Source organism: Vigna angularis, chromosome 4 (genome assembly GCF_016808095.1).
Source record: "Vigna angularis cultivar LongXiaoDou No.4 chromosome 4, ASM1680809v1, whole genome shotgun sequence".
NCBI lineage: Eukaryota > Viridiplantae > Streptophyta > Magnoliopsida > Fabales > Fabaceae > Vigna > Vigna angularis.
This window is the reverse complement of record NC_068973.1, coordinates 33,334,784-33,478,962: the sequence shown is the minus strand read 5'-3', so window position 1 is coordinate 33,478,962 and position 144,179 is coordinate 33,334,784. Positions and strand designations below refer to the sequence as shown.

The 144,179-nt window shown below is 32.8% G+C and overlaps 13 protein-coding genes and 2 long non-coding RNA genes across 23 annotated transcripts; 8 read left to right on the top strand and 7 right to left on the bottom strand.

The window, feature by feature from the left end:
- Nucleotides 1-2,480: 2,480 nt before the first annotated feature.
- LOC128196276 (cytochrome P450 90A1-like) lies at nt 2,481-2,915 on the bottom strand. Its single transcript, XM_052876530.1, has one exon. It carries the CDS (start codon nt 2,913-2,915, stop codon nt 2,481-2,483), a length of 435 nt encoding a protein of 144 aa, XP_052732490.1.
- Nucleotides 2,916-9,138: 6,223 nt separating this feature from the next.
- LOC108331564 (ubiquitin carboxyl-terminal hydrolase 17) lies at nt 9,139-19,525 on the bottom strand. 2 transcript variants are annotated; one of them, XM_017566330.2, is made up of 11 exons: nt 18,874-19,525; nt 16,845-18,273; nt 16,649-16,737; nt 16,333-16,418; nt 16,056-16,218; nt 15,829-15,949; nt 13,689-13,846; nt 12,353-12,437; nt 12,056-12,268; nt 10,260-10,321; nt 9,139-10,126 (listed from the first exon to the last, which is right to left on the bottom strand). In XM_017566330.2, the coding sequence occupies exons 1-11, from the start codon at nt 19,149-19,151 to the stop codon at nt 9,382-9,384; spliced, it is 3,429 nt and encodes a 1,142-aa protein (XP_017421819.1). In that variant the 5' UTR covers nt 19,152-19,525; the 3' UTR covers nt 9,139-9,381. The 2 variants fall into 2 exon arrangements, with proteins under 2 accessions (XP_017421819.1, XP_017421818.1); XM_017566329.2 differs by having other exon boundaries at nt 16,821-18,273; nt 18,874-19,524.
- An 8,100-nt stretch (nt 19,526-27,625) lies between these two features.
- Nucleotides 27,626-29,289, top strand: LOC108329859 (aspartyl protease AED3). The gene has a single exon (XM_017564215.2). The coding sequence runs from the start codon at nt 27,635-27,637 to the stop codon at nt 29,021-29,023; it is 1,389 nt and encodes a 462-aa protein (XP_017419704.2). The 5' UTR covers nt 27,626-27,634; the 3' UTR covers nt 29,024-29,289.
- Nucleotides 29,290-45,472: 16,183 nt separating this feature from the next.
- On the bottom strand, nt 45,473-46,684 carry LOC108331352 (uncharacterized). The gene has a single exon (XM_017566004.2). It carries the CDS (start codon nt 46,332-46,334, stop codon nt 45,552-45,554), a length of 783 nt encoding a protein of 260 aa, XP_017421493.1. The 5' UTR covers nt 46,335-46,684; the 3' UTR covers nt 45,473-45,551.
- Nucleotides 46,685-47,436: 752 nt separating this feature from the next.
- On the top strand, nt 47,437-49,810 carry LOC128196093 (uncharacterized). Its single transcript, XR_008248208.1, has 3 exons — nt 47,437-47,667; nt 47,811-47,883; nt 49,678-49,810. It is a non-coding gene; the product is annotated as an uncharacterized LOC128196093 (long non-coding RNA).
- Nucleotides 49,811-50,185: 375 nt separating this feature from the next.
- Nucleotides 50,186-51,667, top strand: LOC128196275 (uncharacterized). Its single transcript, XM_052876529.1, has one exon. The coding sequence runs from the start codon at nt 50,186-50,188 to the stop codon at nt 51,665-51,667; it is 1,482 nt and encodes a 493-aa protein (XP_052732489.1).
- A 10,449-nt stretch (nt 51,668-62,116) lies between these two features.
- Nucleotides 62,117-64,547, top strand: LOC108331354 (uncharacterized). Its single transcript, XR_001832369.2, has 3 exons — nt 62,117-62,371; nt 62,515-62,587; nt 64,374-64,547. It is a non-coding gene; the product is annotated as an uncharacterized LOC108331354 (long non-coding RNA).
- Nucleotides 64,548-76,587: 12,040 nt separating this feature from the next.
- LOC108329919 (mitochondrial uncoupling protein 4) lies at nt 76,588-77,847 on the top strand. Its single transcript, XM_017564304.2, has one exon. It carries the CDS (start codon nt 76,823-76,825, stop codon nt 77,723-77,725), a length of 903 nt encoding a protein of 300 aa, XP_017419793.2. The 5' UTR covers nt 76,588-76,822; the 3' UTR covers nt 77,726-77,847.
- A 186-nt stretch (nt 77,848-78,033) lies between these two features.
- Nucleotides 78,034-87,663, bottom strand: LOC108329918 (rho GTPase-activating protein REN1). The gene is made up of 23 exons (XM_052875737.1): nt 87,598-87,663; nt 87,304-87,387; nt 86,938-86,974; nt 86,434-86,510; nt 85,707-85,777; nt 85,504-85,582; nt 85,269-85,362; nt 84,712-84,831; nt 84,443-84,520; nt 84,038-84,093; nt 83,886-83,955; nt 83,539-83,623; nt 82,815-83,058; nt 82,274-82,489; nt 81,442-81,756; nt 81,212-81,261; nt 80,647-80,707; nt 80,481-80,564; nt 80,343-80,399; nt 80,062-80,231; nt 79,771-79,834; nt 79,169-79,303; nt 78,034-78,788 (listed from the first exon to the last, which is right to left on the bottom strand). The coding sequence occupies exons 1-23, from the start codon at nt 87,625-87,627 to the stop codon at nt 78,366-78,368; spliced, it is 2,700 nt and encodes an 899-aa protein (XP_052731697.1). The 5' UTR covers nt 87,628-87,663; the 3' UTR covers nt 78,034-78,365.
- Nucleotides 87,664-89,689: 2,026 nt separating this feature from the next.
- Nucleotides 89,690-92,692, top strand: LOC108330031 (uncharacterized). 2 transcript variants are annotated; one of them, XM_017564477.2, is made up of 6 exons: nt 89,690-90,195; nt 90,809-90,899; nt 90,999-91,156; nt 91,826-91,853; nt 92,048-92,156; nt 92,396-92,692. In XM_017564477.2, the coding sequence occupies exons 1-6, from the start codon at nt 89,983-89,985 to the stop codon at nt 92,475-92,477; spliced, it is 681 nt and encodes a 226-aa protein (XP_017419966.1). In that variant the 5' UTR covers nt 89,690-89,982; the 3' UTR covers nt 92,478-92,692. The 2 variants fall into 2 exon arrangements, with proteins under 2 accessions (XP_017419966.1, XP_017419965.1); XM_017564476.2 differs by having other exon boundaries at nt 89,691-90,195; nt 90,996-91,156.
- A 1,347-nt stretch (nt 92,693-94,039) lies between these two features.
- Nucleotides 94,040-98,972, bottom strand: LOC108331544 (glucose-6-phosphate isomerase 1, chloroplastic). The gene is made up of 14 exons (XM_017566292.2): nt 98,163-98,972; nt 97,944-98,066; nt 97,600-97,698; nt 97,425-97,508; nt 96,875-97,018; nt 96,728-96,793; nt 96,385-96,453; nt 96,197-96,304; nt 95,780-95,832; nt 95,568-95,706; nt 95,321-95,477; nt 94,894-94,972; nt 94,496-94,562; nt 94,040-94,417 (listed from the first exon to the last, which is right to left on the bottom strand). The coding sequence occupies exons 1-14, from the start codon at nt 98,691-98,693 to the stop codon at nt 94,283-94,285; spliced, it is 1,854 nt and encodes a 617-aa protein (XP_017421781.2). The 5' UTR covers nt 98,694-98,972; the 3' UTR covers nt 94,040-94,282.
- A 1,136-nt stretch (nt 98,973-100,108) lies between these two features.
- LOC108331546 (pentatricopeptide repeat-containing protein At5g18475) lies at nt 100,109-103,471 on the bottom strand. 6 transcript variants are annotated; one of them, XM_052875751.1, is made up of 3 exons: nt 101,646-103,471; nt 101,023-101,557; nt 100,109-100,527 (listed from the first exon to the last, which is right to left on the bottom strand). In XM_052875751.1, exon 1 carries the CDS (start codon nt 103,390-103,392, stop codon nt 101,833-101,835), a length of 1,560 nt encoding a protein of 519 aa, XP_052731711.1. In that variant the 5' UTR covers nt 103,393-103,471; the 3' UTR covers nt 100,109-100,527; nt 101,023-101,557; nt 101,646-101,832. The 6 variants fall into 6 exon arrangements, with proteins under 6 accessions (XP_052731711.1, XP_052731710.1, XP_052731708.1 ...); XM_052875750.1 differs by having other exon boundaries at nt 100,109-100,502; XM_052875748.1 differs by having other exon boundaries at nt 100,109-100,456.
- Nucleotides 103,472-103,916: 445 nt separating this feature from the next.
- LOC108331903 (14-3-3-like protein B) lies at nt 103,917-106,173 on the top strand. Its single transcript, NM_001329822.1, is given in 4 exon segments — nt 103,917-104,412; nt 104,508-104,630; nt 105,717-105,833; nt 105,942-106,173. Coding segments are annotated over 4 exon segments (747 nt in total). The 5' UTR covers nt 103,917-103,926; the 3' UTR covers nt 105,963-106,173.
- A 2,922-nt stretch (nt 106,174-109,095) lies between these two features.
- On the bottom strand, nt 109,096-112,503 carry LOC108330002 (protein CutA, chloroplastic). 2 transcript variants are annotated; one of them, XM_017564437.2, is made up of 6 exons: nt 112,227-112,503; nt 112,038-112,141; nt 111,886-111,948; nt 110,934-110,965; nt 109,642-109,736; nt 109,096-109,400 (listed from the first exon to the last, which is right to left on the bottom strand). In XM_017564437.2, the coding sequence occupies exons 1-6, from the start codon at nt 112,412-112,414 to the stop codon at nt 109,319-109,321; spliced, it is 564 nt and encodes a 187-aa protein (XP_017419926.1). In that variant the 5' UTR covers nt 112,415-112,503; the 3' UTR covers nt 109,096-109,318. The 2 variants fall into 2 exon arrangements, with proteins under 2 accessions (XP_017419926.1, XP_017419928.1); XM_017564439.2 differs by having other exon boundaries at nt 112,248-112,499.
- A 17,991-nt stretch (nt 112,504-130,494) lies between these two features.
- On the top strand, nt 130,495-133,347 carry LOC108330656 (cyclin-D4-1). Its single transcript, XM_017565163.2, has 6 exons — nt 130,495-131,131; nt 131,521-131,607; nt 131,705-131,803; nt 131,908-132,109; nt 132,245-132,369; nt 132,577-133,347. The coding sequence occupies exons 1-6, from the start codon at nt 130,841-130,843 to the stop codon at nt 132,814-132,816; spliced, it is 1,044 nt and encodes a 347-aa protein (XP_017420652.1). The 5' UTR covers nt 130,495-130,840; the 3' UTR covers nt 132,817-133,347.
- The last annotated feature ends 10,832 nt before the right edge of the window (nt 133,348-144,179 follow it).

Sequence of the window (144,179 nt, the reverse complement as noted above, 5' to 3'; positions counted from 1 at the left end):
TAATTACATTCACAAAGTATACATTTTCTTTTTACTATCGAGTAATATAAAAATTATATAAAAAATGTATTTGTTAGGAATATAAATTTAAGTTAGGTCGAAATAAAAAATAAAATATTATATAAGAATAAAGATATATGAATTTATTATCTTAAAATTTTATATCAAGAGTAATGTTAATTCTTTTGTGATTAATTCAGATTTTTTATTAAATTTAGATTTTATTGATATTGTGTGTTAATAAATATTTTTTTAATAAATCTAATATTTTCGACGAAAATTAAATCAAAATGAAAATTTTTCAACTGTCTGAAATTTGAATATGTTTGTGTTGCTGAGTAGCTCACAAACTTTGTTACATTATCGTAATATCTTAAAATATGTTTTTCAGGGCATAAAGTTAAAAACAAAACTAAAAATTATTTGCACTCAACAAAACAATTAATTTATCCAATGCAAGCCGAAATTGAAATGTGAACTCCCTTAGCCGCAGCAAAACATAACAAAAACATGTTTGAGCCGAAAAGATAAAGTGCAAACTATGGCATAATTAAGTGTAGTTAATTTTAAGGTTTTATTATTTCAACCAGTCACCTCTGTTGCTGCTTTATTCGACAAAAAATCTAAAATAAAGAAAAATAAGTGGCAGAAGTAATAACGTACACAACATATACACTTACATACAATATTAAGAAGAAAGGAAAAAAAATCTTTTGTATGTCACACTACAAAATAGACTATCGCATTTTGTTGACATAGTAATTCATATAAATGATATATTTGAAATGTTAATATAATATATATCGTTTCTCAATTGGAAAAATATTTACTATAAAGTTTCCATTTTTATTTTCCACTTTCTGCACTCGTGCTCAAGAGATTGATGGCATGCATGTCTTTTTGGTATGTTGTTATGTAGTGTGATTTTTTTTTTTTGACAATAATAAGTAGGGGTGTTTTTTTGTCTTTTTTTATTTTTCGGCAAGAAGGAAAAGAAGTTGGAGAGCAAAAGTAATGCACGCCTAAGAAAAGAGAGACAGAAAAAAACTAGATGGAAGCATGAAATTACTGAGCATTTATTTGACTTTATATGAGCCACCATTATTGAGTTTTCTTTGTACCAAACAAATGAAGATGCAATAATGTGAATGGATGCAATTCTGAAACCTAAAACAGGAAAAGGAAATAAACAGGGACACGCTCCAATTCCTGTCTCCTTCTTGCTGCCCCTTTCAACTTTCAACAGACTTCCCTTTCAAGTTTTCTTCTCTCTTTATTGCCAAATTAGGTCGCAAGTAAAACAGGACAACATTACGCTTAAATTCAATATATTTACATCATTCTACCACACATACACATTGCTCAAATGGAACCTCTTTCATCATATCACCCATAACATTCCTCCTCATTTATGAGCTTTCTATTTTATTTTTGTCTTCAAATATAATATCAATATCAGTCCTGCAAATTGCTAATTTGTTTGATAGTGTTAAACCATATAGTGTTATGTAGTTTCTATCATATTTGTTAAATGATATCTAACCGTTTGGCTATCAAAGAATAAAAGACATCGTAAAACATTCGCTTTATGAGATTGAAGTCAATTTTTCTTCCTAATCTACTTTTCAAACTTTAAGAATAAATCAACAATTTTCCATCACTTCACGCTAACATTGTTCGGTTAAATCAAGGAGTTACTTACCAACGATACTCTCGTATTAAGATCAGTAAAAATTTGATAGTATTAACAACATAATAATGTAACCAATCTACCATAATATCTAAAACTTGTATTTATAAATAGATTTTATAATGAACTTCACATTAACATCGACTTAATTACGATCTAATTAATATAATTTTGGTTTAAACCTTCTTTTGATTCTCATATTTGTTGGTGAATCTTAAGTGAGTTCTCGTTTTTTAAACTATCAAAATTGAGTCTATGTACTTGTACAATTGAGCCAATTTTGCCCCCTCCGTTAAGTTTTGACAAACGACACTAAAAGATGCTGAGCTGTATTTTTTTTTAAAATGGCGTGGCATTGTGTATTAAATTAATGGGTTATGTGTTCTAGAATCAACAATTCCACGTGGAAAAGTAAATTCTCTATGGTCTTGGGTCTCCGACTTCTTCTCTGTATCCTGTATCCGATGTCAATTTCATCATCGACTTGCGTCCGTCGATTGCGAGTCGGACTTTGTTGCCTGCCGGGACGAGCACTGGACGCGTCGGGGTCGGCAACTGTGAAGTTCATGGATCGAATTCTGGGTGAGCCCGACATTGCAAACCCAGCACTCAAAACCCCTTCTTCTCGAACTCACTCTCAAGTCAATGCCAAATTCGAAATTCAAATTTTAAACCTTTTCAAACAGAATAAAAAAAGCTATTTGTTTTTCGATGAGTAAAATCTTGGGATTTTGAAATTTTATGTAGTTGGTTTGCAGGTTCGAAGATTGGTGATGATTTTTCATGGTGGCTATTGAGACGTGGATTGTTTGGATGAAGCGGTCGATGTCGTGGAGAAGGTGATCCTTGATGATGAGGAGTTGGCGAAGCTCATGGTGAGCGAGTGCATTCTCTTGTGCAGAGTGCCTTTCATCAAGAGAAGAGAGTGTTTTCCGAGCAGGTTCGATATGGAACCGAGGTAACTGCAATCCAACAGCTTCCCTTCGTTCTGCAGAATGAACAGGTTCAGCTCCGGGTCCGCCGAGAACACCGTCGTCTCGCCGAATACGTGTGTCATGAAGATCGACCCGTAGCGCCTCACGTGCTCGTCCATGAACAACTCCGGATTGACACTCTTGTAAGCAGATATCAGCTGTAGCGTCTTGCCGATGAACAGCAGGCCGTAGCTCCCCGGCGGCAGCCGAAACTTCCACCGGTTTTTATGATGATTTTTTTGGTAATGCATACTTCAAGGAGTTACTGGTTTTATGAATTACTCTGGATTTTATGAATTCTTCATCCTGATGAAAGTATTTATATTCTTGAACTTAATATGGAATGATCAAGTACACAATAGAAGGAGGTGCAAGAAAAAAAGTAATCTTTTTTTCTGGTTGGGTCAAAAGAAGTTGTGGCTTAACGGTGTTGATGGTTGTGTAGCACGGTGGTGGTTCTGGCGAGGATGGTGGCGACGCATGGCTAACGACGGCTAGGGTTTCTATGGAGAAGACGAAGTTAATGGGTGGGAGAATTTTTTTTTTTTGTGAATGGAAATTTCTGATGGTAAGAATTTACTTTTCCATGTGGAATTAACACATGACCCATTAATTTAATACACAATGTCACTTCATTTTAAAAAAATATAGATCAGCATCTCTTAACGCTGTTTGTCAAAACTTAATGGAGGCGACAAAATTGACTTAATTTTACAAGTATATGGACCCAATTTTGACAGTTTAAAAAACGAGGATCCACTTGAGATTCACACACAAATATGACCAAATAATCATACTATTCAATCAAGTATAATAACTATTATATTATGTAATATGAAATAATGTCTCGTATTTTTTTTGTTAGAAGCATTTTACATGTATCCGTTATAATACTATTTGTTTTATAAATAGGATCCATACTTTTAATAGAAGCTAACGTTTAAGTTGTATTTGTGATTGAGAATATGTCAATAGAGAAACAATAAGTTTTAATATCTTTCATTGAATTATGTATGTTCAAGTTTTTACACTTAAATTGAACTACATTAATTTTTTTATTTTTTTATATTGTTTTTTTTTACCTTCTACTGTCTAATGTAGCGAATTTATTTATTATCATTTCTACCTCTTTTATTATTGTTTACCTCCTACGTTCTATGATGAGTTTATTTATGCTAATTGCTAATATATAAGTATTGCAAAAATTAGTCACTTATACAAATTTGGCACAAAACTTACTTTTTTGTCATATTCATTTAAGAAAATTATTATAGACAAAGAATTGGTGACAATAAGTGATATCGATAATGCTAATGATAATAACGAAAAAATGATGAGTGGTAAAAATTGTATTTGATAGTTATTTTGATAAAAATTATTGAGATGTTAATTATGGTGGATTACTGAAAAAAAATTGTATTTTTCATTGACAAATAAAATCAATTTTGATGTACCCATTATAAACAAAAACACAATGACAATTTAATAATAAATGTGGGCACATAATACATCGATTTAGCAAATAATTAATGTAAAATATGTAAAATCGATCCTATACCTATTACATTAGTTATTTTTAGGTTTAATTGCTTCCTTTGTCCCCAGTTTGGTTGAATTGTGTCAAATTCATCCTTATTTTTAAAAAAGTTTCATTGTCGTCCTCACGTGGTGTAAAAGTTTCATTGTCGTCCTCACGTGGTGTAAAAGTGTCAATTGAATCCAAACATAGAAAAAATTTGTGTCAAAGTAGTCATTTTTCCTATATCTCTGTGTCTTCCTTTCATACAATCAAGTACAGATATTCATTTTACCTTATCCAATTTAAGGCTTTTCATAGCTCCAGAGAAGTGACATATGAAAGGAAGACACAGAGATATAGGAAAAATGACTACTTTGACACAAATTTTTTCTATGTTTGGATTCAATTGACACTTTTATACCACGTGAGGACGACAATGAAACTTTTTTAAAAGTAAGGATGAATTTGACACAATTCAACCAAATTGGGGACAAATGAAGCAATTAAACCTTATTTTTAAGAATAGATGTAACTTATGTACTAAATATATATAAATATTACATGTAATATTACGTGATTAACCAATGTAAAATGTGCATAATTACTATATTACATTGGTTCAATGTGAGAATTAATGTAATTACTTTTTTAATTAAATTTGTACATCAATTGTTTATAACAACAATTGTATATCTTTTTAAAACCTTTATACAAATTTGTGTTATTGTTTTTTCTATTTATAAAAGGAAAATGTTTTTTTTAACAATTTCTTTTACAACTATTTTATAACTATTTATGTGATAATTTATTATTAGTCTGTTTCAAATATACGAACCAACAAAACCGACACATACTCTATTATAATTTTTTTTTAGAAAAAAAATTATTAATATATCATAGTGTTTTATAAAAATTTAATTTTTTTTGTGTTTTTACTCTATAGGAACTTCCATTTTCGTCCAAAGTTTCTCTCTTGGAATAAGTTACATAGCTCCACCACTAAGTAAGTCGTTGAAAGTTCTATGTTCTTCCATTGTGTGACATGCCTACAAGTGTCACCATATTTTATGCCACAAGAAAGTTCCAGCCAGCACCACCACCACACTCATAAATGTGAGATCTTTGTTAGGTCACTTATCTTATCTATACTATCATCGTTGTCTACTGTAAAGTAATCACTGCAACATGTTAGTTATATTTAAATATTTATGTATTTTTAATTTTGTATGTATTAAAAATTAGTATTAGTTATGTTTGAAATGTTGTGTTATTTAGGGATTTTGTTTTTATCTAATTAGTTTAGTTTTCATTAGTAGTTATGCTTAATTAGATATAAATTGGTCTATGACAACTTTGATGTACTTATGTAAACGTTAATGTTTAAACATAATTTCAATATTTATTTGGCTAGATCAATATCGAATTTTAATTTTTCACAATTTAGTATAATTAGTTGTTATATATTTTCCACACACATAATCATATTTTCATTAAAAAAATAACATACTACATGAATTATTAAAAATAATCTATGTAATATTTTTCAACAAAAAATTAATTGATTTGTAGGACGTATATTGCATCTGTTTTTATTATAATTGATATAATATTTCTAATTCTACATCAGTTTAATAATTGATGTCAAAACTATTAAATGACTAATGGTCAACACACAATGTGTTTGTTTCAAGAGATTTCCTCTTTATGTGAGAGAGTGAGAGTAAGTGATTTGTTTATCTGCTTCCACTTATTTCAGCTTATTTGAGATGAGTGAAGGGATTAGAAGAGAAAAACAACTCTAACATAAATTTTTACGAAAATACGTAAATTTCTTCACCAATCAATAGTAATAATATTAATTATAAATTAAAAACTATTGAAAAAATTAATAATAATAATATTTTATTTTATATGAATTTTAACTATAAGGATAAAATTATAATATAATACTTTTACCTTTTAAAACATTTTTTTATCTATCACATGCATAAAATCTTTCACCAAGTTTTACAAATTTTAATTTCAAATCTCTTTACTATCATCTCTACCTCCCTTAAAACAAACAATCAATTTTTATTTTATCTCTTTAAATTTATTCATTCAATCTCGTTGAGGTTTATCTTAGAAAACAAAGACATCGAAATTAGAACATTTTGGTGTATATTGTTATGAATTTGGATGACTACATGGATACAAGCATAGTAATATGTGATGAAAAATGAATTCGTTAGTCATAAATGATTTCGTGGAGTTGCATAGTACGTGCTAGAACGAAGAGGAAGTACAAGTGGGTTGGTATTGCATCCATTATAGAATATAAATAGAAGTGAATTGATAAGAAATATCTAAAAATTGAAAGAATAGATTTTCCGCCATGAAAGTCGAAAATGATGATGTTCATGTTGGTGGGGCTCAGAAAATGATGTGTATTGGTCAAGTTTGATCTGCAAAGTACAAAGTGAGAAACCCATGTTGGATTTATTGCAAGACAAAATCAAATTGTCTACAAGAGAATACACATTCCTTCTCTTTTATCATCCATTAACTACTCCCTTTATTATCCTCTACCATCACAAAACCTAACACATTCTACCATTTCTTTCCCACCCTCTTCTTTTATAATTCAAATATATACTTAAATACAAAAAATTAGACTCTTTTTCAGTAAGATTAAATATGTTTTTAATTTTTAGAGTATAATTTTAATATTAAAGATGTTTGATACAATAAAAAATAATTTAGTGAAGTAAATTAGAATATTAAAACTTTAAAAATAAAAACTACCATGTTTCAACCTACAAGCTTAATATCATTTAAATGAAAAGTGTAAAGTAAAAGAATATTATGGTTAAATAGTAAAATTTCAATGAAAATTATAAATGCAAAGAAAAGGAGATTGATTCTAATAAAATACAAAACAATAAATCATAAAGCTTTTATTTCTAAATCGGTAGAAAACGCGAACATCTTAAGTTTTCATTTCTTCCTAGTTGCATGGTTTATTTATATAACTTAACGCAGAACTTCGAATATGTGCATATAAATGCTAGTTTAACCATCGTAGTAGAGAAAAATAAACATTTAACTAGTAATGAATTTAAGTTCATTTCCTTATAAAACATTTTTTATTTCATTATATATTATACATAATTGAGGATTAGCATGATATAAAGGATTAGAGGCACTAAATGCTCAAATAATAATGACATTAAAAAAATAAGAAATGATTGACACATAATGTATTCAATAATTTGTTAAGATATCACATCGGTGTCACGTCGATTTTCAAATTAGAAACCTCTCGATATCTTCATGCAAATTTCTTATTAAAATTGTCGTGTGAGAAAGAAAAATGATTAAGGAAAAGCACACACATTTCTTATCAAGTTTCTCACAATACTTTCTATTATTAGGGAAGAAACTGGAAGATAATGAAATGCTTCGAGAGATATTAAAGTAATATATAAGTATAAAAGTTTCTTATATTTCATGAAACGAAAATAAAAGAATATTCATTTAAAACGATGGTAGAAATACCCGTTTATGGTTATTAAAATTAACCATAATAATCAAACACATTATTTGTAGAAATTTTGAATATTGACTTATTTCATTGTGTGTGTTAATTTAAAAATCTCACTCAAAAAGGTAATTTATTTGGTGAGATAATTGAACTTTCAAGGATTTTAAAGATCACATGAGTATTGAAGACTGCTTACTAGGATAAAAGTTTTTATTTTTTCTGGATCTAAAATTAGGAAGCTATGTTTATCATGCTTGTTTATATTTTTTAAAGACCAAGATTTCCCTTAAATAAGGTTTTTTACAATGATTTTGGTTAAATTTCCCATTTTCGATTAATTGAAATAAAAACGATAATATTACCTTCTTAAATTATTTAATATGACAATGAATTCAATATTTTAATAAAAATATTATAGTATTATTTCAGTTTAGAAGATTTATGTGATATTATCATGTTTTTATTAACTAATTGAATTTGTCATTTCCTAATAAAAATCATGATTAACTGACACCATGGTTATTTATACTAATTTTCTATTATACATTTTTTTTTTCAATTTCATCCTTAATATCCGTTTTATGTTTTTTTTAAATAATATTGTTTTTTAAAATTTAATCATTTTTGAAGCAAAAACAACCTTTTATAATAAAAAAAAATTACCTACAAAATAAATAAAAATTATCTACAACAAAATTATAAAATTTATTTATATTTAATTTCATAACTATAATAGTAGTAATCTTATTATTCTTTGTAATTATAGAAAATATGATAAAATAATTAAACTAAAAATACATAAAATAGCGCGAAAGTCATAAGAAGGGATTTTTCTTTTTGCACCCATTATTATTGACTGCACTCCGTACTAATAAAAAGAATATAAACTACTTTTGCCTCCGTTGTTGCTTCTGCTTCCCTCACTGCACCATCTCCGCTGCATCTTCATTTTCTACTCTAGAGCAAGAAGGAAACAAGAATACTCGTTCTAGAAGAAAACTCATTCTGAAAAGTTCATTTTAATTCTGGGAAGTTAGTTCTGAAAAGCTCATTTTAAAAGATACTATATATGTTCTGAAAATCTTTTTCTAAAAGTTTTGTTCATTCTCATATATTTTAGTAAATTTGTTTTAGAAATTATGCTCTAGAAGATTTCCGAAACAAATAATCAAGAAGTCACTTTTACAAAGGTTAATAGTTATGTTAGAAATTATAGGGTATAGATATGGTGTTCAGGAAGAAAAGGTCCGTTAGAAGTGTGAAGAGTTGCAGAGGGTTGAAGGGTTTAACTTAAAAATGTCATCCCTTTTTGCCTCTAAAAACATCCAAAAAAAGAAAGTATAAAACTTGGTGAATTGTGAGTGATTTAGATTTGGTGATTTGCTGTATAAAACAGGTATAATACAATTATAAAAAAAATGCAAGTATAACAAGACAAACAATATGTTACTTTCCTTTATTTAAAGTATCCCTATTTAAAATAACAGAATAGAGTCCAGTAAAGTTTTATAACAAAGTTGGAGGTATGCATATCTACAGCTGGTTAAGTTATTGGCAAAGTGATGTGGCTAATTTTCCTTTCTGAAAACGACGCCGCCTCAAAGTTGGTACATTATACATTGAGCATCCCCTCACTCATTATTTAGTGCTCCAAACTCCAGAGCTCCTGGTTTTACTAAATTTTAATCCGTTCTATACTTTTTCTACGTAATACACCACATTCTGTATCATTACAAAGGTTAGATCCTACTTTCACAAAAGAGTCAGTCTCCCTACTACTACTAATCTTGCTACTAATCCTACCACTACCTAACCCTCTATGCTGTGAAGTTGTGTTAGAATGCAAACAAGAAACACCCACCCCTCTCTTTTCAACATTCACTGCTCCATTTCTGTATACATGATTGTCTTTCTCCACACTTGAACCTATGGAAATGCACAAACCAGATGCAGCAGGAGAAACTGAATCGTATCTGTCCATATCAGAGAGTGGGGAATGTCGACAGTTTAAGGGGGAAGATGAGGAGGACGAGGACGTGTCAGAATCAGAATTCCTCCACACACTACTCCACCCATTTCCCGAATCACCAAAAAGATAATCTGTGAAGTCATCTGTACTGGCTGAATCACAGGTGCTATCAGTACTGCAAGAACCTTCATCAGAATTGCTGCTAATGAGGGATGAATTATCACTGGACGAGTCTTCCTCTAAAATCTTTTTCAGGTGGTGAAACTTTGAATAGAAAGACTCCAATGCAGGTGAGCCATCCGGAGAGATGGAACTGTTGACATGTTCAGGAACACCAGAATTTGTAGATATATATCTTGCTTTCGTTGCAAAAGTCTTTCCGCTGACTTTACATTTTGAATCCGAGGATAGTATTCTGTTCCTGATTAATCTTGGAGCCCTAGGCGAGCACCTACAACGCGATTCAGATAGTCAGAGAAGCCAACAAGAGAAAATGTAGTTAGAAGGATCATTGAAGCCACCCATCAATGTGTTAAACACTGTCTCCCTCCCCTTGTCAGACTTGAGCAAAAAAGCTAAGTTACCTTGCATATAAAAGCATGTATGCTCCTACAGTCAAGACTCTCTCCAATTCAACAGCAGTCACCTGCAAGACATACATACAGCAGATTGTTAAACCAAGTAAAATACAAGTAAAAACCGCAACAAATGTTCTGTAAATTTCCTTCTATTTAGTAATACAACAGTGATTTGAGGACACATTCATCCACTGAACTTGACTTTACTTTCATCCCAGAACAAAACGATTTTGGAACAAAATTGGCTTACAGAGCTTTCAATTCTGAACCTCTTGCACCACCTTTGTCATTCGTCTACCTTTGCCTGATATTCTTTCTTTCAGTTTAATTGTGCCAATAAGGTGGCTCACCAGAGGTAAAACAGTATAAAAGGGCGGCACTCACCAGAGGCGGCACTTGCCAAAGACAAAAGAGACCAGACACAGTTGCCAGAGAAGACAGAGGCAACAGCAACATCAAAACATAAGAGAGGCAGAGAGAGGTTTGAGAAGAGACAAGAGAAACATGGGGATATCTCAGTTCATTGGGCTTTTCTGGAATAGCCTCTGCCTCACAGCACTACTATGGCATCCACAACAGCTGGCTACACTTTATGAATTTGGGACAGCTGTGCGAATTGGATTATTTTGATAATCGATTATTTAGATTATAATCAGAATCAGTTTTGTTTGAAGTTTGGGAATTACACCTTTAAAAGAAAACAACTGGACTCCAAAGATGCAACAAAGTATATTACCTTTCAGAAGAAAAAAACCATTTTGGACTTTAAGTTGTGTTTGAAATCCCATTTCAACTATAAATATGTGCAAATTAATAATATATAAACAAACCTAAATCTTACTTTTTAAGCCAATTTTGTAAGGTTAAATTCTAGAATAACATCAAATCCCAACAAAGATTGTTAGGTCTATCGTGTCATCCATTGTTGAACCATCCATAAATATTTATTCACATTCAAGATGTTCAGTTTTCAGCACAAGGTGTATTAAAAATTCCTTATTAACTAGAGTTATAATTAAATTATAATTTATGCGTAAGTGCAAACCTCATCTTTCAAGTTGGTTTTGAAAGGTTAAGTTTTTTAAGATGTTGATTGTCCCAAACAAGATTTTTTTTAATAAACAGCTGAAATATATAGGTAGACCACTGAAATGGGGAAATTCAATGTTTCCCAAATACACTCTTAACCTCCCTACTACAGCATCCCCTGTAGTAGCTAGGGGATGCTCTGCAGCTGTAGTGGCGCTATAGCATCCTACTTAAATCTCTGACCTTTAACTATATTTGTAATTTGTAAAGCATTCTTGATAAATTTTGGTTCTACATTGTTCACTTCCCAGTGGACTTGAATCAATTAGCAATATAAATAACAGTATGTTGTGCTTAGAATATTAGAAAAATGAACTTAGTTAGTCCAACAGTTAGACTGTCAATTAGTGAGTTAAAGAACTCAAAGGATAATAGGGTATAACTAGGACGAAAAGGGAGAGTAGAAATCATATTCAGTTTTTAACTGTAGTTGGGAGGTAGAGTCCAGATCTCTCCGGCACCTGGAGGAATCTTTATTGACATCTCACCTCTGCTCTAGTATCTCTAGTCTTCAAATTAGGTCAAGATGCAGCAGATGTTTCTATCAAATGCTTTCAATTCTTAATCCCATATTCTGACCCAGTTTTACCATATATTCAGTTTATCAAAAGGACCATGGACTACAAATTAAGAAAATCATATCTAGAAAAGTACATCTGAGAACCAAAAGTTGCTCTTAATATTGGGAACAAACGCAAGAGTAAGGGACTTACCACACTGTCATCAACCTTGAACCACCTGTTTTGTATATTCTTCACATAGCACACGTAATGACCCGAAAAGGCAGCATTCATGGTATCTAAGTGGACAACTACCCCATACAATCTGTATATGGGTGATTTATCACTAGTCCCACTCATGAAAGGCGCCAAGTTAAGTATTTCAGGAAATTGAATAGGTTTGTTGAGCTTCCCAAATTTCCCAGACTGCAATACGATGTAACAAATAAGGAAAATCTGCATATAGTGCAGGTAAAATAACATTGTCTTGGAATTGAATTCATGAAATACCTGAAATCTCTTTAATGCAACAGTAAGAACATTGGGTGCCTCTGAAACTGTCAGCTTCTTCTTGGCCTTCTCATAAGATTTACATCTTCAAATGGAAATAGTTTATTAACACAAGGAAAAGCATTTGAGTACAAGTACTCCAAACAAAATTCCAACAACTAAAATCGAAGATAAGGAAACATTTGCACAACATTAAAAGACCAAATAGGAGAGACGATAACATTTTTATGGATGCTATAAATCATAATTTTGTAAAAGGCTAGAGTCATAACTTGGCCACTATAAAATAAGTTTTACAAGGTTGATTTGACAGATTATCTTTCATGTCAATTATTATGGCACAGGCTTTGTAAACTTGTGACATTAGGACTGTGGAATGCTTTCTTCTATGTACAGCCAAGCCAAAATCAAAGAAAAATAATGCAGTAATTAGTGAATCCGTCAGAGAAAAGATTTGAACCAAAAATCACAAGCGTTAATTTTCAAATTCTAATTTAACTGAAGATCAAAAGGACTTGCCCACTGCTAATGGCCTAGGATCCATATAATATAGGCTCAATGAAGGTAGGCCATGTGCAAACCATTATAACAATTTCCATTTGGCACATGCCTAAACATTTTCCCTACTTATGCAACATCTGTTTTAATACCAAGGTGATTACTAAGAGGAAACAGACATAACTTACAAAACTTTACTCATAATGGCACATAAAAAGATGATAAAATTAAGAGGCGTTTTTATGGGTTGGGGCTGTTCTTCCCTTGACAGGAGACGTCCCAGACTTAACTTCCCTTAACCAATTTAAGGGGCCTGATAGGATAAATGCATAAGCTACTTTTAAGATAGCGTAACTTATTTCATTTTTTCACCTGAAAGTGTTTATGATAAAAATCATCAAAACAGGCAGAACTTCACAGCAACAAATCTGTTAAGTTTCTTGGTGACAAGAAACCAAAACTCTCTTTCAGATTAAGAAAAATGCACACAAATGTTACACCAACTTTGTAAAATGATGTTTATATTACCCAACCTCCCTCAGACATGTTTTCCCCCTTAAGAGATAACCGACAGTAGGCGTTATAACCGCCTCCTAACTTCTAACATAACCCCTCTTAACCCTCTGTTAACTGTCTAACCCCCTCATAATTGACTCTTAACTTCTATCTGTCCTTTTTCCTAACATAAACCTTGAGAGTTCTATCAAAATCTACATAATCCTATTATGCTAACAGTTTAATTTTAAAATTTTGTATTTAATCTACACTAAAAAATCTGTAGTAACTTAACTCTCCCTATGAAGATAATGATCAAAAGGCACCCAAAAAATCAACCAACCTGACACAGTGGTACTTGTTTTCCCCATCCAGAGTCTCAGTGCTTGTAAATCGTTGAAGAGCCTCCACCAGGGTTGTTATATCCCCTTCTATCTCAACAGTCAGATCCATCATCCTTTCTTGACGCTCAGACTTCCCTCCACATTTCATGCATTTTATCTGTCAAATGAGGAGAATGTTCATTTGTTCCTTTTACTTCCAATCAGCAAATTATAATGACAATAATAATATCATTATCTATTTCATAAACATGTTCAGACTTCGCTCCACATTTCATGCATTTTATCTGCCAAATGAGGAGAATGTTCATTTATTCTTTTTACCTACAAAAAGCATATGTTACGATGACAACAATGATAAAATTATCTATTACATAAATGTTGTAATTTGAGATAATATCTTTAGAATCTTCCTAATTAGAGGAAATAGATATATAATCTTTTATTTTATTTTGCTTTCCTAGTTTTCCTATTTCCCTTTTTAGGAGAATTAGATTATTACAAATAGAGAGTATCAGAATGTATTTTTTATGATTAAAAATAATAAATCAGTCTTATTTTCCACATGGTATCAGAACTTGTCTGATCTGCTTCCGTTGTCTTTGTTGTCAGCTGACGGCCAGCCGCCGACAGCCCCCTAAAAGTCTCTTCCTTAACATATGTTTTTAATGGGCTCCAATTGCCCTAGTCAAGTTCTGCTTAGAATTTTGGCCTTTCTCCAATATTACCAAATACATTTGTTTTTTTTATAACAGCTACACACAGTTGTGTTGTACTTCCAGTTAAAATCTGACCTAGCTATAAGCTATACTTCTAGTTAAAATTTGACCTAGCTATAAGCTATACTTCCAGATTTTAATCTGATCTAGCTATAAGCTATACTTCCAGATTTTAATCTGACCTAGCTATAAGCTATGCTTCCAGAGTTCAATCTGACCTAGCTATAAGCTATACTTCCAGAGAGTTGAATCTGACCTAGCTATAAGCTATACTTCTAGAGTTCAATCTGACCTAGCCATAAGGGGTTTCAGATTTGACCCCAAGTACGAATCGGTTCTCACTTGTTCTTTCACCTTCACGTCATTGACATGTGTTCAATCGTGAGGGGAAGAAAAGTTTCAGCCGCTGTAGGGTGGTTAAGTCCTTATAGGTTTGTTGCTGTTAGCCGCTGCAGGGCAGTTCAGTTCTTGCAGGTTTGTTGCTATTCAGGACAGTAAAGTCCTTGAAGGCTCGTTGTTGTTAGGGCAGTTAAGTCCCTAAAGGTTAGGACAGTGAAGTCCTTGAAGGTTGGTTGTTGTTAGGGCAGTTAAGTCCCTAAAGGTTAGGACAGTGAAGTCCTAGAAGGTTCGTTGTTGTTAGGGCAGTTAAGTCCCTAAAGGTTAGGACAGTGAAGTCCTAGAAGGTTCGTTGTTGTTAGGGCAGTTAAGTCCCTAAAGGTTCGTTGTTGTTAGGGCAATTAAGTCCCTAAAGATTCATTATTGTTCAGGGTGGTTAAGTCCCTACATGTTTGTGGTTGTTAGCCTTTGAAGGCCTCCCATATGTTACTCATGGAAATCATGTTCTTGAAGTTTTGTAGTTGTTTGCCACTGTTGATGGCAATCCAGTCCTTATAATTTGTTGTTGTTTGCTACTGCAAGTCATCATCCATTTTTTATGGAAATTTCCCTCGTCCATTGCTATCCAAGTTGAAGTTTCATGGTGCTAGTCGCCCTCGTCCATTGTTGTCCAAGTTGAAGTTTCATGGTGCTAGTTCGTCCTCGTCCATTGCTGTCAAATTTGGTTTATTGACGTTCTCTACAATTGAGTTTGACTATTTCAAGCTTGGTTCATACAATCTTGTATGATCCAGCTTGAGGGGAAGTGTTGTAATTTGAGATAATATCTTTAGAATCTTCCTAATTAGAGGAAATAGATATATAATCTTTTATTTTATTTTACTTTCCTAGTTTCACTATTTTCCTTTTTAGGATAATTAGATTATTACAAATAGAGAGTATCAGAATGTATTTTTTATGATTAAGAATAATAAATCAGTCTTATTTTCCACAATAAACATGCCAACACTGCATTACAGTTATGACAGGAGAAAAGGAAAAACAAAGAAAATCGTGAATTACTTTTCTAGATAGAAATAAAAATTACCTTTGATCGAAGGTAACCACCAAATGTTAGACCCATTAAAGTAGTGTCCTCTTCTAAGGAGCCTGATGCATTAACCCCAGCTTCCATAAGGCAAACAGATTGCATTGTGTCAATAACATGCCTGTCAAGTGTCAAGTGTCAAGTGTCAAGTGTGTCATGTTCATTTAAAATGAAATACAAAACAATACTCAGGTTATTTTACATGGATTCAAAGGTGTAAAAAATACCTAAGAAATTCATGTGCATCTTCTTCTCTCCCATTACTAAGCTGACTTCCAATATTCTGTAAATGAGAGATTATGCTCATAGGAGACACGGAAGATTTTGTGTCCTTTGACTTCAAAATCAATCTTTCAAATTCACAGGTGAAACACCATTTTTTATGTGCACCTAAAATTTGCATAGGAGATATTTAAGCTACAAAAATTGTTACAAATAACAACACAATATTCAATAAACAACGTTGGTGAGATTCCATAATGAAACCTCTGATAGTATACATACATGATTTAGAATGTAATCCTTGAAGCAAATAAGCAGTCAGAGGCGGTGTAAATGCCAAGCACTGAAGTATAGCATTAGCATAACAACTGCAAAGTTGAAAAGAAAAGCATGAATCTTTCACAACGCATGGTGGAGGAGTAATTGATTACAACCTAACTATTCAAATCAATCATTTAATGATAATGTAAAATATGTGATCTTTATGAGCAAAGCAAGTAGATAATAATACACACCACAAAGCGATATTGCAATCCTAAAATCCACATATAAGATGGAACCAATTATATTTTTAATGTTTTAAATCATTTGAAATTACCTGTTTCCACAATTTATAAGGCCAAATGGGCATAACTCCACCTTGTTTGAGTTATAAAGCTTGACAAACATTTCATAAGAAAAAAAAACCTGCAACAACTTTAAATGTAAGGTAACAATATTTTAAAGCACAAAAATAATGCAAAAAGAAAAAAAATATGTTATAGAAGAACCTTGTCATTGTGTCTTTCACCAACCTCACTCCCAACAGAGAATGGAAAGTGCTTTGACATATTTGATCCTCTAAACTGATCAACAACTTTCAAAACAGAAGTTTTTATACCACTTCCAGAATTTGCAGAACAGCTAGCAACATGAGAGGAAGTGACAGGCCGGGTGTCATATTCATCATCATTATTCCTGTGTTTTGTACTGGCATGAGAATTTTCTTTAGTTTCAGAAGCTAAACTAGAATCAGCATGGTTATGCTTCAGGCATCCAATCCCAGTGGACCTGACGGTGCTGTGGCGGTTTTCCACAACATGATTTGTTACCTCAGTGCCAGTTGCTTGCAAGTTATGGATGTTTAAAGCATCTGCACAAACTGAACCTTTGCCAACACAGGAGGATTGATGGGAGAAAGATGATAAAGGTGGTCTGGAGCTGTCTTTAGATTCCAAATGATCAGATTCAGAACCACTTAGAGTAACATAACTCCTAATATTGGAAGCTTTGCTGTTGGAGAATGAGAAATTCCTCTCCTTTGAAGAGTTCATGTTGTCATTCTCGGACCCAATACAATTTGGAAATGCATTATCAGATTCAGAACCCTTGGTCCTGGTATCTCGTATGTGTGCAGGAGGAATGGTACTGGTATCTCGTACGTGTGCAGGAGGAATGGTACTGAATGAAAAGTGAAAGGAAGATTCAGAAACAGTCCTTTTACCTGTCGATTCATCAGAATAAGATGTATGAGTATCATTCTTAGAATCATCTTTAGTCCCATCAAGTGTTTTATCCCAGAATCCAGAAAACACTTCAGAAGGATCAATTGTTTTCCCCTTATAGACATTTGAACCTGAATTACCATTTGATCCAAACATACTCTCTTCTTTACTAAAACCAGGTCCGATATGATTTAATTTATGCATTGTAGAAAAATCATCCACTGAATCAACCAAAGCAGCAAACTTAGGTGAAGATGACATGGTTACCCCCTCACTATTGTCAGTAGTTTTGTCACCAATGTCAAAGGTGGAATCAACAAAAATATGTCCCTCCGATCTGTCATGCTCATTAGAAATGACACTCTCACAGACAGAGGAATCATCAGATGAATCACTGGAGCCTATGGAAGCTGAGAATCCAGAAAATGAATTACTGGACAATTCCCAATTAGAATCTGTTATATTCCCCTCTGCAAGGGACTCAAATCTGAGTTTTTCATCCTTCCAAGATGAAACTTTTGGAGAAAAGCAGCTATCAGAAATTGAAGACTTTTCAAAAGATGATTTACATTCTGTTCTCTCACTTTCTGACTTCTCATCATATATTCCAGAGTAGCCTTGTTTTACCACCTTGCTGCCAAGATCACTTGTTACATCATAACTCCGGTGGCTTGTGCTGGAAGGACTGCATTCTAACTTGTGACCTTGCCGCCAATGAACAGTTTGGCACTGAAAAGAACTGAAACACCACAAACCAAGCATGCAATATTATAAATTGGAACACTGTAAAATATGCAGACCCAAAACAATTAATTGGAACCACGGTAATACATAATGTCAGTCAGCTAGATCATTCAACTAAGTGCATAAATGGGGTCGTGACAACGGCATAATATTCTTCCAACTAAAAAAGATATCTAAAAAAAAGTGTTCTTCGGAAAGGTTTCTACATAAACATGTAAAAATACAATCTAAAGCACCTAGCAATTTTATTTCTCATGATCTCACTGTCGTTAACTATGTCCAAGAATGAGCTAAACTTGTACAAGAGCTCCTCTAGGATAGTACTTAACTAAAAGCAAGATATTTTGTGTATTTATCTTGGTGGCATGTAACAACAAGTAAACACAGATTTAACATAATGTAGAGTTTGTTTTAGAAACCACAAAAGACGGAATTCCAGAAAACGAGATCAAAAATAGTATTCCCAGTTTCCAACAATAATTAATAAAAGCACTGCTAACCAACTTGTCGGATTCTGAATAAATGAACTTCACAACCCATGCCACTTAAAAATAATACTCTTAATTAAACTATTCAACACAATTTCAAAACCCACCAGTAACGAACCGATTTGCACTGAGCGCAGCGCGCGGTGGCGGGAAAATAGCACACGGCGCATTGATTGCTTGGAGGAGCAGTAACAGCCGTGCCGTATGCTTCTTTCTCGGCCCTGGCAGTTTCCTCCACTGCCAAAACCAAAAGTCTCCTGATCTCCTCTTTCTTATCCTCCGAAACCTGCCATCTACGGCTAATTACGAGGCCGATCACCGGCACCACCAGACAAACCACCAAAAGGACCAGGCTCGAAAACCCTAGATCCCCGGTGACACGCATTTATCCTGCTCCCCACACACATCCAGCACCAATAACACACCCTAAGCAGCTACCACGAGGACCACACATAGATTGGTCCAACAGCTGCGCGGAAAACCCCGAGAAAGCCTCCACCAAACCCCAACGTCTGGACAGTGAGGAATACTCCGCAACCCGTGACGGCTCAATTCACGAGGAAATTGGAGTCCATGAGTTGGAAATGTATGTGGATCGTAGTCCCAAACAAAGTGGGTATAGCACTGGAAATTGAAAACGGATCCAAACTCAGTTTGGTGGTAGTTTTGTTGTTTTGTTAGGTTGGGATGAGGAAAAAGTTTGCAGGAAGAAGGAAGGAAGAGACGAAAGAAAACGCGGTAAATGTAAATAAAGATGGTTTCCTTTAATTTAATTTAGTTTAATTAATTAATTAATTATTGATACCGGTAGTTTGTCGAGGGAAAGGAATTTGGTCGTTGGAAAGCGTGAATTCTCTGCATTGTTTCGCTGAATTCGTCGTCATCTCAAATACTATTCCTTGGTTTGGTTCTCGAATCTCGAAACGGGTCGGGTTTGGGTTGGTGTAATAGATGCATGGCACGTGAATGTGGGGGCTTGGATTGATGGTTGTGATTTGAGATTGGAGAACGAGACGGTGCGGGTGGGCCCAGATGATGGTCGTAAAAATGACTTCATTCTAATTCTTACTTTTGGTGGAAGAGATTCCACGGAATTAACCATTTCGCAAGTAATTATCAGTGTAGGTGTGGGTCGGTGCTACTGCCCAAACATGCCTTTTCATTGTAAGCAAAGGATACTTGACTTTATTCATAAGAAATTTTACAATTTATAAAACCTTAAACCATCAACTCATCACTCAAAACTGTCTCTTCTATTTTCATTAAAAATGTAGTATTTGTAATGGATTTAAATGTTCAATATTTTTCATCGCTGTTTTTTTGACTTTGAATTGTCTATTTTGCAGGTTTGAAATTGTATAAAGTATATTGTCTAACTTTGAATTTAATTCCCTCATAGATATCAAGAAAATTGATTGAATAAGATGCACCAGTTATTGTAAAGACCCACTCGATGTAGTAACCAATAATGTTTTTTATTACACATCGACATGTATCATAATGGAAAGGTAAATGGTAATGAACATTGATGATATATCAATTAAAAAATTATTCGTATTGATATTATTATTATTATATTTTTTATATGATTTGGATGCATTCTGAATGTATTTTAATCGATATTTTAATTATTAATTTCGTAAATAATGTCTTTAAAGACATTACTTAGTAGAATAAAAATTAATAATTGTATAGGTTTTCCAACATGTTAATTATGTAGCGTCATTATGCATGCCTTTCCAACTTTTAGGTTCACTGACAAAGAGAACTTAACAGGGAAATGCTAATTAATTAGTCAATTAGGCAGAAAAGTAATTCAAGTTGTTACCATATTTATTGGTTGTATTTAACAAGTAGTGTTGTATGGGTATAAATAAATAAATAAATTTTAGAGACTAAATTGTGACTTTTTTTTCTTTTGGTATAGAATTGAGATTCTTTAAATAAGATTTTAAATTCAAAATTTATAAATTAGATTATATAAATTCTATTCAAATTTTATAAATTTTTAAATTAGATTTTATAATTTCTTTTTATTTAGTTTTTCTGCCTTTTGGACTTGAAATAGACAAATCAGTACAGTAAAGTGCAATCAAACATCTTTTTGACGGTCTAGTACAGTCAAATAGTTAGAAAATGATAAAAACAGGTTTAAATATTTGACTTTTTCTTTTCTTTTTATAATGTTGATCTGATTTACACATAAACAATATTAAACACCTATAACTATCATGTTTTAAAAGTAAATATTGATTTTAATAATGTTAGTTTTAATTAAAAAACATATTTAACATTTGTGACGTGACTCTTGGTCTTTTAAATTCTTTTAATTGTATCAAAAATATTTAAAATATATATATATTAATTTTTCACGCTCATTATTTAATGAAATTCAAGTTGGTTTCATATAAGTGTTCATTGTAATAAATGTTGATTGAGAACATAAATAAAATTAATTTTTTTGATATATGGGTGACTATTGTTTAAGTGTTATGTAAATTTTCAAGATATAACAAACAAAAAAATAAGTAATGCAGGAAAACTAATAATTACCAAGTAAGGTATAATAAGAATAAATATTTCAGGATAAAAGAATATAGGAAAAAAGAAAAGAATGATTGAATATGTGATTTGAAGAGAGGAAAGATACTTATTTATAGATGGAGGATACTTGACATAGAGAGTAGAGAAAAATAAAGCCAACATCTACTATATGTGAATTGTAAAAAATGAGGGACATGTCGTGAATTAGTTACATATATTTTGTCAGTACTTTGTTTTCATAACACTCTTGCTTACACTTTTTCTAGGTTAATTGTTGAAATATTGTTAATAACAAGTTTTATTGATTTTTTTTATTTTCAAATGAATTTTTTAAGGTTTGTAGTTAACGATCATGTTGATTTAATAATATATTTGATTTTTGTTAGATATGAACTTTCAATTATATCAAAAAGACTAAAATTGTGACTAACACATTTTGACTCACTCAAGTTAAGTAAGAGGATTGCTAAGTCCTATTAGAAAAAAAAAAAGGGGGAAAAAAATTGTAGAATTTTTTCCTGTGTAGTCTCAATAAAGCTACATGATGAAAGATCTATAATTTTTTTTTTTAAATATCGTGATAATGTTGTGAAAGAACTATAATTTTCTTATCATCGTACCAATTTGAATTTCTAAAACCAACAACTTTGTCCTTGAATTAGATGTGATAATATATTAAAAAAAATGTACCTGTGTTGAGATTTTTGTACTTACACTCATGTTTTATTAATTTTTCTTAAACATTTTAACTAAGTCTGTAACATATGAAATATTTAGTTTATTGATATAGGGATGCCACATTCTACAAATTGTTTAAAGGTTGTAAGTTAACATACTCTTATTTCACATGTTTTACAAGATGAATTTCAAAATTTGTTAGTTTTAAGTGTATTGTAGTTATGTAAGTCAAATCTATTTAATATACCACATGTATAATATATATATATATATATATATATATATATATATATATATATATATATATATATATATATATATATTACCAAGAAACAATCCTTTATGTAAAATTTTCAAAACAAAAAAAGTATAAGTACTTATTTTCATCCCAATTTTTTTTTTCATTTACCTTTCAAAATTTGCATTCAATTACTTATTTTCTCTCATTGTTAACAAATTATCCATATGTACACATACCAAGAAAGTTATTATATTTATTACTTCTTTGATATATATTGCACTCATTAGTACATTTTACAAATCCATTTTTAATAGAAGAGCGAATTGGTCATTCTATATCACACTCACAATGCTTGTTTTAACTCACAAAGAATCTTTCTTAATTTGCACTCCTTCACCTTTTGACTTTTCATCATCATCTATTCTTTGTTTTCCCCATTGTTTTTTATCATTACCTTAAACTTTATAAACACATTCAACAACATTATTCATGTATTTTTCTACTATACTTATCCAATAAAACAAAATGTTTGTTTCCTGTTGTAACATTCACTACCACACACATTAAAGTTTGCCTATTCAAATGGATAATAAAAAAAAATCTGAATTGAACTTTTGAATTGAAGGATCTTATAAATATTTGAATTAAATATATATTTTGTAGTTTTTGACAAGCATTTGTATTTGGGATATCAATCTTAAAAGTTCCTCCATATACAAATTTTCGAAATTAATTGAGATTAAATGACATCAAATTTTCATGTTCTAACCTCATCGACTAATCCTTTTCTAAAAATTAATCCAAACTTAAAAAATTGTTATTCATATTTGAAACATAAAGAATATTATGAATATAAATTTTCTAAGTTATTTTCTCTAACCCTTATGCAAAAATAAAGATATCATCTATAAAAATTTCACCTTACCAATTGATACTTTAAACTAGTTTAACAATCAATCTCTTATTTTAATCACTAAGTTTGAGCATCTTGAAACAAGATATAAAAACTAACATTTGATTTATTAATTGGTGTTGCAATCATGAGTAGTAACTTTATTTGAAAACACTTTCCAGTAAACTCAACTTCTCCATCAATATTTTTGGAACCTTTATTGTATATATCAACACTCATATGCAAAATAACCATAACTGTTGCATGCAAAATATTTTTTTTCTTTGGTCAAATTTTCCTTCTCACCTCTTCCACCTTTTGTCCCTCTTCTAAAGTTGTTGTCTTCAAAATTCTGATTGGAATTATTCATTTTCTAATCATAATTTTAAATTAATTTGTATGATTTACCTTTGCCATAATCCTTCATGTTTCTCACGTTATTATTTTTACCTTTATTCAATTCATAAGCTTTAAGAACTTGAGCAATTTATTTGTCACCAACTCTTGATCTCAAGTATAGATTGGGACTTTTTTTATCAGGTTTGAAATTCTTAATATTCATTTTATACAAATTCTTTGATTTCTCAATTATCACAGTATGTCAAATTCTCGTGATAGAGATCAAAGGACTTTCTCCACAATTTTTACAACTTTCACCACTTTTAACTTCATTTAATTGATAAGCAACTATATTTTTTATGAAGTATATTCTACATATTCATTGTTCTCCATATGTGTAATAGTTCAAAAATATACTGCATCCCTTTATAGTTGTTCTTCATGATTTCACATGACATAAATCTTTTTAATGTTTGCATCATCATCGATCTCATGAATGAAAAACAAGCTTTATATAGTATTTATAAGATTTAATTTTCTATAAAATTTGAACTTTCTCCCAACTCTACTGTTTTGTTTTTTATAATTTGAATGTCTATTTATAGTTAAATATATTCATTTGAGTTTATCTTCTCAAGTTTTCTATCAATATGTATAAGAGAGATAGGGGGCACTTCCTCCAAGATTAATAATAAATCATAACTCAATACCAATTTTGTTTAGACAAAAAAATCTCTTACACAAGGTTTACCACAGAAATAAATAAATGAATAAAAACAGAAATATATATATGAAATTTTTGTTGTTGTATTTTTATCTTACATCATAGGAACATCTTAATAATGGATTTTATAATTTAAATTATTCTTCTCATACACAACCTTTAAACCTATAAAAAAAAGTAAACCTTTACATGCGAGAATAAATAATTACACTTTCCATTTAAAAACTCATAATCCTTTATTATAAAATAAAATAAAATAAACGCTCGACTTGTTTCAATACAATAGAGATATTTTGTTGAATTACTTCCTCAAGTTTGTTCGTTGGTTATTGAACAATCATGTTCTAAAAGGAATTCAGACACTTCAGAGTGCAGCATCCGAAAGCAATAAAGTGGCTTTAGTTATATATTTTAAGTAAATTTTAGTGAAAAACTACAGTCAGTTTAATTGAAAACCAGATGTAAATCTTGTGGTTAAGAATAACCATAATAAATCTTTGGTAAACTCTAAACCATAATCTAATTATTTTGTAATTATTAATTGTTTATATCATTAGTCTTTGTTGACTTGTATTGATTAAGAAACTTGATTATTTGATTAATTGTCAGTTGACAAATTTGTTAATTGAACAAATGGACTTAACAATGATTCTTATTATACTGTTGTAATTCGATTATGTTGGTCTTTCATCATATTTCATTACATCAAAGACACAGTATAACATTGTATTATCACACGTAGGATTGCATTAGAATTTGAGTTGAGGTTAAACATACACTTTGTATCCAATAAAAAATCTTAAAGGTAGTTTTCGTATAGAGGATTTTAAAATTTAAGAATTCTTAATTCTTTCTTTTAGAAGAAATGTCGTTTCAAACTTAAATTTCAAATTTCACTTTATATATATATATATATATATATATAAAATAAAACAAATTTTTAAAGTCTTACATAAATTACATATAAAGTTAATTTATAATATATAAATAAATACAAATTTTATTTTATAAATTAATTTTGTGATATTGAATTAAATTTAAAATTTATTTTTTTAATATAATATAAAGTATATTCTATAACATTTGTGATTTATTGGATTTATTGTTTCATTTCTTATATATAAAATTAATGTACAATAAGTAAATCAACGAAAACATCATTTAAATTAATTTTGTAAAATTGAATTAAGTTTATTTTTAAACAAACAAATTGTAAATTAAATTTTTTTATTTATTATGTTACTATTCATGAATAGGGGCTATCATGAACTGTACAAATCTGGGAGTAGTTTATAGATTTATAAAATAATAAATATAAAATTAGGTTAATCAGATTAAATTCAGAAAGACAGTGTCCTTAACTTTATATTCAACGTCGTTGTGTGTTTGTTGGCCTATATATTTAAATTTTTCTCCCACATGTGATTTCTGTAATATATTACACTGTGTTTCTGCACTTTTGTTTTTAGTTGCAGCCATCAATGGACTAATCACCTAATCTCAACTAGCATCCTGCTTCTATTCTCTGTCCTTTTATGATTCGCTTTATCATTATTTCTTTCATTTGTCACGTGTGCATTAAACTTACCATCCGTAACATGTTTTTTACATTGGTATATGGCCTTGTTACTTATCAACATTTGTCATTTATTTGAAAGACAATCATATATGATATATGGTATATGGTATGTAATCTAATCCGATTAGTAAGCTAGGTAATAAATCCAACACTAATAATAAACTTGATTTGTTAAATGAACGTATAGATTCAAGAACGTTGATGTGTTTTTTAAATTAATGATTAAGTCGGTGAAATGAGCTTGTGAGTATTAAGTTATCGTGAATATTAATGTTGTTGAATCAATATTAATTTAAGGTTTACAAAATATATGTTTAAGTCAGCGTCAATTTAAAGTTCATTAAGTACCTATAAATATAAGGATAAACTATAAAGATAAGATTGACTTAATTGAGTTCATATATTTAATTGTGTTCATATACTTTATTGTGAATTAAGTTCATATATAAAAATCCAACTTGAGAATATGAGTGTCTTTAGTCTTTTGTTTACTTGAATGTAATTTGAGGGAGACTGATTGAGTGAATTTGAGAGGATTTGAAAATAATTTTTTTTATTGTTTATTTGAGTGAATTTGAAGATAAGTAAGAGTGAATTTGGAAACAACGTTTGTGAAAATTAGTGTAGGATTTGATTGATACGACAGATTAAAAAAATTTACTTCTAAATCCACTTAAATAAATAAAAAAATTATTTTTAAATCCTTTCAAATTCATTGAATCACTCTCCTTCAAACCCATTCAAGTGAACAAAGACTAAAGAATAAGAGATACTCGGTACTAAATTTGGATTTGAAGAACTGAAAGTAAGTGATTTAGAAGAGAAAAAAAAATACAACAAGATGTGTTTTTCGGTCTTACTATATATTGAAACACTCTACGTCACGATCTTAATCAGCATGTTTTTTATTTGTTATTATCTTAATTATTTTGGCAAGGTGAGTGAGGGAAAGAGCCAGAAGAGGAATTAGAGCTTAAAGTGTTGAGTTGAGCAACTTGTTTATATTTTATAAGCTAAAGGCATTAATGTTTAATGATATCTTATTTTGAAGTAGATTTGTGTGAAGGCAGAAGTGAAATGAAGGTCCATGAATGAATGAGATTTGAGCAAAAAAGTCTTCCAGTGCCCGTGACCGACCGCATCTCCTGCATTATCCATGTACGGACAAAATATCAACTGTCAATTTCTAATCCCGACACTTATTCAGATCACCACCACTTTCTTTCTAGCTTTATAATTCTTATCCTTTCACTCCTGCTTCCAGAAAAGGTTAGCTTAATCACTCATTAATCATTGAATTACAACGGTAATGAAAGCACATTAAAAGGTTCAATAATTTCAGTACTGTTTGCTGCTACATAAAAATAATTATTTGACACATTTAATATTATCTTTAATTATTTTTTACTTTCTTCTTTCTTAACAAAATATATAAAATTTTACGCTTTTATGACAATACTAAAAACGCTCCAGACCTGGCGAACCAACAGTGTTCTGCAACACTTTAGAGTATCAATGCACTGAATTCTAAATATGCCTTAACCACAGTTTCTCCCTTTTCTTCACATCAGTGATACAAAGCCTTTTTGTTTAGTGTACTTCTTCTGCATTTAATATCAGCTTTTCACATATATTACACACCCTCTTTTATACTCAAAACTAAACCTGTACACACTGTTTCATTTCTTAACGTTTTCATACTACAGCTTTTTAGAAATTCATATATAAAATCAAAGTTAAGAATAGTGTACCAAAAAAAAAAGAGCAAAATAACAGGCCCCAATTATTAAATATCTATCGGGAAGGATGTTTACGTAAATTTACAAGAACCACTTGCTCCCGCGTCTATATAAATGGTCTCACTCCCCGCCATGCATGGACATCAACCACTTATAGCTACTACTAGTAGCAGTAGCTACCTTCGTCCACATCCAGAAAAGTCATCAACAATGGATGCTAAGTTGGGCATTGGGCTATTTTTGTGTGTAGTTTGGGTGATGAGTGGCAATGCCACTGATCCTTGTGGTTCTCAACCGGATGAGTCGGACCTCAACGTGATTCCCGTCTACAGCAAATGCTCACCGTTCAAGCCACCCAAGGCAGACTCGTGGGACACCAGGATCGTGGATATGGCCTCAAAAGACCCTCTCCGGGTCAGGTACCTGTCCACCTTATTGGGCCAGAAGACCGTCTCCGCTGCCCCAATAGCTTCCGGTCAGACCTTCAACATCGGTAACTACATCGTCAGGGCAAAACTCGGAACCCCCGGTCAACTTTTGTTCATGGTTTTGGACACCAGCACCGACGAGGCCTTCGTCCCATGCTCCGGCTGCACGGGCTGCTCCGACACCACGTTCTCCCCCAAAGCTTCCACCAGCTACGGCCCATTGGACTGCTCCGTACCCCAGTGTGGTCAGGTCCGCGGGCTTTCCTGCCCCGCCACAGGAACCGGCGCCTGCTCCTTTAACCAAACCTACGCCGGCTCCTCTTTCTCCGCCACGCTCGTCCAAGACTCTCTCAGATTAGCCGCTGATGTTATCCCTAACTACTCCTTCGGCTGCGTCAACACCATCTCCGGGGCCTCAGTTCCGGCCCAAGGACTTTTGGGTCTGGGCCGCGGGCCACTGTCGCTTCTCTCCCAGTCCGGGACAAACTACTCCGGTGTATTCTCTTACTGCCTTCCTAGCTTCAAATCGTACTACTTCTCCGGGTCGCTCAAACTCGGGCCCGTGGGCCAGCCCAAGAGCATCCGGACCACCCCGCTTCTGCGCAACCCCCACCGGCCTTCTCTTTACTACGTGAACTTCACCGGAATCAGCGTGGGGCGCGTCCTGGTGTCTTTCCCCAGCGAGTATCTTGAGTTTAACCCGTATACCGGATCCGGAACCATAATTGATTCGGGAACGGTGATCACCCGGTTCGTGGAGCCCGTGTACAACGCGGTGAGGGAGGAGTTCAGGAAGCAGGTGGGAGGCACGTTCTCAAGCATTGGAGCTTTCGACACGTGTTTTGTGAAGACGTACGAAAATCTGGCACCGCCAATTACCCTTCACTTCGAAGGATTGGACCTGAAGCTGCCATTGGAGAACAGCTTGATTCACAGCAGTGCCGGGTCGCTGGCTTGCCTTGCGATGGCGGCGGCCCCGGATAACGTGAACTCGGTGTTGAACGTGATTGCGAACTTTCAGCAACAGAATCTTAGAATTTTGTTTGATACCGTGAATAATAAGGTTGGCATAGCCCGTGAGGTTTGTAACTAATTAGCTGGATGTATTTTTTGTTTGTTTTATTGTGGCAGTGGTTTTCTTGTTTGGGTAGCTTGTTTTGGATCTTTCCTTGTGTTTAGAAAAAGGTGAATAAGCTTGCCTTGTGTGGCTTTGGAAGTTATTCAATGTGAAATAGGGGTACTATATATTGTCTTACATTGATCCTTGTCCTAACAAGGGACCAATTGATGATTGTAATATTGATGTTTGATGAAGTTAATAATGCGAGAGTAATTAAGGATGTTTGTTTAGTTGGCTAATATGGGACCGTTTACTTCCAACCCGTGATAAATGGGAACCCGTGATAATATGGCACGGAAATTGTGACTATCCGTGAATTTGGTTCACCTTGTTTTTTTTATCTCTATTCTGGACTCACGCAAGAGGCCAAATAAATACACTATTATATTTACCAAAAAAATCATTGAATAACCAGTTGTTTTGTTTGGTGTAATGAATATCGATTCACGATTATTGAGAAATAAAAATTTACACCTTTTTATTTTGAAAAAATAAAGTAAAAACAGATTGCCAGTGTCATGATAAAAAGAGAGGCGGAAAATACCCTTATGAAAAGTGCAAATAGTTTTTTTTTGTTCACTAAAATTCTTATATCTTTGCAATCTATGCTCTAATTTTTACGTAGATTATGATCATTACTGATTCACACTGATTTAATTAAAAATATATATTTCACACTTCTTCAATTAAAAAAAAAATTCTTTATGGGTTACTAATTTACTATGCAATTTAAAATTACGAAGTCTTTTGCATGTGTTTAGGAGGAAAATAGATAGACAGAAAGTGTCTATGGTGATAAGGTGAGAAAATAAAGAAGCCACCAAAAGATTGAAAAAGAAAACAAAAGCAATCATTGTACCCTGTGTGTAAGTCGTGCAAACAAACTAACTTGCAAAAAAAAAATAGAAGAATTAATTTGGGTTTTATTTCTGGTTGTTATTATTATTATTATTTTTTTGTCTTTTTAACATTTTAACAACTAGTATTTTTGGTTTATGCTCTCAATATGGGAGAGAGTGATGAGGTTAAATTAGATTATACCAATTATTTAATGTTTACGTAAAATATTTATTATTTTACAAAGACTTTCTATTAATATACAAAGTGTTAACCAACATATTAATTTAAGGAAGACTAGAAAAAGATAAATAGAAAGATTATTGGCAGATGATGGATAAATCAATCCATTATTATCATGTATTAAGTAAATCATGTATTAATCAGACTTTTGCTTATAACTAATTGTGAAAGAGATTAAGCAGGTTGTTTAAGTTTAAATTTTTTTTAAACAATACATTTTTTATTAGAAAGCTAGTAAACTTGAAAAATAAGGATGATTTTTCAATGACTCAACACTTACACTGTGTTCACTTGAAGGTATTTCACTGTTTAAAAAGAAAAGAGAGCGATGATTTGCGGGATAAATGTTGTTCATTTGCGTTGATTTGCGATCATTGAAATGCTGTGATTTGCGAGATGGGAGTGTTTTAACCATCTCGCTATCACGAGGAGATTTGCGTTGATTTACTCAAAAATGACATATGTGTCCTCTACTATTTGTCAAATACCACGAAGGATACACTATGCAAATGTTTGAGCTTTGAGCAGGTGCATGAGTGTTTAGAGTTGTGTGTGTGCTGAGAGGTAATTTATTTTTGTGATTTGTATGTGGTTGTTGCAGGTTGGAGGGATGTGCTTGAGAAGATGAAGAATGAGGTTGATTGATGACGAAGAAGAAGCTTCCAGTTGAGGACAGGTTGATGGATTGAAGAAGAGTTTGATGTTGTTCAGGGTCGTGTATTTGGTTCCATAAATGGGGTATCCGGTTCTAGTGGTGAGAAGAAAATTCACATGTTCCTGTATTCGGTTCCATCTCGCGTATCCGGTTCCACTAGTTTGAAGAAATTGCACACAGGAAGTATTCAGTTCCATGCTACATATAAAGCACTTCTTAATGAATCAAGTAATAATACTTCAAAAGATCGCCTAAAGATATGATTGTTACTGATATATGTTTAGCCGAACTGTAGTTTGGACCTGGCTTACAGATAAAACATCTGTTAAAATTATGCTCTTGTAACTATCTTAATTTATTTCAATTTATTAGATAGGATTCAGTCAATAAGTGGTTGCTACACTTTAGGAGCAAGTCAGTTTTGTATCCACGTTTTACTAAAATCTTGGTTACGTGGGTGCTTTCTATTTTATTTGAATTATTATAAATGTACTGCACATATATGCACATATATTGAAAAAGTTAAGTTCTTTTCCTTCATTCTGAAAAGTATCCACTGTGTTTCATTTTTTTCTCCTCTGCTACTTTACTTTTCTTCTATACGCCCAACAAATTGGTATAAGAGAAATCATCTTACGGACCTGTGAAAATGAGTTCTGAAACAAATTTCTCCCAAGCAGCACCTCCTATTTTTGATGGGGAAAACTATGATCCCTGGGCTGTAAAAATGGAAGCTTATCTGGAAGCTTAGGATCTTTGGGAAGCTGTTGAAGAGGATTTCGAATTACTTTCGCTGCCAGACAATCCCACCTTGGCCCAGATCAAAACTCATAAGGAGAAAAAAACCCAGAAAGCAAAGGCAAAATCATGTCTCTTTGCTGGTGTTTCGACAACCATTTTCACTAGAATCATGACTTTAAATACAACAAAAAATATATGGGATTATCTAAAGGGAGAATATGTCGGAGATGACAGAATTCGAGGCATGCAAGTGTTGAACTTGATGAGGGAATTTGAGCTTCAAAGGGTGAAAGAGTATGAGACAATTAAAGAATACTCAAACACGTTACTTGGCATTGCTAACAAGGTAAGATTACTTGGCACTAATTTTTCTGATTGTAGAATTATAAAAAAAAAATCCTTGTAACAGTGCCAGAAAGATATGAGGCATCCATAACCACCCTAGAGAACACAAAGGATCTATCCAAGATCACTTTGGCGGAAGTGTTACATGCCTTGCAGGCCTAAGAGCAATGGAGGCTTATGAGGCAGGAACATGTGGTTGAAGGTGCTTTATCAGCAAAGCATCACGTTGCTGGAACTAGTAAGAAGAAAAACTTCAAGAAGAATCAGCCAACAAGCAGCGAAAACATCACAAACAAAGGCAAGGATAAAAAGAAAAATTATCCACCTTGTCAGCATTGCGGAAAAATAGGACATCCACCATTTAGATGTTGGAAGAGACCAGACACAAAGTGCAGTAAATATAATCAGCTTGGACATGAAGCTGTAATTTGTAGAAGCAAACTTCAACCGCATGAAGACAATGCCCAAGTTGTTGAGCAAGATGAAGAAGATCATATTTTTTCTATAGCGTGTTTTTCAACAAAGAGTAACTCGGAATGTTGGTTGATTGACAGTGGATGTACCAACCATATGACATGTGACAAAACTCTATTCAAGGACTTGAAGCCCACTAAAGTCTCGAAGGTCAGAATAGGAAATGGTAGCTATATTTCTGCAAAAGGAAAAGGAACCATAGTAATTTCAACGAGCTCAGGTACAAAAACAATCTCCAATGTTCTTTATGTACTTGACATTGATCAAAATTTGCTAAGTGTAGGTCAGTTGATGGAAAAGGGATTTAAAGTATCCTTTGAACATCAACACTGCCTTATCTATGATATTGATGGCCGGGGAGTTCTACGGATTAAAATGAGAGGTAAAAGTTTCTCATTTAATCCAATAGAGGAGGAGCAGGCAGCCTATTACACTCAATTCAGTCCCACAGAACTCTGGCATAAGAGACTTGGTCACTGTCACCTTGAAAGAATGCTAAAAATAAAGAAGAATGACATGCCAATAGGTGTACCAATACTTTCTGATAATTTGCCAAACTATAATGCTTGTCAATTTGGTAAACAAATCAGAAAGACTTTTCCAAATCAGCTTGGAGAGCCTCTCAAAAGTTGCAGCTAATTCACACTGTTGTAGCAGGACCTCAAAGAACACCATCACTACAAGGTAGTCTCTATTTTGTTCTATTCATAGATAATTTTACAAGAATGTGCTGGATTTTTTTCTTAAAATTCAAGCATGAAGTGGCTGGAGTATTTATGAAGTTCAAGAAAATGGTAGAAACTCAAAGTGGCTACAAGATTCAATTTCTAAGATCAGACAATGGAAAGGAATATACATCAACAAAATTCAATCAATTTTGTGAAGAAACAGGGATTGAGCATCAATTAACAACTCCTTACACTCCTCAACAAAATGGAGTTAGTGAAAGGAGAAATAGATCGGTAATGGAGATGGTTAGATGCATGTTGCATGAGAAGGAGCTACCTAAAACATTTTGGGCAAAGGCGACTAATACAACAGTTTTCTTGCAAAATCGGCTTCCAACTAAAGCCTTGAAAGACAAAACTCCATTTGAGGCTTGGTATGAGTATAAGCCTTCTCTAACCTTTCTTAAAGTATTTGGTTGTGTTTGTTTTGCACATGTTCCTCAGGTTAAGCGTGATAAACTGGACAAGAAGGCAATTTCGGGTATCTTTGTGGGATATAGTACAGTTTCAAAAGCCTACAAAGTGTATCATCCTCAAATCGGAAAGATGACTATCACTAGAGATGTGCATTTCAATGAAGGTCAGCAATGGGAATGGAAGAACTCACAAAGCACAACTGAATCCTTTCACAATATACAAGATAATCATCCTGAAGAGCAAACCACAAAGCTGTTGCAGAATGAATTGGAAGATGAACCTCCACTTAGGGGCATAAGACTACTGTCTGATATATATCAAAGATGTAATGTAGCGATTTGTGAACCTGCTAGCTGTCAGGAAGCACTAAAATTCCCACAATGGAAAAATGCAATGGAGGAGGAGATGTCTATGATAAAAAAAAACGTAGGAACTGGTTGACAGGCCTAAAAATATAAAAGTCATTGGAATCAAATGGGTTTTCAGAACAAAGCTTAATGCAGATTGCACAATCAAAAAATATAAGGCTAGACTCGTCGTTAAAGCGTGATAAACTGGACAAGAAGGCAATTTCGGGCATCTTTGTGGGATATAGTACAGTTTCAAAAGCCTACAAAGTGTATCATCCTCAAATCGGAAAGATGACTATCACTAGAGATGTACATTTCAATGAAGGTCAGCAATGGGAATGGAAGAACTCACAAAGCACAACTGAATCCTTTCACAATATACAAGATAATCATCCTGAAGAGCAAACCACAAAGTTGTTGCAGAATGAATTGGAAGATGAACCTCCACTTAGGGGCATAAGACTATTGTCTGATATATATCAAAGATGTAATGTAGCGATTTGTGAACCTGCTAGCTGTCAGGAAGCACTAAAACTCCCACAATGGAAAAATGCAATGGAGGAGGAGATGTCTATGATAAAAAAAACGTAGGAACTGGTTGGCAGGCCTAAAAATATAAAAGTCATTGGAATCAAATGGGTTTTCATAACAAAGCTTAATGCAGATTGCACAATCAAAAAATATAAGGCTAGACTCGTCGTTAAAGGGTATGCACAAATTTTTGGTGTTGATTATTCTGACACGTTTGCTCCTGTGTCTAGATTAGATACAATCAGATTGGTGATAACTGTAGCTGCGCAAAAGGGCTGGAAAATATTCCAATTAGATGTCAAATCAGTCTTCTTAAATGGAGTTCTACAAGAAGAAATATATGTGGAGTAGCCAGAGGGATTTGTGAAGCATGGTGAAGAAGATAAAGTTTATCTACTTAAGAAGGCCCTATACGACCTAAAACAAGCGCCAAGGGCCTGGTACAGTAGGATAAATGATTACCTACTGAACCTAGGCTTTAAAAAAAGCTTATCTGAGTCCACTCTTTATGTGAAACATAAGGGAAATAACCTTCTCATAGTTTCCCTCTATGTTGATGATCTTTTGGTGACAGGAGATGACATAAAGCTAGTTGAGGAATTCAAGCAAGAAATGATGCAAGCCTTTGAAATGACAGATCTTGGTCTCATGTCCTATTTTCTTGGACTTGAAATCAAACAAATTGAGGATGAAGTGTTCATTTGCCAAAGAAAATATGCAAAGGAAATATTGAAGAAATTTAAAATGGAGGAGTGCAAAGCAATTAACACACCAATGAATCAAAGGGAGAAGTTCACCAAGGAAGATGATGCTGATAAAGTTGATGAATGATACTTTAGGAGCTTGATTGGATGTCTAATATATCTCACTGCAACAAGGCTAGACATTCTATTTGCTCTAAGTCTCTTATCTCGATTTATGCATTGTGCTAGTGAAATGCATTTAAGAGTAGCAAAAAGAATACTGAGGTATGTAAAAGGCACTTTTGATTATGGTGTTAAATTTAAAAAGTGTAAAGAATTCATGTTGTATGGATTTTCTGATAGTGATTGGGCTGGATCCAATGATGACATGAAAAGAACTTCAAGATATTGTTTTAGCCTAGGTTCATGATTTTTCTCATGGTGCACAAAGAAGCAAGAGATTGTAGCACAATCCACTGCAGAGGCTGAATTCATAGCAGCAACAACAACTGTAAATCAAGTTTTATGGCTGAAAAAGATTTTAAGTAATTTACATATTCAGAAGAAGAATAAAACTGAGATTTTTGTTGACAACCAAGCAGCAATTGCAATTGCAATTGCAAACAATCTAGTGTGTCATGGAAAAACTAAACATTTCAACATCAAGCTCTATTTCTTGAGGGAAATGCAGCAAAATGGAGAAATAAACTTAGTTTACTCTGAAGATCAATTAGCTGACATGTTTACAAAGACACTTCCAATCGACAAATTTGAATTTTTAAGACAAAAGATTGAAATTTGCAGTTCAAAAGTGTCGCAACCGGAATCGCGACGGGACGACGATCCAAAAAAAGAAACGGAAAACGGGTTTTAGAAAGAGATTTTGGAGTCGCCACCATAGTTTATTCTGGAAAACTACGGAAAAACCATAAAACGATAAGACACGGTCCACGAAAACCAGATTCTGGGTTCGGGAGTCGGTTACGTGTAGGGAAGGTATTAGCACCCTACAACGCCTGCCCTAAGGCAGTACCTTTAACTAAATGCGCGAATATGATGTGGTTTTCAAAATGTTTAACTATCCCCTAAAATAAAATTCTAAATAAACAAAATATATTTTTTAGTTTTTTGGGCCCGACAAGGATTGACCTTGCTCCTACGTATTCTCATTCAAAATGAGAAATCAGGGTTACGTAGTTCTTTTGGAAACTGCTTGAAAATTTTGTTTGATGAATTGTTTGAGAAATTGATTATGGATAAATTTGGATTTTTGGGGAAGTGAACCTGACAAGGACCAACCTTGCTCCTACGTATCTCCACTCTTGATGGAGAATCAAGGATCACGTAGTTCTGGGTGAAAGATTGTTTGTTTGTTTGAAAGTGTTGATGTTTTTAGTTTTTGAAGATTTTATATATTTGTTTTTGACATTTTCGAGAAAAAGAAGGTAATGAGTACTAGGCCGACGCGAACGGTCACACGAGTACTCATACCTTTAGAATGGTATTTAAATATTTTTAATTGTTTTTTAAAAGAGAAATAACGATATTAAGCACTAGGACGATGCGAACGATCACACGAGCACTCATACCGTTATCCACTTATTTAGGAAGACTTAAGAGTATTGAGTGCTAGGCTAATGCGGACGATCGCACGAGCACTCATACCATTATTTAATTTTTTAGATTGAAGATATTAAGTACTAGGCTGATGCGGACGATCGCACGAATACTTATATCATTATTTAATTATTTGAATAAGAGAGAAAGGTATTGAACACAAGGACGATGCGGATGATCTCACGAGTGTTTGACCTTTAAACGTATTTTTTGTAATTTTATTTAAGAAATAAGAAGAGGTTTTTAGCACAAGGACGACGCGAGCGGTCACACGTGTGCTTAACCTTTAAACGTATTTTTTGTAATTTTATTTAAGAAATAAGAAAAGGTTTTTAGCACAAGGACGACGCGAGCGGTCTCACATGTGTTTTAACCTTTAAACTATATATTTTTTTGTAAATTTTATTTTTTATGTATTATTAAATATATATTTTAAAATAAGTAGATATTTAGAATAAATAAATAAAATAAAATAAAACAATAATAAAAACAAATGAAATAAGAAAAATAAGGGAACAAAATAAATGAAATAAATACAAAGCAAATAAATAAATAAATAATAAACATAATGTAAATAATAGGGGGTGTCTAAATGAAAAAAAGGGGTGTCTAAACTATTTTTCCTTTTGTAAATGAACTGGGCCAAAACCCAAAAGGGGGTGCGGAAGTGAGAAACAGGGGCTGCGCGAAGGAGAAAGGAGTTTTTGTTTACTTGGGCTAGGCCCAGCACTGGCCCGAGGATGTACGGGGGTGCGCGGGTGAGAAGCGGGGCTGCGCGAAGGAAAAAGCTTTTCTATTATATTTTTATTTTGTTTTTTATTTATTATTATATTTTTTTGAAAGTTGGGTCAGAAACAGGCCCAAGGCCTTTTCGTTCTTCAGCAGCCCAGGAACCCTTAGGGGTTCTCCCATTCTCTGCGCCACTTCACTCGAATGAGGGTCTCTTTCTCTCTGAGCGAGGAAAACCAGAGGCGCTCACCTCCGCCCAGACGGCCACCGCGCCACTGCTTCTCAGAACCAGCCACCGCGCCACCACCCTCTACCGGTCTCGGCGTTGACGGCGACCTCAGGCGCCACCGGAACCACTGTCGACCGCAGCGCCACTGCCTTCTCTCTCCCGCTTCCCTTCGAAAATGGTAACCCAGGGAGGGGTTCGTCTCCGCCAGCTTACGCACACGGGCCGTCGCCTCAGTCGAAACCGCCCACTGCGAGTCGCGGCTGAAACGTCGCAAGCACTCCCGCTCACCCCTGGGGAGGTATCCAATGATTCAGTTGCATTTCAATGGCATTTTACTACCAGATGCCAAGTTACTTCTTAAAGAAACATTTTGCTGATGGAACAAGCGACATGTATGGATGCTACTTATATGGAAGAATATGCCCCTTAAACAGAGCATGTGGAAGAATATGCCCCTTAAACAAATCATGTGAAAGAATATGCACTCAGATTTGAGAGTATATAAGGAAAAAAACCTCTTATGTTTGATTTTTTTATTCTTTTGTTTTTCCTTTTTGTCATTGGACTAGTTGCATACACGGTGGGAAGTGAAGGTAAGTCTTTGAAGAGAAGGAAAAAAGGATAGTTGTGGAAGGAAAAGTGTAGTGGAACAGTATATAAGATAAAAAATGATTACACTGTTTTCATTATATAATTACTAATTTATTAATACGTAATACCATATGGTTAAATTATATACTAAATGTAACATCCCAAAATATAGTAATTACTATTAATCAGAATTAATTACAATTAACAGTGAATTGAACAGTCTTTATATTCCTAAAAGAAATTTAAGAGCCGAACAGCTCCAGTACAAAAATAACGAGCGCATCATAGTTACAGGAATTAAATCAGACGAACGGTTTTTACAAAAGAAAAGAAAACCGAACGTCCTCATAAGTTACTATTTACAATCTAAACATCTACGAGCGCTCTAAACAAAAATGAAAGACGAACGTCCTACTGCTCCGCTCTCACTTCCACTTCAACTAAGTTTCTTCTCCCTCGATCACGTCCTCTGGAGTGGCTTCTCCTTCTGCTCACATCCACACGGATGATCATTGCAAGACAGGACGAACGTACAGATACAATGGACAACACAAGGAAAAACGAAAAGGGTAAGCTTATAATATTTAATTCATACATTCAACATATACGTTCAACATTCCAACTTACACATACAACATACAAGTTAACACAATGTAACATAGGAATATATATATATATATATAAGACCGACCATCCGAACTGTATGAACTATGTAGCTACAGGCGTCCTTGCACCCGAGTGGTGTAGTAACTGGGATACACCAAACAGCTGCCACTCGAGGTCAGTCCGTTCTTACGTCGCCCATGTTAACTTATGGACTAAGGACCTCTTCCATTCCCACACATGAATTACTCTCCTCTACATGAAGATGAGTATCACGGAATATCAGGATGGACCAAGCCAGCATTAGCATGCCCACAGTCATACTTTACCAATTCAATATTCAACATATATGAGACGTTCCTCCCTGGAACGCTCGTCCAAAATCCAATATCATAATATCACTCCATATAGTGTTCACACCTTAAGTTACCATAATTCATAATCATTTACATCTTTAGATTTAAGAGCATAAAATGACGAACGTTCAGTCCTCTGGAAGAATTAGGACGAACGTCTAGATGAAGGTATGGAATAATCAGGGAAGTATACAACGAACGTTACTATCGAATTCGACCAGTTAAATGAACTGACTCGTTTGGACGTACCGTGGTACTTGAAGAAAATTTCGTTATGAAGACCTTAGACCAGATCCAATGTAAAAAGAAAAGTCAAGAATATTTAGAATTATCCTTGTAGTAATTCGTATACAGAAGACCGATGCCAATAATTGAACGAAAGTGAGAGAAGATGAATATTATAGTCCTTTGAACGAACGCTATTTGTCAATGTGAGTATCTAATAATACGAACGAGCACCACTTATGACGAACGTTGGTTAGACGACCGAGCATCAATTATGACGAACGCATTGGTATAAGACCGAACGCTATTTAGGACGAACGCTTGGTATAAAACCGAACGCTATTTAGGACGAACGCTTGGTATAAGACCGAACGCTATTTAGGACGAACGCTTGGTATAAAACCGAATGCTATTTAGGACGAACGCTTGGTATAAAATCGAACGCTATTTAGGACGAACGTTCGGTATAAGACCGAACGTTACGTATTTTAAAGTTAAGGTATTTATATACAGCTGAGCTGAACCGAACGCTCAGACATTTAAAATGGGGACGCTCGTTCTCGAACAGAATTCTTTCCAAATGAAAGAATTTCATTCTAAGTTATTTCCAGGAAAACCAAACGGTATAAGACCGTACGGTGACGAGCGTAATTTATCACAGGGGATGATTTACGTTTCAGATTTTCCAACCATACAGATTTCCAGATTTCAACATCTCAATTTATACTTTATGATTCATATGATTTTAAATTTATAAACTTCATAACTTCATAACCAATATACCTTTAAGACTTTATAAAATTCATCACATTAACAACTCATACAGTACAAGAAATCACCCATTTTTCATACGTATCAAACCAGCATGCAGTTCAACCAAATCAGAAATCATACACAATATCAGAGATCATTCATAACAACTCAAACAGCATACTGATCATACATGAAAATCAGATCACACACATGCAAGTATAAATTAGACATATAAGCTTCCCTTACCCGGATCCGTACTGCAACTTCTCCTAATCTTAAGATTTGTGGCTTCGTCCAACTAACGTTTTTCTACCCTCAATGGTTCCTTATCTCTTCCAAATCAAATCAGCTTCAGCTTCTGAAACCGAACGGTTCTTCTTGCAGCCCTTGTCACCAGGAGTCCTTCTATGGTGTCGGAATCGTGATCGGAGGAGATGAGACGGTGGTGATCTTAGAGAGAATGTGGGGAAGTCGTAGAGAGAAAGAGGAGAGAAAGAATTTTCCAGAATTATGAAAGGAGTGTGCGTGTAGAGCGAGAGATGAGTTTTTCTGAGAATGCATGCCTTGTTTCCAGTGCCGAACGAACGTCCGCTCCTCGTCAGCCACGTGCATTCCACTAACGCTTTCCAGACTCCTCTCGCCGTGACACCTGGCGTTCGCTAGTGAACTGTCGCGCTCTCCGAGTGACACGCAAACTGCACTGCGTTTCCCCACTCCAGACTCCATGCAGCGTGACACCTGGCGTCCGCTGTTGGAATGCTCCTTCCTGCTGCTGCCACGTACGCTGTTGAGGTGCCTCGTTCTCCAGCTGCCACGCGTACTCCAACGTACGTTATTTTCCAGGGTCTTACACTAAACAAAAAATTTCTAAACAAAAAATTTCATTATCCTAAAGAAAATATGTTTTGATTAATTATTTATTGTTATTTTTTAATTCTACAATTTTAAATAATTTTTAGAAAAAATTATATTATTCTTAAATATCAATTTATATTATAATTAGTCTTAAAACCAATTTGATAATTTTTATTTTTTTATTTATTAAAATATATTTTTTTATTATCAAATCAGTCAAATTTCTTACAAATTTTATTTGTAAATTGATTTTTCAATCACTTCCAAGTCTTTTAAAATAAAACAACACTCACTTTATCTTAAAAATTAATTTTAATAATTACTTTTAATTTTTTACTCTTTATAAACATTTTTACAATTAAATATTAATTAACAATTATTATTTTACGAAAGAAAATTTCGTTCACCATTTCTTATTTAAGCGTATCTACGAATATTTCTATTGGTAATTTAAAAAACAATATTTGTTAATAAGTCAGTCGATAATAATAATTTTTTTACAAAATCGTTAGATTTTCATTAGCAACAACTAATTTTCTTGTATTGTGTATTCATACGAGTTCAATTACTATTTAATGTAATGGATCACAACCATTGAGTATTCCAGGATAGTTTGTGCAAAATACATAATGAAAATGCACAATAATATTTAACACATGTGATTCAGGGTAATAAATGTGCATTTACTTGTGATTCATTTAAAACTTTACAATATTAGTCTATCCTACAAATTTTGGATATCATTTATAATATGTGCTGGTTTTGTTTGATTTTATATTGTTGTATTAGACTAATTATGATTCTGTCCAAATTTGATATGTAAGCAGAAACAAAATATAAAAAAGTTATTTAAAAGAAAACCTAAAATAGGCTTCAATTATCACCAACTGACCATGAAAGAGGTACTAGGTTTTTTATTCTGATAAAAACCGAGGTTAAATATTTTTTTTATTTAATATTATTTAATTTGAAAAGTATTAGATTTCAATTCTGATAAAACATGAAGATTAATCCCTTTCTTATTTAAATTAAATATTTTATTTTGAGAGTATTATGCTTCGGCTATTTAGAGAATTAAAGCCTAATATGTAGATAAATTTAAGGTTTTGGTTATTAAAATAATTTAAGCATAATCCTTATTTTTATTTTTTATTATTTATTATTGGTCTTATGTTTTGTTTCTTTTAAACTGAGGTCTAATATTCAAGTTTATGTTTTGGTTCATACACTAATAGAAAAAGAGGATTCTATAACGGACTATTATGATAGGTGAAATTTACTCATCATAATACATTGACCGATGACATTTTATAATAAAACTAAGATATATTATGATATTATGATGTATTTTAAGAAACCTATCATAATAGGTGTAGCGATGTTATTTTCGTAATAAAAGTTACATTGAGATACAATATGTTTTACTTTTTATGATAGGTTATTACTTTTTATTTTGTTCGAATATATTTCCATTGTTAAATTGAGATACAATATTTCAAATAATATGTGAAAATCTTTTATATATTGGTATAATTTATTAGACTTACATTGACCTAATAAAAAAATATTTTATTTATACACTATTATGCAGTTTTTAAATTATGAAACGCGTTTTTAGAAAAGAAACATATAGACATAAATTGTGAGTACTATAAATAAAAAAGAAGAAACCTATACAGAGAAACTAGCTTGTAAAAACAAAATAAATTATTGAACTGAATTTTGATTCCAATTGTTTTATCTTCCCAACACTAATTTATTCACTAAACATGAGACTATTAAAAACTCTAATTAATGCGCAATTTTTAAATTGATTTTACAAAGAGTCACTTCTTAATCAGCCAATAAAATATATTATAAAAGGATTATGATATTTTAACAATTTTTTCACAAAGAGTATGTGTCACTATTTTATTGATTTGTATATTTGAAACGGACCAATCACAACCACATAGGTCATTGTAAAAAAATTGTCAAAAAAAGTTGTTAAAAAAATATTTTTAATTATAAAATTGTTAGAAGAAGTAGCATAAGTCTAAATACAGAAAAAGTGCCTAAACGATTGATTCAACCATGAATGGTTAGAATAAATGATTATGACATGTTAACAATTTTTTGACAATAAATTATGTGTTACTATTTTATTAGTTTGTATATTTGAAATGAACCAATCACAAACTATCACATAGATTGTTATAGGAAAGTTGTCAAAAAAAATTGTTAAAATAACATTTTTCTAGAATAAAATCATATAAAGGGCCGAAAACTAGCAATCCATAATTATATTCTTGATAACAAGTAGTTATATATTCGGATCATGATATATTAACAAATTTTTTTAACAATTTTTTGACAATAAACTACGTGTCACTATTTTATTGTTGTATATTTAAAACAGACCAATCACGAACTACAATATGAACCATTGTAAAAAAGTTGTCAAAAAAAATGTTAAAAAACTTTTCTTCTGTATATTTCTGTTCCACAACTGATATCTAACAACGATAAGTACCCCTCTCATCAACCATCCGTATGGTTCAACCACAAGGCCAAATGCCACAAACAAATCACCTGTAATAGTTTTTCCTTTAATTTTTTTCACAGCAAAAAGTAAAAAACCAGAAACAATTCCATAATAAAATTAATATAAATAATAAAGAATGTTATATTAATTCATAATAGGACTTTTAAAACCTACATATGAATTGATCTTTAACAGTGACAAAACTAAATCATGGAAGAAGGGATGTGGCCCAGTAAACCTTTTTCTGTGTAATTTACTCGTATGTATGCGATCCTTCATTACTTAATTACTTAAGTGTAAATTCGTTCACTGTAGAATCTGTGAATATGTGACTCCTTACTTTCTAACCCGTGAATGGCCTTTATTACATGGTTTGACACTCGTTCATCTGAGTTTAGATGAGAAAAATTTACATGACTAGAAAACTCTTTATAAAAAAATTTACAGAATCAAAATATATCTAAAAAATTCATGTGAATTAAAATCAAAATATTTACAAAAATTATGTGAATCAAATTAACTCATGAAATATTTTATTAGAAAAAAATATTCATTTTAAATATAAGAATTTATAACATATTAAACTATTAAATTATTACATAAATTAAATTACAAAATAATAAATTATCAAATCATATAATAAAATTATAACATATTAAAATATATATTTATCACAGTATAGTTTATAAACAGATTTAAAATTTTATTTATTTTTATTTTTATTAGTTAGATATAGTATTATTGTTAAAACAGGTAGTTAAATATAGTTTATTACTTCAAAGTTCATGTGAGCATAATACAATAGTTAGGAATAGGTTACATATGTATATCAGATTTAATTTACAGATTTTTTTTACTGCATTTGTTCAGGTGGGTTTCTAATTTAATTAATAGAGTGAGATAAATTAAAAAAAATGGAGTTTATATAAGGTACGTATGTAGCATTCACTTAGCTTAATTATTCAATGAAAATATTTTATTTAATTTTATTTTAAGCATTCAATATGATTTTTTTTAACAAATTGATATAGAAGAGTTGGTGGTGGTATTTTCAGCTATCATGATGGCACCAGTTTTGAATAATGTTCAATGATTACTTTATAAATTATATATTAATTATATATTAAACACTCCCCAGTTAGAAACTACCCCGAACTTCAAATTCTAGTGTCTTTTTATTTTCTTTATTTTTCTTTCAGCAGTGTTGGACAACTGTTTGATAGATTAAAACAAAATTACTGGACATTATTAATTGTTGTATAAATGAATTTTATTTGCTTATGAAAAATATTTTTTACAATATTTATATAGGTTTCTAAAAACATTTAATAGTGTATAATTTTTATTAAAGAATTTAGTTTAGTATCATATTAAATATTTTAATAAGATTAATATTGAATTTTTTATAAAAATTGTTATTTTAATTGAAAAAAAGTTAAATTTTTACTTCTTTAATAAAAATTATTTCTGATAAATATGGTCAAACATTTTTTCTTGTAAAAGATTATATCTACATAGTATCTAAACAATACCAAAATCATTGAATATTTTTAGAAAAACATATAAATCATATATAAATAGAAAAAGATATTTAAATATCCTTGTAAGGGAATACAAAGTTTTATAACGGAGTTGAGACTAAAACTACTTAACCTTGATCCTGACTCACTTGAGAACAAACTATAGGGGTTGAGATATTTTTTTAACCCATTTTAAGAACTTTCTAAAATTGTGTTTTATAAAATGTGAATTAGGATTGATCTATGGACCATGAATTAAGTTAACAACTCGTATTAATATATATTTATATTTATTTGACACATATAAAAAATAATATATAATAAATATTAATGTCAAATAAATATAAAAAAATTGTGGATAAAAATATTATTATTTTATAAAACCTTTTCAAATTGAGATACTTTCTCAAACAAGGCTTAAATAAAATAATAATAGGCTTAAATAAAATAATAATGAGAAATTTGTTTGCCCTAATACGCAGTTTTGTGTTTGCCCTAACCCCACCATTGGTGCACTGCGACACCCTCATCCTTCAATTGTCCATACAAAGCCAAACACTCCCAATAGGCTCTTCTAGAAGAGTCTCCTCCTTTGCTTCTCCCAAGGTTGGGTTTGCATTCCAAGAAAAGCTCATCCACTAACCCAATGGAATTGCTCTTCACCATATCCTCCACAACTTCAGCCTCAGCTTTCATCACCACAAACTCTTCCTCCTTCACATTCTTCCTCAGCCAATCCGACATCCCTATCTCCTCATTCTGCTGCAGTTCCTCGGCCACCGTCTTCACATCGTACATCTCGAACGGCATGTTCCTCGTCGGGTAGTTTTCCATAAACCACTTTGTTCCACTTCCTCCCTCTTTCCCCGACAACTCAACGTCGATGAAAACGCGCCGAGGGTAGCTCACCAACGAGTCACCCATCAAATCCGGCAAGAACCTCGTCCGCTTCGAGTACTTCCGCGACTTCATAGAAGCCGCTCTTGGCGGCTCAAGAAGCACGTCCTCCAGTTTCTGCAGCGCCGCTTTCTTCATGTCGCTCGTGTAACCACACATCTTTCTCGGCGCAGCCGGAACGAGGGGCTCAGCTTCGTTAACCGCTTTCTGCTGTGGTTCATTCACGAACGCTTGATGGGTTAATTGGTGGAGTATAAGTGACAGAACCTCGTCGGTGTTGGCACGGGAGATTTTTTCAAGCAAGGGTGATCTCATTGTGAATACAAAGGAAGCCAGTATGAAGAATGCAAGAAGTGGCAAGGCATAACGTCTGGAATTCATGGTGGTAGGCAAGAGAAAAAAGACGGTGAATAAGAAGGTATAGAAAGTAATGTCGTGTACAGGGAAATGAAGAAAAAAGACGGGGGAGAGAAAGAGAGAGGGAGAGGCAAAAAGGTGTATTAGCGAGTGCAGAATCTGGCAGCAGTGTGGTTTCCACCGACAAGGGCAATTCTGCTGGTTTTAAAGGAGGACCAAAGTGCCAATAATTCCCTCATGCGCTGAACTTCCATTTCTTGAATTTGAACCCAGATCGATGTTTTGGTACAATTGGGTTATCGATGTAGCGGAAACATAACTGTACCAACTCTCATCGATCCAATGAAGAAGGAAGACAGGGAGAGGGAATAGGAATGAACGTTATTTTGGTGGATGAAGGTGGGTTTTTGATTGCAAATGTTACGAGGGATTATATGGGAGGGGATATCATGGAACAAAACGGTTGGCACTACGACAATCCAGTTACACCGTTCGTTATTTAGGTTTATCTCTTCACAAAATTCTGCGTTTCATGCGTTATTTACGTGCATCATGACGATGGCTTTGGTCCTGCCACGTTGTTTTAGGTTTATAAGTTCGTTTGATGTTCAATTAGTTCAAGATATATTCTTTATTTTGTTTAAATTTAATTATCTCTCCTTTCATGCTTTCTTTTATTTTAATAAAAAAAATTAATGTACAAGTCAAGTCTTGTAACTACAAAATCAGTACTCAAAGGAACATATTCCTAAATTATTGATGTGAAAAATTAATTATAATTCATTTTTTTCACCGGAAAAATATTCTTTAGCTCTAATAATTATCATTCGATATTATAAGAGTAAAATAATCTTAATAAAAGTGAATTTTTATATTTATAAAGAAAAATAAAATAATAAAAAGAAGTAAAAACTTTTTCTTCTTAAAATTTGATTCGATTAGGAATAATGATATGATGTTGTTTGATATATTCGGGTGTACAAGGTGAATCTACCTGTATGTATTTTGTCGGTATCTAACAAAATTTATAATTTTGCCATCACAAATAACAACATCTTAAAGGTAAACCGAACTTGTAAGGACTTGGATATGAGTCAGCAAAAAGGGATGACAAATGGCAACATATGAGAGGTTGAGTACTTTAAAATAAAATTGCATTGGTTTTGAAACGTTGATTTTTAACTCATTCCTCTTGTCTGAGAAACCATTTCTTTCCCTGCAAGCTCTCTCCTCCTCCTATATCTTCTCCCTTTCCATTCTTCACACTGAACCATTAAATTCTCGATTAGGTGCTGCCCCAACGATCACAAAGTAGCGGGTCTTGCTTTTAGTCGATCAATTTCTCCAATCAGAACCGGTAAGAAAACCCCCTTTCTCGTGTGCCCTAGGGTTGTAAGCATGTGATTGAACTGTTGCATGCAACCCATTTCGTTTTCTTCCATAATCTAGCTTTTATTTGGTTCTAAGATTCGTTTTCCATCATCAACTGATGATTTATAGGTGATTCTAACATTTTGGGAGTGCAAGCAAGTGGTCTAGGGTTCCTACTTGAGCTTGGTTGTCTACACTAGAGGTAAGGGGAGCTAGTTCTACTCTTGATTTTACTGTGTGGAGTGAATGCATGATAAAATTTGTAGTGGTATGTTGTGGAAGCATGAACTTGGTTCTAGTTAAACTTGAAATGCATGTATGGAAGTGTGTGTTATGTGAATTTGGTGATTGATGGCTATAAACTGTTTGGAATGACTTAGAATGATGGAATTGTGTATGTTGGAACTGTTTTGGCATGAAAATTTTGTGGTAGTGCTGTTAGAAAGGAAATCAAGTGTCTTTAGGGTCAATTTTAGGCCATTTTAGAGGAAGTGAGGTAGTGATTTTGAGAAAATGAGGTCTGCAGCGTTATTGGACTGTTGGGACAGTTTTATCCACTGTATTGTGACTTGTTTGAGTCACTAAATTGGTCAAAATTAGTGAAAAGAGGTAAGATCGGGTTTTGAGTCTCTAAGTTGGGAAAAATTGGTGTTTTAGAGTTAGAAAGGAAGTGTGGTGGTCAAATTTAGAGTTAGGCATTCTTGATGATCCTAGTCAGTTTAGGTAACTTAGGTAGGTCATGTGTGACTTAGTAGGCATGTTTAAATGGTTAAAAACCAACTCCAAGTTGTAGAATTGAATTTAGACCTCTAGGTTGATAAAATTGAAGTTGTAGAACCTAAATCAATGCATAAACACTTTATAATAATGTTAGAAAGGATTAGAATTGTTTAGGTAAGTTTAATTTAGCATGAAAGTTGATTTATGAGTGGTAGAAGTTCACCAAAATGATTAGAATTGGTAAAAGGGAGTTAGAGTTGCTCAATTATGCAGAAAAATCTGCAGAATTTAGCTTCCTCTGCAGACAAAATTCGCATAGCGCACAGGGGGGGTGCGCTGAGCGAATTATGTGTGGCAGATTGAGTGTTTTCGGTGTTTTTGATGTTTTGGGAATTCCGGACGTCCGTTTTGGACGTTCTTTAGTTCGTTCTGGGGGTTTTTGACCCTTCCGGAGCCATTGGTGAGGGTCTCCAAGCTGTTTGAGTTACTTAAGTATTGATAATTAAAAGTCCTAAAGAAATTTGTGTTAATAAGTGATGGTTTTGTGAAAGTATGTAATGAATGAGTTGTTTTATGACATGGTTGATGTTGTATGATGGTGTATGGGTTTGGTATGAGACAATATAGTAAGAATGCACTTGAATGACAATGAAATTTTATGTTTGATAAATCAAAGTGGTGTATGAGGTACATTATTGATCCAAGAGGAATATCATGTGATTTAAAGTGGTCGGATTGAATATGAAATTAAGATCTCTCGGTGGGATCAGTTAATGTATTGAATGAATGTGAGAGGCTTCCATATGGGGGGTTATCCCTAACACTCCAACGGTCTTTCATTCTCACTTAGAGAGGATTGACGCGTGTGGTGGGAGTAGTGGGAGGTCCTAGGGTAGGCGCTATCACTGAAGGTCTATTCCGCAGTAACGGACTAGCCTTGTGTATGGTCGGGTGGAACCCCTCGGCAATGGCTTTGCAAAGCAGTAGGGGCCATCACAAGTGCACAACCCGCCCCAGCTCTACATACATTCTATGTCCGGACGTGTCTAGGAGTCTTAACATGATAGGATGCTTGCTTTAATGAGTTTTGTGAAATAAATATTTATGTTTATGATGACTTACATGTTTATGTGTGTATGAACGTTCTTGGAAATGCTAGATTGAATTGAAATTATTTGTATGTTTGTTTGAGACCTAACTCACCCTTGCATTGTATGTGTTGCATGTGTTTGTCTTCTCCCTTGCGATGATCATCCAATCCTTTGGATGTGAGCAGTAGGTGATGATGTACCATTGGAGCAAGCTTTGGAGGTTGAAGAAGACCCAGCCCCTAGTACTTAGACCTTCTACTAGCTCTTAGTTGATTAGCTTGTTATTTTGAAAAACTCCTAGCTTTTATTTTATATAGTTCGACAATTTTGGAAAACTTTTTAGGTCTCTTTAAAATTTCAATAGCCTTGTATTTTGGAGAACTTTGGAAACGTGTACTCAAGTTTGATTTCGTTTTAATTCCCTCTATCTTTTGGATGACTGTATACATATTTAAATACTATTATCTCTATCTCTCAACTGCTTTTACATATTATAATAGCTGAATCCTATTATATTATATGTGTATATGATATTTTGGGATGTCACATTTATGGTATCAGAGCAGTTTTTTTCCTTAGAGAACCTGTAGGGTATGTACATCCCTTGTTTGTGCTTGTGTGCCTTAAATGTACGGAAGCATTCTAAATTCTTGAGTAAGACTAATTGTTTTGCTTCTTGATCCTAAACAGAATATGGCGCCTAGACCTCCTCCTCCACCTCCACAACCCGATCAGACGGAAATGATGCGGATGATGGAATCACTAATGAACTCCATGCAACAACAAAATAATGCACTAGTCCAACAAAATACCATGGCACTACAAAACTTAGAAGCCGCTAGAATGGCCTCGGAAAGTGCTAGGGTGGCAGCTGAGGCCACCCAAAGACAGTTCTTGGAGGTGATGACTAGTGGCAGGATTCCCACCGGTCCTTCTTCTTCTTCGACTGCTCCAACTCAAGAATGGAGTTTGGAGAATTTCTTGCAGCATCATCCCGCCAAGTTTGATGGCAAATGCTCACCAGATGAAGTCGATCAGTGGCTTCGTGATATGGAGAGAGTCTACAACGCCAAGAGGTGCCCTGATGAGAACAGGTTGTCTTATACTGAGTACATGTTGACTGGAGAGGCAAGCCACTGGTGGAGCAGTGCACGTATGATCTTAGAGGGAGCTAGAACCCCTATCACATGGGACTTATTTAAGAGGAAGTTCTACAGGGAATACTTCCCTGACACTCTTAGGTATGCGAAAGAAGTGGAGTTCTTGGAGCTAGTACAGGGAAACATGTCAGTATCTGAGTATACTAACCATTTCAAACATCTCCTCCGATTTAATACCATGACGGTGGATGAAGAATGGCAGTGCCGCAAGTTTGAAAACGGGCTGCGTGGTGACATCAAGCTCTTGGTGAAGGGACACTGTTTGAGGGAGTTTCCGACTTTAGTAGAGATGACTAGAGATATGGAGAAAACCAAGAGAGAAGCCGAGGGATACCCTAGCCGTCAGGCCCAGCCACTAAGGGTTGGGGGACCAGCCATGTCTAGAGGCGGGTCCAGTTCCAGGAAGGCACCATACTCCAGATCTTCTTCTTCTCGTAGTTTTGGAGGATCTTCTCAGCCTTCCGTTCAATCGAGCCAATCCTCCTCTCTGAGTGGCGTGAGATGTTGTGGATGTGGAGGTCCTCACTACTTATCTTCATGTCCCCAGAGGACTAATTTTCGGAGGTGCAACCGATGCCACGAGGAGGGCCACTATGAGCGTGATTGCCCTATGGGTAGGAGAGCTACTTCCCAGCCGCAGCATGCAGGGAGATCTCAGCACAGAGGTGGCATCGGACCTCAGGCCACCGGATGTGTTTATGCATTGACGGGGGCAGAAGCAGCTAGCTCAGGTGATTTGATCTTCGGTATATGTTTATTGGGTGGTAGATCTTGCATGGTCTTATTTGACTCGGGAGCGACACACTCATTTGTGTCAGATACTTGTACTAGAGAGTTAGGGTTAACAGTGAGAGAGCTACAGTATGACTTGACTGTATCTACTCCTACTTCTGGGATAGTGAAGACCTCTACATTCTGTGTTAGATGTTCAGTAGTGGTTGAGGGACATCAGTACAAGGTAAACTTGATATGTTTACCTTTGCAGGGTTTAGATGTCATCCTAGGGATGGATTGACTGTCTGCCAATCGTATTCTCATTGATTGTGGAGAGAAGAAGCTAGTATTTCCCAATGAGGAGGATTACACGCCTCTGACTCTTGGTGTGTTGAGACAAGACCTAATAGAAGGTGCATGTTGTTTCCTGATACTATCACATATGGAAGTAAAGCAAGGAGATTCTGACGTAGACCTCTCGGTAGTCAGTGAGTTTCTAGATGTGTTTCCTGAGGAGATTCCTGGCTTCCCTCCTCCAAGAGAGGTAGAGTTTTCCATAGACCTTGTATCTGAAGCAGGGCCTATCTCTATAGCCCCATATCGCATGGCACCAGCTGAATTGGCCGAATTGAAAAAGCAGATTGAAGAATTGTTGGAGAAGCAGTTCATCCGGCCCAGTGTTTCTCCTTGGGGTGCGCCTGTATTACTTGTAAAGAAGAAGGATGGCAGTTCAAGATTGTGTGTGGATTACAGGCAACTTAACAAATTAACCATCAAGAATAAGTACCCTTTGCCTAGAATTGATGATTTGATGGACCAGCTACATGGGGCAGTTGTGTTTTCCAAGATTGATCTACGGTCCGGCTATCACCAAATATTAGTTAAGGCTGATGATGTTCAGAAGACAACCTTTAGATCCAGATATGGCCATTACGAGTATGTGGTCATGCCCTTTGGTGTGACTAACGCCCCTGCCATATTTATGGATTACATGAATAGGATTTTTCGACCTTTCTTAGATAAATTCGTTGTAGTCTTCATAGATGACATTCTAATTTATTCTAAGAGTGAAGAAGAACACGTCGATCATCTTAGAACGGTGTTGAGGATATGGAGAGAAAGAAAGTTGTATGCCAAGCTCTCAAAATGTGAGTTCTGGATGAGAGAAGTGCAGTTCCTTGGTCATATTATATCGGCTGATGGGATTTCTGTAGATCCGACCAAGGTTCAAGCCGTGTTGCAATGGGAAAGACCAAAGTCAGTCACTGAGGTCAGAAGCTTTGTTGAGTTAGCAGGCTACTATCGTCGCTTCATTGAAGATTTCTCTAAGATTGTAGCCCCTTTGACACAGCTGACTAGGAAAGACACTCCATTTGCATGGACAGACCGTTGTGAGGCTAGCTTTCAGGAGTTGAAGCAAAGATTGACTAGCGCTCCAATATTGGCCATTCCTGACACAGGTAAACCTTTTGAGGTTTTCTGTGATGCTTCCTATCAGGGACTAGGATGCGTCTTGATGTAAGAGCGAAGAGTTGTTGCATATGCCTCAAGACAACTCAAGATTCATGAGAGGAACTATCCTACTCACGATCTGGAGTTAGCTGCAGTGGTGTTTGCTCTCAAGATTTGGAGACATTATTTGTATGGAGCTCAATTTCAGGTGTTCAGTGATCACAAGAGCCTGAAGTATCTCTTTGATCAGAAGGAGCTTAATATGAGACTGAGAAGGTGGATGGAATTCTTGAAGGATTATGATTTTGACCTTCTTTACAATCCAGGGAAGGCAAATGTAGTTGTTGATGCCTTAAGCAGAAAGTCAGTACATATTTCTGCATTGATGGTTAAAGAGTTGGAGCTAGTTGAGAGCTTTAGTGATTTAAAGCTGAATGTAGAATTTGAACCTGATGGCATTAAATGTTGCAAATTGGTTATATCAAGTGGTCTCTTTGAAAGAATTAAAGAAGGACAACTAGTAGACCCCGAGCTTCAGAAGTCAAGGGCTTTAATTGGTAAAGAACAAGGAAGAGATTTTAACACTAGGACAGACGGTCTTCTACGATTCGGAGGAAGAACCTGTGTACCAAATAATAGAGAGCTAAAGAGATTGATATTGGAAGAAGGTCACCGGAGTCGCTTTAGTATGCATCCAGGCATGACTAAAATGTACCAAGATCTTAAGAAATCATTTTGGTGGTCGGGTATGAAAGGTGATGTAGCTCGATTTGTTTCCTCTTGCCTTACTTGTCAGAAGGCTAAGATAGAACACCAGAGGCCAGGTGGTATGTTACAACAACCTGATGTTCCTGAGTGGAAATGGGACAGCATTGCAATGGATTTCGTAACCCATTTGCCATACACTGTCAGAAAACATGATGCCATCTGGGTAATAGTTGATAGATTGACCAAGAGTGCCCACTTCTTGGCAATTAATTTGAAGATGCCTATGCAGAAGTTAGCTCAGTTGTACATCAAGGAAATAGTTAGGTTGCATGGTGTGCCCTCCAGCATCATATCGGACAGAGACCCCCGCTTCACTTCTCGCTTCTGGCAGACTTTACAGAATGAGATGGGCAGTAGACTCTAGATGAGTTCTGCTTACCATCCTCATACTGATGATCAGTCAAAACGGACTATACAGTCATTGGAGGATCTGCTTAGGACGTGTGTACTTGATCATATGGGAGTCTGGGATGAAGTGCTGCCATTGGTGGAGTTCACATATAATAACAGCTTTCAGACTAGTATTGGAATGGCACCGTTCGAAGCTCTTTATGGGAGGCGCTGCAGGACACCTTTATGCTGGTTCCAGGATGGGGAGTTTGTGTTGACTGGGCCAGAAATAGTGCAACAAACGACTGAGAAAGTAAGAGTGATTCAAGAGAGGATGAGAGCCTCACAGAGTAGGCAGAAATCATATGCTGACTGATGGACAAATTTGTAAGCACCAAAATATGATGTCACAAACTTGTTTCACAATCGGCAAGTATGACCGAATCGTTCAAGTAATAAACTTGGTAAGACCAAGTATCGTTCTTCCCAAAGGACTCACGGCCTAGTTTAGTTATGTGATTTGTTGATTAGCTAAGACTTACAAACGAAATATTTGGAGTTTATATGCAAGACGAAAAACTAAACATGTATGCATGAAGTTTGATCAATGGCAAAGACAAAAGATAAACACTTTCAAAGGAATATATGAATGAATATGTTGTTGGGGGTCAATTTCATCTCATCCACTCTCATACATTTTAGGAATTCAACATTCAAATCATCATTGTTAATGCCACTCTCTAAAGTACCATTCTAGATGGCTTCTCCCTAATCAAATAGTTCATACAATTCCTAGCATTCCTAATGATTAGTTCATAAGTGCAGGAGCTTAACGACAACCAATATAACATTGGGAGAAATTCCCCGGATCTAGACTTCCCCGTACGTGTCCGTATCGACAAAACCAATAATCATGCAATAGAATGAGTTAAACAATGCAAGCATTGAGCAAAGAGGAAAAACCCTAACTAATGATGAATGAAAGCATAAGTCTTAGATTAAGATGCAAGCATAAATTCCATATATGAGAGCTTCAAGAGGTTACATTGATTCCCCAACAAACATACAAGGTTTAGTTCACCATATTCATGGTGAACCTAGATGAACAATAATGAAAGAATGAAAGAATAAACCCAATAAAGGTGAAGAGGTAGCCTGAGCATCCAAGATCCTCCTTCAAAGGGGTGGAAGAGAGAGTGTTTGCCTACGTTTTGCCAAAGATCCCTAACCCTAGGACGTGCAAGTCCTTATATACTATTCTAGAGTTACAAAAGATTACAAAAGCCCAAGCCCAAAAAGTGCCGCTCAGCGGTAAATACCGCTCAGCGGTGAGTGCGCGTCACGTTTCTTCCCCTCAGCGGCCATTTTGCCCCTCAGCGTGACTCCCGCAACCTCCTGAGTGCCGCTCAGCGGTAAAATGCCGCTGAGCGGTGCCTTCGACTTCTCTTTTTGCACTCTTTGCTTCCTTTTATAATTCCACTTCTCTCCTTCTTTACTTCTTTCACTAAATTCACCTCAAAACCTGCACAAAAACACTCAAATCAAGCATAAACCTGTCCAGCTCTCTTATTTCTGAAAATATAGATAAAAGCATTGATTTCAAGCTAGTTTCTAAGTCTAAAGGTTGCTTTTAATATCAATTTTAAGCATGAAAATAACAGTTTTTCAACTGTTATCACAACCCCAAACTTAGAACTTTGCTTGTCCTCAAGCAAACAAAATGTAACTCCATCTCCAACCAATTCATATGATGATTCACTCATTCAAAATCCTCTTTTAAAGATAAGTAATAACTTCACTCAAACTTAAGACCAATAGTTCAATCAAGATGTGCACATGCTTTAGTGTTCACAAAGTCATTTAAATTCCAACAAATGCTATTTTTCATGAATGATCAATCAATTAAGCATGGATGTTCATGTGCTTATGGAATCTTTCCTCACTAGGTAAAGTGTTTCACTCAACACACAAGTGTATAAGAGGTAAGGTGTTTCACTCCACTATCACAATGTCACATGAATCAACTTTGCCTTTCATTTTACCACAATCAAAAACATTCACAAGCATGCATCATCACAAGGACTTTTCAATGGCTTATAATGTGGCTGGGCTAACAAGAAAATTGGTTTTTTTGGATCGCAAAATCCTTGAGTTAAGAGAATCATAACAACACAATTATCTTATTCATTCCCAACTTGCCTTTTTGCTTTTGCATTTGCATTGAGCTTTGCTTCTTTTTCTTTTCTCTTTTTTTTTTTTTTTTTTTTTTTTTTTTTTACTTTTTAGCTCTTAGCTCAATGCTTTTCTTTTCATGTTTTCCCAACAACCCCAAACTTGAACATTTAACAATACCATACAAGATCTTCTACTTAACTCAAGGTAAAGATTTTCAATCAAAGGTTTTCAGTGTATGTTCAAGGCTAAGGGTTCAAAGGATAGAACACAAAGTGTTCTCTTTTAGTGGGCTAATTTTATGTATTTGGCCAATAAAAAGGGTTTCAACAACACGGCCTTGATCATATGATGCAAAACAAGCAATTGATTCAATCATAGAAAACCTGGGCAAAATCATTCATGCTTTCAAAGTAATAGCATTCAACAATAACAACTCTGGAGCTCAAAACCTCACATATAAGCTCATTCACATTTGACATACACATCCTGCTTAATCTCACAATCACAATCATGATATCATGCATTTGTTCACAAAGCTTGTGAATCACCTGTATAAGCATTTAATGTGCACATCATCTCAACATCAATCAATCAATAAGCATCATCAAGCATTACTTATCAAACAATCACAGTTAATAGCAAACCATCACACAAACCAGGTTTCCAACAGAGTACATCAAACCCTAATCTAAAAACAAAAACAAATAAGTTCAGAAAACTTAAACCACAAAAGCATAATCATTTGATAGCATTCATCAGTAAATGCTATCTCAGCTCCTCATCAGTCTGAGTTGTCCTCTGTATCTTCCTCTTCCTCCTCATCTTCATCTTCATCAAATGCATCTTCCTCCTCAGCTTCATCTTCTTCCATATCTCTTGCTGAAGCTTCAGCTGCTCCAGCTCCTCCTCCATGTACTGGTTCTTCTGGCCAAGCTACGACATTATGGAATTCATCCATAGTCCACCTGTGGGCTGGAGGATTATCATACATCCCCACTATCATCTCAGCAGTGGCCACCTGCCCTCTGTGAATGGACTGCAACTGAGCACCTATAAGAGACATATACATGTCCCTCATCTGAAATGGTTCTGCTTCATGTGCATCAGCAGATGTCCGGCTCTGTGCTGGCCCTCTCTCTCTACGAGCATGGCGTGGTGGAACTGGCTGAGCTGCATCCTCACCTCCACAGTACTGTCTATAATAAGCCTCATCAATAGCTTTTCTTGGCCTCTCAAATGGTGGAACAGAAGTGTCCACCCCAGCTTGCTTGCAAAGGTGAGTGATCAAAGAAGGATGTCCTAGTGGTGCTTTGTTGTTCAAGGTGTTAGCACATACACTGATTTCATCAGCTATTACCTGCCCAATATTAACATTCAAGTTTCTGATAGCACAGTAGATGAATAGTGCCCTGCTGAGAGTAATATCTGACACATGTGAACATGGCTGAATGTTGGCATGAGAAAATGCCATCCAATACTTTGCAAGAGGAGTCAAATCCGTCCTCCTAATGTTAACCACTGCGCCAGATCTATTCCTTTGGAAGTGTCCTCCAGTTATACACATTACTCTCTCAACATCCTCAAAGTCAGCACCTTCCTCCATGCTAAGAGCAAACTGACATTGCTCACCAGCCTACACAGTATCCAGGAAGTTGTTGATAGAATCAGGATCAAACCTGATAGCATGGCCTCTGACATAGCCCAAATAATTCTCAGCTGGATGATCACCAATCTTCTTTGCATTGGTGTAGAATTCCTTGACCACAGCTATGTTGGCAGGTGCTGGATAAGTGGCTAGCTTTCCCCAATCATTCCCTAACACTTGCTCTCCAAATTGAGGAGCAAAGTTAGGTATCATTCCAACCTTTCTCTCCATTAGAAGTCTCCTGTCCTGAACCACCCTAAAGTGCTTCTCATGTTTCTTAGAGAGGAACCTACTAGAGTGGGGTTGCTCTGGTTCCTTTTCTTTCCTCTTAGTTGCCATGGTTTTCAATCTCTTTCCTGAAGAGGATGCCATTCCTGCATTCAAAACACAAACCAAAACCACAGAACATGATGTTAATCATTAGTAAAACACAGAACATAACTCCTTTTGAAGCTAAACCACCGCTGAGGGCCAGAATTTCCCCTCAGCGCCACCAGCGCCACGCAACAAACCAGAAAAATCAAATCTGGCAGAGTGCCGCTCAGCGGTAAATGCCGCTCAGCGGTGACTCTGCAGATTTTTGAAAATCTTGTTTTAAAGCTTTCCTAACTCCACCCAAATGCAATTTTCATATTTCCAGTTCATAATCATGCAGTTTAATCGGTTCAATCATCAAATATATCATCAAATCATGCATAGAAATCAACACCCCTAAATATTCATGCTTTGACAATCACATTCAAATCCAAGAACCCTAGAATGAACCAAATGCATTTTACTTACTTGGGTGGAGATGCTAGATGATATGAGAATGCTTCCAAACTAGACTGCTCTCTTCCAACCCCAAACTTTGATGGCACACTAGTGAAAAAGTGAGTGAAAGAGAGATTTTCTAAAGAGGGAAGAGTGAAAAGATGTGGAAAACCTAAGAGAATGTGTGGAAGTGTTTGTGCAAAGAGAAGCCAGAAAATAAACCCTACAACGCAGCTTGGGGTATAAAAATACCCTAATGGGCTCGGGTCCCGCTAAGGGGAACTTAAGCCCATCTGCGATAGTACCGCTCAGCGGTAATTGCCGCTCAGCGGCACTTTCGTGAAGTGCTCCCCTCCTTCTTTTCTTGACCTACGTGCCTTCCCTACATGTCCCTCATAGGTTCCCTGCAATTCAATGTTAAAAATGCTTATGCAAATCCTAACTAAAAATAAACAAACCAAAACAATCAATCAACTGGGTTGCCTCCCAGGTAGCGCTTGTTTAACGTCACGAGCCTGACCCAAAATCCACCAACACCCATCAGTAGGTGTTACAAACCTAGTATCCTTCAGTAGATACTTAACCACCTAGCATCCTTCAGTAGATGCTAAATTCAACAAAATATTTACAAAATAATATTCACAAATTAAACCAAATCAAAATTAAAAGTTTGTCAATCACTGGGTTGCCTCCCAGCAAGCGCTCTTTTAACGTCATTAGCTTGACCCAATAAAGTTCATGTTCCATCTTCTTTTTCTTCTTTCTACTGAACTTCTTCAGAAATTTGATCAAACCAGGAACCTGTTGCAGTGTCTCAATCATAGGAACTTTAATCTCCAATTTCTTGAAGATTTCCATGAAGCACTTAAATTTCTTTTCCTTCCTATGATACTTCTTTGGATGAAGAAGAGGTTTTTCATATGATTCTTTCTTTTTTTCTCTCGTCCTCTTTTTCTTACGCTTCCTCTCACTAAATTTTCTCTTTTTCTTTTCTTTTATTTTTTTCTTCCCTTTTCTCTTTCTTTTCAACTTCTTTATTTTCACACAAATCTTCTTTCTCTCTTCTCTCTCAACCACTTCTTTCTCTTTTTCTTCATCTTTATTTTTCTCACTCAACTCTTCTTTCTCTTTTCTCTCTACCCTTTCTTCATCTTCCTCTAATTTTTCCTTATCAAGAATCTTGTCACTTTCGGTGATAATGATTTGCCCTTCCTCCTTAAGGTTAACTTCAGTATTAACCTCATCATTCAATCTCTGACTGATGTAATGAAGTTGCATCTCCATTCTTTTAAATGATTCTTCAATGCTTTTCTGAGTAGAGTCGGAATTTTTCAAAAATCGTTGAAGGGTGTCCTCCAACCTATCCAAACTTCCTGATAGAAAGGGTTGTTGCTGCCATTGTTGTTGTGGTTGGTTCTCAAATTGTCCAGCAGCTTGCCAAAATTGGCTTTGATCCATGCTTGAGTGAGGTTCCCACCAGTGGTTGAGATTACTTTGGTAGAATTGAGTGCCCATATAGTTAAATTCTTGACCAAATTGCATTCTGCAGACATTAGGCACAAAACCCTAAAAACAATTGTTAGCACAAAAAGATATAGGAGAAGATATAAGATTCAAAGAATAAAATAAAATAAAAATAAAAACAGAGAAATAAAATAAAATAAAATAAAATAAAATAAAAACTGAAAAATATAAACAGAAAATAAAAAATTCGAAATTTAAATAAAAAAAAATTCAAAAACAAGTCAAAGATAATCAATAATCACACAAATTAACCAATTAAACCACGAGTCCCCGGCAGCGGCGCCAAAAACTTGATGGACAAATTTGTAAGCACCAAAATATGATGTCACAAACTTGTTTCACAATCGGCAAGTATGACCGAATCGTTCAAGTAATAAACTTGGTAAGACCAAGTATCGTTCTTCCCAAAGGACTCACGGCCTAGTTTAGTTATGTGATTTGTTGATTAGCTAAGACTTACAAACGAAATATTTGGAGTTTATATGCAAGACGAAAAACTAAACATGTATGCATGAAGTTTGATCAATGGCAAAGACAAAAGATAAACACTTTCAAAGGAATATATGAATGAATATGTTGTTGGGGGTCAATTTCATCTCATCCACTCTCATACATTTTAGGAATTCAACATTCAAATCATCATTGTTAATGCCACTCTCTAAAGTACCATTCTAGATGGCTTCTCCCTAATCAAATAGTTCATACAATTCCTAGCATTCCTAATGATTAGTTCATAAGTGCAGGAGCTTAACGACAACCAATATAACATTGGGAGAAATTCCCCGGATCTAGACTTCCCCGTACGTGTCCGTATCGACAAAACCAATAATCATGCAATAGAATGAGTTAAACAATGCAAGCATTGAGCAAAGAGGAAAAACCCTAACTAATGATGAATGAAAGCATAAGTCTTAGATTAAGATGCAAGCATAAATTCCATATATGAGAGCTTCAAGAGGTTACATTGATTCCCCAACAAACATACAAGGTTTAGTTCACCATATTCATGGTGAACCTAGATGAACAATAATGAAAGAATGAAAGAATAAACCCAATAAAGGTGAAGAGGTAGCCTGAGCATCCAAGATCCTCCTTCAAAGGGGTGGAAGAGAGAGTGTTTGCCTACGTTCTGCCAAAGATCCCTAACCCTAGGACGTGCAAGTCCTTATATACTATTCTAGAGTTACAAAAGATTACAAAAGCCCAAGCCCAAAAAGTGTCGCTCAGCGGTGAGTGCGCGTCACGTTTCTTCCCCTCAGCGGCCATTTTGCCCCTCAGCGTGACTCCCGCAACCTCCTGAGTGCCGCTCAACGGTAAAATGCCGCTGAGCGGTGCCTTCGACTTCTCTTTTTGCACTCTTTGCTTCCTTTTATAATTCCACTTCTCTCCTTCTTTACTTCTTTCACTAAATTCACCTCAAAACCTGCACAAAAACACTCAAATCAAGCATAAACCTGTCCAGCTCTCTTATTTCTGAAAATATAGATAAAAGCATTGATTTCAAGCTAGTTTCTAAGTCTAAAGGTTGCTTTTAATATCAATTTTAAGCATGAAAATAACAGTTTTTCAACTGTTATCACTGACAGGAGACGCAGGCCTTTGGAGTTCGAGGCCGATGACCATGTGTTTCTTCGTGTGACACCTACTACTGGAGTAGGGAAGGCCATTCGTGCTAAGAAGCTTTCTCCCAGATACCTTGGGCCATATCAGATTTCTAGACGCATCGGACCAGTCGCATATGAGATAGCTATGCCGCCCCAGCTAGCTAATCTTCATCCAGTCTTTCATGTTTCTCATCTTCGGAAGTATGTCCCCGACCCTTCTCACGTGTTGGAAGCTGACACTGTACAAGTCAAGGAAGATCTCTCTATAGAGATGCAACCGGTCAAAGTAGATGAGAGACTATCCAAACCACCAGATGGGAAAGCTACTAGACTGATCAAAGTCATATGGGACAGTAGAACCGGCGATTCTACCTGGGAGAAGGAGGAAGAGATGAAGAAGTCATATCCTCACTTGTTTTCTGGTAAGTCCTAATTTTCGAGGACGAAATTTTTTGTTGTTGTTGGGGAGAATGTATGGACTTGGATATGAGTCAGCAAAAAGGGATGACAAATGGCAACAGATGAGAGGTTGAGTACTTTAAAATAAAATTGCATTGGTTTTGAAACGTTGATTTTTAACTCATTCCTCTTGTCTGAGAAACCATTTCTTTCCCTGCAAGCTCTCTCCTCCTCCTATATCTTCTCCCTTTCCATTCTTCACACTGAACCATTAAATTCTCGATTAGGTGCTGCCCCAACGATCACAAAGTAGCGGGTCTTGCTTTTAGTCGATCAATTTCTCCAATCAGAACCGGTAAGAAAACCCCCTTTCTCGTGTGCCCTAGGGTTGTAAGCATGTGATTGAACTGTTGCATGCAACCCATTTCGTTTTCTTCCATAATCTAGCTTTTATTTGGTTCTAAGATTCGTTTTCCATCATCAACTGATGATTTATAGGTGATTCTAACATTTTGGGAGTGCAAGCAAGTGGTCTAGGGTTCCTACTTGAGCTTGGTTGTCTACACTAGAGGTAAGGGGAGCTAGTTCTACTCTTGATTTTACTGTGTGGAGTGAATGCATGATAAAATTTGTAGTGGTATGTTGTGGAAGCATGAACTTGGTTCTAGTTAAACTTGAAATGCATGTATGGAAGTGTGTGTTATGTGAATTTGGTGATTGATGGCTATAAACTGTTTGGAATGACTTAGAATGATGGAATTGTGTATGTTGGAACTGTTTTGGCATGAGAATTTTGTGGTAGTGCTGTTAGAAAGGAAATCAAGTGTCTTTAGGGTCAATTTTAGGCCATTTTAGAGGAAGTGAGGTAGTGATTTTGAGCAAATGAGGTCTGCAGTGTTATTGGACTGTTGGGACAGTTTTATCCACTGTATTGTGACTTGTTTGAGTCACTAAATTGGTCAAAATTAGTGAAAAGAGGTAAGATCGGGTTTTGAGTCTCTAAGTTGGGAAAAATTGGTGTTTTAGAGTTAGAAAGGAAGTGTGGTGGTCAAATTTAGAGTTAGACATTCTTGGTGATCCTAGTCAGTTTAGGTAACTTAGGTAGGTCATGTGTGACTTAGTAGGCATGTTTAAATGGTTAAAAACCAACTCCAAGTTGTAGAATTGAATTTAGACCTCTAGGTTGATAAAATTGAAGTTGTAGAACCTAAATCAATGCATAAACACTTTATAATAATGTTAGAAAGGATTAGAATTGTTTAGGTAAGTTTAATTTAGCATGAAAGTTGATTTATGAGTGGTAGAAGTTCACCAAAATGATTAGAATTGGTAAAAGGGAGTTAGAGTTGCTCAATTATGCAGAAAAATCTGCAGAATTTAGCTTCCTCTGCAGACAAAATTCGCATAGCGCATAGGGGGGGGGGTGCGCTGAGCGAATTATGTGTGGCAGATTGAGTGTTTTCGGTGTTTTTGATGTTTTGGGAGTTCCGGACGTCCGTTTTGGAAGTTCTTTAGTTTGTTCTGGGGGTTTTGACCCTTCTAGAGCCATTGGTGAGGGTCTCCAAGCTGTTTGAATTACTTAAGTATTGATAATTAAAAGTCCTAAAGAAATTTGTGTTAATAAGTGATGGTTTTTGAAAGTATGTAATGAATGAGTTGTTTTATGACATGGTTGATGTTGTATGATGGTGTGTGGGTTTGGTATGAGACAATATAGTAAGAATGCACTTGAATGACTATGAAATTTTATGTTTGATAAATCAAAGTGGTTTATGAGGTACATTATTGATCCAAGAGGAATATCATGTGATTTAAAGTGGTCGGATTGAATATGAAATTAAGATTTCTCGGTGGGATCAGTTAGTGTATTGAATGAATGTGAGAGGCTTCCATATGGGGGGTTATCCCTAACACTCCAACGGTCTTTCATTCTCACTTAGAGAGGATTGACGCGTGTGGTGGGAGGTCCTAGGGTAGGCGCTATCACTGAAGGTCTATTCCGCAGTAACGGACTAGCCTTGTGTATGGTCGGGTGGAACCCCTCGGCAATGGCTTTGCAAAATAGTAGGGGCCATCACAAGTGTACAACCCGCCCCAGCTCTACATACATTCTATGTCCGGACGTGTCTAGGAGTCTTAACATGATAGGATGCTTGCTTTAATGGGTTTTGTGAAATAAATATTTATGTTTATGATGACTTACATGTTTATGTGTGTATGAACGTTCTTGGAAATGCTATATTGAATTGAAATTATATGTATGTTTGTTTGAGACCTAACTCACCCTTGCATTGTATGTGTTGCATGTGTTTGTCTTCTCCCTTGCGATGATCATCCAATCCTTTGGATGTGAGCAGTAGGTGATGATGTACCATTGGAGCAAGCTTTGGAGGTTGAAGAAGACCCAGCCCCTAGTACTTAGGCCTTCTACTAGCTCTTAGTTGATTAGCTTGTTATTTTGAAAAACTCCTAGCTTTTATTTTATATAGTTCGACAATTTTGGAAAACTTTTTAGGTCTCTTTAAAATTTCAATAGCTTTGTATTTTGGAGAACTTTGGAAACTTGTACTCAAGTTTGATTTCGTTTTAACTCCCTCTATCTTTTGGATGACTATATACATATTTAAATACTATTATCTCTATCTCTCAACTGCTTTTACATATTATAATAGTTGAATCCTATTATATTATATGTGCATATGATATTTTGGATGTCACATAACTCCCCAAAAAAAATATGTCAAATTAATTAAAAAGTAGAAATTTAGAACATACTTCAAATTGGGACAATCGCCTTTATTGATTTCTTACAGGTGGCCATCTGGATTAATTCTAATGCATAAATGGTTAATTATACGTGACTATTTTTAAACTAAAATTAAAAAAAAAAAACATACTTTGTGTTACATATAATTTATTTAATTTTATTTACCTTGGTACCAATCCAAATTATTTTGTTGTTCTTTGGAAGTCGTTGATCAAAATATTTATTTGAAAATTGTTTTAAGTGAAGTTTTAATTGATAGAGTGAAACCAAAGACTGGTGCTGTGAGACCCTAGATAATTAACACTGCAACTTAAGTCAAATCAGATTTAAAAGCATTAAAACCTACCTGCAGTGCAGTCCACGTCACTACTCAGGCAATTAAAACCCACTTACATACTCTATGCATGCACTGCAAAACGCACACACACTGCCACACGTCTGCCATGTGTCAAAATTAGAACCTTCTAAATCAGTAGTGGAAGACAGGTGTTCGCGTGTGAGTGAACGTTCGTTTGACTTGGAAAAGAGAATTTAATTTTCTGAGACACTCCTTCCCATTCTCAGCATACACTCACCTTCTTTCTCAAAACTGATTTCTCCATTTTTCTCCACCTTCTCTCTCTAGAACTCCCAACTTCTCTCTATTGTAAATCTCACGCCTCTCCTCCGATCACGTTTCAGATACTGTAGCAACGTTCCCTGAGACTTGAGCATTTTTCTGGTCCGAACAGAACTGGGATCTAGGCTGGTAAGTTCTTGTCTCTGAACGTTCGTCCATTTAGTTCATGCGAACCAAGTTCTGGTTGCATGCAGGGGTTATAGGTCTGATCTGTTTATGATTTTGGTATGATAGATTAAGTGAAAGTTGTTGAGTAACTCTTTGGATAGAAAGCGGTGAGAGGACGAGCGAAACCCTTGCATTTGGAAGTTCACTACTAGACCAGGTAAGGGAAGCTTTAGTAATTTAATTGATACTTGTATGATGAGTGTGAAAGCATGAAGTGTACTGGATGTATGAAATGTATGATGTGTAAGTATGCATGAACGAGCAATGATGTACTGGAATGTATATGAATGATATTGGTTGAACTGTATGTTGAGGATGAAATGTATGAATTGGAAAATGTATAATTTCTGGGAAGTATGAGATGATAATATGAATTCTGTAATGTATAAGATTTATGGTGGAGATAAATTACAAGATATGAATCATATGAAAAATGTGAAGTTATTGTAGACGAAAATCTGGAAAATATAATAGTCTTTGCTTGATAATGCACGCTCGTCATCGAACGGTCTTATACCGTTCGGTTTCCCCTGAAAATGACTTAGAATAGGAATTCTTTCATTTGGAAAGGATTCTGTTTAAGAGCGAGCGTCTTCTTGTGAAAGGCTAGGTTTGAGCGTTCGGCTCATCCTAGTGGTGCCCAACGATCGCTATAAATTGAAGTTTATATTAGTAACGCTCGGTTTTGTAATCCGGCGTTCGTTATAGGTAGCGCTTAGTCTTATACTAAGCGTTCGTCCAAATGAGCCCTCGGTCTTATATCGAGCGTTCGTTCTAATTAGTGCTCGGTCATCTACCTAGCGTTCGGTTTTATGCCGAACGCTCGTCCTTATATTTGATTCCCGAACGAACGTAAATAGCGTTCGTCCAAAATTATTAGTTGACGTTCGGTCATTGACTGGCGGTGGTGTATCCTGAATTAAATTACGCTCGACTCATTTATCTAAATAATTTGTGATGTATCTATCCATTTGATTCGATCTAGAGTCATTGTACTTAAAATTTTTCTAAGTATTATTCAGAGTTTCTAGAGTCAATTCCTTTGACTGAGTTTAAGTATTCGTAACGTCCGTCAGTGGACAGCAGTTGTTTCTTTTGTTCAGAAACGAGGATTTCTCCGTACTATAATAACGTTCGTCCTTATTATGAAAAGGATGGACGCTCGTCATTTTATGGAAGTGGAACAAATAACAGAAATGTGAATAAGAGGAAGTATTATAACGTGCGAACAGTGTAATAGATGAAACTATGATTATGGAATTTGAACGAGCGTTCCAAGGAGGAACGTCTCTATGATCTGAATGTGATAAGTTGTATAGTATGACCATGGTAAAATTACTGATGGCTGTTCATCCTGATATTCCGTGAGTGCTCGTCCTCATGTAGAGGGGAGTAGGTCATGCGTGGGAATGGCAGGAGGCTCTAGTCCTATTGAGTACTTTGGACTGATAGGGCTAACCTCGGGTGGCAGCTGCTTGAGTGTTTACAGTTATCACATCACCCGAGTGCACGAACGCCTGTAGTTACATGGATTCATACAGTCCGGACGGTCGTTATTTTTGAGAGTTGGATAACTTATTCTATGCTGATTCATTATTGTATGTCTTGTATGTTAATTTCTTATGTTAAATTGTATGTGAGTTGTATGAATTAAATTACCTAAGCTTACCCTTGCAATTTCCTTGTGTTGTCTACTGGTTATGTACGTCCGTCTTGTCAATGCAATGATCATCCGTGTGGATGTGAGCAGACGGAGAGGCACTGCTTGAAGAAACGCTGGAAGAAGAAAATTTGGAGGAAGCCAATCTGGTCGAAGTAGAGGTTAAAGCCGAGCCCTAGAGCGCTCGTTAGTTGTAGCTTTATTTTCTGCTAGATTTTGGACGTTCGGTTAAAGTTTGTAAAACCGTTCGTCTTTACATTTTGAAATACTGCCGTATGGTATTTTATCCCTGTTTGTAAGTGCGTTCGGTTTTGGAATATATATTTTTTTTTGTATCTTTGTGTTTAGTATAAAACTGCATGTTTTAACTGTTAATTGTAATTAATTCTAATATATGGTAATTACTATATTTTGGGATGTTACAGGTGCAAAATGACCTTTTTACAACAATGTTTTACATCGATTTAATTAAAAATAATGTAACAAAAAAACGCAATTATAATTTTGTAATAAAAGAAATACATGTTAGGTTGATATTAAAACCGATGTAGTAGTGTAATAAAAATCCCAAAAGACTCTTCCACACTATGCAACCCTAACTTCTTTCTTCTTCTTCAAGTCTTCTCTCCCTGTTTTGAAGTCCAAAATCCTCTCTAGCAACGCAACTTCCTTCCTCTTCATATTCATCTTTGCATTTTCGTTTTGTCTGAAACTATTGCTCGTCGCCAGTTATATTGCGCTAGTCACCTTGTTCCGCTCGGTGTCGGTGGTGTTCCACTCTGCTGATCTACTCCTCTTGTCGTTGGGTTGTTAGATCTGCTTTTTGATGTTCTCGTTGCTGCTCCATCGTTATCATTGCACGTGTGTTTGTTTGTGTTAGAATTCAAAATGTGAGTTTAAGTTTTAAATTGAATAAAAATTGTTTCGGTTATATTGGGTCAATGGAAGATAGTCTTGTTTTGTTTTAGTCTGTTTCGACGTTTTTCCTCCGGTGCACTCCAAGTTGATTAGTGTTTGATATGTAAAAGACATTCTATCGTATCAAACCTATATTTATAGAGTTTATAATAATCAAACTTATTAATTGATTATTATTGGTCGTTAAGATACTGTTAACTATTCATTAATGACTATTATACTACATTAATTAACTTTTAACTATCTTTAATGGTTGTCTGTCCCGAGCGTGGTTATATCAGTAGTCAGTTGGCCTAAACATGTACCGATACACCATATAATACAAAAACAAAAAAGTAAAAATACAGTCTATTAACTCATTATTTTAAAATTTTAGATAAAGAGTAATAAAATGTCTCATGTGATTAGATTTATATGTCTGAATAAACCTTGAGCTCCCAATATAATAAGGAGTAGAGTTGTTGGTGAGATTAATATATGATTTAAAATTTAAAACTTTGATTTGATTATCTTATGTTAAAATGTCCCTCTCTAAGTGGTTAATTATGAATTCATGTAGAAAATATTTTGCTATATGGATCTCAATGCTGGATTGCGATTCTGTTTAATTCGTTTAGTATGTGAATTTTTGTATTAAGTACCAATTGTAAAGACCATATATATTGTAGTTGACAAAGACACCATTGTGATTTATTAAAGTAGATATTGCAGATGCTTTTATTATTTTCCAGTTAAGATTGCTAGGCAGTTAATGCATTGGACTATATGTATTTTTTTTTTCTAATTCCATATGTTACATCGATTGTTGTAGAATGGATATAAAAAAAAGTTAAACTTATTACATCGCTAATATCTGCATCGGATTCCAAAACTGAAGTTAAAATGTACTTTTTATTCTCCTAAGTGAGATGATTCTAAATTATAAATGTCAAAAACTAATTGGGATTATTTATTATCAAAGATAAAACCTACAGCAAACAATAGTCATAAACACACACATAAAATACATATATATCAAAGATACAATAAATATATATATATATATATATATATATATATATATATAATATTATTTATAATATTATATAAAGGTCAAATCATGTTATTCGTTCACACTTTTGTATAAAATCTTAAATCGTTTTTCCTTTTTGTGTGTTTCAATATTTTGGGAAATTTTATATAATTAGATCATTTCCTATAAACATTAAAAAGTTTGACGTATCACTTGGTGATTTTTTTAATTTCTTAACTTTTATTTTTTAAATTAAAAAAAATTGTCACATATCAGATTGATTGACGTTGTACACATGATGATAGTAATAGTTTAATGTAATAATGACAGATAAATGTCATTATCTTAGTCTAAATTTGGTTTTTATATTTTTATTTTGTCTCAATTTAATTTTAATTTTTTTTCAAATTATACAATTTTTTCTTTCTAAATTAAAATTTAATTTAATTTTTATATAAATGTTATACAAATATTTTTATTAATATTTTTAAGTTTATTTAATTTATATTTTACATTAAATTTTATTTAAAATTATTTTAAAATTGTTAATAGAAAATAATGGAAATAGAAAAATTTTTAAAATCAATGTCATTTAACAAATATGATAAATTGTTTATCAATTGTATTTCATAGATAAAATAAATTTATTAACTTTTTCAATTCTTTTAAATAATTGTATATTTTTAAAAAATGTGAAAAATTTAATAATTTTTTATATAAATTTTTGAGTTTGTTTAAAAATAACAACTCTATAAATTCAAATATAAAATTTTAAAATAATTTTAAACAGTTCTATAGAAATTTAAAACAAACAAATTTAAAATTTGAAAATAATTTTAAATAAATTTTAATGTAAATTACAAATATAAATAAATTTAATATTTTTAAAATATTAAATAAAAATATCAATCTTAATAAAAGTATTTTTATAACATTTAGAAAAAAAATTAAATTTAGTTTTGATGAAATATTACACATGACACTGCAATTATCATATTACTACCACTGCAGTGCAGTGGCATGACGTCACAAGTGATTAATTTTTATTTAAAAAAACCATAAAAAAAATAATTAAAAAAATTGGAAAAAAAATTACATATGACACATATATAATCTTATTACCACAATATTAGCATAAAAAAACCTGGTTACATCCCATTTATCAAAATAAAAACCAAATTAATACACATAAAAAAACAGTATAACATAACTCTAAGAAAGTAAGGGTAGGGTGTGCTTATAAATTTAAAATTGGAAAACAATTTTGAATAAAATTTAATGTAAATTATCAGAAATAGTTAAAAACCTTTAATAAAAATATCAATTTTAATAAAAATATTTTTATAATATTAAAAAAATTAAATTTAAATTTAATTTGAAAATTGATTAATAGTTTAATTTAAAAAAATGGAAACGAATTAAAATAAAATAAAAATGGAAAAGTCAAATTGAGATTAAAGTAATGATATCTCAAATGACACTTACACAGGATACTATCACATTACATTTTGGGTGTTTCACCTGCACCTTCAACTCCTTCATCCTATACTTCCAAAATTTTGTAAATTACTCATAACTAAAAAGCTTTCAATATTTAAAAAAAAATGAAGTAATAAAGATTCTTTTTAATGTTTTTAGTGTGCATGTATATTCTTCTCTCCCATCTCATTTCTCTCTCACACATCTCATTGAAATTTTTCATATTAAATTTACATACCAATTTTCTTTAAATAAATTAAAAAAATTCATACAATTTATTTTATAACAAAATTAAAAATTAATAAAATAAATTAAACATTTATAATTAAATTATAAAATCAAAAACATAATCTAATAAACTTAAAAATTAAAACACTAAAAACATAATAATACTTAAAACTACATAATAATTTTTATAATTTTTTACATGAATTCTAAATAGATTTATATTTTTAATAAATTTAAAATATTCATACAAATTATTTATATAAATTATTTATTTAAACATTTATAAATAACATAATTAAACATTTTAAATTAATGTAATAAAATTTTACATTCAAAATAAATAAACTTTTAAATTTTAAAATAATATAATAAAAGATTTAAAATAAACAAACTCTTACAATATGTATGCATGGCTTTACAACATTCACTATTTAAAAAAACAAACTTTTATATCTAATGAAACAGAAACTGAGAAATTGTAAAAATCATATGTATTAAAACATTAAATAATACATTTAAGTAATGAAATGAAATACTAAATAATATATTAAAAGTTATATGCATCACATTTTCAAAAGTAACGAAACTTTTACATTATGTATGCATCGCATTTGGAAATGCGATAAACAATTCTTTCTATCGGTTGTCGACATCCGAGAGAAAATATATCGAATATCTAGATCTGAAACTCTTTCTTTCGGATTTTTATATCCTGTATGAGATCTCGACATTCCATGTTGGATTTGCGGATGGCCATGTCCGATTCATATTTGATGTATATATCTTATGCACCTGAAATAGATTTTTCAAAGAAAATCTTTCAACCTCCAGCAGCAATCTTCCAACAATGTTAACGAGCAACAACACCACCAACTATCTGGAAGCACGCCAAGCCTGTCTCCTTCGAAGCACCACCTCTAGCCTCATGCCAAGCCTTCCTTCTCAAAACATCACCTCCAAGTTGCTAGAACACCTTAAACTCCCTTAATAAATCTTCTCAAATCTCTCTTAACTCTGAAGACCACACTCACTGATATATAGTGGAGAGGAAAACACTTAATGAAATGAAATGGAGAGAAAAGAGAGAGAACAATAGATTATTAGATTTCAAATGAGGTGCAATTCAAGGTAGGAGTCTTGATACATGAAAAATGGAATGCAGATATGCATTTTTCCTGAAAGGGAAAATAGGGTGTAAGGTTTTAGTGATACACAAAATTTCTTAATAAACATAAAATTATTTAATAACCACCTCATTAATTAAGGATATTTTAAAAAATTAGAAATACATTATGAAAAAGTTGGAGGTGCAGAGTGAAACACCCTTACACTTTTTCCATTGTCACGGAATATGATATCACTTTGATAAGTAATAAATTTTTATTTTTAAGAAAATTAAAATAAATAATTAAAAAAGTTGAAAAAAGTAAAAAAAAAAAATAAGAACTCACTGACTGACATATAACATATATCTAACATTATTGCCACAATATTAACATAAAAAATCTAATTGCATATAATTTATCAAAATAAAATCCAAATTAGTACGCATAAAAAAAACAATATAACAAAACTAACTAAATGACTTGGATGGATACTTCACTCTTTTTTTAAGTTCATAGTCACCATTTTGATTTAAATTCATATTTAAAGTGATCCGTTAATTCTAAATATACCATTTAAAAGATAACTTTAGTTGATGATTTTTTTTATTCCTTTTCAAGTCTCCCTTTTTTTAAAATATTTTATTTATTTAACTAGTGGTCTTAAATTTTGAAGATGAATCTTTAGACCAGTGACAAAATTTTGAATAATTTGAAAAATCCTGATATATATTTTTAATGGTTGGAACACATATAGATTCACATATAAAAGATTCTCTAACAATTAAATTATTAAAAAAATTTGGATATTATTGAGTGAGAGAGAATGTGTATGAGTGTAAGAGTCTATTCCTTGAGAAATACCATATACATTTATGGAATTTTTTTTTTGCATTAAGTCCACTTTATAAAATAATTAACGTAATATCAAATAATATCAATAAAATAAACACTTATATCAGATAAGTATTAATAAAAATAAGGTTTAAACTCTTTAATTGTCCTTATTTATGTGGGTTTTTCCCAGTTTGATCTCCGACTTATTAGAATCTCCAATTGAATCCTTAAAAATACTAATTTGAATCAATTGAGTCCTTACCGTTAAATTTATTTAACAAAGTTAAATTTTTGATAAACTGAAACGTTGACGTGGAAATTTTTGCCATGTCACTCCTGCCACGTTAGCTCATCTTCTCCAAACAGCAAAACCCTAAGTGCCTTACAGAATTCATTTAGAGCAAATTGAAAAGAGGGAAAAACAACCTCGGAGAGAGCTGAGGCGAGAGATTAGATCGGGAGGGAAGAGAGAGGGATCGAAGAAGTATTGTTTGAGGCGAATGGCTTGGTCGTCTCGGCCGTCGTCGAGAAGCTCGTGAAGAAGCTTGAATGCGGTGAGAACGTGTTCTCCTCCAACAGAAAATTCACCACGCCGTCCATTTTCTCCTTCTTCCCAATTCCTCATATCAAAACCCTCTCTCAACCGCTCACTCTCTGATCTGAGGCCATTTAATTGAACACCACACTGTGACCCAGATCGTCTCGTAGCCGGCGACAGCGAGGGCGATGACAACGTCGACCATGACGTCGAAGAGGTTGCGGTAGCGGACGCCGATGGTGAAGTCGTTGCAGAAGTTGAAAGGGTATTCTTGGAAGAGCGCGATGTCGAGGGGGATCTCGGGGTTCAAAGGGTAGAGGTTGTAAGGCTAGAGGTTGATCAAGAAGCAGGAATCTGTATCCTGCAAGAATTGGAGGAGCGGACCGAAGAGTGTGATCCCCGGGGGTTCTTGAAACTGTGCCTTTGAGGTTGGGAACGGGGATGACAGGGCGGTGTAGAGCTCTAGTGAGATGGTGGTGATTTTGACAGGGCCAGAAGAAATGAACATCTTATTTTCTTGGATGTGGGGACACTATTCAATTATATAGAAATGTTTAGTTGCCACTATCTTGTTCATTTTGCTTAACAGTTAAATATTTTAGTGTTTAGGATGCAGTGAAGAGTTGTTGAATGATAAAGAGAATCGACATTTTGTGTTTAAGGAACCTGTGAGTACGTGCTCAGAACTTCTGAACAAAAATACCTTTATCACATAAAATAGAGGGGCTATCGAACTTCATCATGGAGAAATGCTCACTTCCTCAAAAATAAAATTACAACTTTTCCTAATTAATGAAATAACTCGCATAGGACTTGAAAAGGTCACTCGTTGGTTTGTGTAGCATTTTGGCAGATTGAGGGATCTCGCCTTCAGTTGCTGGAGGCCACCGGAGATGTGCCCCACCTCCTAGGAGTGGTGGTTGGAGGAGTCCCTGGAGCGGAGTAGGTGACGCCGAGGGATAGGGAAGGGCGTGAGGGAGGAGGCAGAGAAATCAAAGAGCCACGTGTTCAAAAATTGACGCATCACCTTCCACCTGTGCAAAAATTTAACTCCGTTAAGTAAATTTAACGGTAAGGACTCAAATGATTCAAATTAGCATTTTTAAGGATTCAATTGGGGATTCTAATAATAATGTGTTACTTTACTCTAAATAATAATAACACGTGATATAATCAAAATGATGATATTTATAATGATTATAGTTAATATGTAAGTATGTGTTTCGATAGACATATTTTATTCTGTTTAAAAATAATGAGGTTTATTGATTCTTATTGAGCTATATTTTTTAATACGTTTATTAAACAGGATAAATACACTGTTATTTTCAAAATTCAACAATACTCTAATTATTCTTTTATACTTTTAACTTAGTTTTTAATTTATTTCTCTGTATATATTGCCATGATATAAAATGCAAATAGTAAAGTAATAAATCTTATAAACATATTATTAAAATTAAGAAGACATTATATTTGTAGATCTAAATTCAAACTGAAATATTATTATTACTTAATTTTCTTCAAGGGTGATATTTAAATTTAGTCTAATTAAGGCGTGTATTAAATTAAAATTTTATAAGTTTTTTGAATGACTATGATTTATCATCAAAAATTGATTATTAAATTAATAAAAAAAGGTTTGGATTTAAGCATGATTATTACGATTACACTACTAATTAGAACATTACATATTTAATATTAAAGAAAAAACAACATATAATAAACATAAACACATATGCATAAATAAATAGACACCTATACATAAATCACACACAACTAGTGCTCCACAAAGTTTAACTCTCACAAATAGCTCTAACTATAGAAACAAAACTTAGATTAATAATTTGAATATACTCTCATAATCACAAAAGAGCATAGTTTCATATCGAGATATCTAGAGTCACGTACCAAATAGTGACTCAAGAAATAAAGTAAAAGAGAAACTTCCTTTAATCACAAATTTGATTGGTTGGTTGCATTGTCTTTTACACCAAAAATTCTAAGGTTAGTTTAAATATTCAAAGAGATGAAAAATGGATTCATAATCTTAAAAAGAAGACCGAAAAAGATTTAGAGAAAAAAATCTAGAATTTTTTTTAAAAAAATATGACTTTTATAAAATGAAATTCAACTAATACAAATTTCTATTTAATTTAAATTTTTAATAATAAAATAATGGAATATCATTTAGAAAATCATTTATACTTTTAAACAATTTTATAGATTGTTAAATTAGTTCTTTGGTTACTTTTTTTTATAAAATTTTTAATTAAAAATATTTATTTTTAAAATATTCAAAAAATATATTGTATTGTTTGATGTTGAAATTTTGAAAATTTTAAAAATTCATAAATACACATTTAAGTAATAAAATATCAAAAATTAAATATAATTATTTTATTTTTGTTTATTAGGTTTTGATTGGATTTAGTCGAGTTTTGAATTGAATATATGCATTCGTGTATCTAACTAGTAAGAAATCGCTAACGTCATGACGGATTCAATCATAAAAAAACCCAATTTTTTCCAAAGAATAACAAAATATATTTTAACATTCTTGAAATTTTAAAAGACTCTGGTTTTTCTACTTATTTTTTATAATACTTTTTGCTTACTGTAATTAAAATTATATTTTCTAATTAAGTATGTAATTTAGTATGCTAATGTTATTATTTTATAATCCTTTTTATATTCACGTAATTTGGTAGCATTTTGTCGTAACAAAGTAACTATAATTTGTCTTGTTTTCTCTAAATACACGGAAATATAGTTTGATAAAATCGTTTCAAATAATAGTGGTCCGAATTTTAAAATATTTGAAAGTTCAAATTAAGTATTTAAATCATAGAAGTATTTTTAGAATCTAAGGAGGTTTTTAAAAGCTCTTTTCAAATCTCAATTTTTTAAAATATGCTGGGCCTTTTTTATTAATAAAAGTCTATTGAAATTTGAATGTTGTAGGCCTCCTGAAAATGTTTTTTTAACTCCACTTATACCTATTAATAATCTATTTTTATTTTCATCATTACAAATCTAATTTTTGTATTTATAGAGAAAGAAAAACAGTAAAAGGTAAAATAGTAGATATAAAGTTTATGTAAGAATTGATTAGGTGTCAAAATAATATTGTCATAGTTTAGTGGATATTTGATTTTTAATATATTTGATTTTTAATTTATGAGATTGATTTATTAATTTTTTGACCAATAAGTGTATCTGTAAGACAGATACCCTAAGGAAGGGTGGTGTGTGAAAGAAAGAGTCCAACTGTGCCGGCGCGTCTTTCTCAGTCTCCCTCTTTGACTCTATTACGCGCTCAGATAACCCGACTACTATATAATCATCTTCAAACCCTTTCTTCATTCCACACCAAAATCAAAAACACTTTCATTTCTTCTTCTTCTTCCACTTTCTCTGCTACTTTCGATCATACGCCTCATATACACTACATAACTACTTTCTATCCAACTCAGCATGACTGTAAAAGGGTTTTTTGAAGGTGGCGTTGCTTCCATCGTTGCAGGTTGCTCCACCCACCCACTCGACCTCATCAAAGTTCGCATGCAGCTTCAAGAAACGCACAACCTCCGCCCCGCGTTTGCGTTTCACGCGTCCACTCCAATGCCGCCTCCGCCTCCTTCCGGTCCTATATCAGTCGGCGTCCGAATCGTCCAGTCGGAGGGCGTCGCCGCGCTCTTTTCCGGCGTTTCCGCCACAATGCTCCGTCAGACGCTGTACTCCACCACCCGTATGGGTCTCTACGACGTGCTCAAGCGCCATTGGACCGACCCCGAGCAGGGCACCATGCCCCTCTCGCGAAAGATAACGGCGGGCCTGATCGCCGGAGGGATCGGCGCAGCCGTGGGGAACCCTGCCGACGTGGCCATGGTGCGCATGCAGGCCGATGGGCGGGCTCCGGCGGCTGAGCGGCGCAACTACAAGGGTGTGTTCGACGCGATACGGCGCATGAGCAACCAGGAGGGGGTTGGCAGCCTGTGGCGCGGCTCAGCGCTTACGGTGAACCGCGCGATGATCGTGACGGCTTCTCAGTTGGCGTCGTACGACCAGTTTAAGGAAACTATCCTCGGACACGGGTGGATGGAGGATGGGCTTGGGACCCACGTGGCAGCGAGCTTTGCGGCGGGTTTTGTGGCTTCTGTTGCATCGAATCCTATTGATGTTATAAAGACAAGGGTGATGAACATGAAGGTTGAGGCTTACAATGGGGCCTTCGATTGTGCTCTGAAGACTGTTAGGGCTGAAGGACCTCTTGCCCTTTATAAGGGTTTCATCCCTACAATCTCAAGGCAGGGTCCTTTTACCGTCGTGCTCTTTGTCACCCTCGAACAAGTCAGGAAGCTGCTCAAGGAGTTTTGACTTTTGATATTCACCTCCTATTCAATACTCATTCATTGGTTGAGATGCATATTCAGATGATGACGAACCATTTGTAACCTTTGATTCTTTTTATTTAATGATTAGTTATTGAGGTTTTGGAACTTGGAGGACTACCTTCTTTAGATTCGTATTTTCATATTCCTTCTTAAGAGATTCATTGAATCCGATTATATGTAGACACAACAATGAAATTCCGAATTAAAAAATTTGGTATAACAAAGGAATTAGGACCAAGTTTATCTGCCTAGTGCTTTGCCAGCTTATGCCAAACAACTCAAACGTTATTGCAGATACAAATACGATAATGTAAATGCAAATCATCATGCTGCTCAATGAGCAAGTAAAATCAGCATGCTAGGTTACAAACAGTCTGGCTTATGTCACGGGAAAGGTTTAACTATGCCTTGCACATGGTGCTTTTGGGAGAAAATGAATGCTTCTCTCGTTTGAATAAGGAGGGATCGTGTGACAATCTTATCAAAGAGAGTCTTCTCACTGTATTTTATAAATCACACAAAACATTGTTGAAAGACATAAGCAAATCCCAACATGGACAACAATAACACTGAATGCATGTGGATTTTGTTTTGGAAGAAAAGAAGACTGATTGGCCTTACAATCACCGGCCTTTGTCCACATTATATGTCTGATGGCCATCTGACCTTCCTCTTTCCAAGTGTTTTGCTTGTTGATTCCATCCATCAGTGTGGTGGGCTGGATGACTGTCTGATTTTTTAAGTTTGTCTGATGAACTGTGTTGGGATAATTTTCCTTTGCTTGATCCTTTGTCTGATGATTCTGACCCCTTACCTTTTTCTTGGCTTGGCACAGAGTGAGCTTCAGACCCTCCATATGTTTTGGGTGATGGAAGTGTTTGATGACGCTCAGACCCTTTTCCTTTTTCCGCATTGTGTGACGAGCGACTTGAGTCTCGCCCCTTATCCAAGTTTTGGAGTTCATTTGCAATCTGATTTCGGGCCACCTTCAAAAGGTTCAGTCTGGTTGTCAGTTTTGTGAGTGCAGAAGGAGTGGAATTTCCTCCCTGTTGTGAAAGCATTTTGAATAAATAAGTCTATCTAGTCTATCTCTAGTCCTATTAATTTGCAGTATCAAGGTTTATCCCAGTGAAAAGTACATGAGAAACTATTTAGTTAAGAGGCTAAAAGGTAGGCAGCTATCTTCCATAGAAACTCAAATTTTACCTTGCATTAAATAACTAAATGTTATAAGAAGTGAAAATGATGCTGGAATAGAAAATAACATGGATAAAAAGTTATTACGTTCTTTCCATGAAAAATGTCATCTGAAATTAATTTGTTAGAATAGGAGCTTGAAACTTGATAACATAGAAGAAAATGTTGGAGCTACTTGAACTAGATCAAAACTAGATCGCTGGAACTAGATCAAGTTTACGAAACATACCTCGCCCTTTGAACTTGATCGCTTGGAGCTACTTGGTGGGTGTTTGTTTGGTAAAGGTGTTGACTCTGGCTTTCGTTCAGTGTCACTTTCTGCTCCGACAGTATGAGTGTCCTGTTGTTGGGCCATTACCGTACCCTGGTTTAAGAAATGATAAAATGCAAGTTACTATCATCGTTTTTAGCAAATATACTTTATTTCTAGTATAAAGCCACATGAAAAATAAATCAAAGATCGTCTTTGGCTTTAAAACGAGAAAAGCTTAGAGGTAACAACGTAAGAAAGATGCAATTGTGGTCTAGCAAATATAAACACCATAAATAAATATGTTCGGGAGAAAGACAAAACGTTCTATGGAGTTCAAATGAGTAACCAGATAAAGCATGTCTGGGTGGGATATTGATTTCCTATGACAGTATAGAAAGACAAAACAAGACCTGAGCCTTTTTTATTATATTATTGAGTTACTTTTGGTTTTGAAAGTATCAATCATATACTTAACGATGAGTTTATGGACTCTCCCTGCAATATTGCTCTTAAAGATCGAAATTTCTGCAAGTGGCAGATACTTTGGAATAAATCCTACATCGTTACTGTAGATTTACCTTACTTATTGATCTATCAGATTGTGTTGAGGCAGCAGCTTCAGCATCTGCCTTGTATTTTCTGCTAATACAAGTAAAATTTAATTATCCATACAATTTCTATGGAAAAAGAAACAGTTAAGTGGAAACAAAAAACCAAGCAAATAGAACAGTCAAAAGCCAAAAGGACTTCCACACAGTCGTGCGAAACAAAAAAAAGTTGTATAAACATTGAAGCAATTAGGCGTTCGAGATTTTAAAGAAGAAGAAGAAGAAATGCAATATCAAACATAAGAGTAAGGATAAACATACAATCTTCTTTCCTGATTTGACATCTGTCGTGGTTGATTCGAGAACTCTGAAGTAGTCCCAATATTCCTTTCAAGTTGTGCATTAAGCCTAGCCACAAGTTCCCCAACCTTCCACTCTAAACTGGCAAGATCTGCTTCTACCAGTGCTAATTCCTCAAGCTCTGCTTTGTTCTGTATAAGATTCAGATATCATGAAAGAGTTGCATGGTCAAAACTCAAACCGTCTTTGACTGAATTTGGCAAGACTTTTCACCAATATTGGGTAAATCATAAGAGTCCTACCTCGAGAGCTGCCCGAGAATTCTTTTCCTTATTCAACTGTTCATGTAGTCTAGCAACCTGCGAAAAGAAAATTTAGAAAACAAAATCTCAATTTATTTGCATGAAGGAAGACGGTAACTTGTCTCATAATGCACATACTTCCTGCTCAAGAGAAAGACGACGCTCGTCCAAGGCTTTCTTTTGATTATCCACTTGAGATTGCAGCTCTGCATTTGCCTTCACCTACAACCCAACTCATCAATTGACTTGAAAAAAATTCATAGACATTGAACAATCTGATTCAGAAAGGAGTTCAAGAACATACCTGCTCTGCAATTTGAGTTTGTAATTCTGACCTGGATGCTTCAAGCCTTTCAATTTCATCCCTACCGTTAGAAACATAAATTAGTTACACAAAAACATGAAGAAACTAACGACAGACATGCACACTCTATGCTCCTCCTTAAATCAAAGTGTTAACAGCAAGTTATGATAAACATTTAGAACCACTAAGATTAGCTTTCTCTGAATTTATATTTAAGAGGCAGTAAACTTCCAGAAGTTATGGACGAGGTTACTCTAACATTAAAGATTTTGACGCAGAAAGATAGTCAGAAGAAGGAATTTTTTCTTGCCTACTCAACTTTCCTAGTTTTTAACGAAAGAATGAAAACAAACTAACGGATTTTGATCTTTCCGTATGGGTATAATACTAGATTCTTGTTGACATAAATTCAAGCATACAAATATGTGATAAATCAGTTAGGCAGAAGCGTTAGATCCTTCAATTGCGTAGTTGAGAGATGCATATATAGACTACAAATTAGAAAAAATAGGAACAATATAAGAGCAAGATAATTGCATACAATTGATAGATGTCAATTACTTACTCGTCTTCTATAGAAATATCAATGGATTCCATGGAAAGATTCTTCCTTGCCTGCGAAGAATGCAAAAGAATAGAGAAACCACTAACTAATTTAACTCAAAGAAAAGCAACTAAACGGAAGTAAAATTTAAAATTAAAAGAAAATAAAATTAACCGACTTAAGGCTAGTGCCAAAGACATAACTGGCAAGATAAAAAAAATCATAGCACCAATTTTTAAATATTTACTTACTGAGGTGCGCCCCAATGTGGTGCGATGACGAGGTGCTGGGCCATTGGACATGGTGTTGGATTTCTTTATAGCAGGGCCTGGAGAATTTAAATTTTGCAATGCAGCTTCATCAATAGCATTTCCTACTTTATCAACACGCTTATTGGACTGATCACCGTAGTCAGTCTTCTTTGGACTCGTGAGATGTTCCGAGCTTTTGATATCTTTTTGTTCAGGCAGTGAGACTTCTAGTGACTTTGATGATAACTTTCGAGTGGCTTTAGATTTTTCAGTCAAAACTGAGGATTTCGAACTTGAACTAGCATGGTCATGCTCCTGTTCATTACCAAAAACAATTAAATAAGAATTTTCGCCCTTCCTCTCTCCTCCTAGATCTCCACATAACAGTGAATACAGCCACATAAGTAAGTCTTGGAGGAAAAAATGTAGGGATGCTCAATGAACACATCAACATTATAAAATCAGTTCAAATAATAATCAAGGATATTGAAGTAGTTTTAGAGCTGGGGTTGGGCCCAACTGAAGATAGGAAGTGAACATTGAAAGAAGAAATTGTGGAAAGATCTAAGGTAAATTAATTACTATGCGATGTTCATTAGGCCAAAGAGATTACATATCTTTCCTTCTAGGAATTAAGAAATTCAGTACAAATACTTCTTTTAGTTTATCTTTTTTGCATTTATATGAATAATTAATGATAACCATGTCACTTCTTGTCTAATCGTAGATTCGTTTGAATGAAATAGTACCAAATAACAAGAAAAGTCCCGAAAGAATTTTGAACATAAATACTTTTTCAGTGATCGCGAAATAAATAAAATCAGGTTTGAACCTCATAATCGGCCTCTGAATCTTCAGTTCCACTGTACGATTCACTGACAAGATCATCTTCTCCTTCACTATCATGTACTGATTCGTCATCATCTTCTTCTTCATCATACTCTTCATCATCATCATAAGACACCTCATCATCAGTTGCCTCGTCCTCACTCTCAGATCCACTCACTTCATCTGAGTCAGTGTATATGTCAGGGGACATGGAACCTTCCTGTTAGAACACTAAGAACTTAGCAATGTGAAGAGAAAATAGCAACAAAAATCAAGCATTAGCTCATTAGGCGGAGTCAGCTGCATGAATATTGAAATATTTGCAGAAATATTTCATGTCATGTATTCTCTAATGAAAAGGAATTCAACCAATAAGTAAGCAATGCTCTACTTCTTAACTAGAAGAAAAAAATTGTACCAGAGGCAAGTTCAATCAACATGCAAGCATAAAACGTCTAACAATGATTCAAGAGAGCGTATGAATACGACACAGTTTCATAATTTGTATATGGAAGCCATGAAAAAAAAAATAAAAACATAATTACCCCAAATATGTTGTTATATTCTTCTAATAAGGTTATACAAATTGCTTGAGCATGGTTTGCCGCAGCAGCAGCTTGTAAAAGTTGAAGAGAACCATCACCACCTACATCAAAATCATTTTCAATTTCACATTCTCCGGCCAAAAGGGGTCGAAGAAGTAAAGGCGCCATGCAAGCTGCCACAGCTGAGGAGCTCATTCTATTCACAGCTTTGCGTGAAGCCACACTTTGCATCATCATGAGTATTCTGTACAAGAATGAAATCAATAACTTACATTACCAAAACATGACCAGAAAAATAGACTAAGGGTATTCAATACTAGAGGTGGGCAAATGGCCCCAAGTCCGAGTAAACTTGAATAATTATATTCAATTTGCAGGTTAACCTGGAATTTTTGCAGTGCTTTTTGGACAATAATCAAACATTTAAAAGGCATGTTTACTACAAGCATGCTTGTCCTTTTTGTTTAACCGACTTTATCATAGATCATGGATTCAACGTAGATATTTGATTCATTAACTTTTGCAATTTAGTAGGTTTTTGACTGCACAAGACTACACCAAATCAACAATAATAACTCGATGATTAAACTAATAACTAAATAATAAGAGTACTCATTATAAACCTTAAAACTAAGCATATAAGATCACAAAAAGAAGAAGCAATAAATGGGTTGTAAATAAAACGAAATTAAATGAAAATAATATAAAGTTATCAATCAAACACCTTTGCAATAAGCGGCGATTTGGTTCTGGGAAAGTGTCGTTTATTGCTTCACGCATAGCAGCAACCCTACTACCACGCTCAGTTCCTAATTATTGCGGCAATTTCAAATAATGAAATATAATTAAACTTCATCATGGTATCTATAAAATTAAAAACAAAGTTATTGCGATATTTTCTAAATAAAATTAAACAATGAAGACGTTATTTCTTCTTTTGAATAGATTGTCAAATTTCAATGGAAAAACTTTTCATTTGACGACAATTAGAGAAAATAAACTTTACAAACAGAAGCATAAACAATGGGAAGAGTAAACTAAGTAAAGATGGAAAAACAAGATAAAACTTACGACAAGATTCTAACAGTGCTTTGCAACAAGATGCGGGGACTGGAGAAGATGGCAATTCGCGAAGTACATGCTAAAAATTTATAGAAATAAGAAATAATAACAATAATCTATTACTAACAAGGAATCATCACTTTGGTTTATCATGAAAATACCTTAATACAGTCTCCAATAACATGTGCATCCTCATCTGGAGAAAATTCAACTCTTCCTACAACCATGTGTCATAGCCAAGAGCATGAGATCTTATGAGTCATTTTGACCAAGAAAAAGGGAAAACTGCAGACCTTCATATTTTTCATCTATAGTATCATTTTTGAAAGATAGACCCATGCATATTAAATGCTTGTGAAAATGTTGAAGAAAATTTAGCTTAATGAAGTAGTCTTTTATTAGTTTACATATATGATAAGGAGTTCTCTTCTTCGTATACAACGCTCAACATATTACTTAAAGTACTTATTTGACAAAGCCTGAAATATAATTGAAGCTCTTAATGGCTAAACATATGAGAATATGTAGTTAAAAGATTAGCCATGACCAAAAGCAAAAACACAAACCTTGTTCATATTCCCGAACTCGACGTTCAACCTCATCAACATCAGCTGCTTGTCGCAAGATTCCTTCCACATTTGCTCCTATATTACAACATTCATTAGATTCATCATATGAAACACATTAACCTTTTACCAAAAACAGAAGCACTATTTTGTCTTGGTAATGGCTCAAGAAAAATAATTAACTTAAACTACTTTTAAGTTGTCACCTAATAAATTTTCTGTACACATACATATATATAAAGCCAGATAAAGAGAGAAAGAAAACCCACCATGCTCTTCGATGAATGTTAGGGCTTTCTCCAAGAATGATGGCGTTCCATCAACATCCTCCAAAGCAAGTAAAATTGGTCGACCAATAACAGTAGATTTAGCTGGTTCTCTATCCTTCACTATAGAAGTGCAGGAAAATCATATAAAAGAGAATTAGAAGTTATAGTCTTTTACTGTATTAAGCATAAGTATTATCGCACAAAAATTCACAACCAAGACACTCTATATATATTATAGAAGCAACCCAAATGACAGAAGAGACTCAATCAGATACCATTACCACCATCACTGTAGAGATATATGTGTAATGTTCATGTCAAGGATCAAATATTAAAGGAAACAAACTTAACAATAGTTGTTGTAATAAACATTTACGTGATGATAATAAAACTGTTTATTAAATCATTGTGTATAGATTTTGAACAACATTTTTAGTTTATGAGCCACGGGGTATGAACTCTGTGGCAAAATGCATTTGTAAAGCACAATTTTAACAAGAGCATACACTGGTTCACAGAAATATCAATTGAATCAGTCTGTTTGTTCCTGGGGATACCATTTTGCTCCGTTCCATTGGTAGCACTAGGTGCCAGTGCTAAAGCATTCTCAAGTGCAGTCTTCCACTCGTATAAATCCTCCATGGTTTCAGCCTACAACACCAACATTCTTTGTCTGAGTTTATCTTTGTCTGTGTTGAATCAATACTGGTCATACATATCATGCATATAGAGAACATAAAATTGAAGAGAAACAAAGCTATCTTTCTAATGAAAAAAAGAAAAATAAAGCACCTTAAGTGTGAATGCTCTTCCATCATGAACATCAGGAAATTGCACAGTCAAAAGTTTCTTATCTGCTTTGATAACAACACTACAAAATTTTACAAGAAAAGTTGCAGGAGGTCACGAAACTTTACAATACTGCTATTTTGACAATACAAACATAAAAGATTAAACAAAAATTACAGATGTGTAGATGTGAAAAACAAGCCCACCTGCCTGAATTGTTGAGGTCAATGCCTCCAAGGGTCAAATTAACTTCATTTCCCTTTTGAGGGATTGCATTCTCCAGAGCAAAAAAAAACAAATACGAATATGATTTAGAAACAGAAGAAATCTTAATAAACATGTTACTTCGCATGTTTGGTTATATTTATAAGGTTCATTTTTATTTCACACGACTCACTTAAAACTATTTATGATGAAATGATATAAAAAATCCATTTTTGGCAACGCAACAAGTTCAAAATCCTATCCAAAAAGTATAAGCAAGAAAGTTTGAAAGTATAACTTTATACAATAGTTAGTTAACATTCTACTTATCATTTCTAGTTTCTTGTTATCACAATAGATATCAATTTCAAGTGCAAGAAAATTCTATTATGATTTATGCTTAATCAGAACAATTAATAATGGAATAGTGCCTCAAGTGGGAGGATGCTACATATCCATAAAAAATTCAATATCATGCCAAATCATTATGTAAAAAGTATGATCACCATTTTTCTTCGTGAATAATTGTAAAATATTATGACTCTTATAAGATAATGATGAGTTTGATAATAAATATAATTACTTCCATTATCTACTGATATACTCTTACTCAAAGTAACTTCAACTTGAAAAACTAAACCCAGTACTAAAGCATTTGTTCTAAAATTGAATGAATCCGGCAATCAATTGAACCACGTGAATAAAGTAGATGCTAAAGAAATTACTTACTGGATCACTCCTGAAGAAAACAAGTGAAGTTTGTGTTAAAATAAACCATCTTTTCTTCCAAGATGTCCATCCAATTCCTATACATTAAGAAATACATGCTACATCATAAATAAGATCACGAACTCCTCAAACCTTTTGCCAAGTGTAGAAATCTAGTTTTTTATTTCAATAATACAATAAATTTTATAGAAACACGACAATTCAAATTTGGAAGAATTTAAAGAGGAGCCATTAGAGAAAAAAAATGCTAATGCTAATTGTAAAAGGCCTAAAAGGAAAAACAGTGATGTTGTAACATTTATTTTCTCATTTCTTGGGATAATTAACTATCCCCTTCCATTTACTATACGAATTTCCCCTTTATGATAACAAATTATATAAAACTTTGGTAAAAACATGCTACAATTACATCCAAAATGCTCTCAAGCCTAACAAAATTGTTAACTAGAGATAAGTGTTTAGCTTCTTAAAAGAAAATATGCAAGTTAATAGAGAAAAGCATACCTTTGGATGAAATGAAAAGTGGTCCACTCTTGAAAATCTGCAAAAGAAGAAATTACAGAAACTTAACAGAAGGATAACATGAACATGAAAACTTTATTCACTTCAAAATAGCTAAATTCAACAAAGATTTTTATTTTTCAAATTTTTGTGCCTTTTATCACCTGGGTAAGCTTAAAAATACAATATTCTTGAACTATGATAAAAGAAAAGTCTTGAGAAGAATGATTGTCACAACAAAGCATACCCATGTAAAGGATGAACATGGAGAAAAATTAATATTGTCAAATCATGGTTCCATTAAGCAAGAAAATGTTGAGTTGATCCAAATTCACACAAAATCACATGTTTGCAAAGGACAATTATTACCATATTGCCAGTGCCACCTTGAGAACGTTGTTGATGCTCTTGTGACCCAGGTTGGGAATAAGAATAAGAAGCACCACCATTTCCCTACAAAAGGAACAAGTAATTATTACATGTCTTTTTCTCCATTCACATATAGACATAATGACACATATGTATCTAAAAGTTCATTTTTTGAGGCACAACAATCTTCATTCTTTAGTTAATTCAAAACCAATAAGTGAAAAATATATTAAAAACACAAAAAGTTCCATGCGATAAAAGATATTAATAATATTTAATTTAAAAACCCTTCACCTGGGACAATTCTGCATTTGTGTTGGCCATATCTGTGATTCCAAAATCACAGAAGTATATCCAAGATGCTTACCTAGCAGAAATCACCACATTCAATTAATCAGACCCTGTAATGACAATGTAGTTTGATGATAATCACATGCATTAACATTAACATTAACATTACCAACCGAAAAAGTGTAAAAAAAAACGTTGATTTGGATGAAAATGCAGTATACCTGGCTTTGAGATCAATCAAACGCAACAAAGTGTGAAGAAGGAGAACATCTTAAGAGGTGTTGGAGGGAAAAAAACAAGAAAGAAAAAGCGTGAAAGTGAAAATAGTATTTGGATCTTTCTTTGTCTTTGGTTTTGTGTTTCTCTCTCTTCTCCAAATGGAAAGTTAGGCGAGAAATGTTTGGGTGGTTAATCAAAGACCAAAATCTTCAATGGCTAACGAGTCTTCTAATCTGTAACACATGGACACTTAACCTTAAAACACGAACCAAATGAAAGGAAATCATTAGCTAAGCTCCAATAACAATTCATTATTTGGTCGTTTCAACATTTCGGATATGAAAAATGATAATTTCACACATATCAATTTATTACATTCATTTAATACTACTTTTTTTATTTTATTTTTTAGGATATATTTGATGAAAAAAAAAGGTGAAACTTATATTATTTTGATTAAGAAAAAGATTGTGAGAAATAAAGAAGACAAGAAGAAAATTTATAAAAAATGGTGAGTAATTTATTTAGAGGGAGTGTTAAAAAAATGAATTTAAATTGTAAAAAATATTTATTTTTATTTTTGTAATTATAATTTCATTATTATTTTTTACTGGTATATAAATAAATTACACTAACTTAAACTTAATAATAACAGCAATGTTGGATTTTCAGGTGTGAGATTTTTAAATAAAGTCAATAATTTTTGAAAATTTTATAATTAAACAGAAATTTTAAGAAGCTATTAAAAAGGGTAATATTTTCTTTTATCCACGCCGTTTCTATTTTTTAAATATACAGCACCTTTTGAAAACATATTTACAGGCCTGTTTGATCCGATCTTGAAGAAAATGAAAACTCAATTAATAAATCAGTTTAATTTTGAAAACATTTTCATCAAAGTTTAAATTAAATCAATCCATAGGTAATATTTCAACCAGATCCAATGGTCTAATAGAATTTGAAGAATGTTCTGCCAAGGTATTCCATATTGTTATTATAGCATTTGATTGATGTATTGATTTCACAATAATGATTTCAAATAATAAATAACAATTTTTAATTAATTAGAAAGTAGAGTTGTACAAAATATTTGAAATGAGTTGAATTATTTAAAAGTTGTTATAATAAATTCATATACTAATTTAGTTTTTAGAAACTGAATTCTTTACAAATAAAATTGTTTGCACAAAGTATAACTATGAGATTCAAAAATATATTTTAAATATGATGTCCATTCGTAATAAGTTAAATTATTTATATCATTTAATTCAATCAAGTCTAATAGAGTTTATTTTAATTTGTTGAATCAATATGAAAATTAGAGAATAACATAATGCTTTTATCATATATTTTTATTACATATCATATTACACCATTTAATAAGAGTAACATAAGGATTTTATCATGGTAACAGATCAATTTGAAAAGTTAAATTCTCACTTCCTTAAAAACTTTTATGGGAAAGTTAATAAAAAAAGAATTTCCAATAAATGTTACTTTTAAAAAAAATTACAAATAAACATGAACAATAAAGCTATTAGCTTCGAATTCTTAAAAACTAATTTTTTCGTATAGGTTTCTATCAATAATTGTTTAATCAAGTTTCTTAAACATTGTTAATAAAACCCTTTCAAAATTTTCAACTTTTAAAACCACAATACTGTAATTCTTTACCATCTTTATATTATTTGTAAAATAAAATGGTGAATATTATTTATTTACTAACTATTTTGCTGTTGAAGGAATAAAAAGAATTATCATATTAATACGTTTTAAAAAAATCAATTGAATATAAAAATAAAACCGAATAAAATAAACAATAAGAATAAATGTAAAAAAGGCGTGTATAAAAGTTAAAAAGCTAGATATTAGAAAAACAGTTGTTGTTGTTGTAACGCAATGAGTAGACGGAACAATTGGAGTACACGAAACCCATCTTCGTAGAATTGTGTTGTATTTGTATTCAAATGGAATCTCTTCTTTGGTTTCATTGACAAACCACGCACGGCCCAGAACTCCGTCGCCATCTATCGCCGTCGTGTTCGTCACCGTCGTGGTCGCCGCCTCCTAAAACACGGCACAACGAATCCAAAGTAAAGACCGTGTTTGGAAGCATTTAATGTAAATCCCATGGGTACCAACCCTCTCTCTCTTCATTAAACTACGCAAATGGATCTCAAAGCTTCGGCGGATCCGGACCCGGACCCGCTTCGCGTCAAGAGGAAGACCCTTGAGGCTGTGCTCTTGCAGTGTCAGAGAGCTCTCGAATTGATCAACGCTGCTTCTCCTTCATCTTCTGCTTCTGCTGAAGTCGAAGAAGAGGATTGTCTGGCTGACAGCGAAGCTGAGGCCATTGCGTCTACCGATCCTCTTGACGACCAGGTAGTTCTTCTTTCCCTTCTAGGGTTTCGGTTTGTACGGAATTTTTATTTTTCTTATCTTCCAATATGACATGGCATATCAATATCACTCTTCTGCTGTTGACAGCATTCATGACAAAAATTTGTGTTGTTGAATTTACGTTTATTTGCTAATACCGTTCTAGTGGTACAAGCGCTTTATCATTGTGGATTTTCTAGTCCGTGTTGTGTTGTGTTGCTTGGGACTTTGATTTGGTCATCGGATGCTTTGGTAGTAGTGTTCATACGGGGTCAAAAGGACAGTTATAAAATTAGTTTTTTAGTATTTAAAAATAGAATAGAAAATTTGGACAAAAACTTAGATACACTTCCATAGGTATTTCTCACGACAGAAGGGAAACCTTTATTACCTGAGTTACAAAGGTGAAACTCTAATTTTTACTAGATTAACGCCAAAAGCGACTAAAGACTTGCGTATAAGTTTTGTTTTAGAAATTCTTCATTACAGACTTTAGGATATTGTTACGGAATAATTGTTAATAGTATGATTTTAGAACCACCTTAATATGGGTAGTTATGGATATAACTGAGCTGATTATTCTTCCTAACACCACAGCCCATGTGTCTCAATGCAGTTACGTGATATGCTCAAATCAAGAGTTGAATGCCCTGCCTTTCTTCAAAAGTTGGAGTGTGCTCAGGCATCAGTTTCGCAGAATATATATGGTATCTTCTGCATTTTGGTGATTTAAATCAATGCTTTCTCTCCATTGTTTCAAATTTAGAATGATAATAAAAGAAAAAAGTGATTGGTTGTGGCAGAAGAAGGTAATTCTTGGGATTTGGTTGGTGAAAATGATCTCTGGGAAGGCCAACGTGATGACTTAGACCAAGAAGATTATGTACTTGTTAGACAAGAGGATGTAGTTGAGGGCATCGCATGCTTCATGGCTGCATATTTGCTATCAATTAAGCAGACTAAGGTATGTGATATGTGTGTACTTATTGTTCAGTTGCTCTATACTGTGTGTACGTGTTTTTGCTTTTCTCTTGAAAACTGTGAGAATCCTTTTCTTTTGCTCCAAACTTCAATGTACACTGGACTTTTTTCTTTGCTGTATCTGCTTATACCTCCAAATATGCGAATTCCAATTGGGGGAAATGATTTGTATGTTTCTCGAAAGCTTTAGGGGAATTTTCTTTTCAGATCATCTTTAAAATTCTCTTTTGTATGTGTTGTCATTCATGTTGTGCAGAAACGTGTACAAATCATGTCAAGTCGATTATGTTTATGTGAAATGGGAATAGAAAACATTTAAAAAACAATGGATACGGATACAGTGAGGATGTATATTAAATAAAATACTTCATGTCAACTTTTTTTTATACTAAAATAAATAGCAAGGCAGTGCTCGAATAGTCTCAATTACTTAATTTACAGGCCTTTTCCATAGTCTGCTTCTCTGTAGCCCTTCTTATTCATGTGTTGGGCTACAATCACTTGCATTTTGTAATAAGGAATGTCTTTCTCTTCTTTGGCTGGGAATATTGTTGTTTTATGAAATCCATCTACAATCAGTTGCAGTCAACATATTCTACCTAATGGATTTGAAATTTCTTTGTTCTCTCATTGATTTCTTTGCTCTTTGTAGGATTTAACACCGATTCAACTCCAGGACGGTGAGTTTGTTGGCATTCTTCTTAGTATATACCTTACTTTTGTTATTCTTCCATATGTATGTGTGATAAGCAAGAAATAACCCTTTATCATATTGAGATAATTTTGTATGATCTTATTGAGACAAGTTCATTGTAAGTTAGCTAAAACAATGGTAAATAATTTCTGACTATTTATGGTTTGTATGTTCTGTTAGCGCTTAGCAAGACATTTTCAGCGAAAAAGAAAAAGGGAAAGCTACGAAAGGCTTGGGATGGGAGCAAAGTTATTTATAACGTTGCATCGTGGGGTGCTACGGCCATAGGGTAGGTGGTTACTCCAACCCCATCCTTTTTTCATAATTAAGGAATGACTTGCATTAATAATCTTAACATATATTGCCCTTCTATTTACCTGCTGTACCTAAAGATTGCCTTGTGTGTCATCTTTATAGTTATCATAGTTGTTTTTTTACATCTGGTATAACAAGAAAGTCGTTCTAAGTTAATTTTGTCCTCTTTTATTGGGCTGATAGTTTCATTTTTGCATTTGAAATTCTTTACAGGATATATCAAAACCCTGTTATTATTTCGGCCGCAACTAAAGCATTCTGGACTTCTTGCCATGTTATATCGAAGCTTCTCTGATTTGCTGCTTGGAGCAAAGTTGTGATGTAGTTAGTAATTTAACTCTTGTTCCGCTGCAATTTACTTGACGCCTCGGATTTCAAAATCAATTTCTTTGCACAACAAATCAATTGATTTAGAAGAGTTTGACATTGTAAATATCAATTGATTTCAACAGAGTTTGACATTGTAAATATTTCTATTCAAATGTTTCCGCCTGTGTTCAAAACCTTAAACATAATCTCCCTTCACGTCTGAGAGCCTGGCTTATGTTTTTTCTCGCCGATTTTAATTGAACTCATTCCATATTCCGCCACACCTTATTTTGTGCTTTAACTTCGTTGAACTGATGTGATTCTGGCACTCTATAGAACGTTATTCGTAAGAATTATGTCAGAATTTTGCTTCCGTAAACATGTTTGGTTGTGATTTGCAAATTCAAAGAACGAGATTGAGATGTGTGCTGTTTATCCTCAATCATGTTTTTTCCTTTTTGAAATTGTCTCGGCGCATTAAATCTCTAGTCCCATTGCTTTTAATAGGTATAATCTAAAATCGTGTGCAATGCATGGCGCTTTCTTAATTAAAAAATGGGTTGTATATTTTTTTAATAAATTTTCTTATGGTGAAATTATCGATTCTTATGACTTAGCAACTAACATTTAATTAGCAATTAGTTGTATGATTTTCTAAATATGGCAAGTTCTTTTATACTTGTGCAGGTCTCTTTACTTTTTAAGCTTAGGTAAACTAAAATTACTAACTACCTTAAACTTTAATGAATTTTTACTTCCACCCTTAACGTGCAAATAGAATTTGAGAATGAATTTTTATACTAGTCATGCTTTTCAACTAGTTTTAATAAAACATTTATAACTTTTTAACTTATCTTTTTTAATTATTACATCATAATATATATATATATATATATATATATATATATATATATATGTGTGTGTGTGTGTGTGTGTGTAATTTAATTAAAAATTAAGTAACACGATTGATCAATATTATCTTAAATTTTAAAAGTTATTATTAAATAACCGCAATTTCTTTTAAAATGTGACTTGGAATGAACTGAAAGAGTAAAAGAGATTAGAAAGTTAAACTGTGAATGAGGATAAAATCTAGGAGTTCGATCTTTTGGTAGTGGTGTTTGATTTTTTGCCGGATCAGGTGCTATGGGGCATAGGTTGTTGATCTGAATATTCTATTTGAGAAACCGAAAATGGGGTACGTTTGTTTCAAGTAGCTATTTCATGATGAATCTGGCTGATCTTCTGTATACGATATTATTGTATACTGCCGGATCAGAATAAAACTGCCACTATAAAATACTTTTGCATACCGTATGTAGTAATGATTACCTCAAAGTCATTACGATGGTAAACTATAATTGAATAACAAAATAAAATCATTTCATACTATTCCAGGCACGAAATATTGGCCTCCCCTTCTTTTCCAGATCATGCCTTTAAGTCTGCATAACCAGCTACTGCTACTGGTCACACAAAATATTTTTAATTTTGTTACTGGCTAGCAGACTGTTCCAAAGAGCTGCCCTAATCCCATCACCAAAAATGTAGGCAGCAAAAAGAACAGTTTATTAAATTATATTTACCCACTGGGGTCTCCAGCTGGTTACATGTAGTTTCAATTCAGCACACCAGCACTCAACACTATCAAGAATGTCTTAACAGAAATCTCCACTTCCGTTAATGATAGAGATTGAACATTGAAACTAAATTATTGCAGGCAACTTCTCTTCTAATGATCCGTATTCAAACCCAACCAACTGTAACATGATGAATTTCGTTTAGTCTAACTCAAGCATACGATTCATCAATGCTACATTCCCCAAGAAAAACCTTGATGCTACGAGGTGATCCACAGCTGCCTTCAGCAATTAGTGCTCTGTCATTGGCGGCCATGTGCGCAATAATCTTGTAAATCATTTCAATCTGCGTACAAGTGAAAAATGTTACTGAACTTCTCCTATGATTCTTAATAAACAGAGTAAGGAGGGATCATTTATTTACATCTTCAGGAGCATGGCAACGGTCAGCTACTTCTTCTAGTGTCAATGGTTCAATGGGATCTTTGCAGCTGAAAACAGAAACAAATAAAACATTATCTAGTGATATAGCTTACTAAATATATATATATATATATATATATATATATATATATATATATATATATATATATACCAGGATGCAAAAACAAATAGAGTCCGTATTCTAGACATATATTGGCCCTTTGATTATTATCCTTCACAAATAATTGCAGACATTTTCAGTGGGATGGCCATTTCGTGCTCACCATAACAAGAGTGGCCTGGCCATCTTACTGAATGGAAAATCAAATCCACTGAAAACAACTCGTATATTTTACTAGTTAAGACCCAAAGAACCTTGGCACTTAGCAAACATTATACCTTGCCTCATTTAGCACTGCTAACACTCGCTTCTGAAGTGCCAGTACTTCACCAGCTGCCTTTTTACCAGCCTCCACACCTAAATATTGCCATAGTTCAGACATAGATGTGGCTCAATGCTAAAACGAACAGCATAATACACTTCCATATATAAATTCAGTATTCTTGACTCAATTTCAAATCATTAATCATTCAATCCCCCCAATACAGGACAGGGTAAGAAATTCTATATCCGACATTGTCAAAATAACAATTACTGAATGTTGAAAGTCCTATGTCGACTAGAGATAAAACCAATTTAGAGTATATAAGTGGGTACAAAACCTCATCTTACCCGGTTTTGTGAGATTGAGTTAGGTTTAAAGTCCACTTTTTAACACTGGAAATACAGAAACTTCTAGGACAAGTCAAATAAATTATATTTTACCAGGTTGATGATAAGCATTTATGTTGATAAGGGATGCATAAATTCCAACTGCTCGTTCGTAGAGTGCAATAAGAGCACCAACTGTTCTTGGTGTCACTTCTTGTACAGATACTGTGATGGATTCTCTGTCATTAGCATACAGAGCTGACCTTGTTCCCTATAGAAACTCCAATTTTAACATGAGGTGGAAAACAACCTAACACTACAAAATTCGGTAAGGAATTATGTTTTGATTAGTAGATCGTACCTGTAGCATACCAAACAAGTAGTCACCACAAGTAACACCAGGTTCAAGTTCCCAGTCATGACCTGGAGGTCTATCACGTAGCACCTCAATGAATGTAACAAAGAAATTGTGTACACCCTCCCTCAATTGTTGGATGTAGCTGCAAGGGGGTAAATGTTTAGTAGAAAGAAATCAATAAACTAAACTTATAATGATTAAATATGAAAACTCACGCGTGTTGATCAGTGCTTCCTTTATTTCCATAAACACTAATTCCTTGATTAACCTGTAATATCCAAATGTTAGATTCTGGTATATCATTAACTTGTGAGGGATCGAAACAATAAATGTGATACAACAGCATGGCGGATCCAGTGTTATAGGAAAATTAAGATCAATTGTTAACAATGTCTGGTCAAGTTAGTCATGTCAAATGTGACTAAAGGGGGCTCCACAAGAAAGCATAACAATGTATACATGACACCAACACAAGCCAAGAATTAAAAATAACAGCATAGAGTTCATTAGGCTACTTCCTCATGCAGGCACAACTGTGATCTTCATTAAAAGAGACATAAAAATTAACTCAAAAAGGCACGACAGAGCACAGAAATGTTATTTAGTTTGATGCACATAAGAAGAGGACATACCCTATTACCATCCAAGTCAAACTCCTTGCCTAGAGATTCCATGACCAGCTGCTGCAAGTATCTACTGAATAATAACAGACTATCCTTGTATGGAAGAATAACCATATCCTACAGAATAAGGAGGAAAAGTAAACAATGAGATAGTCAAATAAAAGAGAACGTAGATGGTAAAATATCACAATTCCCACCTTAGATCCTACACCGTCTGTAGCCCAATACCAACATAAAGCCAGCAGAGCTGCAGGGTTATTCCTTAACTGCACAAATGCATATATTAATCAGAGTTGTAACTAGTTTCACACATATTTCCACAAACTTCAAACTCCAGAAACATATAAACGTATTTGTAACATGAAGAATCAATATGTGTAACATAGGTATGGCATTGGCAAGTTATTAAGTATGAGCAAAGTCTCTGTAGAGTACAAGTATTATCATACATGAAAATCATCTGACCCACAATTATGAAACTGAAACTAATATTTAGATGAAATACAGCAAGAAAAAAGATGATTAATAATTGATGTATACCACAGTGCTTCTATTTGCTTCATCCATCAATGATGCGCCAGCAAGCATTTCTCTGATATCAATGCCCTAAATTAAAAGAATTGTAAGAAAACACATAATATCAAATGTATAAAAATAAACAATTAATTTACATTTATGGACACTTACCTGAAGGGCTGCTGGAAGCAGGCCAACTGCAGACATCTCTGACGTTCTGCCTCCCACCCAATCAAACATAGGGAATCTAGCTAACCAGCCTTCAATTCTGGCAGTGTTATCCAACAAAGAATTTTCTTGTGTTATAGCAACACCCTGCATTATTATAGCATACATTAGCAAATTGTAATAATTTCACAGAACTGAAACTGAACTGACAGCAGATATGCAAATGATGCAGGGTCAACAGCATTCAAATTTTCCCAGAACTTCAGGAAAAAAAAAAGTTTAAAGCAACTCCGGAAGTTTGAGCCATTGCTGGACAGTGTAAGCAAAGCTATGAAAATAGTAAGTATAGCTGAAAGAAAATTGAAATTTTGAGAATCCACATATTGGTAACTGCAGATCAATCCATACACAAGTAGTTTCTTCAAACTCAAAACTATCACGATTGTAGCACAATAATACTATAAGCTATCTGAACTTCTGTTTCAAACATAATAGTGTATTATAATATGGGGAAATAAAAATTATATAAAAAAGTGAAAACCTGAGATTAAACCTGTTTCGGAAAATTCAAGCCTGCTTCACGAAAGGCCTTCTGAACTTCCAACAAACCATTCCTAGTCTCTGGGGTACCTCCACTCTAAAGATAAGTGAAATGTTCAAGTCAGAATACACCTTTCACGCACTGATGTAAGCATCATAGTAAATAAAATGCATAGTCTCCACAAAACCTTTGAAATCACAATCACAAGTGTTGAGGCTAGCTCTGGCCCAAGCTGCGCAATCTGATGATCAATTCCAGCAGGATCCGTGTTGTCAACAAATCTTATCTGTGTGGTATACAAGCAGAAGAAGGCAACACCGTCATTAAATGCTTACAGAAAAAACCAAATTCACGAATGACAAGCAAATTATATCAGAAAATCTTAGAACACCCAGGCATCATAGTTTCCAACCAATTTTCATGTGATAGTACACAGTTAAGCTTTTCAATTTACGAGAAAGAATCAATATATGTGAGGTAAAGATTAGTCGAGACCTCAGTGTTCTTGGTCCATGCAATAATAATAGGTACCTTAAGTGGAGGATTATCAGGAGCCAGTGCCTCTGCAACAAACTGTGGTCCAAGAGCAGAACCTCCAATTCCGACAGACAGTATTTGAGTAAATCGACCCTCCGGTGACGAAGGAGGTTTAATCTGCCAAAGTACACATTGATCCCAAAACCTTAACACCTCAACAAAATCCAAGACTTCAGATACACAAAGAGAGGAAGGTGAAGCTACTGAACTGACCTTACCACTAACGACGTCGTTAGCGAACTTGGAAACAGCATCGAGGGTGTTCTCAATCTGCGTCTTCAGGAATGAGTTGGGCGCGCGCTTAGGGTCCCTCAACCAATAGTGCCCCACCATGCGTCCCTCATCGGGATTCGCGATCGCACCCTTCTCCAACTCTTCCATCGCCTCAAACGCCTTTCCAAAATGGGGCTCCATTTCCCTTACGAACTCGTCCGTGAACCCGACCCGACTCACGTCCAAGTAAAGACCCAGTTCTTTATGCTGGTACAACCAATCCACGTACCTCCGCCATAGCGCACGTGGATCTTTCTCCAACCCCTTCTCCGCCGCCGCTGCCGCCGCCGCCCCGTCTGAAACCTCCCGAGCCACTGCGCGCGGCGTGGCGAGGCTTAGGGTGCGATCGGCGCGGCGCGCGTGGAAGGAGACGTGATCTTTGCGGAGAGGTTGGGTCAACGGCGGGGTTTGGTTTGGGAATCGTTTGAGAGAGGGGGAAGAGGTGTAAATGCCTGAGATTGATGATGCCATAGTTTTGGGATGAATGTTGAAAGCTGAAAACAAGGGTTCACGTTAAGGTTGTTAGGAGCATGATACCTGGGAGAATGGAACAAACAAATGTTGTTGAAGAAGAGAGTGGTTTTTGTTTTAGTTGAACTTGAAGAAGTTGTTTTTGTAGTTCTGTGTGCTTTCTTTGTGATATTCACCACACGCACGCGCCGGTTGTTGTGTAGTGTAGTGGCACTTCCTATGTTGGCCCCTGAAGCTAAATTCATTTTCTTCAGCTTCTCTCTTCAGTTAAAATAAACTCAACACATTTTTCACTCACACGTGCTACGGTCCAAGGGATTTACTTTCATATCTGTAATAATCATCGTAAAGGTATATCATATGATATTGATATCACATCGCAGTCCATGTGGAAAAATATATACATTTTTTTTTATAATTTAGCATCCATTATTAATGTTTTTATTTTCTTCTTCTTAAAACTGCTTCAACCAAACGGGGCCTTGTCTCTGTCACCAGTGAGATTGAGAGCACAAAGTTCTTTTCCTTCAAACATGAATCATGTTTCCAAAGGTACCTGTGTTTTTTTTTTTTAATTTTAATCAGTCATTTTCAATCTTTTAATTTATATTTAGTTTTATTTTTCTTAAATAAATGATAAATCATTTAAAATATAATTTATATGTTTAAAATATTTTATTTTAAATTTTAGTTACATAAAAATAAAAATGTATTATGTGCATTACACAAACTAAAATATTTTTTAAAGATAATTTTGTATCATAGTATAAAGTATTTATTTTAATTTTAAAACACAATTTACTCGTCGCAAATTCTGCAGCCAGTCTTATCTTAGAGATTTTGTTTTTCAAATAGTTAATAATCAACAAAATATATCAACTTTCACATAAAATCAAAACATAAATATATAGTTTTACAAAATGTTAAGAAGATGATAACATAGATTGGTTCACTCAGTTTTGCTTTGTCTTGTTTAGAATTAGTTCAAGATACTAGAGGGCGAACTGAACTATCCTATTTAAACATTTGATTTATTAAGCTATAATTGGTCACCGCATATTAAATTAAATTGCGATATTACGTGTTTTATTAATCAAATATTAATTATGCTAAATATTATTAATAGAGTTTGATTATCAAATATGAAATTCAATGCTAATTTAGTCTAAGGAAATATCTAAGAAATAATACATGTAGTGGCGACATTAACTCGAGGAGTGATCGAGTGATGGTAGAAAATAGTTGTAAACATGAGTGAGGTGATTTCATAGCACACTACTCTCGATAGGAATGCTCAAAATCTAATTGACAAAAAGATAACTATATCCAAATATAAAAAATTGATTAAAATTATATTTTTTTGATTTTACTTTTTTCTAAACCATTTGCAACATCCCAAAAATATAGTCAAAAACTATATAATAGAATAATTACAATTAATAATAATTCAGATCAGTTTTACACTATATAAGAACGTACGGTCTCGGCTGAACGGCCTTACAAGGTAATAAAAAGAAATTAAAAGAAATTAAAAGATGTACAGAGGTACAATTTTTGACCCAACGGGTTACAAAAGAAAAATAACGAACGGTCAATCAAAATCAAAAGGAGAAAGGTGATCGGACAACCACCTTACTATAAACTACTACTGACCGAACGTCCTACTGTTCGGCTTTAACTTTAACTTCGACAAGATTCTCTTCCTCCAGCATCTCTTCCAACAGTACGTCTCCTTCTGCTCTCTTCCAACAGTACGTCTCCTTCTGCTCACATCCACACGGATGATCATTGTAATGACACCATTTAAATCTTGGATTGAAAATCAAGAACCAAACTAAATCAAATTAACAAATTTATGTTATAACTTTTTACTATAAGATTGTATAATTTTTTCATAAAAATGGAAAAGAAGTTGAAACTATTAGTAAGGATTATACAAAAGTAATTCCCACCTTGTCTTTCTATTGGCAATTTTCTTGTAAAAAATTGCTTAACAAATTTATAATGGCAAAATACTAATTCATATCGAACCGGAAAACACCTATTTGGATTTTGAATTTTACATTAAAGTTTAAAGTATACCAATATTTGTTTCACACTGCTTAATTAAAAAATTAATCAAATCGAGCGGTAAACAACCCTGGCATCTAATAAGGATGATAGACGAAATTAATAAAGAAACATAAAATATTAAATAATGAACAAATTAATTAAATCACAAGAGACCAACTGATCTATCTCTCTGACAGACAGTGGTTTGGGTCAGACCTAAACAAGCTAAAATTTTCATTTTAATCAATACTACACTTAAACAAGTATGAACACTCACGTGTTTGGGTCGGTGCTTCCCTTATTTCCATACCAGTTATTTGATGAACCTGCAGAATCCAAAAGTCAGATCCTGATATTTCATTAACTCGAGGGATTGAAGCATCTAAAGACTAAATACAGAAGAAAATGTGATATAGCAGCAAGGAAGATCCATCCTAAGAAAAAATTAAGACCCCTTGACAACGATGTCTGGTCAAGTTCGCATCAAATTTGACTCATGGGGGCTCCACTTGATCATGACATGGTACTAACACAGATGAAGAATTAAGGGAGGCAGACATAGAGTTCATTGGGCTACTTCCTGATGCAAGAAGAACTCTAAACTTAATTAAAAGAAATGGAGAAATTAAAACAAAATGCAGGACAGAGCTCCTAAATGTAATTAAAATTTGATGCAACAAATTTCCTCCTCAAAATTTTTATAAGGAATGCCTCGCCACATTGTAAGTTCATCCATCGCATTGATAATTTTTCTGAATACAAGAACTCTATACGATCCTTTCCTGGTGAAAGATTTTGAGCACCAATTGCTTCTGAAAATTGTATAAAAAATTTAGGGTTCTGATGGTGAGGATTGGGAAGATCCAGCTTAAAAAGTAAAGAGACAAACCCAAAACTTACATCTGATGCAACAGATTTCCTCTTGAAAATTTTATACCGGATGCCTTGCCACATTTGAACTTCATCGATGGCATTGCTATTTCTTGCTGAACAAAAAACCTCTACGTCATCCTTTCCCTCCAACGAAAGATTCTGAGCACCAGTTGCCTCTTAATATCATTACTTCATTTCACAGTTCCAATATATATCATGTATCTGTGACCAGTAATTCATCAAGCAGCTCAAAAACATGCAACAACTTCCTGTCTCTGCAGATTAACCCAATTAAAACTTCCCATGTCTCAAGTTCTGGCTGAAAACCCATCTCCACCAAATCAAATAGTGCCCTGGCAGCATCATCCGCCATCCCCCCCTTACAAAGACAAACCAACAATTCATTTGAAGTGGCATAATGGGGCAGAAAACCCCTACTTAGCATTAACCCCAGTAACTCCTTTGCCCTTTTCAATTCACCTTTTCGGGTCAAGGAATTCAGAACAATCCTGTAGCTACCTTTGTTCAAATACACACCCTGCTGAGGGAGTTTCCAAAGCATATCTAGAGCCTCCTCAAATCTACCTTCTCTACACAACCCCCCAAGTATCACATTGAACGTAACAGTGTCAGCTTGAATCTTATTCTCCTTCATTTCTTCAAGCAACTGAATACCTTCACCAACTTGTCCATTCGTACACAAGTAACTGATCAAACTAGTGTATATAACTGCATCCGGTGTCAAACCAGCGTTCTTCATCTCAGCCAAAACCCCTTTTGCGTCTTCCAATTTCCCAATTTTACACAAACCATTCACCAATGCTGAGTAATTATATACATTCGGATAACATCCATTACTCTTCATAAACTCAATCACATTTCTAGCGTGGTCAGGTTTCCCTTCACGGCAAAACCCATTGATCAAAACATTGTAAGTAAGAGGATCAGGCACAATGTGATCCCTCGAAACCATTTCCTCAAACAATTGAAAGGCTTCTCTGAGTCTTCCATTTCGACAAAGTCCATCCATAAGGGTGGAGTAGGTAACTAAGTTAGGGTAAGAAAACTCAGAGTTTCTCATTTCCTTTACAACTTCAAAAGCAGATTCCAGGTCTCCATTCTTGCAGTGATACTTCACAAGGATATTGAATATGCAAACGTTTGGCTTGTGCGTTAGACCGCGTTTGGCATGCAAGAGCAATTTTCGCGCCAAATCGACGCGGTTCGATTCGAGCAAAAGGTTGAGGCAAGTGGCGAGGGCTTTGGGGGAGGGTTTGTCCCTGACGATTGGTTGAATGGAGAAAAAAGCTTGGAGCACTTTTTCGTGAAGGGAGGATTTGGAGAAATGGTTCATGAGGTTGACGAATATACCCTCGTGGAATTTGCAGGTTTCGTAGGTCATTTGGTGAATGACTTGATCCACGGTGTGGAACTTGTTGCAGCGAGCGAGCTTTTCGAGAATGGTGGCGTAGGTGGCATTGTTGTGCTGAAACCCCTTCTGTTGTGAAACCATGTTGAATATCTTCAAGGCGTGCTGCGGGTCCTTCTCGCGTCTTATCAAATCGATGGCGCCGTCGTGAGAGATGAACTTCCGCTTCCTCGGAGGTTCCGCGGCGGTTTCCGGCGGAGGATCCGGTTTGGGTTTTGCGGGTTTGGTGAATTTGAGAGGAGATATCCATGGGAGCGATGAGGATTCAGAAGAGATGTGCTTGCTACGGTAAATTGCGGATAATTTGATGAAGTTTGAAGATTCTACCTCACAAGTTCGTCGCATTTGGAAGTTGCACAAGGAGCGATTATTTGAAACTAAGGAGAAGCACCAAACAACAGAAACCTCACCAAAACGATACTGTCTAACTCATAAGGGGCAAACCAGTCTTTTCACATTCCTTTGTATTGTTTTTACTAAATTATAACCTAATTTTATTTGCGGTATTATGATTCTCGCTAATTTTACTAATTATCACTTGTGAAAATCGAATTAACGAATGTTGTTTAAATTTTTTGAAATTAAAGGGCTATTTTGTTTTTATTACAATAGTCTCTTATAAATAAAAGATTTAATGAAGAAAGGGCCTGGAGAAAATATCTGAGGCCCAAAGGGAATGGGCTAACGGGCTTTATAAATAGAAAAAGTTGAATAAAAATCCAACTCAGAAGTGGTGGGAGAGACAGCTCAATCCTACACACGCACACCATGTCTGAACTCATTCTCATTGGGAGTATTATGAATTTTTAGTGTTATTTAATACCGTTGCATTTCAATAGAAGAACATAGCAGCAACAGTTACGTGTAAGAGAGAAGAGAATGGCGGAAGGGCTGAACAGAGAACAGTACGTGTACCTTGCCAAGCTCTCGGAGCAGGCGGAGCGGTACGAGGAGATGGTGGAGTTCATGCAGAAGGTGGTGGTGGGGTGGACTCCAGCGACGGAGCTTAGCGTGGAGGAGCGCAACCTACTCTCGGTCGCTTACAAGAACGTCATCGGCTCCCTGCGTGCGGCGTGGCGGATCGTTTCTTCGATCGAGCAGAAGGAAGAGGGTCGCAAGAACGAGGAACACGTGGCGCTCGTCAAGCAATACAGATCCAAGGTGGAGACGGAGCTCTCGAACGTGTGCGCCAGCATCCTAAACCTCTTGGACTCCAACCTCGTCGCCTCTGCCTCCAACACCGAGTCCAAGGTCTTCTATTTGAAGATGAAGGGCGATTATCACCGCTATCTCGCTGAATTTAAGGTTGGGGATGAGCGAAAGGCTGCAGCTGAGGATACCATGTTGTCTTACAAGGCTGCCCAGGTAATCAAGTTTCCCCCTTTCACTCTTCAATCTCTCTCTCTCTCTCTGTTTTTATCGTTTACAGTACAATTGATGGCTGTTGTTGTTATTGTTAGGACGTTGCTTATGCGGATCTTCCACCCACCCACCCTATAAGATTGGGCCTTGCTCTCAATTTCTCGGTCTTCTACTATGAAATCCTCAACCAATCTGATAAAGCGTGTGGCATGGCTAAACAGGTCAGGGTTAATCATGATTTCTTACATTGAAATTTTCAGGTCAACTTGATTTCAACGTTTCTGACTTTCTTCGTCTGTCAATCAATTCATTTTACTTTACTGTGAGATTCCCCTTCCATTTAACATTTTTGGATAAATAAGAACTTTATTTATTTTTTATTCTTTTGCTGGTATGTTCGGGAAGGACTTTTACTATCTGGAATCCTGTTTGACTTGGTATATGCCTTGTGTTCAGTAGATGTATCTTGAAAGAAGATGGGTGATTTCGTGAATTTCACTTATTTGCCTTATTATGAGAATCTCTTTCCTTGAATTTATCGAGGATTTCAATTTGCACGTTATTCTGTACTTGCTGGAAAGCGAGAAAAAGGTTGCTAACATAGATCGTGGTTCTTACCTATATATATATATATATATATATATATATATATATATATATATGTACTCATGGTAGTTGAGGTGGGTGAGCAATAAATTGCATTTTGCCCATTTATAAACCTTTTCTGGTCATGAAGCTTGGTAGGTTTTTCACTTGAATTTAACTAATAAGAGAAAGGGGAAACTTTCAGTCAGAAGCAAGTCAATGAAATTTTTTTCATCTCGTTCATAATAGTTTTTTTTTTCTCAGTGATAAAGTGTTATTTATTGGTCATCCGCAATGTATCATGATTACCCCCATTGCAAAATCATGTTCTGAAGCAAACTGATAATTTTTCTGTTCAGCTGCAGCAAAGCAGCAAAATTGGAGAGATTTAATAACTCATCGGAACAAAAATTGTATTTTTTATTGAATTGTAACATATAGTTAATTAGTTGTGTACCGAACTCGATGACCTGGAAGTGTTAACTTTAACCGAGAATGGGATTTTCTCTCTTTGGAAAAATACACCTCAATTTGTCTGTTAGCAATCCAGGCTTATCCGTATTGGCTTACATGGTTTACATGATTCCTTGTTTTCTGATATTCTGTCTCTCTCTTTTTTGCATTCATGCTTGGCTTCCACTGTTCTGAGTAGCTACAACAGGAGCACATCTTTATATTGATTCTGAAACCCACTTAACCGTATCCGTTTTCATGTTTGAAAGGCTTTTGAGGAAGCAATTGCTGAGCTGGACACATTGGGAGAAGAATCCTACAAAGACAGCACGCTCATAATGCAGCTTTTAAGAGACAACCTTACCCTTTGGACTTCTGATGTCCAGGTAAACATCACTACGTAACCCACCCTTTACAGCATATTTTCTCTTTCTAATGATATTGTCCCTTTCATATCATAATCTGAGTTTATCTACACACTTAACTGCCTGCAGGACCAGCTAGATGAGCCCTGATAAGGTTGATGGGTTGTATTCTTCCTCTCATGGAGGTGGGCTTTGAATGTCATCATTTCTTTGTGCTAAATTAAGAATCGCCCTAGTTTATATAACATGATTGGCAATCTGTGATATAATGCTGTATGAACAGAGACCATGCTTCTTTTTTATGTGTCATATGATATGAAAATTGGAAATGATACTGTATAATGGGATATCGAATTAATTATATCTGTTGCAATCTTCCCTTTACCTTCTGATTCGTGTTACTTGCACAGTCCCACAAAACATAGGGTCATAAGTCCTAAGTGGGACCTATTTAACAAAAACTGGGTCAGGTGCCATTCAGGCATGTGATCCTCTGAGAACCTGAAGTGTCATTGTAGCAACATTATTCTCTCTCTGAGAACATTTTTCATTACAGCCATGATGGCAAATGACGCTGACAGTGACAGATATATTGTTTGCAAACATAAAATATCAAATTCATTTACTTTCAAAGATGCCAACAAATACTCTTGATTTTTGTTGAGGATTCACCATCCACACCACTTTGTGCAATGTTTCCTTAAGCCGTCATTTTTGCTTACTGAAAACTGAATGTAAGTTGAAAGATATTTTCCTTCCACCGTTATGTTGGTATTTGCTTCCATTTATTTTCTAATGATATATTGCCTGCAAGTTTATCTCAGAAGATGTAAAACTTAAAACGAGTATATATAATAACTGTAAAAAGACTTCCAACATCTTTTACAGTTTCAATATAAGAATTGAATATTTTGCATGCAAGGTATAATAAATGTCTTATTTAAAATGTTTATGAATAAAGACCTTGTCATGTAGAACTAATAGACAATTTAAGTAAAATTACATTATTGCATTAGTTTTTACTTCATATACTAATTATTATATTAATAGACGGACTAATTGAGTAAATAAAGAATGTATTACTTTAAAAAAAATCACTTTTGTAAAATTATTTTTCAGCACTCTTGAGATTTTTTTATTTATTTCAAACATATTCTTTTGTTGTAACTATAGGTGATACTAATAAATTATTAGTTGAAAGCCAAAAATATCATAATGTTAAATAATATATTTCTCTTTATCTTATGAGATGATAACGGGAATAATCATCTATAAATTTATATACTTGTTGTAAGAAGGAGTAATATAAAAAATACTTGTAACCAAATTGAGTAGTAGAATTATCTAAGAATTTAAAAAATTAGACGTAGTTCATGTTGAATGTACAACTTTAAAAATAAGTGTTCCATTAATTCATCTATTAAACTTGTAGAAACTTCTCTTACATTTCACAAAATTTTTTATATTATTAAAATACTTTTTTATCTATATAAAAAAGATAGATTTTTTTCAATCTTTTTTAATAAATTTTATATATTTACTTTCTTTTAAAAAAATGATATTTTAAAAATGACCACAGTCACATCATATATATATATATATATATATATATATATATATATATATATATATATATATATCTTTAATTAAATAATTTTATCTTTTAATAAACAGAATATACATATTTTAATTACCATTCTTTTTCCTACTTAAAATATTAATACATTATAACTGTAATATTTAAATTTAAAAAATATTGACAATGTATCTCCTCTAATGATATGATAATTAATTAATTATCTCCTCTAAATGAAATTATATTTAAATTTTTTAACATTTCATTTATCTTTTTTGAATAACCTTACCCTACAAATAAGACCAGTGCTGGCACTCTGCAAAACATGAAACTGAACAAAAATTCTGGCTCTCTTCTTCTTTCTTTATTCTTCTTGCTTTCTTGTTGGCATTAGGTTTCTTTCCCTAATCTTTTTGGCATTTCCCAATTCCACCATGGCTGCCTCTGGAATTTCTTCCTCATCGTCTCTGAGTCCCAATGCCCTCCCAAAGATGCCGAGTTCATATCGACTCAATGGTCGTAACTATCGTCACTGGGCACAATTTGTTGAAATTACTCTCAAAGGGTTTAACTTGTTGAATCATATTAAAGGTAATCCTCCTCCAAAATCTGATCTAAATTTCAATACATGGGATGTTCAAGATTCCCGCGTTATCACCTGGCTATTGTCATCCATGGCTATAAACATTGGCTGCAACTGCATGTCCTTCTCTACTGCTCGAGAAATTTGGGAAGGGCTTGCTAAATCATTTGCTGATAGGTACGATCACGCTGAATGTTATGAGTTACAATGCAAGATCTTCAATGCTAAACAGGGAAACCTCACAGTGACAGATTACTATAACAGCTTGAAAGTGTTGTGGGCCGAGTGGGACAGGATAGAAATTTTGAAGATAAAAAAAAATGTTGACTCTATTACATTCGCTCAGTCCGTTGACCGAGATAGAATCTTTAAGTTCTTGAGTGGCTTGACTTGTGAGTACAACGATGTTAGGGATAAGATTTTGAGCAACAAAAAACTTCCTGGGTTAATGGAGGTGTTTTACGCAGTGAGGGGTGAAGAAACTGAAAGAATGAATGAAGTTGATTATGATTAGGATTCAAGCGTCAAATCAATGATGGTTTTTACTTGTCTAACAAAGGGTCATTTTTCTCAGTGAATGTTGCAATTTTTGAGATATTAATGAACGAGAGATATTTTTCTTTCACCTTTGTGATCATGCTGCTTTTGTGCTTCTTTTAATTTCTTAGTCATGGTGCAACTCTTTCTTCTTGGCGGATGAATAAAAGTAGTATTCCCTTTATCTCCTTTTCTCATAAGCATACTATTCTCTGTTTTTTATTCCATTGTTTCTGCCATAAGCTAACACCTTATATTATCATTTTATTTTATAATACATGAATTATGTAGTCTTTATAATACAAGAATAAATCAAAGTTGATTAGGATTACAGTAATGTTTAAATAAATTCTAAGGTCACGATATAATTTAAAATAAATTATAAACAAACTAAACAAAGACGAATTCACATATAACTTTTGTATGAATTTAACAAGGTGTGTTTCACTGTTTTGTGGAAACCAAAGAATGATGGGGCTTGAAGAGTGGATGGAAAACCAATACATAATTTATGCAGAAAATTTAAAAGATTTTGAAACCCACAAACAGATAAATGGATGGTACAGGAAACACACGAATCAGACAAATAAGAAACAAAGTGCCAAATGCGAATAAAGTCACCCAGAAAAGGTCTATTCACATAACATCATATTCAACCCATTACAGTCATTTGCAATAAGACGGACCCCATATCATCCTTTACATAATATTCTCATTGCCAAGTTACATAGATGACATGCCGCCGGATTTATTTAACACACAAGAGCAGAAGAACTCTGGAAACCATAACACTGGATATAAACTTTATATTCACTCCCTTGTGCTCTCTTTAATCCACTCTAAATATTTAAGATTGCCCCCAGTGATGGGCAAGGAAATCACCTCTGGCACACTGAAAAAGGACGAGGAAAGAAGCATGTGAATACACACTATTGTTTTCCACAATTACACCCCTCAGTTCATTTACATGGATTTAGTGCCCATGTTCCTAATTTAACAGATACATAGTATAAGAATTCCTTTCACCAAGCTTTCTTTTAGGATCAAATACTGAAATGCAACTTAAAGTTCACAGTTTATGAAGCAAAATTGAATTTTATGGGCAACTTATTTACTAGATGTATTGCCCTTACTCGTATTCATGATTTGCTTTGACATGCTCTGTCAGTGCCTCCAGAAGGGATTGCCTAGTCTTGATTATAAGAAGCTCCTCGGAATCAGTTTGGATCTGTCAATTTACAACATAAAGCTAGCAAAATCAGGCTATAACAGTAGTTTCAAATAAAACAATGCATTGTATAAGAACTTACAATGTAATGATGAAAATGTTTTTAAACACTGGCAATTTGGATCTGTCAATTTGCAAACAATTAAAAGTGTTCAACTGTCACGGTGTTGGATGTGTTTTTGACACTTATTTTATACATGGTGGACACTCTTCATTAAATCTAAGTTTGTTTGGGTGGAAAAAAAGTGACGAGGGAGGGAGATGTTTAGAATTGAATTTTGTTTCTAGAAGTCATCTTTTCTTCTCCTTTTCTTTCTACTTTCTTGTCAACCAGAGAGAAGAAAGAAAATCATTATGTGTTTCCTTTCCTCTCTATTCACTTCCCCACCCAACAGAACAAACCATGACTATCTAATAAAAAAAATTTCCAACTCTGTCACACTTGAACTGACACCTCCATGCAACTCAAAAACTTGAGTCAACACCTTAATATGAATGGAGACATATTACCATTAATATTAACTTTTTACTTCTACAAAAGTAATCCTGAAATACAATATAAAATATTGAAAGTAATTCCTCTATTGTTTTCTGAGGCTTGTTATCATAGAAAAACATTTAAAACTTAGCAAGTCGGTTTGGAAGGTGTATACGTTTCTTAAAGATATAATAATTTCACTTTTTGGGGGATTCTTTTGTTAAAAAGACTAAGTATTGTGAGACTCATTGTAAAAGAATGTCTCTTAACATTTTGAGACTCATTATCACAGGGAAAAGATGAATATAAAAATATTATCGTTTTATATCTTTTTTTTACAACTCTGATATTTCATTTCATTCGGGTTTCTCTCCCTCTCAACCTCCCTTTTCTGCCTGTGTATGCAGCAACAGTGTCCTATATTTTACACATTAGCCATATGCAGCAACTCTGATATTTTAATGCGTCAAAGTGGATGCTTTAGAGATTGCAAGACAAATCTACAATAATCAATTTACAACAATACCTTCAAATATATTTTTTTAAACAAGTTCAGGAGAGTTTTAATGATTGCTGGAAAATAGAAACTTCTAATGATAAGATGAAAACATTTTAAACAAGTTTCTTTTACTATTAGTAATTTAGTATTCAAACACCGATTAAAAAAATCAGTACTCATCAAACTGCATTCATTGTAAATAGAGATATTGAAGCTATACCTTTCCCTCCCACTGGTACACTGATTCAATACCTGCAGAAGGCATAATTCATTCAGCTTTTAAAAGTCGCACGAGGCATGCAACTTACATAAAGCTCATCTGGATAAATTCTCAAGAAACACTTAAAAGAAAGAAACAAAAAAAAAAGTATCAAGAAGGTAAAACCAATCAAACTTCTGTTATTAATAAAAGCCAATTGATGTATCCCAACTAATGAAGAAATTAAATGAGGAGGCTTCTAAAAAAGTTGAGATGTATTATTCAAATTTAACTTATGAGATAAGTTTGATTCGTTTTACCTCCTTAACTAAAGTTATTTTCTTCTTCTATAGCCATTGAGAAGTTTATCCAATTTGACTCGTAATCAACTTGGTTAGAAAACGAATTGACTCAACAGTCAAGACCATGTCAAGACTGGCCTTTTCCACCCTACCAGAACAATGCCACTGGTGGACATGGTCACACACACCATAAGCGAAACAAGTGGTAAAATTCAAAATATTTTCAAGTAGAGGAATTCATTTCAATTAATAGAATCACGTTCAATTTAAGTGATTAAGTGAACATAAAGCCTAAAAAAGGAGGGACGTCTACATTGCTAGATGCAAATAATAACCCATAATACAAGCAAATTTTTTTATTCCAGTGCTTGCATTTTCATTGAAAAATAATCTAACTCAAGACATTCTTAGTAGTCTAACTGTGATGCAATGGCAAGCAAATCTGTGGTTCGTCCTCATTGTCCAGAATCATTTATTTATCAGAACAAATTCCAATCCAGGGACAAAATCACAAAAGGGAAAATCATAATTATAAGAAGTACTTTGTTACAACAATCAATATCTAGAAGTACCAAACCCCTCCCAAATATTACTAATTTTAAACCCCAGATACGAAAAAGGTACAGTGTGCCGTAAGTGATTATAACAGATCTCAAGTGGGAAATTCTCACCCGGTACCCTGTTCACACAAGCTGCAAGCTTCTCCGTGACAATACTTTCAGCCAATTTCTTACCTGCACGACCACCAACACACGTAAAAATCAAAGATAGAGAAATTTAAAAAAAGAAAAAAAACGAACATGTTCGTAGCCAAGCCCAGTACCTGCGTCTTTGTTGGGAACAGTGACATAGACAACAATGCTGGGGACAGTAGTGGTATTTGCTTCCATTCTAATGGCGGAGTGGTTGCGGACACCCAATTTTGATCTGAAACAAAGGCAATGAATTGAATTCAATGGGGAGAGAAACAAAGTTAAAGTTGATTACGTTACGAAGACGGAACAGCGAATACCGCAAGAGAGACAGAACGAACCCCGTTTTGAGGGCAGAGGAATAGAAGGGGGTGTAGAGATTAGAGAGTCCCAAACTAAGCATGCAAAAGGCTCCGACGAGGGGCAAACGACGTCGTAGCGTGAAGGAGGAGAAAAGGGACGATTGTGTTGGTGCACAAGTAGAAGAGGAGCAGAGTGTGGAAGCCATTTTGGGAAGTGGGGATTGAATCACTCTTATATGCTGCTGCGCCTCTCTATCAACGTCACTCCTGCTCCCTTGCTTGATGCGCTCTTGCTTACCTTCACAAGCTGAGTATCATGCTCTTCTTCTGACACCTGTCTCTCTATTCTTTGATAGTTTTTTGTCAAAAACCTTTACACAAAAAGCCCAAAGTTTACAGACAGATGTCACCTAAGCCCAAAGAAACAAAAATCTGTAGGCCCAAACACTCGGCCTCTCTCGTACATACCGGACCCGTGCCTTCCAAAAATCCGTTTCACCAAAGCTTCGTGATATTAATATTGATCTATTAATAATTTATTTTAATCAAATAAAACTAATACCAACAAAAAAAAGTTTATCTCAACTCTCCAAGGTAAATATTCATATAAAGTATCACAGAATGTATTTAGATGTTTCGAATGGAAGTATAAATTCAATAATTCATTAAAATATCCATGGTAAATATTTATATATTTTTTTCTTAAAAGATTCATTAATAGTTTCAATAATTCATCTTGATACGAAGTCTTTGAGATCAATTCCATTTTTAAATATCCATCTTTAAAATATTTTTAAAATGTGATTTATAAGAAGAGCATAGTTAGATTACTAATTATATAATATGATGGTCTAATTAATCCGAATTCTCAATAAATTATTTGATTTCACGTTAAACGGTCAGTTTATGGATCGGTTAAACTATGGACAAAATTAGCACTAAAAGAAATCATTACTGTTTGGATCATAATTACGTCAATACTAATTAGAAATTCATTTCAAAATCTATAAATACAAATTTGTTAAAACTAAATAAAATTATTACTGTTTTTGTTGTAACTAGATCAATACTAATAAAAATTCATTTCAAAATCTATAAATATAAGTTTAATACTAAACTTAAATAGCATTCTGATCCTACCAAACCACATAAAAGATATTAGAAATAAACTTTTATACTAAACTTAAAAATTGGAAACTCTGTAAAGATATACTTAACCTCAAACCCATGAATTGAAACACTAAGTAAGAATTATTGAATGTGAGGGTTAAGAAGAATAAAAACCTACGTGGCAGAGGATCCTGAGTCTTGGTAATTGCAATTGCATATGAGAGTTGCTTTCACTTTTTTTATAATTTATTGTCTTCATTGAATATGCTAATGCTATGTGTTGTTCTATAAGTATGCGCCGTCTACAGTCCACGGAGTTAGGTTGACTGAATATTGGATTTGACTAATAAACACAAAATAATAGAGATTAGTTGTTTATTGGTATATGTAATTAAGAAAAAGAGGAGGGGACCAGAAAAATAAGATAGGCAGAGAGTGAACCAAACCACCCTCTCTCGTTTCCATTTTCGTGTGGATTTCGATAAAGACAATGCTTAAGCCAAGACAAAACCACTTTGCCACCTCTCCACTGCTCTTTCTCCAAACCTCTTCCTTCTAATTCTGTTCACAATTTCGATTTTAAGGATTCATGTTTAATGTTTCTTTTCAAGAAAAGTAACCGTTATTAAGGTAAGAGTAATGTGAAAACACATGGATTTTCGTTGTGGATTCTAACTACTTTTAGTCATGGGAAAGAAAGTAATTAAACAAATAAAACAGTTTTATTTTTAATTAAGAATGTTGGCGATTAACATTACTTAATTACGAAGCAGAAGTAAAAAGACAGGACTGTTTGGAAAGAATCAAGATGCATGAGAGTCGTGGACCCAATCTCCTTCCACGTGGGATCCTATTTTTCTGAGTATTAAAAACAAAACCTATGTGCTATTTTTAATAATTTCTTAATTAGTAGATACTAATTTATAGTGCCATTTTTTACCTTTTTTTTTCTTGTTGCAAGATTTGGGTTTCTCGTGGAGACACAGAAAATACGGCATATGTTGTGGAAGCTTGTAGCCGAGGACGAGGCACATTAGACAGTGAGTGCCATTACGCGGCGTTGGATTGATTTGGTTTGGTTGCATTATTTCATTTCTATCATATGAAAATCAACAAGACATACAATCAATTTTCACAAAATAAGTTTTTTTTTCTTTTTTTTTTTACTTGAAGTTATAAATTGTTAAAGAAATTTTAAATAAAAAATAATAATAAAAAAATTAAACGGTATATGAAAATGAAAACCGATAAAATCATTGTTTTAACAATTTAGATTAAGAATGGTGTTATAAATTAAATTTGTTTATCATTTGTATCATTTTGATAATCTTTTTTTTTTAAATCTATAAAAATTAAAATTTAATTTAATTTTATAAAAATAATCTACGAAAAAAAATTGTATTTCTTATAATTTGATTTTAATGTTAATTGACATGAAATTTTCCACACTCTTAAACGATTTAATTAGTTTTATTTGTTTAATCTTAGTGTACTCATTTATGTTTCTAAACATGGTTTTGGTGTTTAACTAGTTTAATGAAGTGATGAATCTCAACGACTTGTTAGAATAGCTGGAAATCATTTGTTTAAAAAAGACAAATTCGATTTGTCTCACTCAGTTGACATGTTTTTTTCCACTTTCTGGAATTAGTTTATGTTCATAAATGGGGAATTAAATTCTGTGTGATCCAGCTACCAAATATTATAAACAAAAGAAGAGCAAAATCAGAGTGATCATAGCGGCTATTTACGTGAGCTTAGAAATATAAATGCATAAAGCTACCAATTGTACCATTTATTTTTCAGAATTAATATATAAAACTTAATTTCAAGTTAATGTTATTATTTCTACTTTCATCACCATATTGTCATAATGACATCTTCACTAATGTTGGGATGAAGAAAAAAAAAACTATAACAATGATAATTATAAATAGTGACCATTGACTAGAAATGTCGAATAGTTATTTAAAAACAGATAGAATAACTCATATTAAGTTTATTAAACCTCGAGTTTCTTATTATGTTGATTAATAATGACGTTTAAAAAAATTCATATAATTCCATTAAAAGAAATACCATTTTTTTATTACCCATTGATATTGTATTTTTTCATAGCACAACCCTTCCTTTGGTTACTTAATCCCACCACAACTACCCAACACTTTATCAATTACACATTAATTTGCATAATAATGCACATCATATAAACGATGATCCAACTCACAATGCATCACATAAGAATACAAGTTCCAAAAGAAATAAATAATTAGCTAATAAATTCTACCCCTTTTATAAAGCCAAACATGTCGATCCTAGAAATTGTATTAGAAAACACTTTACTTCCTAGTGCCATGGAATTTGGCATTTTGCTTATTTCGTTACTACATGATCATCTCAACACAGCTTTATCCATTTTTAATGATAAACACACCTTAGAAACTGTAAAATGACTACTTAATCCAGCTGTTTAATTTTTAAAATAGTGGGTAGTGTTAGAAAGGTTATTTGTTTTAAAATTAGGATTAATTGGATCCAATGTGACAAATTGTGATGCAGAGTTTTGTTGTGAAATGTGACAGCTTATTAATAGCCACGTGATGTTTGAACGTGAGGATGTAATAAGCAGCAAAGGCAAAAGCGTAAAACGGTATCCTTTGGCAGAAGGAATAGTTTTGCACACGATGTGCAACTAGGCAAGCACCGAAGATTTATATAAAATTACGTACCCATCAGAATGAAGGAATTGGTTAGCACGATAATGGATCAGTTCTTTGTTAATGTGTGTCAGAATCGAACACAGTGTGTGTTTGTGTGTGATCATATGCACAAACATTTGACTATACCTCGGGCAGTAGAAAAAAATAACGCAAACCAAGACAAAACAAACATGAAACTACCGCAATGAGTTAAAAAAAAAAACAAACACTGGGTTTGAATGACACCCTGTTAAGCTCGGATCTCAAACAGTGAACAACATTGTCTTTTGAAATTCAACCATGGGAAAAGTCTTTGTGTTCTGTCGTGTAATTTGCTTAAAAAATCTAAATAAAAGGTGAGGAATATAGGCTTTGAAATGTGCACAAACACTGGCGTGAAGCAGAGATAGAATAAGATTAAGAGTGTTTATCTCTCTGTGTGTGTTTTGGTAGTGCACGACCATGAGAGGGAAACTGCAAAAGCAGAAAAAAGTTGAAATTCAGATAGTATATAGAAAAAGGAGAATTTCAAAGATTAAAAGGGTTAGAAATTTGTGTCCTAAAGTGTCTTTTTAGAAATCTATGTTTAGGCACGTCTGTGGTTATGTGTTGAATCCAAGAAACAAGCATCCTAAGTGAAACTAATTAAACTCGGGTTGGTATGGTGTTTGTGGTCCAATATTCAAATTCAAATTTTCACCGTTCATAATTAGTCATCCAAAATGATGATATGTGGTCAAACGGCTACAAAACAGTGAAGACAGGATCTTATGTTAATTTTCCAACACTTACGTTAAAGAGAGGATCTTGAGTAACTATTGGTCGAAGTTTTCCACATTGTCACCTTGTGTTCCTTCTGATTCGAGGTAGAACATTCAGACTGATCGTGATTTGTGACTAAATCATAGTGAGAGTCAAAGTTTTTGCTAAACAATAGCAGATATTTTCTTTCAAAATCAATTATCCTTTCTTCTAAGTGAAAGTGAATGCTTGAGATTAATGTTATATTAAAACAATTTTAAAAAGAAAAACCCTCGTGGCCTCATTTAAAATTAGCTTCTATATCAAAGAAAGGGACTACTCAGACTCTATTCCACCAACTTCGATTTCTAACAGATGAATATCTACAACATTGTTGTCTTATATCAACAAAAAGAAAACTTAATTTAGAAAAACAGTTATATTTTCTTTAGTTTTTTAAAATAAATTTCCAAAATAAATATTTTTTTCTTAAATCAATATGTCCCAAGTGGATACTTATGAGATGTAGTGTGTTCTTTTATAATTTTTAATCAAGCTTAATTATTTAACCTTAACTTCAAAGTTATGTGTGACAGAAGATAATTTGATAAGTCTGTATCAATTTAACATCTTAATTATTTTTATTAATTATAATATAACTCAATTGTGAATGCATAACCACATTCTTAATTTATCATAATAGTTTGCTATGATTGGTGACGACTTATACAAGAGAATATTTTTCATGTCACTTCTCAAGTGTTTGTCTCAGGAAGAGGCATAATATGTTATGGAGGAGATGCATAAAAGTGTAAGTGGCATACACACCGATAACAGTTGAAAAACTGTTATTTTTATACTTAATTTTGACATTAAAAACAATCTTTATGACTTATAAACTAGCTTGAAATCATGTTTTTGCTTAAGTTTTGGAAATAAGAGAGTTGGATGGGTTTTATGTTTGGTTTTCATTGTTTTGTGAGGAATTAAGATGAATCGGGTAAAAGAAGTTGAAGTAGTAAGGAGCTGGACTTAGGAAAGGAGGTAAAAGTGCACTAAAGAAGAGTCGCATTTACTGCTCAATGCCACTTTTACCGCTGAGCGGCACTCTGAAGTATCGCAATCATCGCTGAGGAGCAAAACTGCAGCTGAGCGTCAAAACTGAAGAGCCGCACTTTTATTTAAGTATTTTATTAGGTTAAACGTGTTTTTAAGTTCAAATTAAATGTGAAATTCAAATATCTCCAACTTTAATACATTTTAATTTTTAAACTTTAAAATAAATAATATAATTGTTTTAAATTTGGTGTGTTAAATTTTTTAAACTTTTTAAAAAATATATTAAACTTATTGAATACAGTCAAGTCAAACACTTTAAATAGTTGGTTTTACTGGTTTTTCTATTGTAATCAGTTTTCTGTTTTTACTGATATTCAGTATTTATTGATATTCAGTATATACTCTATGTATATAAAGCTATATTGGCTTTTCATTAATAGATTTCTCACTCTGCAATTCTTCATTAAAACCTTCTCTTCCAATTCTCCAACAGAATTTGTATCCAGAACCCAGGTTCCGAAGAAAGACCTGTGGTGCTTCAAAAGATCATAAACACGGTACGGTGCGGCTGATCGGTGATTGAAGCAAAAGGAAGAAAAGTGTTTGTCAAGAATTGAGTTCTTGAAGAGTACGTGTTTGAAGAATGACGGGGAGCGATATTTCCACAGCACACTTTCCAATACTCACAGAGAAGAATTGGACGAGATGGGGCACACAGATGAGGGTGCTATTCAAGTTTCAAGATGTGAGTGATGTTATTGAAGGTGATGACCGAGAGCTTGGTCTTGGTGTAACGGAAGAACAGAAAGCTCTTATCAAGAAGAAGGATAACAAGGCACTCTTTATCATCCATCAATGTGTTGATGATGCCCACTTCGAGAAGATCCAGAATGTCAGCACTGCTAGAGAAGCCTGGGGCATACTGGTACGTTGTCACGTAGGGGGGAGAAGATCAAGAAGGTGAAGCTTCAAACCCTTAGAAGGCAGTATGAGTTACTGCAAATGGAGGACAATGACAAGGTTGGTGACTACTTCAACAAGATAATCACCCTTACAAATCAAATGAAAGGGTGCGGGGAAGTTATCAATGATCTTATGATCATGGAGAAAATCATGAGATCGCTACCATGGAAGTTTGACTACATAGTGGTTGCAATAGAAGAATCGAAAGACATTTCGAAGATGAAGGTTGAAGAGCTTCAGAGTTCGCTTGAAGCCCATGAAATGAGGATGATGGAGAGGAACCCAGTCAAGAATGATGAACAGCCCTTGAAAGTGCACCATTCAAAAAATGATGAGAAGAAGAAATCAAAGAAGTGGAAAGGGAAACACTCAAAAGGAAATTGGAAGACTAATAAAGGTAAAGATGATTGCGATGATAAGTCTGTATCAGCAGAGAAAGATGGAAGAACAGAGAAGAGTTATTATCCAAAGAAGGATAAAAGAAACATCGAATGTTTCAATTGTCACAAGTATGGACATTTTGCATCTGAGTGTTATGTAGAGAAAGGAAAACAAAAGAAGCATCAAGGAAAAGAAGTGTATGTCGCTCAGGAGGATTCAGATTCGGAACCTCTAACCTTGATGATGACTACCTCAGGTGAAAGCTCCAGTTCTCATGTCGATCTGTGGTACCTAGACTCTGGGTGCTCGAACCATATAATGTGCCATCAAGATTGGTTAATCAACTTTGATGCCACGAAGAAGAGTAGAGTAAAATTTGCGGACGACAATACTCTGAAGGTGGAGGGCATGAGAGATGTTGTGATTCGGAGGAAGAATGGCTTGCATGCAAAGACCACGGGTGTGCTTTATGTTCCTAATATGAAGTGTAATCTTCTAAGTGTTGGACAACTGATTCAAAGAGGATTTAAAGCGGTGATGGAAGAGAACAAAGTCGAACTATTCGACAGTGACAAGAATCTAATCTTGAGAAGCAAGATTTCCAAGAACGAAACCTTTCATATTAGCCTGGTAGCGGTAGAAAACTCTAAATGCATGGTTACAGTGAAGGTTAATGAGAAAAGTTGGTTGTGGCACTTGAGATACGGTCACCTGAATTTCAAGAACCTGCAGCAACTTAACATGAAAGAGATGGTTCATGGTGTGCCTGAAATTGTCTTGCCAGAAAAGGTGTGTGAAACATGTATGGCTGGGAAACAAACGAGGAAGCCATTTAAAACTGAGCTGAGTATGAGAGCAAAGGCTTGTTTAGGAGTCGTACATTCGGACATTTGTGGTCCAATTGAAGTGCCTACAGTTGCTGGAAATAGGTACTTCATCACATTCATTGACGAATTCAGCAGAATGATTTGGGTGTATTTAATTGAGATGAAAAGTGATGCATTGGAGATGTTCATACGGTTCAAGGCACACATTGAAAGAGAGAGTGGCAAACAGTTAAAGATACTCAGGACAGACGGAGGAGGAGAATACACCTCTGTTGCCTTCGAGAATCATTGTCAAACGCATGGGATTGAACATGAGATCACCGCTCCATATACTCCTCAGCATAACGGACTTGCAGAGAGGAGGAACCGCACAATTTTCAACATGGCCAGAAGCCTGTTAAAGGAGAAAGCGCTGCCAAAGAAGTTGTGGGGTGAGGCGGTATCCACAGCTGTACACCTACTTAACAGGTCCCACGAAGAAGCTGGAAGGAAAGGTGCCACTTGAGGTGTGGACGGGAGAGAGGTCGACAGTTGGACACTTGAAAGTGTTTGGGTCACTCGCGTACATGCATGTCCCAGATCAGAAGAGGTCTAAATTGGAGGATAAAAGTAGAGCGATGTTGTTCGTCGATTACCATCCTACTGGTGCATACAAACTCTTCGAGCCATTTGAAGAGAAAGTCACTTTGAGAAGAGATGTTGTGATTCTGGAAAACCAATGCTGGGATTGGAACCAGAAGCACGCCAGTTTGATGAAAACCAAGATAGTAGAGGATGTCGATAACTCCGTCTCAGCAGAATCAACAACGATGTCAAAAGACAGAAGACATGTGCAAAGTGATGAAACTGGTAGACCACGAAGGCAGCGAGTGCAACCACAAAGATTTGGTGAGTGCGAGGTTTATTCAGACGCGTAAATAGGCGATGAAGGTGATTTGGTGCACATGGCTCTGCTAGCTGGAGCAGAACCCATAGACGAAGTTGAGGCTTTGAAAGAACCTATATGGAGGAATGCGATGAGAGAAGAAATCGAATCCATTGAGAAAAATGGAACATGGAGGCTTGTTAACCTTCCGGCTGGGAAGAAGAGTATTGGGGTGAAGTGGGTGTTCAAACGCAAGCTAAAACCTGATGGATCATTCTCCAAGTTTAAAGCCAGAGACTGGTGGCAAAGGGTTTTCTCCAGAGACAAGGCGTAGACTTCACCGAAGTGTTTGCGTCAGTTGCAAGAATGGAAACTATTCGATTGGTGTTAGCCATGGCTTGTGCGAGACAATGGTCTTTATTTCAGCTTGATGTGAAGTCCGCTTTCCTGCATGGTCCATTGGAAGAAGAAGTGTATGTTCAGCAGCCACCTGGATTCATTGATGAAGACAAAGAATACCAAGTGTACAAGTTGGAAAAAGCATTATATGGACTGAGGCAAGCTCCCAGGGCGTGGAATAAGCGTATAGATTTGTTCTTGCTGAAGCTCAAATTTACGTGAAAGGGGGTGAAGGAGAAGACTTGTTGATCATCTGTTTGTATGTGGATGATCTTCTCATCACTGGATCAAACCCAGAACGTATAGATGAGTTAAAGAAGGTCATGCAGTCAGAGTTTGAAATGACTGATCTGTGCAAATTGAGTTATGTTTTAGGCATGGAGTTCACCTACACAACAGCAGGTTTGATCTTGCATCAGAAGAAATGTATTAAAGAGTTGATAGGAAGATTTGGTATGACTAAGTGTAATCCTGCGAGGAGCCCAATTGAAGTGAATCTAAAGTTGACTAATAATGAAACAGAAGAGGATGCTGAAGAAACCACATTCAAGCAGATTGTAGGCTCTCTACGATTTTTGTTCAACAGTAGACCAGACCTATCATTTAGTGTGGGGTTGATAAGCAGATTTATGGGCAATCCGAAGAAGTCACACATGCTTGCAGCCAAGAGAGTACTGTGTTACGTCAAAGGGACTGCAGATCTTGGAATACTGTTCAAGATTGGAAAACATAAGGTTGATGTGGGAGAATTGGAGCTTGTTGGCTTCACAGATTCAGATCATGGTGGTGATTGTGTTGAGAGGAAGAGCACTTCAGGCTATATGTTCATGCTAAATGGATCTCCCATTTCATGGTGCTCCAAGAAGCAGCCTGTGGTGGCTCTGTCCAGTTGTGAAGCAGAGTATATAGCGGGGAGCTACGCAGCATGTCAGGGAATCTGGTTGGAAGAAGTAGTGAGGGAGTTGATGATTCTTGTGAAAGCACCTCTACAACTGAAGATAGACAATGTGTCTGCCATCAATCTCTCTAAAAATTCCGTAAGCCACGGCAGAAGTAAACACATTGATGTGAGATATCATTTCCTTAGAGATATGGTAAACAAAGGTAGAATAGAGTTAGTGTACTGCAACACTAAAACTCAACTAGCGGATGTCTTTACAAAAGTTGTGACGATTGAGAGGTTTGAATGGTTGAGAAAGGAAATTGGAGTTAAATTGATTTATGAATGTTAAACTTGAGGAGGAGTATTGAATACAGTCAAGTCAAACACTTTAAATAGTTGGTTTTACTGATTTTTCTGTTGTAATTAGTTTTCTATTTTTATTGATATTCAATATATACTCTCTGTATATAAAGCTATATTGGCTTTTCATGAATAGATTTCTCACTCTGCAATTCTTGACTAAAACCTTCTCTTCCAATTCTCCAACAAAACTGACATCTAAATTGGAACGTGTTACTGTATAAATAACTTAAACAATACATTAAAAGAATTAAAATAATAAATTCAAATAATTATATTTATTTACTTTTAAAATTTAAAATCAAAATATATCCAAATTTAAAAAAAAAATCAATTTTACTTATAATTTAAAAATTAAAAAACATAGTTAATCTTATTTTATTACTTCTCGTAAACATAACATTTTAAATGTTTTTTCAGTACAATAATAGTAGCTGACCTCGGCTTAAATAGGTGGAAGCCTTCTATATAATAGAGTTATTTTTCCAAATATTTAAAATGGTTATAGTTTGTCGGTGGAAAATTTTAACTCAAACTTATACTTAAGAGCGAATTATCCATTTCATTTAATTCGCGTATTCTTTAGTTTATATCAACACCCGATCTGATTTTCACATTGTTAATTAAACTTTTATCTTAATACATGGATTTAGCATTAGAAACACTTTTAATATAAAAAATATTTATTTGTCCGTCTATGATTAATTATATTATATTCATTTGTCACTCAATCAAATTATTATTGACTCCCTCTTCGGATTTCGAAATAAAATAAATTGATAATATACATCACTTATTATTGTCTATTTATTATTTATCCTAGTGATTATAAATTAACGATAAAAGTTATAAGAGAGAATGAAAGAGAATGTGAATTAATTTTTTTTCATTAATATTTTGTGCGGCTTTTGTTTTTCTGGGTTTTGTTTCTCACTGAAAAAATTATAGTTCACTATTTTTCTTATTTTAAAGGGGAAATTTCTTTATTATTTTACTTCCTTTTTCTTTTCAGACAAAAAATATTATTGGCACATGTGAAGGGTGGTGGAGACTCGAGTGCAATGTATTGAATGTGTGTTTAATATAGCACTACTGTATGTTGGTTCCTTAAAAGATAAGAAAATTTTCATGGCCGTGGTCTGTAATAAGTACACAGCGAGAGTAATTATTATAAAGTTAAATTTAAACTTATTGTTACTTGTTAATGCAAAATGTATTATTATTATTATTATTATTATTATTATTATTATTTATATATTATTATTACTATTACTATTATAAAATAAATCAAAATATATTATAATTAACAAAAACATCACATGCTTTATTTAATTAAATTAAATTTTAATTTTATCATAAATTTGAGTATTTTAAATTAAATTCTACTATATATTTTAAGATTTTGTATTTATTGAACATTCAAAGATTGTATATTTTTAATTGAATTTATATAATTCAAGTTTATCGTTAAGTAAGCAATGTAATTACTATTTCATCTCATTATCTGATTTATTTATGTTAAATATTGTGATGTTATATATTTAACATAAAATGATAGTATGTTAGGATAACATTATAAATTATTGTGTTGAAAACGTTTTGGGTAACAAGGATCGTCCCTTACATCAGTAGTTGTAAGACTCATAATTTCTTAAGAATTGTAGATGGTGATATTGAAGTTGTGAGAGTAAATAACAATCTAATTATTTAACATATTTTTTATTAAAGTAATTAAAGTCATTCATTGACTTACATCAATTAGATTATATTTTATATTCTATCATAAATTCTTCCTAATTTCTTAATACGTAAAAATAAGTAGGTAAAATGATAAATAACAGTTACGTCTCAATAAAAAGTATAAAAGTTTAAGTACTCAATATTAAAAAATAATAATATAAATTAAATTAAAAACATTCAAATTTATCATAAATTTAAAATTAAATTTTATTTATTTAATTAAGGCTTAATTAATCTCTTAGTTCTGATTTTGGTTAAAAATTTTCAAGTATGACATCTTAATTTTTTTTCAATCATTTTAATTTTTTAAAAATTGATTTAATTATATCATCTTCGTTAATACTATACCAGTGACATTAAAAATAATCCACGTGTTAATTTATATATTTTTTTTAATTTTTACTTTCTTTTTTCTAATACTTTTATTCACGTATAAAGTTTGCGGAAGTGACGGTGACATGTATTATTGTTAATACCCTACATTAGTATCATTAGTATTAGTGTTAAATGTCATTAAATTATATTTAATTAAATTTTTATATTTATTTTTTTAATTTAATCTCATTTATTTTTTTATTGAAACATATGTCAAATTGAAACCAAATTTATTACTTGAATAATATTATACTAATAATTTTATTAAAATTTCCTTTTCTATTTAAATTTATTATTTTTATTAAATATTTATGAAATTATTTAAATTAACCCTAATGATATTATTGAATTTTAATTAAATTTAAAATTATTTTTAATATTATAAAAAAATATGAATTACTAGTACTTCTAAATACTTACTTTTTTAAAATATTAAAATTTAAAATGAAAATAATTTAAAAATTTATATTTTTATTACATAAGTAAAATAATACAAAGATACAATAAAAGGTAGTAAAAATTTATTTTTAATTATTATTATAAGGGTAAAGTAATTTAATATATAATTATTTTAATTAATTTAATTAAAGATATTAATTAATTTATTAAATACTTAAAAAATAAAACAAGGGTACGATTAAATATTTTTTAAAATATTATAAATATATATATATATATATATATATATATATATATTAAAATAAAAAAATAATTATAATATTTATATATATATATATATATATATATAATATCTCAGTTTAAAGAGGACTGAATTGAATGAATAAAAAAATATAAAAATTTAATTGAATAAAAAATAAATATAAATATTAAATTAAATATAATTTCAAGATGATATTAACATTTATATGTGACATATATCACATTATATGCCTCGGAAATAATAAGTATATAAAACATAAATAAAAATATTACAAATTAACAAGTAACACGATATTAATGTTGTTGATATATTATTAACATAAAAAATTAATTAAATCATTTTTTAAATTAAGACTTAATTAAAATAAATAAAGGGACTTACTTGACATTTTTCTACCAAAAAAGAAAACTAATTAAGCCTTTAATTAAAGATTAACTAGGGTTGTTAGTAAAAGTCTTGTTCTTAAAATATAAATTTATTATTTTATAATTAAACTATTTAAATTTTAATAATAAATAAATTTTGAAGTTATTCATTTCACCGTTATTTTATTTTCAAAATTTTAATTATGAAATTTCTATTATTTATTGATTTCGATATCTTTTTGAATTAAAATAAGTCAAAGATTTAATATATGTAATTGTGTGAAAATGTATAAGTTGACTGTCATAGAGTATTCCACTTTACATGAGAAATCAAGAAGAGTTTGTAGTATGTTACGAGGTTCGTATAATTGATTAGAGTAATGGAGTATTTGATTCTAAAGCCATGGTTAATTGACTGCAGTGTGAGTAGGAGTTGATTTTCATGGCTTCAACTCTTTTTTTCCTCTTTATAATAATTTTCATGATTAAATATATTATTCATAAATATTATTTTATATTACTTTTATCATTTGGGGTATTTTGATAATCTTAATCTTTTATCAATTAAAATGATTTTTTTATTTATCATATGAGTCATGTTTTACACTAATTTTTATAAACTTTTATTAGAAATTTACTCTCACTCATCTCTAAATCCTTTAGCTCTTGTTCACTTGAATGGATTTGAGGAACATCATAAGATAATTTTTTTGTTGTTTATTTAAGTGGATTTTGGAGGTAGATGATAGTGGATTTTGAAATAAAGTTTGTGAGAATTAGTGTAGAATTTGATTGATGTGACAGATTAAAAAAATTTACTTTCAAATCCACTCTCACTTACCTCCAAAATCCACTCAAATAAACAACAAGAAATTTATCTTCAAATTCTCTCAAATACATTCAATTACTCTCTCACAAATTCATTCAAGTGAATAAGGGCTAAAAAGAAAAAATAACACTCAATTTATTCTCAAATTCATCCAATCTTTCCCTAAAATTCATCCCTCTAAAAGTTATAATTATCAATTTGTAATTTTTTATATTTAAAAGAATAACAATCAATTGTTTACAATTTAATTGTAACTTGATTCATGTGACTTATATCACAAGACAATTGATGTTACATACAATAACTCAAGTCTTATTTGTATCTTGTAGTATTAAAGACAAAAACGGCATAGTTAATTACTAGTAAATATTAAATATTTTTTATTGAGAATTAATATGGATTTAAGAATGTATTGTCTAATTGATTGTATAAAATGATGCACTTATAACATAATATTGATAAAAAAAATTGACAAAAAATGAAATTTATCTTTATGATTTTTTTAGAGTTTTGAATTACTTAAATCCAAATTTGATCGATCAACTCCATGATTTATCATTCATATTACTCACAATTCTTGAATGTAATATCAATATCATTTTCTCAAATGAATATCATTCTCCAAACTTAGTGCTCATGTCTCAATTTTTTTTTTCTTATAAATTGTGTCCTTCTCCTAGTATAATCAAGACTAGTCTGATGTAATCAAATTAAGACTAAGTGAGGTCGAATTGAGTTCGTTAGAGAAAATCAAGTTAACCTAGGTCTAAGTCGAGTGAAATCAACTAAAATCCAAATCAAGCTGAGTTTGGGTGCGATCTCGTTTAATCGAGTTGGACTAGGTCATGTTTAGTCAAGTTTAGTCAAGTTTAGTTGAATTGAGCTTTTGTCGAGTCCAAGTTAACCTAGGCTTAGGCATTAAAAAAAGTTGGTTTATATCTAGCTACGTTGAGTTGGATTAAGACATTGAGTTGGATTAAAACATTGAGTTGTGATTGTGTCAAACTAAGTTTGATCAATCTTGTGTGAGGTTAAATCGAGTTTGTCCAAATTTTAAGACGAATTAATTTCAACTCAAACTACTAAAACCAAAATATAAATTTCAAAATATAAAAAATTTCAAATTCTCATTTATTAGATCAAATTTAAAATCTTATAAGTTTAAGTAATCCAAATACTCTAATAAATCTGTAACTTCAATATTCTTCTAATTTTCTATCCAACCAACTTATTGTACTTGAGCAAATTTTAAATTCACTAAATAAATAAAAAAATACTCAATTAAATAATCTCTTCTGAACACACACTAAAATTATATATAATTATGTTAAAATGTTATACATTATACACTGTCATGGAGTTTAAAAAAATAAACATTCTACTCATAGACAAAAAAAATTGTACACATCCCTACAATAGACACTAAATGATGCATACCACATATACATAGACACAAAATGACACAAAATGATTACATATACCATATACATGTACACTTCACCATACGTACAAATGCACGTGAAACAAACTCAAATTCTGGAAGGTAATCTACTCACAACACTAATTAACAACCAACTAACTTTAACACTATTAAACACATAATCCAAGAGTCTTCCATACATTTTCTTTTAAAATGTTACTAATTTAGTGTGAAATCTCACATTAATCATCAAATTAATTAGATATATGTCTTGTATTAAGAACATGAATTTAACCAAATTCCTAACCGTTACAATAACAAGTTGAGTGAGTCAAATGTAACTTAGATAATATTTTCAATCAATAACTAAATATCAAAATATAAGATAAGTGATATAATAATAATCTAAAGCATTAAAGACACACAACAAAAGAAGTTTGAAAAAATAATACAACTTCACATTTACATTATTGCACGGTCTCCTACCATCCTATCCTGCTTTTCTTTCCTATTTTTCCATTTTACTACTTTCTCATCTATTCCTTTTCATCAATCTTATAACTTCATTAAAGAAAACAGTTTTAATGCCTTTTACATCCTAAATTTGCTAAAAATACATAAAAGTTACTTAATTTTTTCTATTAATATTATAAGTATTGCTACCCTTAATAAAAATATACAATATGACAAAATTTTCTAAAAATAAAATCTATAAACTGTTCGCAAAAACATTCTCATCACTTTTACAAACATTTTTTTCTTTCTTTTAAAACTCAAATTAATATAAGTGATAAGAAAGTTATCTCTTGAAGTAAATTTGACTTATTTTTATGCATTTGATTTTTAGCAATTCACGTGTTTTATCATTTAAGAATTTAATATTATGTTTATATTTATACAATAACTTAAAATGATATTTTTATCAATTTAAAAATGACTCTATCTATAATTTAAATATATATAGAATTCTATATCAGAAAAAAATATTCTTAAAAAATATTTCCATTACACATAGTGGCTACTATTAATTGTTACCCCACCACCATCAATAGCACAAGCTATGAGAGCAAGATTTTTAATAAGTGCAAATTCATCTAACTGTGTTATCATTACTTCTTAGGATAACAATTTAGCCTCACGAATTAAATTTATTAAAGCTAATAAAATTACGTCTTGTCTATATTTTAGATATTTATACTATCATATAAAAAAATTCTCTCATATTTAGTTTCCATTTTTTTATTTTAAGTATTTTTCCAAATCAAAATAATTAGTTTATAAATTTTACTCTTAAAAAATATATTTTTTAATTAATTATTCTCTTAAATTAAAACAACCATTTATGATAAAAATTATCTAAAAAAACTAAAAATCATGTATAATAAAATTATAAAGATTATTTAATTTTTGTAATAATTATCATACATGCATATGTTTTTACTAATTATATATATAAATAACTTTAAATGAATTATTTGAAAAAAATAAAGTTTGGAAATTAGTTTTAGCGTGGTGGTGACTAAACATTTAATTTGAAGTAGAGAGGTTGTGTTATTGTCCAATTGTACTTTTAAAGGTATAAATTAAGTCAATATTTTGTTTTGGTCATAATTAAAATTAAGTGTTGGTATTTATTGGATTTGATAAACTGAATAAATAGTGATATTTGGCGGGTAAGGTTGGAGGGAAATGACAGGTTGTAGTATGTATGTAGTACGTTAAAGTGACTTGAGACCGAAACCAACGCTTCCGGTCTTAGCCAATGTCAGCGAAGCACACGCGTCGACTCAGGATAAAACAACACACTCTGCACCTTTTCACTTTTACACTTTACTCCTTTTATTTTTATTATTACCCCCTTAAACCTCATTTTTTTTCTAAATTCTTCCTAAATTTTCTCACTTTTTTTTTTTTTTTTTTGAAATTTTTTGTCTTTCTCACATTTTGAAAATTTTGAAATTCACTGGTAGAATGGAGAAGTAAATGATGAATGCGATTCAAAAGTTTCAGTGTATGAATGGATGTCCTTACGGTTGGTATACCATTTGCAGAATTGGGTATATTTAGAAATTACATTATAGAATGTTAATTCTGGATTGAATTACTGATAACAGACCCTTTGGGGTTTGGAAGGAATGTTGTTGTTCTGGTCAAATTAACGTTTCTCTGTTAATATTTAGTAACAGTGTAAACTGCAGCAGAGATGTAAATTGTATCAGATTGGAGACAGAAACGTCTTTGTTTTTGGTAAATAATAAAAATTGAATATTTAAAATGTAATAAACTTGCCTTTAATATTCAGGTGCACCTCCCAACGTCTCTCTAATAAATATTTTCCAGAGAATATTGATATTCCAATACAGAATTAATAAAACAGTAATGTAAGAAACAGACAGATCAAAAATAAAATTGTTACAAATGAATCTGTATGTTTATCATTACAGCTTTTCATAGATTTAACTGATAATAAATTTGTTTGTTTTGGTTATTTCATTAATTAAGAAGTGTGTGTGTGTGTGATATAGTTGTATTTACAGAGTGAGATTAGAAAATGGTAATTAATTAGCATTGGTTTTTATGAATTAAACATATAGAAGAAATTCACACTATGGAGGACCCCTCTGTGCCAACTCCACTCTCATCCTCTCTCTCTCTCTCTCTCTGCCTTTTACCCTAAAAAGGGGTGTTCGTTTCCTTCATAAGGCCCTCTCCTGCGGCACTCTTTTCAGCTGAGTGTTGAGAGAGAGAGAGAGTGTGTGAGAGAGAGAGAAACAAAGGATTGTGTGGCTCTATAGTGCTTTTGTTGTTATTTCCACAGATTGTCATTTCTTTCTTTTAACAATTTTCGTAAAAGAAACTCAAAACACACAGACCCCATCAATAATCTGAACAAAAAGATTGGTTCTTGTGAATTTGGAGCAAGAGTTCGTTGGGTTTTGTTTTTGAGGTCTTGCAATGGCACCCAGTTTTGACTGTGTTTCGAGTCTCCTTTGCTCAGAGGACAGCACCGTTTTCGACGAGAGTCATTATGGGGGTACGATGATGGGGGTGTGCGAGGACACGTGGAGTTCCCGGAGGCACCGCTTCGATGAACCGGATGAGTTGCCATTGCTGAGTGATGAGTGCTTGGCGATGATGGTGGAAAGAGAGTGCCAACTCTGGCCTGGTTTGCGTTACTTCAATAGGCTTCAGACTGGAATTTTGGACTGTGGTGCCAGAAAGGAGGCCATTGATTGGATTCACAAGGTGGGTTCAAGACTTTTCCTTCTTCTTCTTTCTTTATCACTCAAAGCTCTGATCTTTATTTCACCATCCCGGTTTTGGTCTTTTTCTTGTGAAAAATAGAAACATCTGCCGTTCTAATGTCCTGAAAAGAAATCCGAACTTTCGGAAGCGTTTTGTTTGAATTTCACATTTCAGTGATTGATCATGAATTGATGATTCCCTTGGCATCTTTTGTGCCTTAACTTGCATGTCCCGAAGCTGATTGAATGGAAATCTTTTATTGGATGCGTTTCAAGATGTTTGAAACTGGGATCAGAACTTGGATTTAGCTTGAACTGATTATTGTTTCTTGTTTACCCGATTGTCTTTTAGCATGATCTAACTAGCAGACCTGTATTATTGTTTTATAGGTCCGATCGCATTTCGGTTTTGGTCCTCTCTGTGGATATCTATCTATAAATTACTTGGATCGATTCCTTTCTGCATATGAATTACCAGTAAGTCCTCGATTGAAAAGAAGATAAGCTTTTTATTATTATTATTATGTCATTGTATTATCTTCTAGTTGTGATCTAATGCTTTTTCCACTCACAGAAGGGAAGAGTTTGGACAATGCAATTGTTGGCTGTGGCGTGTTTAACTCTTGCAGCCAAAGTGGATGAGACAGAAGTCCCAGTGTCTCTTGATTTACAGGTAGAAACTTTATGTTTTATTTTATTTTCAATGTTTGGTACCTGAGACAATGCATTATTAGTGTTGCATGTGCTAAATGCTAATCCTGGTTGTCTTTGATTCAGGTGGGTGAATCAAAGTTTGTATTTGAGGCTAAGACCATCCAGAGAATGGAGCTTCTAGTACTAAGCACATTGAAGTGGAGAATGCAAGCAATCACTCCTTTCACCTTCCTTGATTACTTCCTTTGCAAGATCAATGGTGATCAGAGTCCATTGAAGTCTGCAATCATGCGATCTATCCAACTAATATCAAGCACTGCAATAGGTAGCGATCTGTTTACCCCCACACTTCATTGCACAATTGGGTTGTTTTCTCAATGAGGCTCATCTGTGCAGTGAATAATAACTGTGAATGGGTGGAATTAGTGATGGTAATTTGGATGGTGTGGATTCAATGCAGGAATTGACTTCTTGGAATTCAAACCATCAGAGATTGCTGCAGCAGTGGCCATGAATGTCATGGGGGAAACCCAAACAGTTGATACAGGGAAAGCAATTTCTGTGCTGATTCAACACGTAGAAAAGGTAAGCATGGTGGTCCAAACCAAACATCATAGAAAAACTGAATACACAACTATGATGGTTTTACTTTGTTATCCTGAGATCTTTTTTGTTTATCACACTTGCTGTAATCAATGAGATTGAATTAAGTTTAAAGTCTACTTTTGAACACTGGTTGTTTACTCAGTTGATGCCAAGAACATTGTGTGATTTGGTTATTTTTTTGGTCAGGAGAGACTATTGAAGTGCATTAAAATGATGCAAGAGTTGTCATCAAACAGTGGGTGTGCGAAGGATTCAAGTGGTTCTGTGACTTGCCTACCACAAAGCCCAATAGGTGTGCTAGATGCTTTGTGCTTCAGCCACAAAAGTGATGACACAAATGCTGCTTCATGTGCTAACTCTTCACATAGTACTCCTGATGCTAAAAGGAGGAAGTTAAACAAAACCTGTGGAGCAGAGCTATTGTAGGGATGTGGACTGTGAAGTTTTCCATCATCCATAGGATGCTTTTCCAAAAAATGGACATTATGTGTGTTTTATGGAAGGTGCCCCCATCAAAGCAATACCAAAATGAGGCAGCAAGACATAGCTACAAATAAATTATTTTTTATTGTCCAAGAAAAAAAAAAAAAAAAAAAAGAGACCCTGGTGTAAAATAATACCAAAGCTATATAAGGTGAGGTGGGTCATGTGTGGAAGATGGGTGATCAAGTGAACATTCTTATACATTGCATGCTATTGGCATGAACTGAGTAATCACCAGCTGTTAAAATATTTTAGATCTCTTAACAGCAGCTAGGAAGCAGAATTAGAGTATTGTATGTGTAAGTACAGTTGGGGGACTTTTTCATTTGTTCAATTGTTTTTTTACTGTTAAACCGGAGAGAAAAAATAAACCAAACTAAAAAAAAGAGAGTTATAATTTGCGGGAATATTTTATATTTTATCTATGATTATTATTATCTTTATTCTATTTAATCAGTTTCTGATTGTTATTTTCTTTCAAAAGACTACTGTTGTGTCCACCGAACAGATTCTTCCTCCCTTTCTGTGAGAAACCTTTGTTAGCATTTCAAAGAGACACTTTCACTGTTACAACATTGCTTTGTTGTTGATAACCTTGGTCGTGCTGCGCATGCACCAAAGGGTAGGTCAGAAAGAAATGTACAAAAAGAGAAAAAAAAAAAACTATTTTCTTCCATTGGAGGCGACCATAGATGGACAAAACTTGAATCATGACCACAACATGCATGAATCACCATTAATCTATTTTCTACATAATTAACCTTACGCGTTCACATTGATTACACGCATTTACGTTTCATTTGTTTGGTTATTTTAGCATATACATATAGAAAAAGAAAAGTATTTTTTGTAAATTTAAATTTGTTCAGAAAATGTCACTGTTTCAGTAATGGAGAAAACAGAACACGACCAAAACAAGAGACAAACTACAAAAACCAAACAACTACTGCGAGTTCAGTTCAGTCTTGGGCGGCTAAGTTTTAAAGAATTAATTAATATGTTCAATTTTGTTGCTAGTTGAAATTAAAGAGTGTATTTGTTCTGCGTTTTGGAAATTTTAATCTAACAAGTAATATTTGCAAACATTAGATTAATTTAAGCAATCTGTGGGTTAAATTGCGTTTTAAAGTTTTGCCACGTGAAAGAGGTATATAATAAAAGTATATTTAATGCTTATTAGGATTTTTTTTATTATAAAAACTCTCATAAGTTAGATCCTTTACGTAATTATTGGATTATACATTCAAAAGCACATGGAAACAAAAGTTATTACTTTTGGAACACATGACTGCATAAAGAAAATTGAGGAAAATAAAGGTTTTCAAACGCGTCTCTATGGATAATTACTGCATTTTCATTAAATGCTTAGATTACTATTTATTTTTCTTGGTATATATCCTCCTTTAAATATTCTTGTTTATCTCACCTTTTAAAAGTTACAGGTAACAAAATTAAATTACCCCACTCTTTTTTTAATTACTGACTTTATTTGTTTTTAATCTCGCGTCATATTTATCTATCCTTTAAATTATAAAATGAAAGAAACTATTATTTCTCAGTTATATATTTTTCAAAAGGTAGATGGAAATAATTTACATAAAATGATAGTGTAATAAATGAAGAAATAAAAGATTTAATAATAAAATATAATTTTAATACTTTTCATTCGGTTGTGAAAGAAAAGTTTAATGAAAAAAAAGTCTTATTTTAACCGAATAAAGATATTAAATATAGTAAATTTTTCTCTTTGAATATTTGATACAATTATATATTTAAGGCGCAAATTAATTAAACTAAAATAATTTCAGGCTAATTGGATACACGATGGATAATAAATATAATTTTGATATAAACAAAGATGAATTAAACATTTCTTTCAACTTTATACGTTTCAATTCTTGTTGGCGTATGACTTTTTATTTTGCTCTAATTTTGAAATATTTTATATGATTAAAATGGAGTTCAAATTATAATATAAAGAAATTAACGTAAAAAACTATTAATTATCCATCTTTCTTTCCTCATGGGTTTTTCTTCTATTCTGAACTTGGGCTTCCAAAAACCACATGGACTTCATTGAACTACAACAACAAAAGCAGTATTTATTTCTGCACCTCCCAAAAATTCAAAACATCACATATTATTCTTCTTAGAACACCATTCTTAGTTTTAATTAAGGTTGTTGTGGAGAACTCATTGGTAAAGGTGTTGAGAGATGAATTTTGATACACTAACTTTAAAAATAAATTATAAATTATATAATCCAAAATCACTTCCTATATTACACTATTGAATGGGGTAGTATAGGAAGTAGGGGAGAGAAAAGAATAAGTTACGAAGAACAAATAGTAAGTTTAGAAGCAATTTGATATTTTACGCACATATATAGAGGTTCACATGGAAGTTACAGGGGTGCAGAACGAAACACCCAAGAGTAAGAAGAAACGAATCCATATTGACCCAACTTAAATAAGAGAGTTACTTCCTACACTACCCCACTCTGTTCCCTGCACATCACATTTTTTTTAAATTTCAAAACTATCCTTTATATTTTAAAAATATCCTATACTCCCACCTCTTTTCTTCAACAGATATCAACATCTGTTGAAGAATGCCACATCCGTTGAGTTTTGTTTTGTTTTTTTTAATTTTTAGTTTTTTAATTTATTATATTTTAAATTAATATATAAATATTATTTAATTTTTTTAAAATTATTACTTAATTATTTATAAATTAATTTTATTTTATTTAATAAAATAATTATTATTAATTTAATTTATGTATTACTATTTAAATAATAATTAAAATATTTTTTATAAATATATTAAAACGGATGTGACGATATCCGTTGAATTTTTCTTTTTTGGTTTTTTAGTTTTTAGTTTTATAATTTTTTATATTTTAAATTAATATATAAATATTATTTAATTATTTTAAAATTATTATTTAATTATTTATAAATTAATTTTAATTTATGTATTATTATTTAAATAATAATTTAAAATTTTGTTATAAATCTACTAAACGGATGTCCCAAGTCCGCAGATGTGGCAACATCTGTTGAATTAGTTTCTTTTTTTAGTTTTTAGTTTTTTAATTTTTTATATTTTAAATTAATATATAAATATTATTTAATTTTTTTAAAATTATTACTTAATTATTTATAAATTAATTTTATTTTATTTAATAAAATAATAATTATTAATTTAATTTATATATTATTATTTAAATAATAAATAAAATATTTTTTGAAAATCTATTAAACGGATGTGAGTGAAATTTTTTTTTTTAAAATAAAAATAATAAATTAAAATATAAAATATATATATGGATGTTAATACGAATAACAATATTCGTTGAAGATGAAACGGATGCTGATATCCGTTTTATAACAAGAACAAATTAGATATACAGTAGTGCAGGACGGTTGTTGGTGACGGTGGAGGAGCAACTCTCCTTAAATAATGATTAAAAAGGCTTCTTTTTTCCTATTTCCTATAATCAGGACAGCACTCTTACTTCCTGCATCCTATCTCTTCGCGCACCCTCAAATATTTGAAATAACTATTTTATCCTTCAGAAAAGCGACTTTCATGTTATATGTTGTATGGAATAACATTTCTGGAACATAATTTTCAGAACATAATTTTCGGAATAGAATTTATGAAGCATATGATGTGTTTCAGAATAAAGTGATGTTTTAGAAATAATGATAAGATCACATATATTTAGATATACATTATAATAAAAAAATAATTATAAATAAATAAATTTTTATATTTAAAAATCTATATACTATCAAATAAATATAGAAAGATTTACATATATCAAAATATGATGTTATGGTTGGAAATCCTAAATCATGTTTTAAATGTAAAGAAGTAAAGCTTAAATATGAAGAGTAACTTTTTTAGCAAGTGGAGTAATTAAAAAGGAGTTTAGTGTGTGTGTTAATCTGTTGATGATAATACAGGTGAAGCAATTGATAATTAGTAATAATGGTGCTCCTAAAAGAGCATCAGATCATATCCCCATTATTGGTAAGTGGGTATTGGCCGTGGGTGTAATCGCATAATAGTTACCATAATCATACATTACCATTTTTCTCTTTTATAAGCAATAATCTACTCTTGCTCTTTATAAAAAAAATAAGTTGAGAATCGTAGGAGAAAAAAAAACATACACTTATTATTTAAGGTTTAAGTTAAAAGTGACGTTATTTTCATTTATGAAATAGACTTATATATTATTAGTGTGTTTTTCTGATGAAATCCTTTTAAAAAAATATATCATTAATTCGTTTTTTACAATGAAAAATTGGAGAAAAATTAATTATAAAAAGATTGGTTTGTTAATTTGGATGGGTTAAGTTTGATAGAAGAAAATATATTAGATTTTGATGAATACTGGATAAATCATTAGAAATATATTCGCTTCAATAATTTTCTTTTAGAAGGAATGAATTTAGTTTTGAATGGACTTAAATATGTTTTGTCAACCCTGATTTTAAATTTACGATTAAAAAATGATTAAATAGAAGACAGAAAAAATAACATTCATTTATTTAGTTTATTGCGTTTTAGTTTAATTAGACGCATTACGTTATAAAGATTCAAAAATCGTTTAATGTAAGCAATTTTTTTATTCAATTCTGTAAATATAAAAAATATTATAACAAATAAATTAAATAGAAGCAAAGTATATATATGTAAGTCCACTCGAAAAGTTCACAACTAGTAAAAGAAAAAAACACTAAATAATATTACAGTATTATTTACTTTATAACATTGCACATTTCAATAATCAATAAACTAAATAGTACTATAATTTATAATAAAACTAAAAAAATCCTATTTACATGTGTAATAATTATCCATGTATAATGTGTAATATGTGAAAGTCCCATTTTTAAAGAAGATTATGAATAGACTCACATTTCAAAATTAAAAATAAAAATGTAATTTAATAATGCAAAATTTCATCTATTTTGAAAATCTAAACTATGAATTATCAAACAAAATTTATTATTTAAGTAAAAGTATAACGTAATAGTTTATAACTCAAAGTTATAAATTATATTTTTCTATATTTGACTGATCATATAAACTTAGGAACTTGAGCCAAGGGCCTGCGTGAATACATTATAACGAAATCTGAATGTTAGTTCAGATTCTCACATTAACAATAAAAAGCCTGTAAAAGAAAAATAATGTAATTTATTTTTAATCTTTACAAAATAGAAACAAATGGTAAGAAATATTTGAATTATTTATATTTTTTCTTTGATAGCAGTTAACTATTTATACAAACAATTAAAATAATAGTAGTGTTGTCATATAATTCAATTTATAAGACTTAAAAATTGTAAAGATTTTTAAAATAAGTATTATTTATTTATCTTAAAATAATTTTGGTTTAATATTTTTTTGTCTCCATTTTTTTTAAACTACAAATCGGTTCTTCTATTTCTTTTCTCAAACGAGTCTTGAGCAAAAATTATGCAATCCGATAATTTATGTTAATATTGTACTAATATTATCAAAAAGAGGGCATCACGTATAATTCATACTTTTTTAGGTTTTTTAAATATTTTTTTATTTCTTTTTTCTTTTGTAATATTTTTAAAATAAATAAATAATTTTCATATGTCAAACTCACTGTAGTTATGACAGTGTAATATGATAATTAACAATGTAACGTCATTATTATATAATATGTCATTTTCTTAATCTCAATTTGATTTATATTTTTATTTTGTCTCAGTTCAATCTAGTTTTTTTCCTAAAATTAAACAATTTTATTTCATTTTAAATTGAAATAAAATTGAATTTTTACATAAATGTTATACAAACATTTTTATTAAAATTATTATTTTTTTTAAATAATTTTAAAAATATTAAGTTTGTTTATATTTGTATTTATATTAAATTTTATTTCAAATTATTATAAAGTTGTTATTACAAAATATTAATAGAAACAAAATTAAAACTAATTTCAATTAACAAATATGCTTATCAATTATATTTCATAAAATAAAATAAATTTATTAAATTTTTTCATTATTTTAACAATATAAAATTTAATAATTTATATACAAATGTTTAAGTTAGTTTAAAAATAACAATTTTATAACTTTAAAAGTAAAATTTTATAATAATTTTTAAAATATTTATAATAATTTAAAACAAATTCAAATGTAAAATTTAAAAACAAATTTAAATAAAGTTAAATGTAAAATATAAATATAAATAAATTTGATATTATTAAAAAATATTTAATAAAATTATCAATTTTAATAAAAATATGTATAATATTTATATAAAAATTAAATTTCGTTTCAAAGATAGATGAAATTATTTAGTTTAAAAAAAATTAAAAATAAATTGACATGACAATAACTTATTATTATTTTTTGTTTGTTTCAGTTATAAGTCAACATGAATGTTTTTGAAGGCATGAATGATTGTATTTACTCTACCATTTGTTTTATTTATTCATTGAGTTAAACTTTAAAGTTATCTACATAATGTATTCCGATACTACAATTAAATTTTTTTAGCTGTTTTAATAATTAATGTATTCTTTATCTTAAATATGTATTTATAAATTTTAAAATAAAATTTGAATTAACAATAACTTAATCATAACCAAATTTTATTTTAAATTGATAATATTATAAGTAATTTCATTATAGATTGATCGTTTGTCTCTTGTCACTGCTGTTCGATCATGTTAGTAGTATGACCTACTATAATCATATGACATATTATATATTAAAAATATTTTTAAAATTTCAACTTATTTATTCGGAAAACAATAACACGTCTTTATGTATGAAAATGTATGAGGGAGAGGTAAAACAACTCCGAAAGGATGAAATGAAGCATGGAACAATTATTTAAATGTTACCTGATTAATATTTAATGTTTTATTTTATTTTATGATATATATATATATATATATATATATATATATATATATATATATATATATATATATATATATATATATAATATGAGGGAAAGGGACTCTGTATATTAGTTAATATATATTTTGTTTGCGAGTTACAGAATTAGCCTATTTAAATTTATTTGTTTGTTTGACATGAACTTCTTGAATTTAATACTCTAGTTAGTATTTTTTGTATTAAGATTATTTTAATAGTTTAATTAAGAAGTTCAGTGAAGTCGCGTGTGACACTTTTTCTTACTACTAAAGTTTGCTGCTTCGAACTGTGCTTTAGATATGGTGGTCGGATTCAAAGATTTTTTTCTTAAATTCAGCTCTTATTTCTTTTTGTTTGGTTATAATTTAATTACGTCGGCACATCATGAATCACATTATTATATTTGACTTTTTGAATGCAAATGGCCTCAGATTACAACACTAATTACGATATAATAGTAATAATAATAGTGAGATTTGTGCAACCTCTTTCATTTAGAGATATATCTGTGATGTTGATTGCTTTATTGTTCTTTTAACATGTCACACTTGTAATTAATCACACTCATAGATTAAAGCAATTGATTTAATGTTTTTTAATATTACTAACATAATAAATTAACTTTGATTATTAATGATTTTTAAAATTATTTTGCAGCTGTTGATTAATATTAAAACACAAATGCTATTTAATAAAAAAGTAAATAAAATAAATTAATACAAGGTTATGTGAAAATTATAAAACGTCGTATAGGAATAACAATATATTTAAAATATGTTTCATGTTTGAAAGAGTATTAAATATCTAATAAACAAATTTTGTTTACTATAATTCATATGAAATATTATTTTAATATCTATAAAGTAAAAAAATTAATTGTCTATCTCGTTTGTAAGAACGAGCTAAATTTAATCGCTTGTTTAAGATACAAGAACAACATATAACATATAACATATAACACATTTTCTTAGGTAAGAAGACTTAAGGCATAGTAATATATACTTGAGATCAAATATAAATTTTGACAAATATTCGAAAAAATATTTTTTTTTCTCGTGCTAAATGTACTGACTAAAATCTAATTGTCACCTCATTTGTTTTAATTTATCTTATAAAAAAAATATATTTTTAAGATCAATTTATTATAGTGACTTCTAATATTTTGGAGATTTATTTTTATTGAAATTTTTTAGATTTTAAAAAACTAAATTAATTTACTTGAAATCTATGTTATAGTTGAAAATAATTTTTTATTTTTAAAAGCAGTGGACTATTATTTAACATCAATCATGTTAAATAAAGATGTTAAATACCGATGGAGTGATTTTTAAATTTCATATATCAACAATAAAATATTAAAAATACTTAATTTTATAACTTTGTTAATCATTTGTAGTAGCTTATAAAAAAGTAAAAAAATGACACGTTTTATTTTAGTAATAATTTTTGTGTAAGACTTTTAACTTTGTAGATAATTTAAAGTGTATGACTTAGAAAATTGATTATACATGTCAATTAACATGTATTAAGTATGATTTTGATTTATCTTATGTATAAATGCTACATGAACCGGTTGAATTTTGAGTCAGCTATACAGTTAACATATAAATCAAAACTGACTCCAAAGCAGTTGTTCAAACACATTAAAAGATCTCAATTCTCAATCGGATAAGATAGTCCTTGGATATCACACCATAGTAGCCAAAGAATATTAAGCAGAAATAATTAATGATAAGCATAATTAAATTGTGCTTGGACCGAGATTAATATCAGACTCATAAACGAGTAATATAAATGCATGTAGTTGTAATGATAAATTTTTTTAGTACATATTTATCTGTGATCGATATAACTAAATATTGACTATGATGTATTTTGTAATACTTTTCCTTTTTTTTTTGACCTACAGAAATAAAAAACAAGAATAAAAACGACCAGTAATAACAACAGACAGAAATGTTAGTATTAATGGTCTAATGGGATTATTCTAATATTGTAAGAACACTACATAATTGATATAGTAATTTTAAGTATTTTAATAGTATTTTTTACTTTTATAATTTTCATGTCGACTTGCTGTAAATCTTTAGGGTGGTCTTAAGTCTCAAACAAGGTATATTCGAATAAATTTGTCATTAAAATACACTTTAAGGGATTAAAAAGAAATATATATTTAAATTATCCTTAACTTTAACTTATAAAAATGTAAAACTCTTTAAACTAAGGAAATTAATTAATATCGAAACTTCTAATTGTACACTTAAATTTCTCATAATAAATTTCTCATTATAACTTAATTGAGTTGTGATTTTTTAAAAATTTAACTTATTTATGAATTTTTTATATATTACTTAATTTTTATTTAATGTAAAACTTAAATTTCAATGCGTAATAGTTTGTCCCTCTAGCTTGTTCCCTTATAATTGTGACCCTTATTTCTAACATTTATAATAATGAGTATCTTACTAGTAACTCTTATTTGTATTATTGTAAGAGGACATTGAAGTTCAATAACAATGAAACATAAAACGAACCTAGATAAAATTTGACATAATTTTCAATATAATAAAATAATAAAATAATAAATTTGTGGATATTTTTTCATATATGGCTATTTTTTCTTTTCATTTTTACTTAATATAAATTTTAATCTCATACTTAAATTTGTAACCTTACATTAAAAAAAACTCTTGATTTAATTGTAAGAGTTCCCTTTAGAACTGAATTTCAACACACCCGAAAAGACTATGGAACTGGAAGAACACAGGACAATTTATAAGTCAAGATCACATTATGAGATTGATAAAGAAGTATAGGCCACAATGAGGTAAAAACATATATATTTAATAGGGATGCACAAATATAACTGAACTGCACTGCACTACTAAAATCTGTACTGAACTAAAAACTAATTTGTCTAAACTGAACTGTAAAACAGTTCAAACAAACTGAACTTTTTTTAGGATGGCGGTGACGGCGCTGGATGGTGCGACGGCTAGGGTTTCTTGGAGAGAAATTAGGGTTTGTTTGGAGATGGTGATGATGATGTGGCATTTGCACCGTTATGTTTTTAACGGCGTGAGCGGAAATGACTGGATTGAACATTTTTTAACGAAATACGGGGTATTATTGAACCTTTTTAAAATGTAGGATTACTTTGAACCAAATCCTAAAAGTAGGCACCAAATAATGTATTAAACCTTTTAAATTGAATTGTACTAATTTTAACACTACCTAGTTTTTATTAAGCACTTTTCTTCAAACTTTTCCACTTTCTTGAACCGCCACAAACACATACAACTATAATTATAAAAGTTTATTACAAAAAGATTAATTATTTAAATTTTTTAAATGGTAGCCGTCTGAAATAACGCAGTAATTATATTAAAGAAATTATTAAAGTAACTTTTTAATTGAAATTGAGAAGTATAATAATGCATGTTCTTGAAGTTTTTAACTGATGGGTCCATTAAATAAAAAATATTTAAATTTTACTTAAAAAATATTATGATTTTATAAATATTTTTTATTTAACATTTTTTTCTTTAAATATTTTTGAAGAATTCGTTTATTTGATTCTAGACGGGAGTTTCTTTAATATTTATTTTATTTTATTCATAAGTGTCTTACAAATTAATTTTTTAATTATTTGATATTATTATTTTTTATTTTATTTATATTTCTTTTATTATTATATGTGTATGGAAATTATTTTATTATTTATTTATTTTTATTTATTTTTATTTAGATTTATTTTGTCATGAATATTATTTTACTTTTATATTTTTTTTAATTTTTTTGTTTTATGTGTATATAATTTATTTTATCTTTTTATCTACTTATTTTATTTTAAAATATTTTTTTATTTATATTTATTTTGTTGCGTCATAAAATTGTTTTATTAATCAATTATTTATTATTTATATTTTATTATATAAAAATTAAACTAATATTTATTAATTATTATAATATAATAAAAGATGATACTAGAAAAGTTACTCTTAATAAAAGTTGGTTAATTTTTTTGTCATTTGATAGTTTTATAATATTAATTATTTTTTCTATATTATTATTTTTTTATGATATTTCATTATATAGTCATTTAATAAAATTTAACTTTTAAAAATATATTTTAGTTTTAGTTTGTAAAATACTATCATTTAAAAATAATAATATTGATATTTATTTTAAAGTTAGTTGATTTTTAAAATAAATAATTATTTTAGTGTGTGCGCTTACACACATTTTAATATCATTAAAAGTTTTTTTAACATATTTAATAATATGTTAAAGAATATAATATATTTAAAGTATTATTTTTTTTATATAGTCTTTTTTTCTTTTATGATTTCTATTACT

What these genes read in the sequence shown, in the direction of transcription:
- LOC108329919 (XM_017564304.2), top strand. Translation starts at nt 76,823, where the DNA reads ATGACTGTAAAAGGGTTTTTTGAAGGTGGCGTTGCTTCCATCGTTGCA.
- LOC108331544 (XM_017566292.2), bottom strand. Translation starts at nt 98,693, where the DNA reads ATGGCATCATCAATCTCAGGCATTTACACCTCTTCCCCCTCTCTCAAA. An exon ending in TTGTGATTGTGATTTCAAAG is followed by an intron (nt 97,509 to 97,599) that starts GTTTTGTGGAGA and finishes ACTTATCTTTAG; the next exon opens with AGTGGAGGTACCCCAGAGAC. An exon ending in TGCTTCCAGCAGCCCTTCAG is followed by an intron (nt 96,794 to 96,874) that starts GTAAGTGTCCAT and finishes CTTTTAATTTAG; the next exon opens with GGCATTGATATCAGAGAAAT.
- LOC108330002 (XM_017564437.2), bottom strand. Translation starts at nt 112,414, where the DNA reads ATGGCTTCCACACTCTGCTCCTCTTCTACTTGTGCACCAACACAATCG. An exon ending in TGTACCAGTGGGAGGGAAAG is followed by an intron (nt 109,737 to 110,933) that starts GTATAGCTTCAA and finishes GTAAATTGACAG; the next exon opens with ATCCAAACTGATTCCGAGGA. An exon ending in AAAGCAAATCATGAATACGA is followed by an intron (nt 109,401 to 109,641) that starts GTAAGGGCAATA and finishes GTCCTTTTTCAG; the next exon opens with TGTGCCAGAGGTGATTTCCT.
- LOC108330656 (XM_017565163.2), top strand. Translation starts at nt 130,841, where the DNA reads ATGGCACCCAGTTTTGACTGTGTTTCGAGTCTCCTTTGCTCAGAGGAC. An exon ending in CCATTGATTGGATTCACAAG is followed by an intron (nt 131,132 to 131,520) that starts GTGGGTTCAAGA and finishes ATTGTTTTATAG; the next exon opens with GTCCGATCGCATTTCGGTTT. An exon ending in AATATCAAGCACTGCAATAG is followed by an intron (nt 132,110 to 132,244) that starts GTAGCGATCTGT and finishes GATTCAATGCAG; the next exon opens with GAATTGACTTCTTGGAATTC.
- LOC108329918 (XM_052875737.1), bottom strand. Translation starts at nt 87,627, where the DNA reads ATGGCCAACACAAATGCAGAATTGTCCCAG. An exon ending in ATTCAGAGGCCGATTATGAG is followed by an intron (nt 81,757 to 82,273) that starts GTTCAAACCTGA and finishes GGTAATGAACAG; the next exon opens with GAGCATGACCATGCTAGTTC. An exon ending in GTCTTTCTCTTGAGCAGGAA is followed by an intron (nt 80,400 to 80,480) that starts GTATGTGCATTA and finishes TTCTTTTCGCAG; the next exon opens with GTTGCTAGACTACATGAACA.
- LOC108331352 (XM_017566004.2), bottom strand. Translation starts at nt 46,334, where the DNA reads ATGAATTCCAGACGTTATGCCTTGCCACTTCTTGCATTCTTCATACTG.
- LOC128196276 (XM_052876530.1), bottom strand. Translation starts at nt 2,915, where the DNA reads ATGCATTACCAAAAAAATCATCATAAAAACCGGTGGAAGTTTCGGCTG.
- LOC128196275 (XM_052876529.1), top strand. Translation starts at nt 50,186, where the DNA reads ATGGCGCCTAGACCTCCTCCTCCACCTCCACAACCCGATCAGACGGAA.
- LOC108329859 (XM_017564215.2), top strand. Translation starts at nt 27,635, where the DNA reads ATGCATGGACATCAACCACTTATAGCTACTACTAGTAGCAGTAGCTAC.
- LOC108330031 (XM_017564476.2), top strand. Translation starts at nt 89,983, where the DNA reads ATGGATCTCAAAGCTTCGGCGGATCCGGACCCGGACCCGCTTCGCGTC. An exon ending in TATCAATTAAGCAGACTAAG is followed by an intron (nt 91,157 to 91,825) that starts GTATGTGATATG and finishes TGCTCTTTGTAG; the next exon opens with GATTTAACACCGATTCAACT. An exon ending in ACCGATTCAACTCCAGGACG is followed by an intron (nt 91,854 to 92,047) that starts GTGAGTTTGTTG and finishes ATGTTCTGTTAG; the next exon opens with CGCTTAGCAAGACATTTTCA.
- LOC108331546 (XM_052875751.1), bottom strand. Translation starts at nt 103,392, where the DNA reads ATGCGACGAACTTGTGAGGTAGAATCTTCAAACTTCATCAAATTATCC.
- LOC108331564 (XM_017566329.2), bottom strand. Translation starts at nt 19,151, where the DNA reads ATGCGTGTCACCGGGGATCTAGGGTTTTCGAGCCTGGTCCTTTTGGTG. An exon ending in GATGCACATGAATTTCTTAG is followed by an intron (nt 15,950 to 16,055) that starts GTATTTTTTACA and finishes GACACTTGACAG; the next exon opens with GCATGTTATTGACACAATGC. An exon ending in GTGGTTACCTTCGATCAAAG is followed by an intron (nt 13,847 to 15,828) that starts GTAATTTTTATT and finishes CTCATTTGACAG; the next exon opens with ATAAAATGCATGAAATGTGG.